The 121896-nt window shown below is 41.9% G+C and overlaps 4 protein-coding genes across 5 annotated transcripts; 3 read left to right on the forward strand and 1 right to left on the reverse strand.

Annotated features, from left to right (window-relative positions):
• The first annotated feature begins 2620 nt into the window (after window positions 1-2620).
• Window positions 2621-29721, forward strand: ttyh2l (tweety homolog 2, like). 2 transcript variants are annotated; one of them, XM_018704733.2, is made up of 14 exons: window positions 2621-3044; window positions 6799-6971; window positions 11243-11354; window positions 15931-16151; window positions 18881-18976; window positions 20549-20621; window positions 23141-23210; window positions 23326-23381; window positions 24897-24989; window positions 25092-25184; window positions 26485-26627; window positions 26757-26834; window positions 27024-27102; window positions 28551-29721. In XM_018704733.2, the coding sequence occupies exons 1-14, from the start codon at window positions 2898-2900 to the stop codon at window positions 28629-28631; spliced, it is 1515 nt and encodes a 504-aa protein (XP_018560249.1). In that variant the 5' UTR covers window positions 2621-2897; the 3' UTR covers window positions 28632-29721. The 2 variants fall into 2 exon arrangements, with proteins under 2 accessions (XP_018560249.1, XP_018560248.1); XM_018704732.2 differs by having other exon boundaries at window positions 2622-3044; window positions 26757-26942.
• A 1190-nt stretch (window positions 29722-30911) lies between these two features.
• LOC108902669 (charged multivesicular body protein 6) lies at window positions 30912-35473 on the forward strand. Its single transcript, XM_018704616.2, has 8 exons — window positions 30912-31134; window positions 31605-31714; window positions 32365-32452; window positions 32932-33018; window positions 33422-33487; window positions 33862-33942; window positions 34876-34951; window positions 35054-35473. Exons 1-8 carry the CDS (start codon window positions 31069-31071, stop codon window positions 35101-35103), a joined length of 624 nt encoding a protein of 207 aa, XP_018560132.1. The 5' UTR covers window positions 30912-31068; the 3' UTR covers window positions 35104-35473.
• Window positions 35474-37456: 1983 nt separating this feature from the next.
• LOC108902671 (brain-specific angiogenesis inhibitor 1-associated protein 2-like) lies at window positions 37457-88857 on the forward strand. The gene is given in 15 exon segments (XM_018704618.2): window positions 37457-37707; window positions 50661-50736; window positions 53906-53992; window positions 66263-66324; window positions 67442-67471; window positions 67473-67514; window positions 70240-70377; window positions 77731-77883; window positions 79775-80017; window positions 80833-81064; window positions 81593-81794; window positions 81924-81992; window positions 82097-82250; window positions 82509-82546; window positions 87374-88857. Coding segments are annotated over 15 exon segments (1668 nt in total). The 5' UTR covers window positions 37457-37635; the 3' UTR covers window positions 87444-88857.
• A 122-nt stretch (window positions 88858-88979) lies between these two features.
• Window positions 88980-120421, reverse strand: LOC108902670 (serine/threonine-protein kinase LMTK1-like). Its single transcript, XM_018704617.1, is given in 19 exon segments — window positions 88980-90642; window positions 90846-91049; window positions 91142-91322; window positions 91421-91756; window positions 91758-91940; window positions 91942-94038; window positions 94040-94814; window positions 95583-95732; window positions 96069-96178; window positions 96180-96191; window positions 96303-96387; window positions 97042-97175; window positions 97305-97392; window positions 97541-97659; window positions 98101-98180; window positions 101661-101802; window positions 107257-107390; window positions 119771-119885; window positions 120184-120421. Coding segments are annotated over 18 exon segments (4941 nt in total). The 5' UTR covers window positions 119853-119885; window positions 120184-120421; the 3' UTR covers window positions 88980-90613.
• Between the last annotated feature and the right edge of the window lie 1475 nt (window positions 120422-121896).

Below are 121896 nucleotides of genomic sequence, written 5' to 3' on the forward strand. Positions count from 1 at the left end.
CAACTAGCCTTTGCTTTTATCCAAAGTACTTTAAACTCCCACAACTGCACACATCTACAATAAATCCTCCACAGGAACCAAACCCCAGCAATGTTGGTACAATATTTTAGACAGCAATTATACTCACATACTTAAGTTTAATTAAATTTAGAACTGCAAACAAGTTCTAAAGAAACTGTACTTTAGTGCTTGTTGTGGCTTAACTACAAGCTGTTTATCCTTAAGGTACAAGTTCACACTGGCATCAGTGGGATTTGCGGGTGTGGCATTTTATGTCTGCATCAAGACAACAAGAATAAAAAATCAAAAGCAAGGCGGGGAGGTTTGATACATGTAGTCTGAATCAGAGAGATGCAGAAAGAGGTGCTTTTATTCATGTCATTTTCTTTTTCTACATTGGCCCCTCAGTTCAGACACAGAGTGATTGGCACTGCAATCACTGGAGAATTTCCCAGCAAAAAATCCAACTGTTTGTAAATGCAGAGCACAGTCTAGAATTCATATTCATACAGTGCATTTCAAGTGTCACCTACTCAGAGTATTCAGACTCAGAGCACACTCTCTCTCTAGGCACTCTGGCCGTGGAGGTGCATCAAAGCATCCAAATAATTACAGCAGTAGCCATATGATATCAAGATGGTTTAGCTTGCAAGCAAACCGCTCTGCACTCTGGGTAGATAAAACAACTCTTCCTCGGGGCAAAATGCATATGACATATTTTCATCTTCCCTTTTATCTGCCAATAGCCCCTTTTCTGCCAATTTATTGTATTCAGTTTTTTTACTTGGTGGATTTCCCAAGGCTCATTGTTTATGTTGCATTGAGTGACGGTATTGCTTAGTGCTCTTTCTGTCCGGAACTTTATGTCGAATGTGCTTTCTTTGCCATGAGTCTCCATATGATTGGAAATCTCACTGTGGTTAAACAAAAGATAGGAACCATTTACATATATAGGCAGTTCATACAAGCAGTTCTGCAGGAATCCAACTTTAATTTAACTATTAGCTCCAGACAGACCCAGTAAGCTTAGTTACAGACTTACAGTCTGAGTCAGAGCTGGCTGCAATGTCATTACACAGAAGGTGATACAGCTGTAAGCTCTCTCAGTTATAGTAGACTACAGTACAAGAAAAAAAGAAGGATAAACCACAAACAACAATTAATTTCATAATTACCTATGTTTCTACGCATTCCCAGTCAATAGAAATGAATGTGTTTAACTCACAAAAAGACATTTCACAGAAACTTGGCAATATTATTGAAATGTGATTGATTGCAACTGTAAATCTCTTGAAGTTACAGAAAATGCATTAAAAATTCATTTAGATTTGTTTGAAGATTTGTTGTCTTTTCTACATCTGGAAAACATTTTGGCTTTAAAACGTATCCAAAACACTACATTGCTGTGTAATTCAAACATTTTTGGCCATTTCAAACATGTAATTGTTAACTTGACTTGGACAAATATTGTATTTGCATCTGGTTTCCATTTTTTCTCTGTCAGCTGCCATCCACACTGCCAGGGTTTAGAGTGCAGCAGGAAGGTTTTACACTGTTTAAAGACGCTCCGAGACACGATACCAGCACATTAGCAATGGTGTCAACTTTCCCGGCAGGCTCTTTCCTGCCACTTTGCTCAACATACAAGCTGACTGTAACCCCATTCATGCTGCTAATTGCATTTTCATGATTACATTTTCCCAGTCTAAAAACCTTACTATCCTGTTCTATTTATGGTCCAAATGCTCCAAATCCCAAGTCTTTTTCCATGTACAACATCCTACCCAGTACCACTCTTTGCTATACAGCTCTACTGCATTTTCAGTCTCTACATTTACGATGAATATACACATACAAACCATGAACTCTTCTTGGTTTTAGTAGCTCTCCTGTGTCCATACCTTTGTGAAAACAGGGGCTTGTACATTCAACTACCATCCGCCTGCAGCTGAAACTGACCTCAAAATGTATTTCTCCACCATTCAACAAAATAAATTCCAGGACATTTATTATAGTTAGTGTGGAGATTCTGATACAGACGTAAACTTTCACCACCGAGAAAAAAAGAAAAAAAAAATCCTCATACTGTAAATAAGAGCAGAAGCCAACATTCTGCGCCTTTGGCTGCAGCATCTCATTACCATGCTCATTACTGCTCACCTCAGTGCGCCGTATTGTCCACAAGAGGTCAGACATTAACAGCAGAAGTCATAAATAGTGTTCTGAATACCCCTGCATCGTTACCAGCAGCTAGAAGTCGAGGCCAGATACGGATTGGGTGCAGAGCGTTTTCAATTAATGTGACTCAGTTTTACTGTGAAGTCGGGATTTTGAGTTTCCTTGAAAAAAAAAAAAGCATGCATATGTGGGGAAGTTGTGGGGAAGTGAGTAAAGGTCACTGACATTTATAAGGAAAAATTTGTCATCAGGAAATCTTCTTCTCTGAGTTTGATCTTTTAAAAAATTCAGTTTGCAAATTTAGTGGGATTTTTTTTCCCCAGTAGAAAGGGTCGACATATTATTGTTTACTTTCTATAAGTTAACTGGACATGGCCCCCTTGAATGAAAAATGGTTGTCACGCCTTCTCTGTTAGGAGGAAGGTTCATAACGTCACTCGATCCCGTGTCTCCGGTACAAACGCTCGGCCCTTACTCAAGCTGTATATTTTGTTAGTAGTTGCGCAACTCAACAGTTTACACACAACTACTATGGGAACCGGAGTCGAAAGTAGACATGTTCTGAAGATGTCATGGCAAATGAAGAACTTCCTTTTTAGTCATCCGTGGTAATTGTAACCACAGTTGAAGTCGCGTCTGTTTTTATTCTTTCTTCTCTTTCCGCAAAACCTGGGAATATTTGAGTTTCAAGGTCTTAAAGGGAAGCGAGTGTGCTGGCCATGGATATTCGAGCAGGAATGGCCACTGCAAGGCTCGATTACGTCGCACCGTGGTGGACGTATTGGCTTCACAATTTCCCACACTTCAGTTTCTTTTTCCAGTCGGTCGACAACACTTTCAAGCCGGAGGAGGCGAGCTACCAGCAGGTTGGTAAATGTACTTGTGCGTAAAAGCGCACGTAGTTTCCAAACAGTCTCAACAGACAAATCGGTACTGTTGCGAACCACTGATTTTTAGAAAATGAAAACAACAAGTAAACAACTAATTTAAATGTACTGTTAAACCAAAAGTAGTTTCAGGCAAACTGCTGTTTTGAGTGGCAAAAGCAAAAATCTTATTTTGACTGTTTGTGAGAAGCATCTGTTCAAAAGTAGCAAGTGTTGATCCCTATGTCAGGAAGTAAGAACCCATACTGTACTGCACTTCTCACATGATGACACATGACCTGTATTAACTAAGTTGGCTATGAAATATGCCAGGTGGTAAACAACTATGTACATGTAGCCTATGTCTGTATGTATGTACGTTTGAACACACTGCTTGGAGAGTTACAATAAATCCATTTTTTGTCCTCGATACTCTTAAACTCTCAGCTTCATCATGTATCTTCCCCCAACAATATTTTATTGCACTCATGCAGTCTCCTCTATCCACAGCTAAGTTTATTTATTTATTTATTTATTTTTGTTCATCCCTACACTATAAACAACTTATTCCTTGTAGGCGATGATTGGTTTTGTTTTTTATTTTTTGGTTCCACTATTTTCCTGTAAATTAAATTTGATTGTAAGAGAAATGACTAAAAGGTAGTAACAACTGTCCCAGTGTATAAAACAAATCATGTATTATAATTTCCCCAGAGTACATTTACACAGCCATTTGAGGCCATATAAATGTCTCAAACTGTCATGTTTAGTAATGGGGACTGACTGTGGGCAGCAGGACCAGAGTCATTATGGATAAAATAGGCTGTGTGATGGGAATAGTTTTCCATCTGCAGTCCATCACTGCATTATTACCTTTATTTTATGTCTGTATGTTATGGAGTTTATTTTCTTTTCTTTTTGTCTGTTTGACTCTTCCTTTATTCTTGAACTTGGTGTGATATATGTTTAGGATTCATCCTCAGATAGTACATTACAATACAAAAAAGTCACATGATATTAAAGCTGCATGGTTTTGACAGGCATACATTTAATTAAAAATCAGCAATAGCATTCATATGAGTCAAAATATAAACACTGCATCATTTGTTTCATTCCAACAAAATAAAAGCTTTGTACTAATTTGTTGTGTAGCAGAAAGCACTGTTTCCAAATCAAATTTTTAAAAGAATGTGGACATATTAATTCACTGTATGTTGATAACATTGGGTACTGATCTAATTTTGAACTTGGAAAGATTTCATATATCCATTATTTTAACAACAGTCTGCCAAAAATATGAACTGAGTTTTGTGTTTGTCTGTGTGTGTAAGTGCATATCCAAGTGGCACTGCATGGTCTTCTTGCCCCAGGTCATTTATGAATACAGAAACCATTACCAATGAACCTCGCTGCTCTGACTTGCCTCCTTCACTGTGCCTCTCTCGCTCCCTGTCTCTCCGTGTAGTGAGGTTCATCTGGGTCATTGAATCCCAGCAGTGTCCCATTGGCTCAGCTGAGCACCAGTCAGTGAGGGGTGAAGAGTGCTATGTTGGTATCACAGAGACTTCTGGTAGTCTGTGGGGCTGACACAGCCTGAAAAATAATTCATGTTCTTAATTTGACACGCTCATCTGTTGTCTTTTGAGAAAAGTAGAAAGTGCAAAGCGGCTTCAGACACATTTCCTAAGGCATGTTGTTTACTGTTTAATTAAATTAAACAGGCAGCCTACTTTATAAAAACTTTCTTTTGGGAACATAAAAGATCAATGACCTTCCGGTCAATGACCATAGATATTGTAGTTGTTTTCTGTTTCTCTTTTGTCTTCCCTCTCATGCATCCTTTCCCTCGTTATGGCATTGCAGTCAGTGGAAATTGAAGTGCCTGTATGTCTAATTACAAAACAATGGAGTGGAAAATTAGAGGAAAGAGTGAATCTTGGAGCATTGTGCTTATGAAGGGCCTGAACTGAGTTATAGTGACAGGAAATCTAACCAGGGTTGAAACCACTATAGAATCCACACACAGTGTCTCTTGGCTCCTCAACAGTGTCCTTTAAAAACCAATGATTAGCAAATCATTGGATTAAGGTTTTGGCCTGGGTGTCAGTTAAGGTAGGGCAGCTCAGCTGGCACACCATTTCTCTATTGACCTATTTGGTTTAAGGTGCAATTAATGTCACATCACTGTATATAATGTCTTTTTTTCTGTGCAGTTACATTGAAACAGTTCATTTGGGCCACAATTGATCTTAGCAATGAAAGTAATGTGCACTGACATGCCAGTTAAACAGTGTTTATCACTGTATGCTTCTCCATTCATCCTGGGCATTGTTTGAAGTCAGTGTCTGATGATGTACTAATTGCTAACCTGCCTGATGAGTGACACTGAGAGCAAAAATACTGCTCAGCACAACATGACTTGAAACAGAGTTTGAACAATGAAGGACTTTGTTAGAATATGCAAAAGAACACAATTTATATTCAGTCACAGTGTCAATGTCATCCAAATGGAATAATTAGTCACAGACGTCGTAGTCAAGGAATAGCTCTGCTTAGTCAGCCAGACACGGACTCTTTGAACTTGTGAGTATTAAAACTTAAGCCCAAATTATTTGCAAGTAAAATCAAGGTCATGCTTTTTTGCAGAATTGTCTTTAAATGTTATGAGTTTGAACCCACAAAATATTCTTAATGACAAATACTACAATGATGCTCCAATCTGGATATTTTGGATCAGACACTGATACCATGCTCAAAAGTATCAGCCAGTGCCAGTGTTTGCACAGCAGTATAAACACAACAGTATAAATAGTTGGGGATTTGCTTTATGATGTTGTTGTAAAGACAAACAGATCAATCAATGCATCTGCTGCCTTTACACAGCTAATGCAGTGCAGCAAGCAGGTTTGCTCAATGAAATAGTCACATGACATTTCAGTAAGAAAACAAACAGGATTCTGAAATGGTTATTGTGATGCAAGAAAATCCCCCCCAGTTTAAGCTGATACAAATAAACAATTTGGAATTTTCTCTGCCTGGGAACATACTGGGTAATCTGTATCTTTTTATTTAATATGTAGTTGTGACTGTAACAGCTCTGCAGAAAGTAAAACAATCAAAGGTCTATGGGGTTTTATCATGGAATAATGTTTAATGCACAGAGCGTCCATATACAGACTGTTTCAATACAATATTTCCTCTGTGTTCTCTACATCACTATTCTTCTGTTCCTCTTGGTCCTTCAGGCTTTAAATATTTTGTACACTCAGAAATCACAAGACTGAATGAAAGCCACTGTGTCACATGATACTCCCCTCCCACGGCCTTGGATCATTTCTGTTTTCCTCTCAACCACAGTCTTGCACTTGGCAGGATAAAAAATCAAGACTCTTTGTGAGCTCTCATTGCCCCAAGACCACCAACTTCTATGTTTCTATTCCCTTTTACTGTAGGCAGCAGTCAGCAGTGATAATATTCCTCACTGGATGAGGTAGCTACACACTAACCTCAAAAATATCTCCACACGAGTGTTGTTTGATACTAGTGGGTTGTTTTCACTCAGGCTGTTGGACTTTTTGGTGCAGGGGTCAGGCTGCCTGACACCTGGAGACCATACTTAATAGCTGCAAGCCACTTTAAAGATATTGGTCGATATGATCTGCCAAAAAGTTCTTGGAGGAGTTATTTTTAAGTACTTTAACTGATGGTATTTCTGTCTTTTTGCATCTTTTCTCCCTCTGCTCTCCTGCCCCAGTCTCTGATAGTTCTGGCATGCGTTGGTGCAGTGGGTCTTGGCCTGAGCCTACTGATTCTGGCAGTATACCTGGTCTGCCTCTGCTGCTGCCGCAAGGAAATAGATGAAGACACCAAAAGACCCGATACCTGCTGCATCACCTGGGCTGCCGTCATCACGGGTCTCATAATATGGTGAGTCTGAGTGGTAAAATAGTGCCTTTGTGTTTCTTGTTATACCACAGATATGCTGTGGTAGATATGCCACAGATATGCTGTGGTATTGGTATTGGTGGTATTGGTAATAGTCTATAAAGCCCTTAATGATTTGGCTCTTCAGCACATCTCAGATTTGCTCACAGATTTTAACCTGATCAGGCCTCTCAGGTGATCAGGCAGAGGTCTCCTAGCTGTACCCAGAATTAGATCCTCATCAGGTGAGGTTTCCTTCAGCTACTGTGATTAAACTGTCTGCTGACTTGAGGTCCATCACAGCTTTCCTGTGGTCTCAGGCTTATGTTTAATCACTCTGTGTGTGTACTCAAATGGTAGCACTTGTTGATGTTTTGGGGTTTTTATTGCTGTGTGGTGGGTTTAATGTACATTGGTTGTATGCTTCACTGTTTCTGCATTTTTATCATGCTTATATTCTTATATTTGTATTGCCTGTGTTACCTAAATTCTTATCTTTATGCATTTTAATGTAAAACACATTGAGTTTACTTAAAATAATAAAAATAAAATTGCCATTTCCACTTGAACAAAGCATGGGGCTGCCAAAGGAAATTATGCTCAAGTTCAAACATGAGTCAAATGACTTGGCTAATACAGTGGTTTATTATATAAGAAAATTAATACAGTGTGAGATTTGTTAGTGGCCTCATATCAGGGTTACAAGTTGACAGTGCTGAAGGATGAAAGAAAGTGCTAATGTACACCTCCACTACCTACTTGTGGGCTAACCAAGGTACAGTTCTTTCTTTCTAAAGAATACAAATAAGGCTAATGTAGCTGCCATGTTTCTGATAGGCCACATCATCAGCAATCCCTGATCAGCTGATTGGCTAGGTGATGAAACAGCTAAATCCCTCAGCTGACTGTTCAGCTGACTGCGCCCGCCAAAACTTTGATTGCTGATTGCTCAACTTCCGCTTAAATGCTTTACCAGGCCAGGATGCTACAGCTCTGGATATTGCTCTTTGCTTTGCTCTACTGCCAACTGTTAAATTACACTCACTGTACCAAAACCTCACAATTAGTAGCAGTATTAGCATGTTTACTGTTGCAGCAGGTTGAGTATCTGAGTTGTACTGCAAGTTTATGCAAGGATAAATAAGCAGGGAGCTCTTATAAAACTTCCAGAGCCATTGTGCTTTTGCATATGATTTAAAACACTTTAATACAATGACAAAAAATATCCTGACGGGAATGAAGGAAAACAAACAAGCCTCCTAAAAGACTAGCTTGAATTTCTGCACAGATCCACTTAAACTTGTGACATTTATCTAAGTGTTGGGCTTTAACTTTGTTTGCTTTCTGTCTCCTTACCAAACCACTGCAGCAGCACACAAGGTCTGTTGTAATGCTAAGTGACTGGACATGATGCTGTTTAGCAAAGGAGCTCTGTTATCTAGTCTCTGCTGAAAGCACTCATCTCTCTCTCTCTCTCTCTCAGAGAGAGAGGCTTGTTCCAGTGGACATTAATATATTCAACTCAACAAATAAACCACCACACACGGCATCCAATTAAATAATCTTGTCAGGTTGAAGAGACAGACTTTACATTACATTTTCAACCACACTTGTTGTGGTTCCTATTCCCTCGGCATAAAATCATACTTGCCAAGAACAGCCTTTTTGTCTTTGACTTGAAATTGTGAAGTTATTTCTTTTATCATGTTTTGAATGTTTAACCCCATGTACCCATTGACTGGTGTTGTTATTGATGGAAGACTGAACTGTTGCAGGATCAGCTTTTCTGTAAGTTTTTTAAGCTGTGCTGGAACAAAGAGGGCTTGTAGAAAAACAGAGAGAGAGAGAGAAACACAAGAGATGCATACATAACAAAAATGCGTTTATATAATATGGCACTCAACCTTTATTCTGTTGGGTCATGGGATTTTTATTAGCTAAAATGAGTTGAGATGTTCTTTTATCATATTTTATGAGTCATTTAAGAAGATCTAATTGTTTTCCATGATTGCCCCATTCACATTTTAGAACCATTTTTAAAGTGAGCATTAGATCCAAGAAGAATTACATCTCAGTTTCACTGGAGAATTTAAGAGTCACTGCGACTCCGTGGATGATTATTCCTGACCCCAGGGGAGTGAATAGGGTAAATTCAGGTTAAAGATAGAAAATAAATCAAATTTTCTAAAAATCCTTCCTCCCTATGTCAGTCTCTGTTAACCCTGATGCAGTTTATTATAGCAGCAATACCCTGGTCTCCACAGAATCAAGGCACTTAAATCTGTCATTACTTGTTCACCCAGCGTAGCTATTTGTTCTGCTCAGCTCACAACACAATTTGAATACTAAAATACAATTGTCCAGTCGTCTCTCAGTCTGTGAAGTGATCTATCCTTGGAGGAACAAAGACACTAAATATCCCCGGAATGCACATACAGTATGTGTGAGTCCCATTGTTCACTGTGTGGGTTCATTTTAACACCTCTAGCTGCTGCAGCCCACCTTTTCCACAGCCACACAAAAAACACTAATGCGTCCCTTGAGGCCACACTGCCCCATGATGTTCTGTGTCATTACCAGGTCGTTACTGTATCATTAGTGGGTCTTTATTGTTGCTGACGTGTCACTAGGTTGGTCATGGGGGTTAATGAAGAGCTCATTGTCCAGGCCGCCGCAGATCAACTGGAACACAAATGTTTTGAAAACCAGAAAGGAAGGTTTTTCAGTTTCCTTTAACCATCTGAATTAAGTAATTTTATAACCACATCCACTCAATTTGTGTTGTAAGAATAACTGTAATTGTATACTCTTCCTTTTTTTTTTTTACCTTTTTTTCTGAGATCAGATTGTACTGAATATGCCCCTGGTGCCCCTAATCATAACCAGAGGGAGTTAGTTTAATGGAAGAGATGTAGACAGTGGTTTTCATTATGCTTACAAGGTTACTGCGACAGGAAGCTAGCTGGCAGACACAAAAAGAAGCATACACTTATATGTTCACAGTGACACATCACACACTCCCTGACAGGATGTATTAAAATAAAATAAGACATTACACCCTCATTTTGAACTTTACCCTACTTCCTGTGAGCTTTTAGTCTCACTGTGGAGAAAGTTAATGTTAACCTGGCCATGTGTCTACCTGCAGCACAGATGGTGTTAAAAGTCTCCAACATACAGTATGAGTCAAACTAGAATGTAGTAGAAATTCCTTTTCTTTCTGGTGTTTGTCAGTGTATGTGGTGTTCCAGAAACAACATCCCTGCTCTGATCTCCTGCTACCCAAAGTGTGATTAATGAGCTCCCTCCCCATGTGATAGAAACTACCCCTAAATGAGGTTGAAAGTGTTACAAACCTCCGAACTTTGTGTAGAATGATCGTACTGCAATCAAGTTTGATGAAACTGTATCATTGCTCATGTCACTGTGGACTGTTAGCAGCAGGGGAACGCTGACTCTGGGGTGGGGTGGGGTGGGGTGGGGGAATGGGGTGCTAGGACACTAATCCTCCCTATTACAGAGGCTCAGGCACAGTCACAAAAGGCTGCAGGGAGGTGGGGAATAGGGATCCTGCATATTCCACTTCGGATACTTTTTTCAGACACCGAGCAGCATTCTGATGTGGCTTTAACCAAAAGCTGAAAACAGGGGTTTGATATGTTTAACTCCAAATCTCAAAATGGAAGAAACAAGAGCAAGACAGATGGATGTAATAATGAGTGAAGGGAGATATTTTATATATGAAGAAATATGAAAATTTCATCTTTGACATATCAGCATCCCAGCCCATATGGCAGCTATATGAGGAAGAGATGAGTGAAGCAAGGAGAACAGTGGAAATACATATATACTAAGAATGCAAAATTTTGACCAGACTTCATTAAGGCATCTTATAAATACAAATCTAGGATGAAAATTGCCCATTACCCAAATTGCCCATGACCTTTAGTTAGCTAGTAGATATTCTTGTATTTATTCATGGATTTTTTTTGAAAAATTCCCAGTTGCCAGTTGCATATTTTAGTCTATGAAGGTACAGTAACAAAGGTTCAAGAGTAGGAGTATACGACTGGTAATGACACATACTGTATTTTCCCTAAAGCCTCAATGTTTCCACTTTGCAAAAATATGAATAACATTTCCTTGTGTTAATTGCCCTCTAATAACCCCCACAATTCATAATTCAGAAGTAGCACAATAAAACAAACAGGGAATTAATTATGTTTATTTATTCATTAATTTTTATCTGAATCTCTCCTTTTTTCCCCCCACAGTTCTGCCGTAGGAGTGGGTTTCTATGGAAACAGTGAGACCAATGATGGGGTGTACCAGCTGACCTACTCGCTCTACAATGCCAATCATACATTGGGTGGCATCAATAATCTGGTGAGAGAAGCATGCCAAGCTCTGCTCTACAACCTACCACTTGTATCCTCATAAACATTAAATGTGGTCACCTGAAATGATTTTTACTTTGTATCTGCTGCAGTTTAACAATTTTAGAGTTGAATCTCTGCGAGTTGACCGGACAGTAAACGTGTCAGAGATGTAAGAAATATGAGCACTCATTTTGCTGTGAAATAACTGCTTGTGCTTCTTATATTTTTTCAATTACCAACGTCTTTTATTAGCTGCGATGGCACAAAGCATTATCTTTTCATGGCTTACTGTCTCACTCTACTTGGAAATACTGATTTACAGCTGGTAGACACCGGGGCTCCTCCTTTATTAATGGGGTGTGCATCTGTGTCAGAGTAGCACCTCACTACAGGGGGGTCTGTATCCGCTTTTTGTCAGAGTGAAGGAATTGAGGTGACTGTTGCCTCAGGATTTGTAAATAGGGATTTTTCCCCCTATACAACTCCTGACCTGCATTCAGGGAAGTTATTTGGGAGGCTTAGTGGGGGAGGAGGGATAGGGAAGGGGAAGGCAAGCGAGGGAGTCAGAACAAGGCCCTGCAAGAAGCAATAATCACAATGAGGAAGAAGAGGATTAACTCCCATCTGCAGTACATTAATGGATGTTAAGCCTCTCCTCTTTCTGTTTCTCTCAGTCTTACTATCTGTACTGTATGTGTGTGTGTGCGTGTTTGCATGTGAGTGTGTGTGCATGGCCATATCAGTATCACACATCCACTTAAAGGCCTTATATGCAGGGATATTATATTCATGTATGGACACAAATGGATTTGTGTGCACACTGACCTTCACTATATATGGAGAGATAATAGATTTTGATTTAAAGCATTTATAGCTTATGCACTGATTTCTATCATACAACAATTTGGCTCATGATGGATAAAGGGATACTTAAGAAATATACACTCAGTTGCCAGGCACTCCAAGCAATAAATTCTTCTTTTGTGATGGTTATAATGTTTGTGAGAGGTTTTTTCCATTTCATTTCAGTTTTGATTCATATTGATTGTCACTTTGGAAGCCCTCATTGATATAAATGCAGTGGACTAAATATCAGAAACCTCTTTCAATATAATAAAATATAATAAAATAAAATATAAAAATAAAATATGGCAAGTTGAATCAAAGTCCCTGTACAAGGGTTTCAGTAAAAAGTAAACATTATAACCTCAGGGCCATAGGATTTATTCCAGGGCTGTTGTATTAGATTGCATTAGTCTCAGCTTGGTGTAACAAGTAACCTGGCAAAGGGGTGTAGTTTGCAGAACCACATTTTCTTTGTGCTGTGGGAAGTAAATGATTTCACATCCCTGCTAGTGACTTTCTCTGCGGTATCTTGGTATTGATTTGATACTGTAGCATGATGTAGTGTGCCATGGCTGCATGAGAAACATAGATGCTCCCCTGGGGAACTAAAGGCTTTCTCACTTGCAAAATCATAGCCTGATGTAATGCACTCCACTTTCAGAGCTGATGAGTCGGCCAGCTGTGCATCCCATAAAGCTAAAGCTGCGTTAGTCTGTGTTTAGTCTTGAGACTGAAAATAGTCTCCCCACTGTTCTTTAATGGTTTACCAAATTCTTTTTTGCCTTTTCATGTGTGTTTCTATTTAGTTTTTCCAAAAGTAATTGCTTCAGTGTTTTCCTTTACTTTAAAGCATTAAAGATATTTCTTTTGCTGCATTTCACACACTGGGGTTTATATCAGATTTGTCCAATAAAGTAAATAGGAACAACAGCAACAGGAGGCTTCTGTGAGGATAGTGAGCTGTTTGGTGTCTACTGATGGCTTGTTAAGGCTCTTCTCATGATGAAATATGCACTCTCACACTCTGCAAGGGATCATCATGTGCCATAGAGGGGAAGATTTGATGAGGAGGACCATCCTCCCCCAGCTATTGAAGGGAGCGTCTGATTGTTTGCAGGCATTCTTATTTCCAGTGTTCGTTTCACATTATTGAAACCTCTTCAGCGCTGCCAGGAAATAACAGATGAGAAAACATGGCAATTGCACTGCATCTATTCCAATTTACGGCCATGGTTACACTTTTATATATTGCTCTTCCTCTTTGAAAGTGAGAGCTGTCTTGTGATTCTTGCAACAAAATGATTGCCACTTTCTACACCATATATCATTTCCCCTGAAGGTCTCCCTTCAGTGTCTTTTTTCTTAATGTATTGCTCTGCTTGACGTAAAAGCACTGTGATCATATATATTGTTTCACTGTCACAGTTGATACAGTAAATCTCAGATATATAAAATCAATGGCGGGGTCATGAAGAACAGTTCAGTTGCATGTGGTATTTGGAGTACTGCTGCTGTGAACCTCAAATCAGTCAGTCTCATTTAACAGGCGTGTCCAATATGGAGAAGCTTTCTTGTGACCTGCTTTCAGTAAAAGTGAGCTTTAATCCATTTTAAAGGAAGACGGGACGGTTCAGATTAGGGAAATGCGCGTCACCCAGAGCAGCTAGCTGATGGATCCCATTTCTCACACTCAGGCAGACTGGCTTGAAGATAAGACTCAGGGTGTTGTGGCAGGAACTGTGAGAGATGATGAACATAAAGGTGGGGAGTGTGAGAGCAGTTTACTGGCAATCACACACACTCCCCCTTGGGAGTGTTGGAGTGGAGGATGGGCCCTGGATCTTTGCCTCATCTCCACATGGATACTCTTTCTTAGAAACCATCAGAAACAGCATCCACTCAGTAGAATTTAATCAAGAGGGTTTGAAATGTTAGAGTGTCAAGGAGACTGAGATATGTTTTTATCTCTGTGGTGAGTCTTCACAGTGTGCCAGTGGATAGTCTTGCGCAGGATACTTGAATGTGTTGAGAGTCATGGGTGTAATGGAGAAAAGATGATAGATAAAGAAAGTGGGACTGCTGCACACTGCTGCGGATTAGAACGCAGCAAACAACATCTGTTCAGAATTAGTGGAGCCTCCTACTCACTACTTCTACTTGCTCTAGCGTAGTCATTGTGGTGTGGGTGGGTATGTGTCATCTGTTAAATTATTGTGAGTTTAAGAGGTCATTTACAGTCTTTACTGTGCCTAGAACCACATTCCACTGGAGGAAAAAATTTAAATGTAGCATCTGTTGATCTAGAATCTCCAACCCTAAGAGAAATAGTTCAGCATTTTGAGTAATACATTTATTTGCTTTCTGGTGGGCAGTAAGATGAAAAGATCAATACTACTTCCCATTCAATATAAAGCTACATATTAGATAGCATCTGGGTAGCTTAGCTTAGCACAAAGACTGGAAAGTGGGGGAAACAGCTAGCTTAGCTCAGTCCAATGGTAAAAAAAAAATCAGGCTACTAGCACCTCTAAAACTCACCAATTAGCATGTTATATGTTGTTTATTGAATCTGTACAAAAAAATGTAAAAAGAACAGTTTTCTGTTTAACATGGATGTTTTGTACAGTTGCCAGGCAATGAGTAGTGACTCTGGGAAGTTACTGCTTAGAGCCAAGAAATAGTCAGGCACAAAACCCCCCAGTAAAATGGCAAGTTGTCATCTCTACATGTTGAGGGTTTTTTGTACAGATTAAGCAAATGAGACATAGCGTGTTAATCAGTGAACTTTGGAGGTCCTGGTAGGTGGATTTTGTTACAGTTGGACAGAGCCAGACTAGCTGTTTCCCCCTGTTTCCTATCTTTGTGCTAAGCTTAACTTAACAGCTGCTGGCTGTAGTTTTCTGTTTAACAGACCAGTGGGAATGGTATTGATCTTCTCATTTAACTCTCTGCCAGAAAGTAAACAAGTGCATTTCCCAAAAATGTTAAACTGTTCCTTTAAAAAAGACCACTCTGATTGTCTGTCTTACATATTCTGCAAATAGTCATGTCTTCACAAATACCACTGACATAAACCCACCCTGTCAAACATCTGAAAGACCCCTGTCACTTTTAGAGTGACAGCTCTAAGCCCTCTCAGTTTTGATGGCAGGGTTACCCTTGTTTACATTCGCTGAGCAGATTGTCTATTCTTTTGAAATATCTATACAAGTAGGTCAAGCTACTGTGGCTGCGATTCATGATGAAATGTAGCTATGAGAGACTATTTCCCCCTGTCAGCATCAGGCTAAAATTGACTTGTTTCTAGCTCCATTGATGCTGTGAAAGTGCAGGCATTTACTGCATCACATTGAAAAAGTAAAATGTATTTACTCTACACCACTATGCCTCCTCCCACTCTGTTCTCACTATCAAAGACCCCTGTGATAACAGGTCTCCCCGGTATTGTTATCGGTATTCCACTCTAACATTGTTTATCTGTATAAAACACACGGTTGAGGAGAAAAGTTAATCTTTTCTCGAGGGAGTGCTCCTTTGGTTCTTTCACCTCTCTCTATATTTTCAATCTTCTCTTTATGAATATCTATTTTTTTTATGAATTTATTTATGTTCCTGCTTCCTTCTGACCCTGATTTCATTCTGACTCCTCCTCACCTTTCCCATCCCTCATTCTGTTATCCACCGTTTCCTATTTTCTTTCATCTATTTCATTGGTTTGCCATTATTTTATTTCTTAGGTTGCAGGATCTATGGGCAATGTGGAAACTGGACTCAAACAGCACCTGGAACGGCTTGATGAGATCTTTTCTACAAGGACTGACTACCTCCAGGCGCTACGCTTCATGCAGCTGATGGTCAACAATGTCATCCGCGAGCTAACTGCTCTTCCAGACATCAACAAAGCCAATGTAGACTTGGCAGCCATTGCTGACCAAACAGCTTTCATTGAGTATTACAGGTAGGTGGAGCCTTAGTGACTCCCCTGGGGTGTTTACCATTATGTTATTTCATCTTTGTCTAGCTGAAGTAAACATGCTGCTCAGAAAATGATCCAGACCAGACACAGAGCAGGTTGGAATTTTATTGAGATCCCTTCCGGAACACAGACAGGAAAAGCTATTTTTCCTGATTGCTAAATAAAGGAAAGCTGAAATTGAGCTTATTGCCCACTGTGCAGTTTGAGCTTTAATGCTTATTGCTTTCACAGAATGTTACACATGGCAGAGTGGCTGTTAGGACCATAAATGATCTTACCCGCAGACCATTGCTTACATTGATTGCAGTTATTATTTTTGACATGGGTCTCTCTTTGACAAGTATGTTTTTGTTTTTTTGTGAGAAAGTATAAAAAGGCCAGAAGTGAAATTCAATAAACAGAGAAAAAAATTATAAACCCAATCAACAACAATGTAGTCCCAATGAATAAAATATCCAGCATTAATTCAAGAAGGGGATGCTAATTTGTGAGGCACCAAAGGCTGCTGCTCCAAATCTTGAGTGTAATTTGAGAGCTTCTGTTGCTTGTTTTATTTTTTGAGCACATAAAATTAAAAACTTCATAGTTTTGTTGTGCCGTAAAGTGTCAAATTTGCAACCTGGTCATGACTGTACTGTGAGAGAATCATTTTGAGTGAACTGGAAAGAGAAACTAACAGAAGACAGATTTAGGGTGCTGCCTTCAGCAAAAGGATTTGCTTGGTATACATTATAGGCACCACGTTAATCAGGGACCGATGCCTATCTGGGTGCATGTGTGAGCAAGTCCTCTGGGAATCTGGAGTTGATGTTATCCCATCAGATTCCCATAACTCCTGTCTGTCCCAGTATACAGATTTACATAAGCAAATTGCAAGGTGTAAAACTCCATTCTGAATATGTTAAGCACTCAAGTAAAGACAGTTTTATTTATATAGCCCACAATCACAAATCTGTCCAGCATATGGGATCCACTTTCCTTAGACATTTCCAGTGATATTTATCCCTCAGCTTGTTTCAGTGAAGTTCAACTGACAGAATGTGTGTTGAATCATATTTCTGTATCTCACGCTACACTACTTTTTCTGTCAAATATAAAACTAGTTTTCTCCAAATACATACAGTACAGAGACCTTTCATTACAAATATGTCAGTACAGACTATCAAATTTTTTCCATCAAAAATTACACAAATATGCATTTGTCTTACTTATGTAACTGTGTGCAGCAAGATGATTAATAAAACAGTTTATTTCTTTGTTTACTTGCTATGATGCTCATCTCCCTGTGTCTATGAAAAGATGTGTTAGTCACCTAGCCCCTGGTTATATACAAGATAGGCAGTCTTAGATAACCTCCACCACAGCTCCATATCTAGTCTATTCACTATGCTTACTGAGGATTTTGGTGTTCCATTGCTTGTGTAGAGACCAGCCTATATAATGGTCACATATTTTAATTAAAACTAGAGAAGTGGGTGCATGGACTATTTTATTTTCCAACTTAAATGATAAAATAAACCAATTACTTTATTAAATAAATACTTTATTTCTGTAATTTGTTTATTTGATCAATCAAATTTCAACAAGATTTTGAAATTTCTGTCTCCATGTTTTCTTTTATTACATCTTATTGTATCAGTGATATCAAGTATCTCTAATTCCCGGCACGACAGGGCACATACCACTATTGTATCACTGGTAGTGTTATCTCACTGATCTATTCCTATAATACATTTCATACAGACATATTCCAATGTGGCTCCATAGGGAGTGCTCTCTAGCCCAACACCACTTCTTTTGGACTTCACTTGCTGCTTTGTGCATTCTGACACCATTCTCCTGGGCCTTGATTGGATTTCATGCCGCCGTTGGGCTATGAACAGCCTGTGGCATGGCTTTATTGATGAACAGCAAATGTTACGGCCAACCCAGTGTTATTCGAACAATGGAAAAAATGACACCACTCTGTTTTCCAATATATATATTTATATAGCCTCTCTCCCTTATTCTGTTTCTGAATCTCATCCCTGTCCCTGTGCTCAGAGTAACATTTCTGCAGCTCTGTTTATGCAGATAAAATGAAGTGTAGGCTCTTGAAATGTTTCTCTCTTCTGTGAGTAAAGGAATGGCCAGTCTGCATTTTATTTTCAAAGTCTATTAAGGTACCTCTTTTCAGCATGAGTGAATTATATTCACTAGTGACCTTGGTGTACATATTTACTACAATATTGCAGATACAACACAGCAAGTCCATGTCAATAGACAGTATCTTCAGAATCTGCCTGGTTATGTGACATCTTGAAGGTCAACGTTTTTAGTCATTGCTGTTAAATTTACAGTGCTACTTGTGGAGTTAAGAATGAGTCACACTCACATTCTCATACTCTCACACTCACACACACTCTTCAAGACCAGGCTGAGTGTAAGCCATTCCTGTGAAGGACATTTTCAGAGCTTGAAAAATTAATGTCTATGGATTTGTGGTGTTGAATTATTAAACCAACAGGCTGGAAATTACCTGAAACAGATGGGCTCTAACTAGGAGACAAGAATGCTGAAATACAGCACACACAGATCTCACACATTCAGTCCTGAACATATGTCAGGCCAGCACTTCCTGAGGCTTGTGCTCGCACATAAAGTATGTTGTCTGCAAGCGAAAGCGATCAATCAGGATAGTTATGCTGATGCATTATTTTCCTGTCTCATAGATGGCTGACGTATCTTCTGTTGCTGATCCTGGATCTGGTCATCTGCCTGGCCTTGTGCTTGGGGATGGCCAGGCAGTCTCGATGGCTGCTCATCACGTATGTATCCTGAGTGTGTGTATGGAGCTCTGTTCCTTTCATCTTGCGTCTGAGGCCAATTGTCCATCTCTGTTCTCACCAGCCTCTGCTCGGATCACAGACCTGCAGACAGACAGGCCAGTCAGCCTCTCTGGCACCGAATAGGTCACTCCATTAACAGCGCCAATGATGGCATTACATCTTCAAATACCACTGACTATGGCACTGCCTTTTTTCCTCTCCTCAGTGACTTGCCCTGTGTTTTGCCCACATGCAATTAAAGATAACCTTGTAGGATGAGGCTTAGATTTACTCTCAATAAAACCAACTGATCAGTTTTCTAAACTGATAGAGGCTCAGTCTAGATCAGAAACCACTTTAGTGTCTTCTCTAAACAAGAAAAAGGAAGTTTAGGCTTCAAAGCTTTCAAAAAAACAGAAAAAATAGGAGGAAGAACGTTTGATTTAGTAAATTGCAACCAGTAATTTAAACCAACACTGATGTCTGACAAGCTAAATCCACAGTCCAGACTTCCCATTTGCCCAATTTAGTGCAGCTTACTGTGTCAGTGCTAGCAGATGATGCTCAGGATCTCTCTTCCCATCCTCCTTTGATGGGTCTCACTAATGCCTATTGATTGCACGAGCAGGATGAGCCTGCTCCCTCAACTAATTATTAAGTGCTCTCAGGCTACTTTATTGGTGCTTTCAAGAAGGTCCGAGGAGTGAGTTGAGACGCAAAGCCCTCTGTAGCCTTTTTAGATCCATCAGGGGGCCACTCTTTCTCTTTTTTTTCTAGTTTTATCTCCCCATTGCTCAGAGCACTTTCTCTAGCTCCTGCCAGTGGTCACTAAGAAATTGTGGCTAACAGTGGGGAGAAATTTTTTGTGTGTTTTTTTTTTGTGTGTTTTTTCATAAACCACCTCCACAATGTCACGACCCTGTTGAACTCCTCACTCTTTTTCCAGATGAAAAGGGGACAGAGAAAACAAGAGGTCTGCAAACCAAAGCACTTGGCAGTTTTTGATTGACAGTGACTCTCCGTAGGGATTGACAGCTGATACATCCATGACTGACAGAAAGTGCAGCCAATTAAAATGTTAGTGGTGGAATCCAATAGAGCAGCAGTGACAACAGGCAAAGATGGAAGAGTCCCCAGACTTCCAGTAGTATTATCTTTAGCTGTGGCCTTGAGAGACCTCTGTTGAACAATTCTTTTGCTTCAGTCAAACTCATTTCAGAATAGGATAGATCTTTTTTTCGTAATTCAAGAACTAACAAGTGAATTCAGCAAGGAGTCATGAGTTAATTTATCCTCATATCACTCCATAATAAATTGAATTTCAGCTCCATCGTCTAATCTACGATGCACCAGTACAAAGTGTGAGCTGGGCCTCTGTCTTCGGGCCCGAAGCAGAACAATTCCCAAGCAAAAGCTGAAAAGAATGAATCAAATTAACTGGGTGAAAAAGGGCTGAGGATCACCAGTACAAAGACAAAAATGATTCATCTCCTTCTCCCCATGTGTCTTTGTCTTTGTCTGTATCTCCCTGTCAACCCCCCCATCTCTCTCCCATTTGCTATTTTCCTCCAGGATCATGGTTTTTGTAGTGCTGTCTCTGATCCTGAGCTGGGCCTCACTGGGAGCAGGCACTGCTACAGCTGTGGTGAGAAAACAATGTCTTTTTTTTGGTTTCAATACTTCTTTAAAATCTTTTCACACTTATTTATTTTTTTATCTATTTATTGTTGATCTGACTGGCAGATGCGCAGAGCTGGGCCTTGTATCACGAAGCCAGATTAGTGAGTTATCCAGCTATCTTTGGCCTTAAGTCAGGCTATACTGTATCACAGTTTTATCTCAAAACATATTAAATCCTTTATCCATGGTTTTGACAATGTCGCTTCTGACTAACAGTGCCTTCTTTTTCACATGAATACACTTGTAGCTGGAGAGGTAAAAACCCAGACTTAACAGAGCCAGTTTATAAACCAGCTTTGTGATACAGGTTATCCAGGATGACTGATGATAGGCTCAGTGAAGCCAGATAACCCGGAGAGAACCAGACTAAAATGAACTCACTTTGTGATACAGGCCCTGGATTCCATAGACATGTTGTTGGACAGTGGTGGTTCTTTCATTCTCACCTCATGTTTCAGGGGTACTGCTGTCAATAAACATGTGTTCTTGGACATCTCTCTAGGTTAAAAAGTGTTTGTTTAGCTTGCAGCAGGCACTTCTCTATGGTCAGTCATGCAGTAAAGCTGATTACAAGTCCCCAGCCTTTTAGGTTAATCAACCCCTAGCCCCAGCATTGTGAACAAAGCTGTTTCCAGCATTAATTACCAGCTCTGCTTTCTTCAGAATCTCTTCTTACATTGTGCTTGGATTTATCTCTAGTTCAGTCCTCCTCCTTTCTGATAGATTGTTCCCTTCCCTTGTCCCTGTCTGTACACCATGTGTTCAGCACATCTGGACTTAGCGTGTTTAATGGAGCTCGAATTAGGGACACCGTCTGGGTGTGCAAAGAGTAACCCCTCGCTTCTAGCCTTCCTTCATCCTGTCTCCTCTCCTCGATCTTCTTGCCTCCTGTAGAGCGACCCGGCATCTGTGGATTATCCCACAGGATTTGGCATCTGGACAGCAGTTTTAGTTGAGGCAAGGGGAAGACAGAATGAAGACAGAATGACTGGGGGAGACAGCTGTTATTAACCCTGAAATTAACTGCATGGGTGTAAAATGCAGGCATCTGTTGTCGTTCTTGATAAGCTCCTCTGTGTTTGTAAAGCCAGATTACCAATATCTTGGACAGTGCCTGTGGTTTAGCTCAGCTGATTATAGTAGAACATGACCCTGCATTAAGACCCCTGACCTCTCTGGCCATCTTATCCAGAACATTTGAGTAAAGCCTCTCTCTGGCATCTATCTCTCTGACTGTTACATCACAAGTGAGCTGAGGTAAACTTTCTCAATAACTGTACCTGCCTGGTTATTAATAAATAGGCTAGTCCTCCGCACAGAAGTGGATTATCAAAGAGCACATTCTTCAGTAATAGAATTTGAATGTGGGACAGTATATGCAAAACAAGCAAGTAAACTTGTTGCACCTGTACATCATTACTCAAAAATTGCACGGTGCAAAAACATGGTGCATCTTGAAAGGGAGGCAGATGATGGTGGTGTCCTAGAAAATGCTCATAAATTTATACATATTTGATGAGACGCAGCATAAACAAAATGTCCTCCCTAGTATAATGAGATAGAGATGAAGGGTAACAGCAGCGCTGACATGTTGCTGTACAGTTTTTGATGAAAACAAATGTGATCGCAGTCGAGTTTAGATAATCTGAAAGTAAATTGGGAGAAGTGTAAATCTTACTATAGAAAGAAGATCACTGGTTTGCTAGAAGCAGGTTAGCTCACTGTAAAGTCCTTTGAGCCGAAGCTTTACAATGACACAACTCTGTATTAGGAATGAATGGCATGAGGCTTTGATGTGTGATTCAGCAACACAACAGACTTCTTGATCCCTTTGAACTTTATAAATTTGAACTGTAGCCTGTTATTTTCATCAAATGTGAATTATACATGCACTTGACAAACTTCCCTCTTGTTATTTGCCTTGGTTTTTTCTAAATAGCCATCTTATGTTGTGGGGAAAACTTAAGTGCACAGAGGCTGTGAAATCTTGACCCTTAATTGTTTATGCATGCATATTAGCAGCTCTCCATGGATGAATTAAAGGGCATGAAAATATTTAGTTAGATTTCATCCATGGTCAGCAAAGTACGACATGCTCTACATGGTCAATAAAGCCTGAGGTTTGGTGCTACATACCACCCATTTTTTTCTGCATGCTTGTTTAATGCCTGTGTGTGTGTCTATACTGTATATGTGTGGAGATGTGTGTGTTATGTGTGTACTACACGTGTCTGTGTGGGCATTTGCGTGAATACTTTTACTTCAGATTCTCAATCTATCCCGAGTTGAAGGGTGATAAAATGTTGTAAAATAAACAGTTTCAGTTGCTGAGCGATTGTCAATAACTGCCCAGTGTAAAAATCAGTTTTACTCAGTTGCTGCACAAGAAATTGGATCTGGTTCATGGCTTGAATAAATACTGCACTCCTTTTGGTCTTGCATACCTTGCAAGATTACAGTGTGCTTGTTGTTGTTTTCCTACAGGGCACCAGTGACTTCTGTGTGTCTCCAGACAAGTTTATTGTTAACCAAACCAAGGATTTCCTCAGTGCAGGTAATTTATGCCAACAAACAGAATTGTACAAACACCAGCTCTGTTACAGAATGTTAAGACACACTGCTAATCTCATTCAAACTCTCCCTTTCTCCTTATTTCTCTCACCCTCCAGATGTTGCACATTATTATTTGTTCTGCAGTCCGAATCTACCAAACCCCTTCCAACAGGTATTGACTAAATGTCGGAAGTCTCAGCTGTCTGCTCACACATGTAGTTATTTACTGAGACCAACACTCTGGAAAATGTATTGCTATTTTAAAATTAGTTTTGCCTTGTTAGATGCCAGGCAGCCTGATCATTATCAGGCCCTAATAGGCTGTTATGATTTAATTACTTAAAGTTGTAAACTTTGATCAAAGAATATTCCTTTTTTTATATATGGCTTTCCAAAAATTAGCCATATCTTTTTACCCTGTGCATAATCTCTGCCTCGGGACACTGTGACTGGCAATGTTTATTCAATTTACTCTATATCATGCATAAATGCAGCAACTGTACATAGACAACTTGGTTGATTTATTTCTGAGTTTAAAGACATTTTCCCAAAATTTCTTCCATACATGACTTGTCAACGAAACAACCAAAGAGGTAGTGGTGCTTGAAATATAAGTGCAGAAAAAATAGCCACAAAAATAACTATAGAAATGACAGAGCTGTCACACAAAAAAACTGCACAGTGTGAGAACCACAAACCTGGGATTTAATTTAAAATAGCTACTCAAAAACAATTTAATTTCAAGGCCAGCTGACTTAGACATATATGTAACCTCGTATAATGAGCACAGAAACTCATTTGTTTGTCATTGTGCTTCTTAATTAAAATTATTTTACATTTAGATGTTAATTGAAAAAGTACTGTTGAAGCTGTAATGGCTCTAAATTAGAAGAAATGCAGGAGGTGTTAAGCTAACGGTTAAGGTCTTCTTACTGTACATGACTACGTGCACCAGATGATAATGTGGGGGTGGTGAGTGGTAAACAAATACATGAACACGACAATGAAATCAGCTTCCATTGCCACCTAATCCAACACTGAACGCAGTGTACAGTTCTGAAGAACAGAGTGAACTTGAAGCCCATTTATGGATGAGGAGGCTTTCTTTCTTGAGGAATGCTTCACTTTTCCACCACACACAGTTGAATGGCATCATTTCAAGGAGAGTTTAAGCTAGCGTGACCCCAGTGTTCCTCATGTATTATATTATTTGTATAATGGGAGGTTTTTACATGAGCACTACTGTATCCGTGTGGCACGTATTGAGCAAATTCAAGGATGCTAAATCCATGACCAATAATTATTAAAAACCCACATGCTTAGTTATCATCACAGTATCCATTTAGGGATTAAAATGATGCTTGTTAAGTAGGTAAAGATAATCTCTTCTCTGATGGCCTAGTTGATATAAATATTTCTCTTTTGTTTGTGCTTGAGATTGGGTGGCAGGAATGGGAGGAGGGATAGTGACTGGTGGGCGAGACGGTTGGTGGCAAAGGATAATCTGGGCATATCTGTCTGGAAAGAAATGTGTCCTTCGTTAAGCGCATTATAAAGCCTTAGTTAACACCAAATTACTTGTTGACATGCTGTTCCCAAACAATGCTCTCCTTAATATGATCCTCTCATTGTTTGTGGCGGATGTCTGTGCGTGTGATGTTGGTGGTGGGTGATTATGTTTCTGCAGTCTTTGACAATCTGCCAGCGCTCTCTGACCACCATGCAAATCCAGATCCAGGGCTTGCTGCAGTTCTCGGTGCCCATCTTCCCCACCGCTGAGGTAAGTGGCCCGGCTGACAGACTACTATTGCACCAGGCTGTGGAAAGGCATGTGTCATGTGGCATGTATCATTCTTTCCCCCTTTTATACCTTGTTATACAGAGAGACCTTTTGGGGATCCAGCGGCTGTTGAACTCCACTGAGTTCAGTCTACACCAGCTAACAGCCTTGCTCGACTGCCGTGGGCTACATAAGGTAAGGTCAGATTCCAACCAGGACGCTTTTTAATAGGGCTGCTTTGTAGAATAGCTCGAAGCCACTTAGAGGACCAACTTGACTGCTTTTCAGCGTTATCACTATGCACTTCATACACTCATACACTGACATGTTTATATACATCATTGCAATTGTCAGCACACTCTGTTTCTGCTCAACAGGCTCTATTCACCACCCCCAGTTTCTCTGACTTTAAAGTCAAACTTTACTTTTGCAGGTTTCAGGTTGTCAGAGTTTTATCTGGTAAAGGAAATAAGACATCTCAGAGGTGGAATGAGTCTTTTGTTGCTGCTGTGATTTCAACATCAGATGTAGACTTTTAGATCAATAGAGCTTTCCTCTGACAATTGTAATAGTCTATACTGCATGCAGGTGTGAGAAAAGGTTAGGTGGAGGGTGGGGGTGGGGGTGGTTTATTCAAAATATCAGCTGGGTGTTGGTTCAGTTAGGGGTAAGGTTACCATGCATGCCGGTAATATATGCTCTTTACATTAAAAAATGAGTGTAAATGAAATCAATACACCCAGAGTAAGTCTTAGCTCCCATACAACTGTACAAATGTCACAGTCAAGACTGCTCTCAGAGCTTGTTAGTCATTACTAAAATGTAACAGGCAAAACAAACAAAGAATGCATTGCAGCATGCATGTCATCAGATTAACATAAGGCTCTCAGCATGGAAAGACAACATTATGTTATGGTTTAAATCTGTGCAAAAGTCTGAGTTTACATTGTTCATGGGCCTGATGCAGACTTACTGTGCTCATTTTAAACAAATCAATAATTTGTGATGTTCCAAAAACTAAAAATTGAATTCTGACTGATTATGGAGTCAAAAGCGTCCCTGGAACACCTGGTCTGTGTCAGTTTGATCACTCATGTTCTGTCTGATCTTTCAAGAGAAAATTACTGGCAGCTGTTCAGCATAAGTGCAATTGGTTTGTGTCTTCATTGGGGTAAGATTAAGGTTAGAAAAAAATGTTACATCAGGTTTAGCCGTGTTTCCAGACAGGCTTAAGGTTTGGTAAGCTTCCAGGGAATTTATGAGAGTCGATTAAATATTTCCAAAATGTGGTTTTCCTGTGTCATGTTTGTCTTTAAACCACCTTGTTTTTTAAACTTCAGTTTAAGGATTTAAACTGTGGGCTTAGAAGAATAGGTATACACACAATACATTGATGTTTCATTTGAAAGTAGAGCTGTTATATGTGAACGGTATTATTTTCACCAGACACTGGCAGTAATTGACTGCAAAATATATGTTGTGTCTATCTGTCTAGGACTACCTGGATGCCCTAATGGGTGTATGCTATGATGGGGTGGAAGGGCTCCTCTACCTCTCTTTGTTTTCTCTGCTGGCTGCCTGCGCACTCTCTGCCATGCTGTGTGCAATTTTCAGAGTCTGGACACTAATGGGCAGCAGGTCAGTACAGAGCGACCCCCTTATCCCATTACATACTGCCCACAATGCACTCCTGCAAAGTGTTAACGCGTGCGTTCTCTCTGTTTCTGTTCATCTGCGTTGTGTGTGGGGTGTGGCGCCTTCGTCCAGGGACAAAGAGTACGATGACATAGACGAGGAGGACCCGTTCAACCCTCAAGCGCGGAGGATGTCCTACAACCCCAGAAGGTCCAACATCCACAGTTTCTGTAGCTATACCAGCAGCGTTGGCAGCCAGGCCAGCCTTCATCCACCTCCACAATCTGCTTCTAATGCCATGCAACCCCCTGAATACATGTAAGATACAGAAATTATGACATGTGTGTTTGTATATGTGTGTTTCATCTCTTACCACCCTTCTTTCCCCCTCTGTCACAGGAATCAATCCATGCTGTTTGGAGGGAGCCCTCGATACGAGAACGTGCCACTGATAGGGAGAGGATCCCCACCTCCCTCGGTGCGTTGGCCCTACGAGGCTCTAGTGTCCCTAGTGTGATGTCGGTGATGGCACTACTGACCTCAGCATTGCAACACTAACAAAGCATGCACGGCACCTCCATGAACATTACAGTGCATTTCCAATGTACACACCTCACACTCTCACCATTTAGTGAGGTGTGTTATGTTGCTTTGCAAGTGATAGAAGACTGCTCTCTGCTGGCCATCGTCTGAAGTGCATTCATTTTGAGCCCAGTGCCATCTCAGTATGCAGACAGATACTCTTTCTACTAAGCTCTAAGCATTACAAAACAGTGGTTAAGGCTAATGCATACATTTATGTATGTTTAAAATAACCATGGTTTAGAGTTAAATAAAGACAGCACTGCTGCCTGCTCATCCTCACATCAGGTATCTGTTTTGTTCTTTTTTTTCTTTCCTTTTTTTGTCATAGAGCTCATAGTCTATAAGCATGTGGTGTGTGTCTCCAGAGCTGAAGCTAAATAATAGATAACACCCATAAATCCACTGTTAAAGTTTCTTTTAGGTAAAGTTTCTCTTCTATCAAGTTTTCTGTTTCCATGGCTGACTCAGTGCTTCAACTGCAGTCACAGCATACTAGCAAGACTTGAAACACCTTTTGAGAGGGAGAATGTGGACCATTGTTTAAAATTTTACATTGCATCTGTGAGACACATTTCTAACAGGCACTGGCATGTTAATGTTTTTTGTTTTGTTTTGTTTTTTTGTGTAACAAATGTTTCAAACTCTGGAAAAGATATTTGCAGTAAATTAACAATACTGCAGTGTAGGAATCTATAGAGAGAATTCTGTGTGGTTTGTTTTGTTTGTATTTTATGTGAATCAGCTCTGCAGTTAGTTTTACTTATGTTTTTGTGTAAGCAGTTTCTCAATAAGGTATCTAACTGCAGTGTTTTATAACTAACCCTTTTTTATTTTCATTCTTTGACTCAGACCTTTAAAAACCGTAAGTTTTCTGTGCCTAACATCTTCCTGATTTGTTTGATTTAATTTCCATTTCACTCCTTGAAACACACCTCAGGCTTATCTTTCTAATGATGCTTGCTAAGCAGAATGTTTGACCTATAACCTCAAACCCCCCTCCTTAAAGCTCCATGCAGTGTATCAGCTGTGTGACCTTTGACCTTTGGCACTGTTTTATCCACAGACTGTTGCGTGTGAGTGAACTTATTCTGTGTGAACCCCCTCAACTCACGCCCTCTGCCTGCTCTTCATCTGCTCTTCATCTGCTCTTAAACTCCCAGTGATATTAAAATACCATTCCCTGATTCCACAACCTCCTCATCAAAGAGCAGCTCACAATCAAAACAACTCCTTCCCAAACTTAGATTAGATCACATCGTTTTAATGTTTCACCCGATGATATCTTATGATGCTGTTGAATGCAAATGTGCTAAATTGTGTTTTTCATTATTTCCCTTGCAGTATTCGCCCAGTATGAGGACCACCTATCTGTCTATGACTGATGCCCAGATCAGACACTTTGGGACTGACTTCCAGGTGTAGCCTGCCACTGAATCCCTTTTCAGAGAAGCACTGTATAAGACTCTGGGTTCTTACAAAGAAGGCTGTCTTCATGGCATAATCCTGTTTACGGGAGCTGCAGCCCGCCGTCCCAATCCGAGACATGAAAGCAGGCCATATGAGGCAGTTACCTCACTAACACACCAGTGCAGTGCTCTGAAAGCCCTGCATGCAGTTTTGAACAGAGAGGGCCTGCACAGGCTCATCTCTAGACTGTTATTGTTGTCATGATGTGTGGAAATACTGTTGCTCAAATGTAAGCATTCCTATGAGACAAATTAAGGAGCCTGGATAAAAAAAAAAAAAAGTTTTTTGCTCTTCCTATACTCTGGTGGCCTGCATGAATATGATTAACATTACAGATCAACAGTATTTTAATTTGAAGTGAGATGGTGGAGTATGACTAATACACAGACTGTCCATCATGACATTTAATTCTGAAAAATCCCTACTGTTTGGCAGTAACTGGATTCCTTCATATTTCAAGACATTACCTAAACCATACCAAATATTTTAGTTTCGCTGTGAAGGGCCAAAGATGCTACTCAGTTGATATTTTTGATTCATTTTGTTGTTGTTTTTCTGTTTCTACATGTGTAACTGCAACTTTTGATGGCTCTTGCTGTAATACTGGATTGCAATGTATGACCTGCCTATCAAGGATAAGTCAAATAGGCATAGATGAGGGGTTTATTGTTTTGCTACATTTGGAGACTGTGCTGCAGCTGCATGTTGGAAAATTTCCTCTGGACTAAATATGCACAGCATAATGGGATTTGATTCACATCCAGGCATTTATAACAGTGCTGTGAGACAATGGCAGCAAAAAAGACAATTAAAACAAAACTGTCAGTATGTGCTGTGTTATAATCATACTCCATTTTGAAAAACTAAATAACACACAAAACCCAGTGCCACTAGTTACAGTCAGTTGGAAAAACATGAATCAACCCTTAATATCTTGTGAGAAACTGTTCCTTACATTGTTGGAGAACTCTGCTGTATGTTGTTTTCTATGCTGGATTATGTATCAAACTAAAATAATGTTTGACCATAAAGTGCTGTATGCAGATTTGTGTGTTATTGTGCAATTCCTGCCTATTATAGCAACTTAGTTATCATTTACAACTGATTGTCTACTCTTTTAATCTCACCCTGATGGCCTACAATGACCTGTAGTAATTGGATTAGAGTAATTGGGATTTTCAGTGTCTCAGACCTGATGTCACATGCAGCAATAATCCTCCTCCAATGCACATAAAATGTGTCTTTGCTACATAGAATGCCTTAAAATAACTTTTAGGGGAGATGCTAGCGATGACAGCTCTCACAGGAAACAGGGTGTTCTGTGTCTTAAATAGTTCACATAGTGTAATTTAATACCAGGCTGAAAAGCTGTATTTCAGTGTTAGAAGTGTGCTCTATTGTACCTGTGATGATCAACAGTGATGCCACAGTGCCTTGGAGCACAGCTGTACATCACTACAGCAAGGTGGGAAGTTAAAACAATGGTGGTCAGCAAAAACAAGATTTTCTGTGGGTGCTGAGTTAGTCTTTAAAGCAGCTATAATCAATATTTTAAGTGAGTGAGTTTCAGCTCATTATTTAGCTGTCAGGCTATAACTTAACTGATCTAAAGAAAAAGACAGAATATTGGACTTGTATTTATCAGGTGGCCAAATTAATGATAATGTTGCTTTATATGTTAAAAGGTGATGTTATCTGAATGAACCTCTGCTGCCCCCAAGAGGACATCTCTCTCTCTCTCACTCATCTATCTATCTATCTATCTATCTATCTATCTATCTATCTATCTATCTATCTATCTAGTCTGTCTGTCTGTCTGTCTGTCTGTCTATCTATCTATCTATTGAAGATTGTGGCCTGAATCAAAACAAAATTATGGTAAACTTCACAAACGCGAACTAATAATATGTTCATCTGTGATAATTTGGGTTGATCATTTGACCATCCCACAGTCTATTAATTTATTCGTCTTCCGGTTCAGCTCAGGTGGTTTTAATTTTTAGTAAGTGTCGTTTAAGTGTCGTGGTCGCTGTCCAAGGTGCTGATCTTGGAATCCCTGGGGAGTTGGTAACTGTCAACATGCACTGCATGTGTGCTGATGATATCAAACTATAGCTGACAGATTATCAAGATATGATATATCTGCAACATCCGGATACTGGCAGTGGGAGAAATTTGAGAATCTCCAGTTTGAGCGAAGTCATGTAATACAACGGACTGAAGGTCCTGCCTCGCTTGCCGTAGGAAATACGGGAAAAAAAACTGTGGACATGGTGGCCGTCAGTTAGCCTACTAGCCATTTTAGGCTGTTTATTATCATGGCAAAATGTTCAGTTAAAAGTGATATATCATATGCTGATGAAGGAGGGTGTGGAGGGGATGTGGCTAAATAATGGGAAACGTTTTTGGGAGAAAGAGCCGACCTTCTCGTGTGACGGAACAAGACAAAGCCATTTTGGTGAGCTGATAGCGGCGGTAGCAACAGATTAGTCTCGTTACATGAATGCGAGGCAAATGCTAGCTGAGGAACGTTAGCCGATGTGTTTATCATCAGATTTTGATGAAATTCATAATTAGACCGGGTTGCTTTGTTTGGACGCGCTGAAAATATTCGTCTATGCGGGTGTGTGTGACAGCTGTTGTGGGAAAATAGAAAGCCCCGTACAAATATTACTTTTGTTGTCGACACATAATCAGTTATGAGCAGATTAAACCCTAATAAATACTGGAGAGTGTCTGCATTATATTTGTCAACTGTTATCACAGTAGTGAACATCATAGTTAAAGTTGTAAATGGACAAGGGTGTCACTCAGAGTACTATATAGTATTTAGCAAATTTGTCAGTGTTTATTTTTTGTGTGTTCCTTTAGATGGCTCATAGAGACTATATTGTCATATATTTTATAATTCCCTGACGTTTTCCCCAGCAATTGAAGCAGCAGAGAGATAAGCTGAAGCAGTACCAAAAGAGAATCACCTTACAACTGGAGAAAGAGCGACTTCTTGCAAAGCAGTTACTAAAAGATGGCAAGAAAGAGTGAGTATCAAAAAGCTACTGTGGTTTAGTCAGTGTACCCCTGTCTAGATCTGAAACAGAGATATAGTTGATCACCTTTAAAAAACGTTTCTGCTAGAAAATACTGTACGTTTATACTCAGTTATCAGTTCATTAGGAACACTTAACTAAAACTAATGCAGCCTAATACAACAGTCAGGTGATAAACCATCCCCTCATGAAGGTTATAATGTTCAGTTTTTGTTGAAACTGTGTCAAAGAGGTGTTGGTTGAACTGATCGTTTTGGAGGTTGCTGTATGTGGAGTTGTTGAACTGTTTTGCATTGGTGTTACTAAGTATTACTATTATTTTGTCCACATGCAGTGCAGTTCAACGGCTCCACAAACTGCTGCCTCCAAAATGATCATACAATTGTATTAGACTGCATTAGTCTTATTTAGGTATACCTAATAAACTGACAGCTGTTGTGTCGTAGATGTAACAGTGTTTGACTTTAAAAAAAGATATTGACACTTTTTAAATCTCCTGGGGTGCAGACTCCTCCACAGACTCAGAGGCATGATCTGTAATTGTTTTATTCTGTATGCAATACTACACACTGTATGAATACCATAGAAAAAAAACATACTCTTTGCTGTTATATGTTTTGCCTTTTTATTTGTTCTTGCAGAAAAGCACTGCTGCTTCTTAAGAAAAAACGATACCAAGATCAGCTGCTAGACAAGACTGAAAATCAAATTTCAAACCTAGAGCGCATGGTAAGATTTGAGAGATTACTCTGTCTGGTTGCCTCATGATAAAAGAATCACCACCAAGGTGTACTGCAGTATTATAATTCAGCAAAGGTTGTGTTTGATTGGCAGAATATTCTGTTAAATTTACTTACTAAATTTGTTTTAAAAAGCACAGGGAAGGATTCAATGTGACTCCAAATTTTTCTAAGGCCTCTGACTCATTCCACATCAGTGATTTGTGATCTCATCCTGTTTTGTGCTATAATCTCCCTTTATGCTGGTTGGTTGCTATAATGCAATCAAGCAGATTTTCTGCAAAATCCAACCTAAATCTGAGCTCTAAATAAAAAAATGTATTTTTTGCTGTCTTGAAAAATCAATAGAGCAAGGACTTCCTAATTGTAAAATCATATTTTTAACACAATGAATCACTTTGTTTTTTTGTTTGTCCTGCAAGTCTGTATTTTTGCAATTTAATTTTTTCATATAATGTTTGTCAACAGGTTCAAGATATTGAGTTCATGCAAATTGAGATGAAAGTCATCGAGGGGCTTAAGGTTGGGAATGACTGTCTGAAGAGTATGCACGAGGTAGATATTTTTTTCCCTCCTGCCTTCTTTGCTGAGAAATATGCTTTTCACTTTGTTGTAACAACAATACCCCCTTAAGCTTTAGATATGTGCCTGTATACTTGAACAATGTCAGAGTTTCCACTGATGAGCGTACTTTCTTTAATGTGATCCTTGGGTGAGGATTGAGCAGCACAGAAAGCTTGCGGTTTGTGTTAGCATAGCTGGTGCACATTGTTTGAAGATTAAAGGATTAAGAAGCAAAGCCTTGATTACAGCGGTGTGACTGCTGCACATCCTTGGATACAGTGTACAGATTTTGCTCAGGAAATTTCACAAGCCAGCCAGAATATGTAGGAAAACACTTTTCATCCAAATCACTTTTCTTACGCGATGTGGGCTGTCTCTTCCTTGTTTGTGACAGATCATGTCAATAGAAGATGTGGAGAGAATCCTGGATGAGACCCAGGAATCAATTGAATATCAAAGGGTAAATGTCTGCTTGATGTTAGTCAAATATACCTGCACAGAGCTGTTTCTGCTTTTACAATAATCTGCATATAAGATTAATATCAACTTAAAGCAACACAATGTAACTTTTGCTGAGCAAGAGCAGCCTCTGCACAGTATCTAGCAGTCAAAAACTGAGGACTTTTTAAAAAGAAATTTGAGTGTTGTTATTATTTACTTAAAAATGTATTCTTTCTTCATTTGAAGATGCTGACCACTTAAACCAGAACTTTCCTAGAGATATAAAAACTCATGTTTGTCCACAGTTACGTGTCCATATGCATACAAAGTCAGATAAAAGCAGAGCTGTCATTTTGAAGTCAGCTAACGTGTTTTTTTTTTTGGCTCCTGCAGCAAATAGATGAAATGCTGGCTGGAGCCCTGACGCAGGAGGACGAGGACGCCATTTTAGCAGAGCTGGAGGAAATCACTCAGGTGGGTGATAAGTTGCATCAGTGTTTGCTGAGCGTGCATGCTCTTTTCCTTTAACACCCCACTTGTATAGTTACACAAGCACATTGATGCCTGGTGTAACCACAGGCCACTTAGCGCTTCCACTGAAGCATTGCTGTGGTTAAAGCTGTGATTGAGAGTTGAGTCAAGTGGGGATTTTTTTAAAAACAAAACTGCATGCTGGTATTCTGACCTCAGATTTGTATAATATCTGTGTCTTGAGGAGGTGGAATATTTTTTAGCAGAGTTGGAAGAATTTAAAGTAAGCCACAGTATCATTTTAATGTAATAACAGGCTGTAACTGAAACAGCTGTGAATATCATTTTGGTTGATTCGTAATAATTAAAATCTCTGCAGATTTTTCTTCTTTTGTAGTCTAATTATTATTCCAAATGACACACACTCTCAAACCTGTCAGACTACACAAATCACTACATTTCACTCTTGAACACAGACACTGATTCTGGGTTTGATCCAGTTGTACAAATAACACACACAAGTTGTCTGGCAATAGAAGTAATTTATTTATTTAGTTGTATTTGTAGTCGAACAAAATATCAGAACAAAATCTCAATCAGGGCAACGTGAAAATAAACGCTAGGGGCAACATTATTCTCCAAACAGTTGATCTATAAATGTTTTGGATGTGCCATCAATTAAGTCTTGGTTCAGTAGTTTACTTGGACTTACCACTACAATAGACAATTCTGAAATTTCTCCATGTATTAGACTTTCTTTTGGACACTGGACTTGTACAGCAACAACAACATATGTGTTATTTATAGATATAAATAAAATGGACTTGACTTGACAGGTATTGTCTCATAGAAAAATATTCTCCAAAATTAAAATGTTTTGAAAACCAAAAACTGAATATTTTGTGCCTCATTAATATTTACTGTCTTTGTCCCCAGGGAGAAGATGTAGCACTTCCAGAGGTCCCCACTGAGCCAATACCAGAAGTCCCAGAGGCAGCTAAAGCTGAACCAGGTACAGTTGATCTTTTTCTTACCACAAAGCGTTCCTTACACAATTGATATATTTATAATTGACACCAGACTGATTATATTTTTGTCTTTACTTTGTTTTCAGAGAAGAGAGAAGCAAAGAACAAGCCAGACAGAGAGATGCTGGCTGCCTGACAGACTTGTTGTTATCCAGTGTTGAGCTCCAAATAAATGAAGAGTAGGCTGTCTTTGTTCTACGGGGCATTTTGTTAATTTCAGTATTTCATCTTTTAATTCTTAATAGCTGAAGGTGGTACCCGCAGACATCCGTGCACCTTTATACATTTGACAGGATCAGCAGCACTGTGTCTGTGCTTTGGTTCACTACTCCCCTGAAGGATCTACATAAAGGAAGTGTAATGTTTGGTTCCTCCATGTCTGACTTGGATTAGGAAAGCAGTGTCACATTCTAGCTGTGCTGGTGAAGGCATAACTGAATGACAGGACTGATGTTTTACACATTAAATTCAGTTGTTTTACATATTAAATTGAGCTGTGGCAACAATATGCTGTCTTTGGCTTTTTTCTCACTTTTGTCTTTGGCTTTTTTCCACACACTCACCGTTGATGTAGAGGGGGGGCAGGTCAGTTCTGTTCCTCCTGAAGTCTATGATGATCTCCTTTGTTTTTGTGGTGTTCAGTACCAGGTTGTTGTCTGTACACCAGGTTGTTAGTTTCTGGACCTCTCTGTAGGCTGTCTCGTCTCCCTTTGAGATCAGTCCTACCACTGTGGTGTCATCAGCATATTTCACGATGATATTGTTGTTCCTGTGGGCCGGACTACAGTCATAGGTGTAGAGACAGTACAGGAGGGGGCTCAGCACGCAGCCCTGTGGTGAACCAGTGCTCAGTGTGCAGGTGGAGGAAAGGTGGGGGCCAAGTCTCACAGCCTGGTTTCTGTTGGTCAGAAAGTCCTTGATCAAGGTACATGTGAGAGGGGGGAAGCCCGAGGTGACCAGTTTGGTGGTCAGGATATCCAGGATGATTGTGTTGAATGCCAAGCTGTAATCCACAAAGAGCATCCTGGCATAACTCTGCTGTTGCTCCAGATGGCTCAGCACAGCATACAGAGCAATGGTGATGGTGTCCTCTGTGCATCTGTTTGCCCAGTATGCGAACTGGTGGGGGTCAAGTGTGGATGGGAGACAGTCTTTGAGGTGCTGGGGAACCAGTCTAGTTTAGTTTGTGTAACCTGCATTCTCCAGAAGGTGGCACTCCTCACTACTTTTTCGACTCAACACTGTACAAAACAGGTGTCTTCATTCACATCCCATCAGTGAAGTGTGTGTGTGGTTATTGACAAAGTAGAAAGCTCATGTTGCCGATATGTGGGAGATGTTTAGACAAGAAAGGCAATATAGTATTTACAGTCCTACACTAAGTGGGCACTTAGACTCTAATTAGCATGTACAATGAGGCTAACATAAATTATCCCCTGTGAGAAAAACATCACCTATGGTGTTACTGAAAACAGTCAGAGTATGACTGGCTTACAGCCTTACGTAATGCAGTTATATGCGTAAGATATTCTTTTGTAAATTGAAAGAAGGGAAACTTCATGGTGACAACTGCACTTAGCATCATTTATAGGTTGCTACGTGTGTGTAGTTTTAATGGACAGGAAACAGCTAGAATGCACCATACTGGTCCTCTGAAAAACACAGGTGGAGATGGTACACTGGAGAGGGGAGGGGTGCATTCTGTAACTGTCTGTTATGTCTTTTTTGACTGGATTTAGAGCTGCCACCCAAATCCAAATGACACATGAGAGAAAAAACAACAACAAAACAAACAGGTTTCATTTTCTCTTTGAAGTGTGTCTTTCCTCTGTAGACAAAATGGCAGGGTGACTCCACCTATACATTGTGTCATTTGTGTAAACCTAATCCCACAGACTTATTGTTTTAGGTGGATGCAGATTATAGAGTAGTCTTGTGTCTTTTCTAAGATCAAGTGTCAATATAATTAGGCAAATATATAACAACATTTTTTCCCCAGGGAAAGCACTCTATTTAAATAGGCTATTAACTGTTGTTTGTAGAGAAACACATTTACCTCTGTATGTAATGAGAGTCATGGAGCTCAATAATATGCACTTTGACAAGATGGTGCTACACCCTTATGCTGTAGGAAATATTATATATAGAATTTGAGTACACAGGTGGCAAACAAACATCCTGAGATATGGGGGCCATATCAACATGGTAGTGATTTTATCACGATATTAATTGATATTAATTGTTAAATAATCCATTTGTTAAATATTAGCCTATATTCTCATCCTCTTTAAATTTTAGTGTTATTTAGCAATTAATTAAACCTCTGTTCTTTTTTTCTCCTGTTCAACCAGCCTGGAGCACTGCCTGATTTATAAAGTAAAACATATCATATGTTTTTTTTTTTTTTTATTGTTTCTTTGTGAGCACTTTTACCGCGCGTTTGAGATCGCGGAGCCCTGGAGGAGTCAGTGAAGGCAGCAGCGGGCTGTCAGCTGTGGAGAAGGAAGGTGTGTTTAGTTGGAGGAGTGGGGCTTCGGGAGCGCAGCATCGTCTCACTCTCTCACGGGCGCATCGCCTCGCCTGTGGTTTGAACGACCTCGTGCAGCGTTTTTAACCCATTTCCACCCCCCTTTTACGCGGATACACGTCTCAAGGAAAAAAACCGTTTATGGTCCTGGCTGAAGATTTCACGATGTCTCGCACCGACGAGGTTCACCGCTTGACGGAAAATGTCTATAAGGTAAGGTTCAACTAATGAATAAAGTTTTGAGACGTGTGTGACAATACGGATTCAGGTGTCCGACACACCGTGGGACTCCACCATGAGTCAGACTCTATCATTTATTGACCAAGCCGCATTCAGTCCTCGTACTTTTTGTCTTCGATAATCTCTTTCGGGAGAGGCGCAGCTCTCAGTTGGTAGATTTTTTGATCAGTTCCCAACTGACCAAAATACCCCGTCTTCCACATCCATATTCTTTTTTTTTTTTTTTTTGCGACAGCACGGTTGATAATTAAGGCAACACCTTTCAGCCAACCCCCCCTCCGCCGTGTTCACAAAATCAAAGTCACTTACTCATTCACTCAGTCTATCAGCCTATATTGTATTCCTTTAATCCGCCTACTGCACTGATAGTGGTGTAGGCCTTTCCTGAGATACCAGTGGGTTTTCTGTAGCCTGGTTTTCTTACTGAAAAAAGCACATATTGCATTCCAGAAGTCAGTGTTTGACGGGTAGAGAAGGTTGGGCTTATCTGTTGCAACAAGTAAACATTTGCCCCATAGGGATTTCAACGTTCAAACCTGTTCTACACAAAAAAACCTGCATGAACTTTGCGTGCATGAAAGGCAGATTCTCAGTAAAAAGAAAATAAATGATTGCTATCAGGGCTGCATCTTAATTAGGTTATTTTTATGTGCAAGGATTGCTCTTTTGATTATTTTTACTCACTGATTATTTGATCCTTTTGTCTATAAAATGGCAGAAAATAGGGGGAAAAAAATCAGTTCTCAAAATGATGTTCTCATTTTGCTCATTCTGTCCAAACAACAGCCAGAACTGAAATTTATTGTATTTGCAATAATGTAGAATGAGGAGAAGCAGCAAATGTGGAGCAAATGTTGTCATTGTTGGTTGATGAGTGACTGAAATATTTGATTGATTGTCAGGATGATTGATGTTGGGCTTTATGTGGATCAACTAATACATTAATGGACTGCTTACTTACTGGCTTTGATTCACTGTCTTTGCAATGTTTCAGAGTTGCAGGCACCTACTGATGGAATGCTAACAAACCCTCATCTTATAAGGGCTCCACACCTGTGACTGTATTGTGATAATCTCCAGTTTCTGTTACGATTAGAGCTCCAGCCTCTCAAGGAGGTGTCTTTTCAATACATTATTTACACATAATGATCATTAAATGTTATTTTACTTTTAACTGCCCCTGTGCCCTACAAGCCGGCCCATAGTTCCTCTTAACAGAGGGCTAAGAACGGGCAGAGGGGAGCTGCTCATTCTACTACAGGGAATAGACATCTATCAGGAAGGAGGTCAGATGAGCAGAGACTGACTGACTGCTGCTTCTTTTAGAGCCAACAGGGGAAGCAAATGTTTCAGGTGGCTATTTATGTGCCAAATTGGTCACACAGCCTACAGTGTATCCCTCTCATTGTGAACTGGATGTTATGCTCTGTCAGGGTTTGTCCAAGTGTTTACACCTACTAATGTGGGTTAATCAACATAGACACATTGTAGGTGTCTGGATCCTGAACCCTGTGTGTGTCGGGGGGGGAGGGTTCTCTCCACAGATGGTCTTGCTCATTCACGTGCAAGCGGCAGCGGTGGTGGTGGGGGGGCTTGGTCTCTGTGGGGAGAGCGTCAGAGCCCTGACAGCCAGGAACACTGATGGGCAGCGGAGTGGAGAGACAGAGTCCCTCTTCCACACCAGGGGATCTGACCCAGTGGCAAAAGCTGGGAGGTCAGAAAGAGAGTGTTATCTATAGTCACTGCTTATTTGGCACTCCTCATGCTTTCCTCACCAACCGCGCAGTGTAAAAGCATGTTTCTTGGTGTACTTTAATATTTTAAGAGAATCAATTGGGCTCCTAGCATAGTACAGGGATGAAAAGCATCAGTCTTTCGCAGCGTGCTGTATGCTTTTAGGTGTTTATACCCTTGAAACCAATTTTTTTCCCCTTCTTTTAAATGATGGCATTTTAGTATAGGGATTAACGGTAATCAGCATGTTTGGTCACTGAAATTCACTGATATTAGTTTGGATTCTAAATGACACATTGTCTGAGGCTGAAGTGCAGACTGTCACCTTTAATTTCATGGGATTGTCAGCCACAATGAGTGGAACTGTCAGGCTCCTTGGCTTGTTGCATAACTATTAAAATGAGATCAAAACTATATTACTAACTGGAAGTAACTGAAAAGATGCAAAAAATATCAAAAAAACAGAAAGTTTACTCAATCATTACGGACACAGACAGCGTTCTTCCCCAGAGTTGTTTTGTTTACACTGTTGTACCTTTTGGTTTTTTGTAGCTTTTTACCTTTTTTAATGCATTTGCTAAAATTTTGCACCTCCAAGTGTTGGAAACACTCCAACGGCCAGCTCTGGGGGCGGAAATAATTACTTTAACCTTCGCAACCCTGACTGCCCACTATAACTCTGCCCATTCCTCTACTCAATACACATTTGAATGCCTCCACAGACGGTAATTGTGTTTGTCTGCTTTATATGTGAGTAGATATCTCCTGAAGAAGAGGAGATCTAAAAAACATACGGCAGCTGCAAAGTCATTGCAGCCAGCAGCTGGGCAGATACTGAGTAATCGCAGGGGGAGAAAAGGGGGGCAACTCCACCGCTGTGACTCATGTTAGCCCAGTTGAGTGTGTGTGTTTAACAGGGCTGGGACTGTAGGCACAGCGAGGGCGAGACTCAGAGATTCAGAATCTCACTTCGAGTGCTGCTGTTCCTTTTGGTGAAGGCCAAAGGCACTCCTTGGGGTTTTCTGCGATGACTTTATCTCAATCAACAGGGGAGTCAACCCCTGTAAAACTCAGCAATCCCCGGCATGATCCTCCGTGACTCACATCAGTTCTCATCCCTCGCAGAGGCAGGCAGCTCCAGACGCGGCGATTGGCATCTAGTCATTCCCGCACTGACGGGGTGAGACAGATACTTAAGACTGACACTCAGGGCTTGCGTGTTTGTATATGTGTGTGCCTGTGCGTGCACAAACAGTCATCTCCACCAGCTGGCCTTGTCGCTGGGCGTCTGAGAGAGGTACTGCCCCGAGTCAAGCCTCTTAGCATGCCATCGGGTTAAGTCTGAGCATCGACCTGGCCTGGGGTGGGGGACAAGTTGAAGTGAACAAACAGATTAATGAGACTAGATACTGAAGAAGAAAAGAGGCTGTTTGTTGAGCCAATCATTCATGAAACCTTTGAATGCAACGGTAAATATTTAATAAATAATAATTACAATAAATATTAAAGGTTGCGGAAGGTTGCATTGAAGGCAGGCAGTTGAACACACCCTGCACGACATGAATTTTACTTGTATTTATTCACAGTCTGTGTCACAGGAAGTGTGGTGTGCTCTGTGCCCGATATACACGGTGCAGGTTTTGAACACACCCTCGCAGGTAAGGGAATAGAAGGGTGTGTCTCATCTCTACCAGGCCTCAGGACAACACTCATTTTCCCATGCAGCACCACTCCCTAATTGTCAACACAACTTGGAAAACAGTGGTTGCCATTTTCTCAAATGGCTGTTATGAAGAGAAGCAGGAAAAGAAAAGTTGTTTGACGTTAACGGGATCAAATGTGACACACTATACTGTCTGGTTATAAGATCTTCATTGTGTCATGAGTCTGATCCTGCTGCTAGTACGCTGATTTAAAAAAAAAAAAAAAAAAACTAATCTGAAATGCAGTTTTTCCTGCCTAAAAGACATCTTGTTATATAATAGGTTTTCTCTCTCAGTTGCAATATTGTCGTGACATTCGCTACACTCAAATGAATGATATTGTGATGATGATAAGAGAACGACGGTTTCACCACAATCTCATGTGGGAGATCTGAACAGGTGGTCTCTTAGCAACAACGTGCCATTATTCTTATGTGTTTCTGTCATATCATTGTGCTAAAAGACTTGCAGTTGGTGAAGGGCTGGAGAAAGGCGAGTGAGAGGGAGGAAAAGCGACGGAGAGAGGGAGGTCACGTAGTCTTTTTGCAAGTATTCATGTGTTTTGCTTCAGAAAGGGACAAAAGGGAGATGCTGAACCTGTCGTAACGGATGAAAAATGCTCCATAAAAGCCCCATAAGTGGTCCAGTGTAAACCAGCCCTGTCTGCTGTGTATACTGTACTGTGTTTTTTTCCTGTGGTCTTGCACTGAGAAGTCATCTTGAATCACTGGAATGAAGACGCCATCCATCACTTTATTTACCTTTTTTTCCAGTAGTACATCACATTAGGCGCCACTTGTCTTATAATATGCGATTTAAAGGAGTTTAAAATGACTTCAGCTCCTGAACATCTGCCTCCAGAATATATTGTTTCAACAAGTTTATGCCTGCTGTTGCCCAGGGCCTTGAAAAGATTGCATTATGCACTGCGGGAGATATCATAACATTCATTGCCTGTGGAACAGCAGATTTGTTCCCTGTGCCTTTGACTGTGATGCAGAGAGAGAGAGAGAGAGAGGACTATTGCTCCACACACCCACCTTCTCTGCACGTCCGGGGGCGGATGGTTTAGAGACATTCGCTCTTTTCTTTTACTCATCACTGCTTTTTCAAGGACAGAGACTGGAGATGCTGAGTGCTAAATCCAAGGCTACACCGTGTTGACTGCAAGCAAAGCTTGTCGCCGACAGAAAAGGTTGATTCGAAGTCACCTTGACAGTGTGGCCATCGTCCAAAATATTACTTATCTGTCACAAAAACCACGCACATAAGGATCTTCCTTTGGCTTTATAGAAAGCATTAAAATGCTTTATTGTGGGGGTGGAAGAGAGAGGGAGATGAAGAGAAGGAAAAATAGATGGAGACATTCCACATCCTTGTTGAAACAGTCCCTAATTACTGTGGAGGGTGAAGCTGTAATTACACAGGCTGACAGAGACACAGAAGCAGAGACAGAAAATTTTAGTTAGTGCTGTGGCAGTGGACAATGGCCTTACATTTATGGGTCATGAGCTACAGTTAACATGCCTGTGGCTGGTGTTACTGTATGTCTCTGTGGCAGATGCTGTTACTTTCAGTAGCCTTGGCCACACTACACCACTAGGCAAGTTCAGCATGCAACCACAGTGTTCCTCTGAGCCCCAGACTAGTCAAGCTATTGTAAAGAAAGTAGGGAATTCTGAATGCATGCCCACATGGTTTGAATGTTCCTTTTTGGTGAGGCCATTTTGACGGAGTGAAACTTTGCCACTGGGATTCACAGTGACTAATACAACAGACACACTCACTGTTGAATGGCACTCTCTGTACTTTCAGTATATAGATTTTTTTTTCTAAGTGCAAATTCAAAATGCATTTACATCTCTTATTTAAATGATGTGCCTTTTGGCCCCTGTACAAAGTCTCTGTTAATTGACAATATAGCAGGATGTACTGTACGTTTTTGCATTAGCATGAAATAAAAGACAGATGGGGAAAAATAGTACCACCTCCATGTCGCATTCAAATTGACTGAGCACTTAGTTAAAAAGACTGGCACTGTGTGACGCTTAAAAATAGCAGATATAAATGCATTTTGAGTTTACATCTGTTAAGCGCTAGAAACATGATTTTCTGTCTGTTTTGGAATGCAGTGGAATCTGAGTGTTGCAAGGAGGAGGTCAGCAGTAGGACCCTCGCACAATTCATCCATAATTCATCAACACTCTTTTCTGGAAGCTTTAAAGCTGTCACACAAAATGTGAATTCACTGATATCCCTTCCATGTAAACAGTGGAGTAACTGAAGCAGAAATGAAGCTTTTCATTGCACAATGTGTTGCGCAATCTGCTCATCTTCTGTTTATTACTCTCCTGCTTTTGAGCCGGGGTCTTTCGCAATTGATTAGAGTTAGAACAATATTTTGAGGGATTTTATTCCCTCAAACCAAAACTAAATGGGTCTTTTGCTGGTCAAAGAACTAAAGCTAGCAAATAAGTCTGGGTCTTGGTTGCTGTGGTAACTAGCGCCTGTGCTGGGTTAGTTGAGTGGCTGATGCCGGGCTGAGGAGGGGGTTCACACGCTGGCTGTGCAGATGACAGCAAAGCAAACAAACACAGTAAATAGCTGATCTCCTGGCGAGCAGATTATTTGTTGTGCACTGGCAGCAGGAGACACTGCAGTTAGAAGGTGGGAGCAGGACAAAGAACCTGAGAGGCGACTTGGTTTTTCGTTGTCCTCCACCTGAGCACCCTTGTAGATAACTACAGAACTCAAGAGAGTCATCAAGCCTCAAGTCCAGTCAAATTGTCATTGAATTCGACTAAATTGTGCCTTTTGGCTGTTGCCGTTTCAATGGCACAAAGCAAGGCCTCTGATCATGTATCTGTTAGTGTTGGCAAAGCTTCATGAAAGGACAAACCACGTAAGGAATACCTTTCCTTCAACGTGACAAAGCACTTAACTTCCGCCATGATGTGGCATGTAGCAGTATTGTTGCGTTGCTGATTTTGTGGAAGTTTACAGCTGGCATTCACCCTCTTTACTGTCCAGTTAGTGAAAGATTATCCCAAATGATCAGACTGTGTTTCTCTCGCAATCCCAATTTAGTGGTATTCGCAGACCAATCCTCTTCTACCCAATAGCTTACGCACCACACAGTCCAGGTAGCCAGGTGAAGATCGCGTTTGCATAGCAGACAAGGGTAAGATCATGGGGCGTGTACTGTAAGTGAACAAATGTTAATAAGAGGTGATTCATGGAGTTTTACGTCAATGAAGGTGCATCTTTCCTTGGTTAACTTAGGTCTTGTCTTATCAAGTCTTCTTAGTCATGTTGGACTCACAACCATGACTGGATACGCAGAATTACAATGAGAATATATGATATGAAACTGCCTTTCTATTGTGGTATGTCCATACAAAAAAATAGATTTACAAAAAGAGCAGAGCGATATAATTACTTGATGCAAAATTCATTACTGTGTTATTTAAGATTCTGCTGGCTCATGAGTTTTAACATGACTTCTGTGGCCCCAACCTCATAATTGGATTCATGCTACTAATATGCTTGCTTTAGCTGGACAAAGAGATCACCCGGCTTTCAGAGAGAAATACTTCTCGTCATGTCGAGTTGTCTATTTCAGGTACAATAGATACCCTGATCCTGATATAACACTGAGGTGATTTTTATTGGGAATTGCACATTGTGCTTTCAAATACACTACTAAATTAGAACTGTTGGCATGATATACACAGCGTCGTTATCCGTAACATAAGAGCAAGTGCTGAAACTGTCAGTATATGCTGCATCCACTAACAAAGCACTGCCTGGCACATTTTGAAGTTATAAGAGGAAAGTCTTTGGTCTGTTTAGTATAGATGCCTGTCTGTGGCTGACGTGACTGATGTACAATAGTATGTTCTGTTCACTCCCATAACAAAAGAACATGAGAACTGTGCAGCCTTCTCAGCTCACGTTGTTGAAGTTTGCTCTGTTCAACACAACTTGGAAAGGACACAAATATTCACATGGTATTCTTGGATTTGATATTCGTCTTGGCTTCCACTGAAAGCACATGCTGTGCTTACTGCAGTATTAGTAAGGCTTTAGGTATGCAAGAAGGACAAACTTCTTCATGGCATCCTCTCAAAGCATATACCTGGACTTTGGTCTGAAATAAGCATGTACCTGTCTGTGTGTTTTTCTGTATGTGTACTTTAGAAAGTTCTCTAGGCTGTCTTCTAGATGTATTTCAGTAAGTAATTGGCTGTGTTCCCTTCACTTGCACAATGATTCTTTAGAGTCCTAGTACTCCACATCTCTATCTCTTGATAACTCACAAACTATATTGCAAGAAAATGATCTGTGGTCTGTAAATCTGAGATTGTCTGATCTGACAAAAAGTTTGCTACTGTCCCTTTTGAGATAATGGGCAAAGTCAAAACACTGACTTGTGCCTATTTTTGAGCACAATCTTTAAATTAATTTGGCATTCTTCTGGTGAAATGTAATAAGATTTGGTATGCAACCTCTCACAAGTGGCTCTTGTCTTTCCAATATAGCGTATAAGCCTGTCATTGTCAGCGACGGCAGCAAGGGGGAAAGTTACGACATACAAGCAATTTGTGATGAGCTGTGCCAAATTGACTCACATGGGAGAAGGGACCAGGCCAACAGAAATAAACAACTGTAAATTTTGACCCAGACCGGCCTTTTGAAAAATAAACCCACACATTCTTTTTACTACAAAACTCTAAACTTCTGTTTACCAATCAAATTGATTACTATATAAGTCCATGCACTGTTCAGACTTCTTTAGACAATTTGATTTCCTCTAATTTGTTGTTCAGACCTCACTATCCACCCTGTTATTTGCACTGTTGTGCAGGAGAGATTCGTGTGTTCATGCATTGCTAATACTGTGTGTGCACTGGTTCGTGTGGTTGTGAAGGAGATGTGCAAAGATAAATAAATTGCATTTAAGTTGTTTTTCTGGAATCGACCGACCTGCACAGTATGGTGGATGCAGAGCAATTGCAATAATATCCATACCCATAGCTGCCCTGAGGCAAAACTAAGTGGCATTGATTTTATCTTTATTTATTTAATTTTAGCTAATGTCTTCTGCACACATTTGCATAATTGCAAAGTTAATTTTAAAACGTGTAACTGGACAAAAAAAAATAGAAAAGTGTTTACTTAGCTCGGCTTGCTGTGTTTCTTTTCAGTAAACACTCCGCAAGTATTGCCCCTAGTGTTATCCTTAAGGATCGCATACTAATAACTAAACATGATATGGTACAATTAGCAGTTTTCTCTTAGTATGTTCAGGCCAATTTCAGTGAAGTCACTTAGGCAACAATGGGATTTCCCCAGGAAAAGTTCAGCCAAGGTGGTGAGACACCCAGGTCCTGACGTGTCCTGTCTCGGCCCAGCCCTCTTCGTCGATCAGCGCAGTCAACCAGACATGGGATTACACTTCAACCTGACTATTTTCTCTTGTCACAGTAATTAGTTCAGAGTAAAAGGTCTCGGCTGTCCTCCAGCTGATGGAGACCCATCATAAACTCACAGCACTCCTCATTAGGAAAGAAAAGACCCAACGTGCAGTTGTCATGAGTCCATCCACACATTATCCACTTTCTATACATTCCTCCCTGATTACATCATTATGCCTGGCTGCCTCTGCTGCCTGCCACCACATGACATGTCCGTACTGTCCACACAAATACAGTAATTGGCGGCCTTAGTACTCATCTGATCCCAGGCATTTTTGGGCCTTGTGGCAGTTTTGCCATGTAGAGGAGAGAACACGGAGAAAGGAGTGAAAGGCAGACGAGAGGGAAACAGATGATGGCATTCTGGCTTCTGATTGCGTGCGATTTCCCCCCCCGGTTCTAATCAGCTGGTGTTACTTTGAAATTACCCCCTTTGCATGTCATTACTGTGTTTGTGTGTGTAGGTGTAGGAGTGTGTGTATGTGACAGGAGAGAACAGAATGATCAGAGATGGACGAGCATCTATTTCTCATACACTGACCTTGTTTCAATTGCTACTTCTGCCCTGTGGAGAAATTCATTTGGTGAGAAATTTGTGGAGAAATCATTTTAATCCTCACAAAAGGGTGTCAGACAGATTTGATTCATTTCGTAGGAGACATCTCTCTGCCCTCTTATAATTGTCTGCTTTAATTTTTGCCCCGAGTGCTCCACAATGAATTAATTCAGCCTTCATGTACATGGTTGCAATATGGACAGCCGCTCCATCTCTTGAAAGGGCAAAAAAAAAAAAAAGATTACACTTCAGCCATGACTTATTTCTCATTTTATTATTTCTTTAATTGAAAGATGATACAGGGAGTGTGTGAATGGAAGGCAATATATGGCACATGATTACATACCTTTTGTTCGTAATTCTTAGAATATTACGTCCTCGCAATTTTCCACTCAATCACTTGCTCGATCTCTCTCTCTCTCTCTCTCTCTCTCTCTCTCTCTCTCTCTCTCTGTCACACAACTTCACGTGCCTCCTGGCCCCATTTCCCAATTAGCTGCCACAATTAGGATAACAATGTAGTACAAGAGAACTGGGATGACAAATTTAGCAACAATGGGAAGAGACGAAGAAAGAAACTACCTCACATTTTTTTTCTCCCTCTCCACTTCCCCTTAGCTGCATGTCATTTAAAATGCACTGTAATTTATGTCTCTTATATAATAGTTATACCAGTGGCTAATCGCCTAATTCTTTATGTAAAGTTGTTCCATAACTGTGTTTATTCAGTGCCAGTAGGTCAGCGCGTGTGTCTGCGTGTGTGTGTGTGTGTGTGTGTGTGTGTGTGTTGTAAGAAAGGCAGCCGGGCCTGTGTCAGCTACCTTTGGCCTCCTCAGTGGGAGAGTGTGCCGTAATGATGCTGCACTGGGCTTTGCTTTTGTTATGTAATCCTCCCACCGGTTTGAAACACACACCACTCTTTATTAGAGGCCTTGTAAAAATGTAGGTGTGTGCATGAGTACACACACATGTGCGCATGCATGAATACGTGCGTGTTTTTGATGCACGCATTTGTGCGACCTCATCCTCATCAATGAGCTGCTCTTTACAGCAGAATCAGGCAGAGCGAAGAAACATTTAGGAATAAACATTTCCTTAGCAAGGTCCTGAGGGATGTGTTAGTCTTTTATCTTCCCAGAGGCAGAGAGAGCAGGGATACCTTTTTATACGAGCACTGTGTGCTTGAAGATGGGATTCTCCCCCCCAATTATGCTTCCATCCTTCTAATATATTAGTCTAACAGAGCCAGATGGTAAATAAATGGAGCCGGTTTAAACAAGAGTCGCTGTTATATTCGTTTTTAATGCTCACTCTGCCATTGCTTTGCGGTAGCTTTGAAATAAGTTTATGTAAAACAATACACTGACACTATGCCCCATGTAAGAAATTGATGAGCTGTGTATGCCCCCCCCCAGGAATAACTGTTGACTGTGTCTTCAAAAGAAGTTTCTCTCCAGAATCTTATTGCATTGCTGAGAGCAGCTGAGCTGGCGCACAGCGGACTTGCTGCAAGTCCATTTTGCTCGAGGACAAGACCCAGTTAACAGAGGAGTTGGAACTTTAATAGGGAGGATGGTGACCTCTGGTTTCAGCCAGCCAATAGCCAGGGGAACCTGAATAACACCTGACCTGTCTTTTCGCTTACCGTCATTACTTTCTTCCATTTTCACAACCACCGAGGCAATGTTAAAACTTTTTATACACAGTTTGCACAGGTTGGTATGCTTCCAAAATGCAGCAAAGTGTAGAAACTTGATTAATTGATTCAGTCAATGGAAATAAAATGAATTGGCAGGTTCCAGCTTCTCGAAGACATATGATATGATACATACAGGAAAATATACGCTCATTCTTGTGTTATTATCAGCACAAGTGAACCTAGCTTAATTATATGAGAGGTCCAGTTGCATCTTTCACTGCTGTAATTAGGGATGACTGACTGCCGCTTTTTTTTTCGTTGTCCTTATTTTTGTATTTCAGTCCAGTTATTGCTGCACCGGCTTTAGATGCAAGGGCAGTCGCCGAGAGGCGTAGTAAAATAGTTACTGTTGGTAATGAAAGTATCAGCAGTTTATGTCTGACTCATTGGTATTTCTACTGTAGGTGGGTTGTGCTGCACTCAAGCCACTTGAACTACAACTCCTGACGGGATACACGCCACAGCAAAAGCACACGCGCGCACACACACACACACACAGTCCTATCCAAATCTTGGCTCTCATTAAAAAACAAAAGACAGACAGCGGCAAGATGAAGGCAAAAGCAAAAATAAAAAAAAGAAAGAAAGAAGAAAAAATGCTGAGGTCTTACTGAAGAAATGAGGCATATGATTTTCAAGATGAGCTGCTGGGGTTGTTTCAGGTTGACACTGGTGGCACCTTGCCATATTATTCTGCTACAGTGTGGAATTCAGGCTAGAAGCAGATTATTAAGTGTTTCTCCTGCAGTATTGATGGCTTGTGTAAGGGACTGCTGCTGCAGCAGTGTTGTGGTTGTCTCTCTCTCTCTCTGTCCCCCTGGCTCTTCCTGACTAGTTGACTAGGGACCGGCTTAATTGGAGGAAGCCCTGGAGGAGCACAGGAGGAGGAAAGAAGGGAAGAGGTAGACGAGAAGTAGAGGAAACGATGGTGGTGGAAAATGTCAGACATCACGCATTCTCTGCATTTAGACTGACTCAGCCCGCAGTGTAGTATGATACTGTTATCTCTACAGTAATGTAGCATAGTGCTGCTGCCATGACAAAAAATATGCACGGTTTGTTTTTATAATGAGAATAAGATCATTGTCTTGTTATTAGGTACTTTAATGATATAAGGATAAGGATATTTTTACCATTGTTGTGGCATGGCAACATATTATGGTAAGAAATCTCAAGAATTGTGGCAGCTCAGCCCTTATTGTTTTCATACAGTAACCAATGTAATAGAAGTAATTTCATGTAATAGAAGTAATTTTTTCGTCTAGATGCTGATGAATTATGGCCAGAAACATCTTATATTATCTGTAGAATCTGCTCTTCTCTCCAGCAGCCATAATGAGCCTTTGTGTCCATCACCTAATGCTCTTGGGTAACTATATGCTTCCCTGTCAATGCAAATTTCCCAGTCACTTTGTTTTTCAGTACATGCCATCGTCAACCCCAGCCTCTCCTGCCCTCCTCCCACCTGGACTATTTCTCACCATAAGAGGGGCAGGATGTGGGTGGAGAAACCCCCCATACCCGCCTTCATTAACATTCAAGACAATTGCAGAGAGTGCTCAGAGATTCTGTCGATGGCTGTTTACTCCTTTATGAGACAGATTTTGTGCAGCTGAGGGAGGTTTGTGTACGTCAGAAAGAAAGAGAGGCAGAAAGAGAATGAATAGAGCAAGGTGTAAGTCTTCTCTCCCCTTGACCCCCGCTCCGCTGATAAGTGAATCCTCCACCTCCCATCCATGTCTTATTTTCTCTTTCAGACCATCATGGAGCAGTTCAACCCCTGCTTACGGAACTTTGTTGCCATGGGGAAGAACTATGAGAAGGCCCTCGCCAGTAAGTACTTTTTTTTCTCATTTATTTTCTCTGTGCTCCCTGTTTCACTGCAGGTTCAGGCACACGGCCAAGCCAGCACTCTCTCCATTTCTCTTTCTTTCTTTGTCCTTGTACATATCTATCTACCTATCTTCCCTTTTGTCTTACTAAAAAAGGACAGTATTTATCCTCCTGCCAAATGAGTAGACCTTATCATGTGGTGCACAGCCTCTGGCACGGCTTCTGCACTGTAGTGGATTTGCATTCAGGATAACACAAAAAAAGCCTCTAATCTGATGCAGAAGTGAGGATAGCTCACTGTCAGTAGGTAAATTCACAAAGGGAAATGTGTGGATATATGGTTGTTGCATCCTAAACACTTTCAGTGATGCACTGTGCTTTTGGTAACAGTGTATGCAAAACTTTCCCCCAAAACGCCCCTCAACCTTAACACAAGGCCGCACCCCCCAGTCCAACTAATCCAGCAGTGAGTGGGGCTTCTCCCTCACCCTCCCCAGTCCTGTGCTTCTTTCCCCTGACACACACAATAACTAATCCTGGCCTTGGTGTGTAGGTAGGAGACAGACTGGTAGGGACTCACTGAGCCATTAAAGACCCACTTTGCAGGATTGGCTCGACCCAAAGGGCTAAGAGGCTCTGATTTGTGGGGGCAGGGGATGGGAGGGCACGCTTCCACCCATATGGTGCAATCACTGAAATTATTCCACACCAGAAATGCCAGAATGGCTTCATGGGTAGGCTTGCTAGATCTGGAAATGGGCGCGTTCCAACACAGCATTCAGTCAGCTGAATGTTGCAGCACTTGAAAAGTGTATAAGCAACAGATGCGTATGACTGAATGGCCCTGACTGCCTACTAAAACATGGCCTGGAGCTTGTTATACAAGTCTCCTGACAGTGCGAGGAGGACAATGCAGGTAGAGGAAATGATGGTTGTCCTGATTAAGAGATGAGTGGTTTTTCCTTCTCTTCTCGACTGAAGGATGAGTGATGGATCAGTAGCTCTCAGATGAGCCCCTCCCCTACTGACTGTCTGTCTGCCTTGCAATCAGAGATCTGGTAATCCCCTCCGTCTGTTGCTGTGAGCCCCTCACCACTCATTTCATTAGATAGAAGTAAAGTATCTGTATAGATCCAGCTTATCTACTCAGCCACCCTCCAACTGTACACACACACACACACACTCTCACACACTACACCAGCAGCATCAGCAAGAAGAAAGTGTCCGTTGCTTGGAGATCTCTTTGAAAATCTGCAGCAGCTCCCACCATCCTACTCGCACAACTCCCTACCACACATGTACAGACACACACACATTCACACACACTTTCCACATCAAGCAGGGCAGGAGGTCTGCCCAGCATAATGAAGAGAAATCAGCCGTGATGCTCAGGGGGCTCTGCTCTCAGTTCTCAGGTGTTCCCCCAGCAAGCACGGAAGGAGGAAACACAAGCCGTCTTCTGCCGTTGACTCAGCTGTAATTGGGATTAGCATTCGCATATGTCCCTCAGCCTCGGAGCGAAGCAGCTAGGCTTCCAGCCTGGGAGACCCCCCACCCCCCCTATCGCAGGGCTGCATCTGTCTGCTAGAATTAGCCTGCCCCTGCCAGGCTATTGTTGTAAATGTATCTCTCACCTGGCAGCTGTCTGCAGGCACAGGGCCCATCTGTCACCTGGACCGCCGTTGAATTCACCTCCAAAAAACAGTGGCCATTATTCACTGGAGATGGGCTGATAGGCAGCCTGTATGGCAGTAGGGCACAAATCACTGGAAGCTGACTCTACCCCGTTCGACCTTTGTTGGCCAGCACAGGAGCAGTTGGAATAATAGGGGCCTTATTGATCTGGGCAACCAGGAGTACTCTTGATCAGTGAAAGAGAAGAAGAGATATGGCTGCTGATTAGGATTAACCTCACTGATTGTTTTTGTGTACGCTAAAGATCTAGAGTAGAAGTCAAGCATTCTGTGTGTACATTAGTAGGTGTGTGTGTGTCTGTCCACAAATCTGCCATTTAACACCATACATTTTAAGGGCCATTACACCAATATACCTTGTATTGATGCCAGAGGGAAAGTTCTTTTACTTGCCTTCTTTAATGAAAACTCAGTGCAGTGTCGGCCACATAACAGCACACCTGAAACCAAACCATCCAGTGTTGCCAGTAGGTCGAAGCCCTGTACAGGCATATGCACCATGATCCATCAGCTAATCAACAGTCTCCCAGAGTCCCTGTGTCTTCCTGCTGTCCAGGGTTCAGACGTATTGACAAAAAAGATTAAACAGAACAGGAGAGGGAAAAGGCCAGTGGTGGTTAACAGCATGACACTGCTATTCCCTTGGTGGGACAACAATGTTTTCTCAGAGCTGTTGGCCCATTTGAGCATAGATAAAAGAAAAAAAAAGCCCAGGAATGAAGAATGTCCCCATGCTTTTTTTTGGACTCAAACTGGCCCACCTGATTTACCACACACTACCTCCCACTTACTCCGTTCCAGAAACATCTTCTAAAATTGGACAAGTTTTGATAGACTCACTGCAATGTGTGGTACATATTATATGTCACTAGTAGACAAGCTGCTGAAACATGTACCAAGCAAAGTAAATGTTTCCAGTTTTTCTGTTTTGAGCAACATTAATTCATGCTTCACTGGATTTGATGTGTAGGCAACATATTGTTACTGCAAAAAAAATCCTCCAAATATTAGACTTAATGGCTCTCATTCACCTCGGGGTTATAATAAACCAACTTTTCTTCTCATTATATCGCTAAGCCAGAAACAAAACATAACAGAGAAGAGTTTTCTATGATTGTGTGGGGTACCCAGCAAGCACAGATTATCTGTCAAAAAATAATTTCCTCTTTGCAATCAAGCCAACAAGATGATGCCGAGTAATTACGTTGCAACATCAGTGTTACCTTATTTCCTGATGGCAAGAAGCTGTGATTCACTACTTGAAAAGCATCTGTGGAAAAGCAGAGGTAGAAGGAAAGAGTATGAGGAAGGAGAGGAGTGCGAAATATATTTCACTGTCACCGGCCCATAAAGCTGCCTTCTGGGTTCACACAAATCTTAACTGCATAATGGTTCAAATTTGAAAAGACACACTGTTGCTGTAACCTTTAACTCAATAACCATGCTGCTCTCTTTGCTGTTGTCTTTGCTCATAGATGTGACATTTGCTGCCAAAGGCTACTTTGATGCTCTGGTCAGAATGGGTGAGCTGGCCAGTGAGAGTCAAGGATCCAAAGATTTGGGTAAGTGACTGACATATACTTGATAACCTCCATTTTTTTTCTCTCTCTCTTTTTCTGTCTTGATGTTGGCCTCGTCGCACTGACCTTTAGCAGCAGCAGCAGCAGTTCTTTTATGCAGTTACATACACGAACACGTCAGCTAACATCAACTTTCTGTGTAAAAATGTGTCAGGGGAAGCCAAGTAGCATTCAGAGTGAGTGTGTGGGTTGATACAGGAGGTGTTTTTTAATTAGAATTTTTACTGAATCATTGTAGTCCTATAGCAGTTTGTTGTTCCGTTGTGACCTGGAGGAAATCATTTTCTTTTTTTTTTCAATTTATGGGCCTCTTTTTGTCAGAGAAATGTCGTCAGAGAAAGGAAATATGTAACTGATGAGTGCAGTACTGTTAGCACCGTGAGGTGGGAGCTGAACATCATTTATTTACAACAGTATAGACGATGGCAACGTGTTGTCATGCGAGCTGAAGATTACATTTTAGAAAAGCCTTTTTATTTGACTAGTAGGAATTTGCCAATTTGATGCTTTTCCAGTATAATAAGCTTTGATTCTGTGTGGAAAATTGTATCAGTATAGCAGATGTCAGACATGTTGCAGCTCATGTGATGTGTGTATGTCGTGTCAATTAGGTGTGTCAGTCTGCTTGTGTGTGCGCTCCGGTTACAAATATAAAGGTCAATTGGAGAAACAACACCTGGTCCTCTCATAGTGAGTAGTTTCCTAGGTGATCGGTGTCTGTGAGTGTGTTCATATTTGCTGTGACCAGCCCATGGGAAATCAGCCTCCTGTTTGAAGAGATTCCCTTTGCACTGATTGTGCTTTCGACTGCTTGATCTGCGTAGAAGTAGCTGTTGATTTGACGGGGCCTTTGTTGCAGTGGTGCTGAGGATCCAGTTTGGTTTTCCTCCAGCCCAGCCAACAGGGACTGACATGAAAGTGCTCTCAGGATGTTTTATTCAGCAAGCGGCCCTCTCTCTCTCTCTCTCTCTCTCTCTCTCTCTCTCTCTCTCTCTCTCTCTCTCTCTCCTCCCTCTCCTCCCTCCCTCTTTCTCTCTATCTCTCTCTATTTCGCAGCCTCTGTGAGGTTTTCCACTGATTCCAAAGTTTACAGCAGTACCTCCGTGTTTAACTGGAGCCCTGCTTACAGTAGCAATCTCTTCCAAGGCAGACATCCTCAGCTGAACTTGTCATGAAACAAGAGCAATATGTACGCGATCTAACTGACAGCTTATCTATCTCTTCTTGCACCACACAACACTTAACAGCAAGGAATTCTGTATCATTTCAAAGAATACTTATTGTCAGGCACTGTTAAATGTGTGTTCACATTTTTTTGTGTGCTGGTAGGTGAGTAGACGTCTCGCTATTGACCAGGGAAGAAAAATTACAAGTTTTGGAAACTGCACACACGTGTGTGTGTGTGTGTGTATGTATATATATATATATATATAATATAGTGTGTGTGGGTGGGTGGAAGTATATCAATGTACTACCCTCTTTTGTCACAAGTGTGTATGAGGGACCTGAAAACTGATTCCATTTTCAAAAGCCCTGCCTGGAGGAAGAATCTGCAAGGGACTGGATATTTGAAATGACTCATCCTTCTGGTCAAACGACTCATCTTCTCTGTCTTTATATCTGTCTGTTCTTGTCTGTGCTCATCAAGCTACAGCAGAGACTGAATTGTTCTGTGCTGTTGTAAGTTGTAAAAGAAAGGTTGCTAGCCCCTGTTGTTCATTGTCAGTCTCTAGTACAATGTACCAGCTACACCCAACACAACCCTGCATGCCACTGTGATTCCCAGGGGAAGGATTGATGCTGTTTTTTTTTTTTCCAGCTCCCTGTTTTTTTTTTTTTTGTTTGTTTTTTTAAAAACTTTTTTTGAGTCCACACCCTGAGTTGTCCAGTGCGTTGACCTTCTGTCTGACCGTGTACAGGGGTGAGTCCCAAACCTCAGAGCTTCCTGTTTTACCGGTGGGAGAGCACAGAAATATCCACAGATCAGAAGAAAAGAGAGTACTGGAGGTTAGCTGAACAAAGCACAACCTGATATTGTTTAAAGATATAGCTTTTAAAAATTAATCTTGCCCTAATCTTTTAAGAGATGTTGCCATGCACAGAATTTGAATTGGTTTATCATTTCACTACAGTAGCCTTATGTCTCAATAGCAAATTTCACTTGCTTTTAATATTTGTATTTAGGGAGATTTTTAAAATTAAATACCCACTATGGTGATATTAAGGCTTGAAGAATGGTATATTTTGGATCCCTCAGGTCTCACAGGCCTTCAGACTCAGTAGTGAAGATTGTTCCTTGTTTGTTTGTTAGATTTTAACTCCAACCAGGCTCTGTTATGTTGTCTAGATTTGAAATGCCTGACCCCAGTAGCTGATAGAGATGGACATCTGAGTATAAATGGAGAAATGTCTGTCTGTCTGTATTACAATTTTCTTACAACCGCTCATCTGATTGACATCAAACTTAGCGGGTGTGTTGCTGAGGACCCAGTGAACTGCATTGTTGACTGTGAAGTATTCCGGATGAGCGGTTCTCGAGAAAGCTTCAGGCATCACCTTTCTACATGTTACTTGACATAAAGAAAAAGGTGTAAATACACTACCAGGGCAGTGCAGCACCCAGACAATTTACAGCACACACATGCCACGGTTTTAAGAGAGGTGGTATTTTATACATGGTATATATGGTATCGTATAATGTTGTATTTTTACTGAGCCTGCACATTAACAAATACATCTTATTTTCCTGTTGGGAGGGCTCCTTATTTTCGGTACATTTTTGTAATATATAAGTCTGTATGCCGAGACTTGACCAACACAGGCCAAGCAATCAGCCCCTACTGACAGGCACATTTTAAACTGGCACTGCACTAGCAAGTGTAAACTCAAGCTTGAAAGCATTGTGTTAGGCACCCAAGTGACCTCATAGACACTACATCAATGATTTTCAGCTCGAATCAGTTACATGATTGACCAGTAGGCATCATGTCATACTGACAAATACCAGCTTGTTTCTATCAGCATGTATGCATGCACACACATGAATGTGCATGTATGAGTTTGAGCTCTTGTTGCACCTCTTTAAAGCCTGTTAATTCCATGGAGGCTCAGTAAGAGATGGGCTGCAAATGGTCCCACCTACACACCTAAGAGTCAGCAGCTGCTCTCCATTTCTTTCTTCCTCTCTCCTCCCTTTTTTCCTCCTGTCTTTCACACACACACACACACACACACACACACACACACACATAAACATTATGCTTAAAACAGGGAATGAAATTGCCTTGTGAAGTAATGCCCTCTGTTGCTGTTTTATAATCAATACATCAACATGCACTACACTCTGGCTTGAGTCTTAATTCATTCTTTGGGAATGCAGTATGTTCCCACAGGAATCCACCCTTGTGTGTTTGTACTATTATGTGCATGCATGTGTTCATGCCTATTATCCTTACATGGTTGTGTGCGTTTTCTGTGCATAAATCTCCCGTCGGTTCTGTGTGTTTATACAGTATGAGTGCTCTTTTAATCCACTTGTGTATATCTCTACCTAAAGAGACAGAGTCTCTCTCGTGCTCTCTCTCTCTCTCTCTCTCACACCAGCCCCACTACTCCCACACACTCCCTCCCACATATCCTCCTCTGGTTGGGCTAATCATCGCCTGTCACTTCTCCACCCACACACACATGCATACACACGCACGCACACACATGCTAACACACACACACACACACCTGCTCTCCCTCCCTCATTTCCCTCTTTTTCCCTTCTCTTCCTCTGTTTTTGCCATCCTCCTCTTCTTATATCCCTCCTCATGTAGAAGGAGTGAGCATTTATTACCTCAGTGACATTTGTGGCTTCCCAACCCTTCTAGGGAAATATAGAGCTTGTGGTGCTGGAGATATTTATGACAACCTAACCAACCAGCTCTGCTCCATTGTGTTTATATTCCTCTGAACTAAGATGTTTGTTATTTACCACCATGCCTGTAGCCAAGGAAGCTATTCACCGGTTTTAACTCCCCCTAAAATTCTTTCCTAGAACTCCTTTATCTTTGTTCTGAGTGACAGAAGCCCAACCAATCAGCCAACTTTGTTGTTTACAAAAAAGATTTTGATTGGCTCAAAAGTCAAGTGAATCAGCTATCTTCCATTCATGTTTTACAGCATGAATGCCAAAAGCAGGGAGATGTGAAACATACTGTTGCCCAGACAAATCTAGTTTGAACATGCATAATTTATCTGAATTAATTTAAAGGCAATCCCCCTATGCTAAGCTACTGTAGATACACCACATTGTAGAATTATTGTCTATGATGCCTCCACTGCCTTATGTGCCTTATATTTTTCAAATAATCTGGTGTCATGAATATCCATCCAGTGTTCTCCACTAGCTTTCTCTATTCTGCATTTGCTAAGAGAAGAACCTAGCCTACTTAACTGATAGTAGGGTATGCAATGGGTCAGATGGCCAGTGCATTTTAGGAACACCACCCGCTGGACTACAAGGTACTTTCTGAAAAAAAGTCACCGCCCTACAACATTGCTGTCAGAGCACACAGACATAAAAAGATGTTTTTGATATAATATGGACAAACACAAGACAAACAGACCTGAAGTTACTCTGAAAGACCCAATTTTATGTATGTATTATCTTTGTCCTACTTGCATATAATATACTGGCACAACAGAATAATGTAGCTGTTATAGCCTACATACTGAAGGTAGATAGGTTTCTGGCCACAGGCCTGTTTTACAACTCGCTGCTGTGGTCAGCCTGTTCTTTTAGTGTCCTCAGGTGAAGTAGAGTTGAGAACTGGCTGGGTGTGTTCCACAGTTCTGTCCTACATGGCTAGTGTTTCACTATTGGAAGAGTGAAAGTACTGAGTATTAGCCTAATTTTAAAGCATGTGTAAGGCACAGCCATAATGTATTATACTGTATGTTAAATTCCAGATAGCTTTCTTTCATCCTGTCCTCTTATTAACAGTAAAATAAACTCCTCTCCACCATTTGGCTGAATAGTCTATTTTTTAAGAACATGAATGTGAAGTGCTTACAGTTCAGCCTCCCCAGCCAGAGGAAATCAAATATCTTTCTCCCCTCTTGTCGACTTCTGTAACCCTGCTAATTGCCACATTTTAATAACACACATGTATGATTCAGCACAAAGACGTGTCTTTTGGGAAATTACATGCGCTAGGAAAAAAAGAGGCCATATTAAACTTTACTCAACTAATGGATTGCTTAGGTTGCTGCTGGGGAGAGGGCCAAAAAAAAAAAAAAAAAAAATTTCATAGCCCTCCCAGTTTAAGGTTCACACAGGGAAAATGAGGCTGCAAACCAATGTAGTTAATGGATCTAGGACATAAATGTTCAGTTTCTGTGGGTAAGTGGATGCCGTCTGAAAGGCTAAATGACACGTCTGTTGTTAAGAGCAGAGGTTAGCGGTGGCGGATGAAGTGTTACCTCTGATGTGCTGCATTTGAATGAGCACCCACGAGCACACATACTATATACATGCAGCTCTCTCTCTGTTTCCCCTCTCTGTCTCTCTCTGTCTTCAGTCTGGCCTACCTCTCTCCTCCTCCAGCACCTGTCCCTGTTTAAATGAGAGCAGAGGAGCTCTTTTCTTAGCTCTGTGCCACCATCCCAGGGGTCCCTGCCTTCTCCTGCTCTATTTCTGAGACACGCACTGCATGATGGGAAGCCAGTGGCCCCCACACTCTCTCCCATCTACACACGCTCACATTGCCCTTCATTTGGTCGTGGCTGTGACATGTGCTGAAGGTGAGCTTAAATACAGCTGGGGACGGACATGAACAGAGCTGCACAGACACCTCCCTTTCTCTTTCTCTCTGTGTTTATTGCAGATAAGCGTGCACACACAGTCCAGTCCAGTGCACACTTGTCAGAATAATTGATGTATTTACATTCTGCACTGGTTAGGGTTGGCATGCAACAACACAAAGCACGACAGTTGGTCCCATGTGAAAGTGTGGTCAAACCAGTACATCCACGTTTTGGGTGATTTGGTATCGTGCTATATGCAAATGTGAATTTTGTAAATGTGTGTGTTTTTTACATCACTACGCAAGAGCCCCTGGAGTATTCAGAAGTCATCTCTGTTGTGGAAAAGAGTGAGATTTGATAATATAAATGTCAATATTTTATAATATTAGGTATTAAATGGGCTGTGTTTTGCATACACCCAGTCCTGGGATGTGTGTGTGTGTGGACCTGAAGTCAACCTAAAACTCAGAAACAGTAGCAGCAGCAATATGTTTCCCCCAATCCTGCACTTTCAGCATCCATTTACCTAATTTAAAATGAGTTAAAATCAAAATTCTAGAGTCACTGACTTCCGTGCTGGTCTCAGAGTGCATACATGCATACAGTATCAGGGCCATACAATATTAATAACATTTTCTCTGAATGTTACAGTTGTGGCAAAACTTCTTAATCAGTATAGAATTCAGTTACACCTAAAACTGTTTTAGGAGTTAAAATACTTTTAAATGTAGTAGACAAGATAAAGATTTTCAAATTTTGTGTCTGACCTGGTTTGCAGAGTAAGGTGGTATACTGCTCAATTTTAGAATACCATATAGACCTAAAAAACTGTATGAAACATTAGCGAGTCAGCCATCCTTCCCTCGGACTTGAATGCACTCTGTCTGTGTTTAGAGACCCTTACTGACCCTGCTTTCTAAGGGCTAACTTGCCGGATCAAATAACACACCCACAGTCAAAGAGCTCTGTTTGGTTTTTCACTCAGCCCCTCCTTGAATGTCCATACCTCAACAGGTAGCTGCATGACTCTGCTGTTTTTTCGTATTGCCTGTACTCAAGTGCAGACAGCTCTGTTACACATCTTTGGCGAAAACAGCACTATCGTTAAAGCTTAAAATGTTTTGTGAGTTCACAACCGTCTCTTTTCTGTTATACTGAGCTATCACTTGTTATTACTGTATTCTTCAGGGATTTTCCGTATCACTCCACTTTCTGCCTCCCTATGTGTTGCTCTTTCTGTCTGCCTAATTTACCCTAGAACAAAATTTGTTTCTCTTTCATGTTAAGCTTTCCTCACTTTGAACTCCGTACTTTGATTCTTAGAGGACTTTGTCGGAAAGAGCGGGGAGACAAAAACACTCTAGATCTTTTAAAAGGATTCCACACCCACCCACAAATATATACACATGCACGCAACATAATCTGTATGTCACAGTCAGAGTGTTCCTGCTCTGAATCTCATTTTTTATTTTTTTCCCGTCTCGCCCATTATTTGACTCTCTTTCTCCCTCCACGTTTCTTCTGAGTTTGTCAAATCAATCAAAGTGCATATAATTCATCACTTATGCTTTCAGTGGCAAGAAAATGCAGATAAGTTATCAAAAGGGGCTTTTGTGTTGCTGTAGTCAAAGTTTCTCTCTGGAGATTTACTTTTTTTAATGAGAATTTAAGTCATGACCCACAACCGCTTTTGCAGGTTCTGTTATTAACCTCCTACAACAAAGTCTTGTTTCAACCGGGGGAAACAGTGTGAACTATATACGATGCGTTTATTTCATATATCGCTCATGTAAAGCTTTAGAAGCTGTTTTAGCTGTTATTTTCATGGCACATTTAATCCCTAACCTTGCTAAACCAGACTACATTTCATGACTTCAGCAATATGACAAATGAACCAGCCCATTGAGATGTGTTCTGGACCAATCAGCAACTCTGTAGATTGTAACATGCAGCAAGTTAAGACATACTGTATCAGCTATTCAGGGCAGAATTATCAGCTTATGCACAATAAGAGAACAGGAATTCATGGGCGGGTGATCAAATGTTTGGTTTTTTGTTTGCTTTAGCTCAGTAGACAGCCACAATTATCTTACTTTTTTATCATTATTATCAGACTAGAATATGATACATGAGTTATCTGTTTTATGCTAAATTTACAGGTTTGTACTGAGTGTTTAATGTAACTATTGTAATGTGTCCATTGTAATCATTGTGTTAGCTTTCAAAAACTACAGCTCCCATGAGGCTTCTACAGCCATTCTGTGGCTAAGATTCCTATCATATGTTGTTGTTGAACTCAAAACAAGCTATTATTAAAGTAATCTTTTGGGATGATGGGATGATGTTCAAATGTTACAGCCGCTACAGAAAATAGTGTTATGTTCTGTTTCTGCTTTTTGCTGCAATGCAATGTATTGTGTGGTCGAGGCTGGTAGAACAGCAGCTTAACAAGAGGCCAGGATTTTTGCTCAGTGATACCAGATGGTTTGGATTTGCTACAATGCTGTATAGTATTATCCAGTAGACGATGCACGACAGCCTACCTGAGACCCCCTTAGAATCAATGTCAAGATTACTTGCAACAGCTCTTTGGCCCACTTCTCTTTGGCAGTTGTACATTCTTCCTGTTAAAGCCTTCATTATGGCCTAAATGCGTGACACCATTGCTGGACAAACTTATATTAGGCTAGTAGGTTGAACAGATGTGATGGCTGAGTGTCCAATTTTAGCAACACGCCTTATACTGCACAGTGCACATCAGTAGTTTTTGGTCCTGTGAGAAGCTGCTTGAATGAGCGAATGGGAAAAGAGTTCAAACTGAGTTTATCATCCAGTTTACAAAACCACTTAATGAGCGTGTGTGTGTTTTTGAGAGCAAGAGATGGATGAATTATAAGCATAAACTGCCCTCACTTCCAGATTAACTGTGTTTAGATGTTGTGGTTTCCCAGGGAGTGTACTCACACACACACACACACACACACACACACACACACACACACAAACACAAACGCACACATGTACTACACACTCACACGGCCACCCAGACTCTCAGCTATTATCTTCGTCTCGCACATTATCCCGCTGCCCCATCATACTTGCCCACTTGTTTCCCTTGTGACTCTGCATGCCAGGTAGGCTGGTATTAACATCACTGTACTTTTTAGTCTCTCACACACACACGCATGCACAGACTCTCCAGGTGGGACTCACTTCACTTTCCTCCCCCAGGGAAGTGCAGATGCTGATGTAATGGTAGCTGATAGTAAGGGTGGAGATCTTTTGAGCACTGTTTTGTAACACAACACTTTGCAGCTGCTGCCCCTCATCTTGCAACTTCTCCCATGGCAACGACCCTAGCATTATCCTGCTTCCATGACAACCCGTAGTGAATCCGGCTTGACCTTCACCAGTGATTCAGTGTCTCTCCATCCACCTCCAATCTCTCCCTCCCTCCATCTCTGTCTCTCTTGTTCTCTCTGCTCAACATTACAAACTTCCACTTTTTTTCTGCTCCATAGCCCACATTCTGTTATTCTGCCTTTTTTTTCTCCTTCTTTTTCTCTACCTGTGTGGGTGTATCATCGCTGCTGTTACACAAGCAGTCAATACATCTACACAAGCTGATGTCATACTTCAGGGGACAGTCTGTTCATATGCACCCGAGTCCTGTGGCCATGCTTCCTCCTCTGACTCAGTGGTTTAAGCTAGCAGGCGTGTGGCTGCTTGTTGCTGTGCTGCAGGTGCAGATCAACCTGAGCTCACCTCCCAACAAAGGAACTATTGTTTTTTTCTCTCAGCCAGGGACACAGGCGTGGTTTGAAGTGAGCTTGGAAATATTGATGCAATAATGACAAGTCTTTGAGGGTTTATTTACCCCCATTGTGTGCACATGCGTGGTTGTGCGTATTTGCGAGTGTGCGTTTTTCCGTGCGCATTCCTGAGCTTGTCACTGTGGCTATTGACCTGTCTGTCATGTCGCCCTTAGCTGGTATGCGGATATCCTCATCAGGCTGGGAGCTCCTAACATCAAGTCTCACAGGTTGTGTCATGCCTGCCAAATATTTCTTGCACGAAACAATAACACTGCACAATGCATTAACATTTTTCCACATTATGCCTCTTTATTGATTCTTGATTGAATTCTCTGTGGTTAACTGCCCCTGAAGGTTGCAGTCCAATTTTCTGTTACTGTTGTTGTGTGATATGATATCGAAGTTGCCATGGTAACTATTTGCATCTCCAAAGTGTGATTTTTTTTTTTTTCTTTTCCCTCCATGCTTTGGCATTGTACATTGTGCAGTAATGAAACTGCAGATGACAAGATGAGATCTGTCGCAGATTCATTCATTCTTTACCTCACTGGCTTCTGGCAAACACCCTGTCCTACTGCCAGTTTACTTGACGTGTATGTGTGTGTGCATGTGTTTGCGGTACAGTGATGGCTGCTCATTTGTTAATTGATCCAGCTAGTTGAAGCCGCCAACAGAATGCCAGGGTTTCTAAGCCGTGATCAGGGATGAGTATCTGTAAGCTGCTTAGCAAGCCTGCTGGGAACTGACAGGGATGCTCTGGCCTGCTTCTCTGCTCCTGTGAGGCACAAGATCAGCAGGCAGGTTACACCACAGGAAAGGCCTGGTTGTCATGGGGTATGCAGGAGTCACAGGAGCAGCGTTTGCACTGAATTTAGCATGTAATGAAAAAATAATCTTCTTAACACTATGTTTGATTTTGATGCACACTCTCAACACACGTTTCTGATGATGAACAGGTCAACAAGATTGAATATCATTTTGTTGGTTTGCAAAAAATCATTCTTCCTAATTTATATTAGTGTTTATAGTTAAAGCCCTGCGTAAAAAATCAGTGATAATGATTGGCTCTTCGACTTCATGATAGTGCTGTACTTAAGCCCACCTTTCATCAGGATTCATCAGCAGTATTCAAAACATTTAGAACATTTATTAAATGAACACAGTAGATCTACATATGTGGTGACCCATTAGTAAAGGCTGGTATATAAAGACATACCGAATGGCGATGTAAAACACATTTGTAATGATATGAAGTATGTCTTTGTATGAGAAATTATAATTGTTGTACATCAATAAACATTTAAAATATCCTCCTCACAACTACATTGCCCCTTTCACCTCCTCCGTCACAGTCACTGCAGTGTTGTCAGTCTGCAGCAATTTGCATTTTACGTGCTGTGTCTGTTGAGATGGAGACCACTCCAAAGGCCTGTGGTGAAGTCTAAAAGTTTTGTCTCTGGAACTACTGTACAGCAGAAGTTCTACTTTTGCTTACTAAGCATTTCGAGATAGGTTGACGTGTACTCTTACAGGTCAGCTTTCAACAAAGGACGTAGCAGGGAGGGGAGGGGTGTGTGTGTGTGTGTGTGTGTGTGTGTGAAATGAGATGGGGAAAAAAAATCTGTCTGTAGAAAAAAACGTCTGCAGTGTGACAGTTTGGATAATATCTTGTCTTTTAATCATAACTGTTGCCAGATTTCAAACATGCTATTAAACTGATACACCTGTCACAACATGCGCACCACTGGTCACTTGAACATACTCAGTAAGATCAATATAATGTGAATGTATGTGTGAATGATCAATAATCTGAATGTAAATGGTACCATCACCAAGTAAATAATTCACAGGAGAAGTCAGACAGAGCTAAATCTAAGGGGCTTTGGACCTTTTAGTCAGGGAAACGTGTGTGTGTGTGTGTGTGTCTCATTTCTCTGTACATGTAGCTCTCATGCTGTCTTTCCACCAGGTCTCTGTACGTATATTTGTCCTTCGCTCAATGTCGCTCTTTGTGTTCCTTTTCTTGACAATGCACTGCATATTCAGAAGAGGCAGCCTGTAGGTATATAAAATGAAACACTACCTCACTAGCTGCATGACCTTCCTGATCTCTCTTCCCCTTTGGTTATTTATTTTTTATGTGGAGACTTTAAACTTTCTTTGAGGTCTTTTTTGTTATAGAAATCACATTGCCTGAAGTTAAGATTAATCAAAGAAAGAAAGGCAATATGTTTGATCTCCACCAGAAATCATTACTTACACGCTTGAATAAAAACCAGATTTTGATTTTAAGCATTTTGTCTTTTTTCACTTCATTTTCCCCACTTACTGTTACTACTTCTTGTTGTTGTCTTGTCTCATTTTCTCTCTTGTCTCATACCAAAACAAACTTTCATCATGTTCTTCATTGTCCCAGTTACAAGTCACTCGTCCTGTATGTTTGTGTGTCTTGTGTTTCTGCATGAGCGTTGCACGCTGGGGTCTCTCCTTTTTTCTCTCTTTTGCTTTTCTCCTTTCTCTTCTTTTTCTCTCCAGTTTTCATTCCTTTTCTCCTCTCTGTTTTTTTCGTCTGTTGTGGAAATGCTTGTGCTGTTCAGTGTTGTTGATGTGTTTTCTCCCTTTCTCCCTCTTTCTCTCTGTGCAGGGGATGTGCTGTTCCAGATGGCTGAGGTCCACAGACAGATCCAAGTGCAGCTAGAGGAGATGGTTGGTATTCTAAACTCAGAGGGTTTTTTAATTTAGTGGTTCAGCACCGCAGCACTCCTGGCATATGCAGAAGGGTCTTACAATGCAACATTTTAACAGTAATTTAGACACGATTGCAAGCTATTACAACAATAACACATTTTAGTTTGGCGGTGTGGCCCTACCCCATGATGCACTTGAACAAATCTGCCCAGCTGTGACACAGATTTGTCCCTGAGCTCTCGAGCCCCTGCGGGCAGTACACGGAAAACACGACAATTAAATGAGCATGGGCTCATACTGAATGAACAGACACGCTGAGTTCATATCAACCCAAACTGCTAACTGAAGAGTAGCCTGGGGAAGTTTTTGAGTGAGTTAATTGAACAATATGGCATTCTGGGTAGTGTGCTTATTTGACAAATTATCTATAGTCAATATTCATTTTATTGCTGTGCATCTAATACAGAAGAAGGCCTGGGTGTAGGTGTTGATCCTGGAGGTGCCCTTGGAGCACAAATCAACTGCCCCTAAATCACCAGTTCTTTACTTGATATTGATCTTAAGTCTTGATTCTATACTGAGTGCTTATATTACATACACGGTCATTCCTGTCCTCTATTCTCCATACTTTTAGCAAAAAATTTCCCTTTATGTTTGCTGTTTACTATGTTCATATTCTGCATATATATTGCTGTTACATGTCAAAGCAATGTCAATTAAGATTTCTAAGTTTTTTGGTGAATTATTTAAGAGAGTTAATCTTATTTGTAAAAGTATATATAGCAACGAATGTTTGTACAGCATATACTATATTTAAAATGTTCTAATTTTGGGATTCAATTCCTCAGGAAGGTCAGTTTACAACATAGTGACTAAATACTGTGTCAGATAGCACTGAATCAGTAACAGTGATTTGCAAGCTGAGAGAGAGGCTTCACAGGCAACAACTGTTGGTAAAACATTTATTCAGTGACTGCCTTATGAGGATAACACGTTATTTAAATAGCTTATTGATTTGCTGTGAACAGCTTAACGCAGAAAAGTTTTACTCGGTTTCTGTACGCAGCATTCGTCAATGATCGACATTGAGTATCAATAGAGCGTTATTGAGCTGTTTATCGTGCTTTCTCCCCAGTTGAAATCCTTCCACAACGAGCTGCTCTCCTGAGCTGGAGAAGAAGGTGGAGCTGGATGCTCGTTATCTGACTGTGAGTATCTGATTGGCTGGCTTTCCCAAAGCCCGAGGGCAGCCTCAATTCAATAAGTGCTCTCCGTGTTTTCACTCATATTGGTGCTTTATATTTTCTTCTATCAAGTCTGTTAAGATGGAGGTGAAACTCTAGTGTGTTAACATCTGGATCAAAGTCAGTCTCTGAGACAATTAGAAGATGTATTTGCGGGAGAAAGGAAAAAAAAATGATGCTTTGAAATAACATTTCACGTCTACTCACCCGTCAAGGGTAGACTGATTATAATAAACCCCTCCTGGAGAACGTGTGTGTGTATGTGTATGTGTGTAAGCACTGTGGAGCTGGTCCTCATGCGATATCTTTAGAATGAGTGGGTTGCAGCCTGAGTGTAGAGCAGCACTGCTGTGCGTTGTTTTGGGGGATGGGATAATATTGCCATTATTGTATTGTATTGTTGGAAGGGCCACGTTACGAGCTGCTTCGGCTCACAGCTACTCACTCACTCACGCACAGTTTATATAATTGTGCTGTTAAAATTCAATAGAAACATTGGTTGTTTGGAAGTCTTTTAGGCTTCTGGTATCTTGACACAACAGAGAGACTTATCGATAAAATCACAAGCTGTCATGTTGAGTTCAAATTAAAAGTGTTGTGATGCACCTATACAACTGCCAAATTTGTGTTTGCTGTCTAAACTGATATGTAAAAGATATGAAAATGTTTTGTGCTTCCTACATTAGTTTAGATGCAACAGCCTTTTCAGTTTTTCATTTCTTGGCATATCCCTGAGGTTTTAACATCCTTTACTTTCAATGAATTTCCCACAGATCAGCCGCAGTGATAATAGCAATCATTTTGCTTCAGACTTTGTGAATTAATCATCTGAAATTTTGACTCCGTTCAAACAGACTCAAAGGAAAGCTAGCTTTTTTTTCTAGACTGGTGTGTGTGTGTGTGTGTGTGTGTGTGTGCTGTTCCCAGCAGTGCATCTCTCTCTGTTCTCCCTCTGTCTCCGTCTCTCTTGTTTCATGTAATGGCACACCTGGGATTTTACAACACTCTCCAGTCATTACGCAGAGGTCAGAATTTGGGCATGAACCTAGAATAAAAAAAGAGCATATAGATAGACCAAGGAGTAGCATTTCTTTCAGCCTTTGGGGACATTGGTCAGATTCTCCAAGTGTATGAAAGTTCATCTAACTGTCCACTTTTCATTCTAATCAGATTTAAACACACTAATTATCTGTCTGTGGTAGTAGCCAGTGATCGAGAATTGTGGGTACAGGTGCTGGCAACAACTCCACAGGCTTTCACTTTGTTAATTAGGAGGAACATTCCAGTTCAATGAGGCGGATGCTCAAGATTTTATGTTGTTTACCCAATATGGCTGAGGAAAACTAAGAGAAAACTTTTCACAATAACCAGCTGTGTCTTCTCTAATCATTGCTGAGATCTGTGTGCTGGGGATTTTCCATAGGGGAGACTTCGTTTTCTGGAAGTCAAATTGTAAATGTGAATTGCAAGAGCACTGCATATTGGTTCAACTGCTTTATCTCAAAGACCAGGAGGGAGTGAAAGGATGAGTCATTCATTGTTATTGGGTGACAAAGATAACACCTGTGCACGTGCAAAGGCATGTTACGTTCCATTTTGTGTGGAAACATAACAGATATTCAAAACAATACTTCAGTGAGGCTACTGACACGGAAAATTAATCAATAGTTATTTAAAGGTTTCCAGTCCAGCTCAGACCTACAGAGCTAACACCACCCATCTCTGTTATGAAATCCAAACACAGAATGTGTCATAGTTTCAGTCTTTTCCGGTGACAACAGCGTCTTCTTTTCTCCTCCTTTTTCAGCCAAATGATGCCTCGAGGATACCTACCTACATCCTCGGTGTCTTACACTATGCAAATGTGGGTGTTGAACCCTCATGCATGAGCTCTCCTCCGCCAATTTTGCCTCGTACAGAAACCACATGAGCTTTGTCACACCAGACACAGTTACTATAGCAACAGAGCTGGTACAGCCCGGAAACAAAGTTGTTTTTCTCAATAAATAAATAATTAAATAAGCAAATTAAATGAATTAATTAAATAAACTCTGGCTGTAAAAAGGACTAGGCCAGTCATTTTGCTCCGTCCTACCAATCATGCATTCGTTTCTTACTTTGCAGGCAGTTGCAGTTTGCAAGCAATTTCTTTTCTTAGAAAATCAACTTGAAATCCACTCATGATGCGCAATCAATTACAATGAATGTTTTAAGAGACACAATCATGAGCTGTGTTGTGAAATCAAACCTGGAAGATAAATGATACGCAAATATGGAGCTTGGAAGGTATCATGTGAATTAGCTTGTTTCTTTAATTAAAAAGATTGCTTTCAGATGTCAGAGCCCTCTTCATCATGCCAAGATTTTTTTATTTTATTTTATTTTATTTTTTTAAACAGTACCTCCTTGCATCTGCTGTGCCACACAGCAGTAATATAACTTCAACAAGAATTTCTAAGGGATATCTAAAGAATGTTTCATGCCTCTGCAAGATGTTTTTCTCCACTGTAGTGAAATGAGTTGAATCCAGTGGCTTTTAGTAAGGTAGAAGTTGGTGTAAAAACTTTCAGAAGAAAGGTTGGCAGCACTGTTATGTATTTGCCCATCTGTGTCCCACCCACTTTTCACCGTGACTTTTTAATTTGTGTTCCTAATTTTGTGTTTTTGCTCTGCCTGTTGCCCCACGTAGGCTGCCCTTAAGAAATACCAGATGGAACACAAGAGCAAAGGGGAGAGTCTGGAGAAGTGCCAGGCTGAACTGAAGAAGCTGCGCAGGAAGAGCCAGGGCAGTAAGAACCCCTCCAAGTACGGAGAGAAGGAGATGCAGGTGAGCCTCTTGCACAAATCCTAATGTTGTATGCAGATACAGAATTATACAAACAAACAGAATGGAACTGTCTCATGTAACCATCAAAGAGGACTGGTCAATTCAGCATTAAATTTCAGTGCGTGAAGGGTTGGTGTAAAACAATGAAAAGGGACAAAAAGAAAGTTAAAATAGAATCCTTGTCAAGCCAGTTCAAAGCACTGCTGTGCTTAGTTATAGAGAGCTTGCATGCATGTGGGTGACTGTTGGAGTAGAGATTTATGAGTCTCAGTGCAAAATAATGACTTTATTCTTCATAAAGTAAAGAGAATACACAAAACAGCAAGGATGGGGGTGGAGGCGGTGGCGACGAGGTGCCCTGAGTGGGAAGGCAAATAGTGGAGGTTTGATTATGAGTCTTGTGCCCTTGCCAGTCTTTTTTGTACATTTACGCACATACAGCAGGAGCGGAGACACACACATGAAAAAGATAATAAGTCAGCAATGCTAATTGATGCACTGGAAGAGCACGCTTTTACTTCAGTGCGTCCGATGTGTTTGAGCACATGGCTTTGATCAGGGATTTAACAGACTGAGTAAAAGCACAGCTTGTATATACAGCACAAAATAGCTGACTCAATTACTCGAAGTAGACTTGAAATGATGGAAAATACTGACCTTTCAAAATAAAACACAACTCACAGCATAATGCTAGTTTTCACATTTTTAAAGGTATTTAGTCGTTAAAGCAGCAGTAGTTCAAATTATTTAATTTGGTTGTCATACATTTTCTTTTACTGTACATTAGAGGAAATATGTACTTTGATGTTATTTTTATTATATAGTGTTGTACTGTGAGGTTTTATTTTGAAATTTCTCTGCTTACTTTCAAATTTCCGTGTTGTTATTCAGAAATCTCTGTCTGCCCCATATGAACAGTCACTTGACATATGTTATGCTGCTGGAATTTGCTGTACAGATGGATTGATTCGTTTGGTATACAAGTCTGTTTCAAACAGAAACCCTGGAAATGTCTTATTTTGGTAGAGGTGGTTAGGTGATAGGAAACACAGAGGGCTTGTGTAACTGCTGTAACAAATGGATGAAATGTGCGAATGCTTTAATCAAGAGCAGTATTTTTTGCACCAATTCAGTCTTCTGGAGTCAGACGGCCACCATTTCAAATCTGTCAAACAGTCAGACCGAAACCAGTCACCTGATTCACACAGTGAACACAGCAGTGTTTGCTTTGGGAGTCATCATTCATGTGATTATTTCCATGGGAAAGCAACCTCCGACAGAGCAGCTCAGGTGAAATTAATATTGATGAGTTGGAATGAAACCTCAGTGTTAGACGTAACTCAATTAGTTATCCTTCACATTTAGTTTTCCATCATTGGTCCGCCTGCTCGACAGGAGAAAAGGATTAACGGTGCACTCTCATACACAGACGTCTGCAAAGACACTTCATATCTGTATTAACCTGCTCTTACAGGCCTTCGCTGTTGGTGTTATTCACAAGTTATTTATTTGTTTAGTCCTGTGAACCAGCGTGTTCTGTCAAACTGAGAGAAATGACACAACAGAAAATGGTGACAGTGTGACTTCACAAGGGCTGCACTGGAAGCTGGAAGTCTGACTGCCTGGAGGGATGGAGGCAAAAGTCTCAAGCTAACAGGTCAAGGCTTGCACAGTAATCACTGTGCTGCTGTTGGACTCGCTGTGAAGTGTGGCCGGCCTTGGCAGAAACAGATCGATAGCTGGACCAGATACGTGGTTCCACCAACACTTGTGGATGGAATGTTTTTGCAGAGTTCATTGGGTAAAAACTTTGCTCTTTGCTGCCCAGATTCTGAAAGACAACACCTCCTCTGTGCAGAGTTACACACACATCTGCCCTTTCCTGTCTTGGATGGTCTGGCATTGTTGGATTGGTCTGACTGCTGTGTCATATTGACTTTGTTCCAGTGTGTCAGGGTTGCCAATGAGAAGATGCTGTATCAAGTGTCATCTTAAGGTGTCAAAGTTGGTAGTGTGTGTGACAGTCCTGTTTTGTATGGAGCAGGATTTTAAATGGGAGGGGTGTTTGAGTTCACTAAGCCAGTAAATCTCAGTCAAGAATGGCAAGTTGTTACTTGTACCTCTCTCTCTAAGACTGCCTTATGTGCTGAATAATTACAGCTTCTGTTGGGTTTCCACTATGAGATGAAGCACAGTTTGCTAAACAGAAACAGGTATATGAATGAAATCCTTTACTGCGAATCAACAATTTAATTTGACTAAATCTAAAAATCCAGTTAAATCTATATTAGAGGCTACATTGTTCATTACACCCGAAAATAACAAAATGTTGGACATAATTAGTGGCAATGGTCTTATGAGAAGTGGTGTTAATTTGAAATTTGTCTTAAGGGGGTGTGAAAGACTAAAGGGGCATTAAACTGTTTATCTCCTTGGAGAGGACTATGCCCCGTGTTAAAATTTTGTCCTGATGGTTGTGCAAGAGGAAAAAAAGAAAGAAAGATCATTTCTTGCATTTTTTAGCCATCTGCCTTATAGATTTTGTTATTTCATGTGTTAAATTTGAAAATTTGACTCAATGGTGATACCAGATGAAAGTTTCTCCCCCTTCTGGCAGTGAGAGTAATTACACAAACACTGTTGTCATGCGCTAACAGATAAATAGCCTATTCCAAATATTTTACAAATACCAACCTGTCCAAGAGCAGTAAGGCAACATCAGTGTGTGCCCTCAGTCCCTTCTCTTCTTTCCGACGAGAGAATCCAAGAAACTTTTCTTGGCTGCCTCACAGGTTTTGCCACCACAGGCTCTGCCATAGTCCTAGCTGCTGTAGCCTACTCTGTCGCTACGGTTGCTCCCCTCCTCATCTCTGGCAAACCAGTCATTGCTGTTTGTATCATTACAGGTGCACTACTGTGGGAATGTTGCCACAGCTACCTGACTGAAAATTCTGGTATACTGCAAAACAAAGAGACATTTACCTGCTGCTGATAAGATTAAACAACACTGTGTTTGGCAAAGCTTGCTAACAGATGTTCGTTTATATGGAAAAGTTCCACACTTCAGCTTTAAAATGATATTTTGACCCGACACATGAACCAAATAAGAAGTCAGGAGTTCATGAAAGAAAGACGTTACCAGAAGTTTACTTTGTGTTATGCACTATTTTCCTTGATGGTAGATGTGGTGACAAATAGACTTGGGTGAAACCATTAGCAATCAGTCCTCAGCCAAAAACCAATTAATTTTGATTTATTGGACTTACAGAGAGGTACTGAACAATCTTACTGAGGCCGTATGACTGATCAGCTGTGCCCATCTGTGCAGAGGAAAGATCTCAGCAGGCTCTGGACTCATAACGTACAGTCGGTTAGCAGGGAAAAGGAAAATCAATCTCCCTTTCTCATTTTCAGCCTGCTCACTTTCACTGATGGTATCACGGCTGTGGGCGTGTTAGAGAAAAGTCAACTCGTTTGTGCTGAGTCCTCTGGAGAGAACGACACACAGAGAGGGACATAGCCTCGCGCTCCCTCAAAGAACTGCGCTTCACAATGACAACCATCCACCCACTGTAGAAAGAGATAGTGACCAGCTACAGATATAAAGTCTACAAGTGTTCTGTTAAATTTGGGTGGATAGACACCATTTCTTTCAGACAGTAGAAAGATGTTAGGAAAGTGCTAGTGAAGTTGCTAAGGCGAGTTCGACATTTCCTCCTCCTCCTCCTCCTCCTCCTCCAGCACATCTGTGTTATTTTAGCAGATGAGAGGCACTAAGTTTTCTTTTTTATCTCCTCTCTTTTCATTAAAAAGTAAAGTATGTCTGAGCACAGTCTGGCAGCGGACACAGATGGCGGCCGCATTTCATTGATCGCCATCTCTCTCTCTCTCTCTCTCTCTCTCTCTATCTCTCATACTTATTGCTGTTGTCTCTCCCTCTTCTCTGCCTGTCTCTTTGTCTGTGCCATCTCATCAATGGGTAAAGGGCCTTGCCAAAATGCTAATCAGCTCATTATGTAGTTCAGTGGGGTGGACCAAGGTATCCTAGAAAGGGATTTCATCTAGATAAACTCCTTTTTCACTCCATAGGCTGTTAATAAGGGCCCAGACAGAGAAGGACAGGGAGAGAGAGAGAGAGAGAGACAGAGTTCAGGATTCAGAATTAATGTCACCAGGTATTTGATAACTTCAGCTCGGTGTCACGGAAAAGTGATTCAAACGTGGAATTGTGGATGGATATATTCATACAGATGCAGGGAAAAAAGGTTGTTGATGTGCAATTGCAGTAGATAAGCACCAGCAAACACACACACACACACACACACACACACACACACAAACACACACACACATAAGGCAGATCCGTGCAGGTACTGTAGGTGTTGGTGCTTTCTGTTGTGCCCTAAAGCGTTACAATACAATTCTTTTGAATCCAAAGAGTGCTGATGATGAAGGAACAGAAGAGCACACCTAAGCAGCTCTCAACTGTATGAGAAAATGCTTTTGAATCCCCACAGGAATGAATAAGAGTATAAACAGTTTTGTTGTTGTGAATTCTACTGTATACTTCGCCACTTTCTGAGAGTTTGTTACGAATCCCTCCCTGCTCTGTGCCTGTAATTACTGGAAGACTGTGCTGGTGTACAGTACAGTACAGTAATAGAATGCATAATGACACACAGTCGATGTTCTGATTGTACCGAATATGTCAGTGTAAAGAGGGACACACAGAGAGGCAGTAATGCTGATCAGTTAGAGTCAGAACGTAAGAACTGCGCTGACGTGCGGCAGGTTTCATTTATATTCATAACCTTTCGCAAAAACAAGTCATTCTAGCTATGATGTAACCTGAGGTCGCTCAGATATAATAGTGGCTGGTGTCTGCCCGGGCTTTTCCCACTGCTCTCATTGTCTTGGGTTACTTTGGTGACCTTTTGAATGGTTGGAGAATTGGGCCATGTGGTGGATTTGACAAGAGAGAGAGGGCGACACTGGTTGAGCCGCTCCTATTAGCTCTGCTTTAGAAGTGCAGGAGAGGCCGGCAGACTGTGAGTCAGAGGCTGCAACAAAAAGAAAAAAAACAACAAAAGGGTCACTCCACCACAGAGAGAGAGCGAGAGAGGGGGAGAGAAGGGGCAGCCAAGTTGGTTGTGCTTTTTTAACTGGTTATTTTGTTGCTTTCTTGATGTAACCAAAAATCCATTCACAAATGTTATTAGCTGTGTGTGTCTGTGTGTGTGTGTGTGTGTGTCTGTCTGTCTGTTAGACATTTCTTCACTACGGCATATTCCTCTCCTCCTCTCTCCCTCCTCTCTTTATTCTCTCTCTGCAGTATGTAGAGCATGACTCATACCAAAACAAAATCACTATCTTTAACTTTTTCATAGGAAAGGAAAAGACAAGGAGGGGAAAAAAAAAAGATTTCAACTTGGCAGCTCCTGTATGTTTCTACAGTAGCATGACTTTGCTCCTCCCTTCACAACCTACCTTGTTGAGACGATGCTCAGGCCTTTGACTGAGCGCTGTGCCTGTTAAAGAACTAAAAGCAACTAAGTGAACCAGTTTCAAAGCACTTAATTTGAGTTTTAGGTGCATGGAAAGAACAGAATAAGGTCAGGCCACGTTCATCATTCTCATTCTCCTGCTTGATTTGACAACTTGGCTCCGTGGATTTGTGTTTAATGGCATAGGTGGATTTCTTCCAGCGCTAATACAAAAGACCATTTCTCAAAGTGTTTGTGTTGGGTATCATTTAGCCACTTAAAATATTCCTCTACACTTGGAATTCCAATGAGGTAATCTCATGGCTGTTGGCAGTGGGGAAGTAGTGTGCTCTGGTGGTTACTAAATGAAATACATCTGCACCGTGTGGTGGCATTGCAGGAACTAAACACCAACGCACCAAACTTCATTAGCCTTTGTGAAATATAACGTTAAACCGCTTAAATTGTTCTCTGATTCTTTGAGAACACTGAACTTGAGGGAAAATCGATCACACTGCAGCACCAGCGACAACATGGATTATATCAGTTTCCTCGTGTTTGCCACTGACAACTCTCTTCCACCAAATGAGCCCTGGCTCTTCAACTGATTCCATTCAGGATTCTTGGATTGCAAACCTGGCCATGCCAGTTTTGAGCGGAACCATTGTGTCTGAGGATGCGTCATCACGGGAGGCCCAGTCTTGATTCCCAAATTTTGTTGGGAACCAGTGTCCTGTCCCATGTTGGTGGAAAAGGAGCGTGAAAGCGAAACAACAGAATAGAATCAGGCAGGTTTTCAAGTCGTATACAAAAAGAATCTTGTGTGGGTTATCTGATTCGAGTTATATACAAGAAGCTTCCTTCGTAACTTCAAACAAACATGCTAATACCCAGAAGAAAAGTTCAGTCTAGATCAAATCAATGCAAGTAAATATAACACTCTCTTCTAGGTCAGTATTTATCAGCAGATGTTACAGTCTTAAAGCCATGAAACCAGACTCAGTTGACCTACTTTGAGACTACAGAATCTAAAACTTTCAGATACCAACATGCAAACGCTGCTGTTTGTAAATATGTGTGTGCACAGGCTTGCACGTAAATGCCATTTCCTCTTCAAAATAAGACTCCCTGTAGCTTCTCTCCACTGTCACTGACCAGTGTGTGTGAGTGCGTGTGTTTTCAATGAACTCAGTGAGACATTTCCCACTGACATTTCCCAATTTTAGAGAGCTCATGCTAAGACAAACTGACAGCTCTGGATCTCTTCCTCTCTCTCCCCGTCTCGCTCTCTCTCTCGCTCCTCTCTCTCTCTCTCTCTCTCTCTCTCTCTCTCTCTCTCTCTCTCTCTCTCTGTCTCTGTCTCTGTCGCTCACTCTTACACGCGCATTAACACACCTGTTATTTGTTATTGTCCGACATGTAAAATAGATTAGTGAGTCTTTGTGAGCAGTTCCTCCTCCACACCGCGGGATCTTCAGTCATAATTGCCTCACCTCTGTAGCACTTGGCAGGGAGAATCTGGCCAGAGGAAGTTACTGAGTAAGGCTCTCTCTATGCACAACTGTTACCGCCAAGGTGCACTTAACCTCTAATTGCTCCAGTGGAGCGCTGCTGTGATTGACAGTACAAGACTGTGCTGTGCTGAGCAGCTCCAAGGTGTGAATGTGTGTAATTGTGTGAATGTGAAGCAGGGTGTTATTAAAGAAAAAAAAAAAAACAACAAGTACTTAGATGTTAGCCAGCTGCACGGACCTTTTCCTTGTCAGACCCTTCTGTCCACTGGCCTTACCTTTATCTTTTATATCTAGCAAATGTGCCCCAATTAGTAAACTGTACCTACCTCTACGTGTCTTTGTCTGTTCCCCTTTAGTTTGTGGAGACCATCAGCAGTAAGCAGACTGAGCTGGACACCTTCATCGCTGAGGGATACAAGACAGCCTTGTCCGAGGAGCGTCGCAGGTACTGCTTCCTGGTGGACCGCCAGTGTGCCGTGGCCAAGAACAGCAGTGCCTACCATGGCAAGGTAAGCTCAAGTGTCATTCGTCCATCAAGAGGATACAGTGCTGGCAACACAAGCTAGCAACCGCACAGCACTCATGATATTTTGATTCAAGTGATGCAAAACTGATTGATGCACAGAAATGAATGACATCATGTTTGTAAAAATCAGTGAGAAAGAAAAGGACATTGATTTAATTTTCATTCCTTTGAAATATACAAACCTGGCAGAACATTGCATGTGCATGTGGGGCTTGTGAATGAGAAAATATGTTTTCAGGGCCTTTAATAAAGAGTGAGTGAATGAGTTTATGGCCAGAATTAGAGTTACCTTGAATAAATTGTTTAGCCAAAAATTATTTGTTTGCAGTAGCACCTCAATAAGCAGTGGAGCTCAGCCTGTTTTCAGTGCTTTCAGTTTGACTAATCAGAAACACATTTCTGCCCATTACATCCATGAAGGTGTATGTGCAGAGCTTGTTAGGTCAATTTCTGAAACTTGACTTACTCCCTTTGTGCTATTGTGTTGATTCTACCCAACCACTCCCCATCTGTCATCTCTTATTTTATTTTACTCACCTGCTGTAGACCATTGTTCAGTAAAAAGAGCATATGAGGAGATATATAATTCAAAGTCGCATTAGCTTTGACCACTCATAGGGGCCTCTTCATTTTAAAAATTCATTAAGACTGTAGACAATGCCCAGCTGACAGGCATATCTGAAGCTGCAATCCATCACTGCACCTTCGAGCACTCTCCACCTTTCTTTTTTTTTTTTTATGTCGAGAGCTGCTGCGCTCATTCGGTTCATAAAAGACTTTAACAGGAAAAGGCATCAAAATGCTAGATCTAGAGCAAGATGGATTGAAATCAAAGCTTAGTGCGATGAACAGGACAAGAGTTGCAAATTGTTTCTCATCCATATTGTTTACCGCAACAGTCACAAGAGAATTTTATAATACCTCCTCGTTATTTCCCGTTGCTGCTGACATTTGAAGCGAAGAGCCTTTGAATCCAAACAGACTTCCCCTTATATCATCCCATCAAAGGTAATGGAGTGTTATTAAGCAGGATTTAGTCAGGTTTATTTTTTTATGTCAGGGTGCGTGCTACAAATGTATGCCTGTCCATTACCCACGGATATAAAATTCTTGGGTAATGGAGTACATCGGTCTCCTGGGATTACTGGTGGGTGTGAACTGCCAGCCTGAAGATGTGGCTGGAGGAGGACAGTGTGTGTGTGTGTGTGTGTGTGTGTGTATGTGAGAGAGAGAGAGAGCGAGTGTGTATGTGTATGGACTGTGCTGCCACTTCTTTTTTTTTTTTCCAACATGGAGTCTAGTCATTAATCAGGATGGGGGTGTGCGTGGGAAGAGTTCACCTTCAGCAAACTGAAGAACCCTCTCCCAGTGGGTCTGTAGTGTGTGTTTGTCTGAGAGTGTGTGCCTGAAAGAGAGAGAAAGATCCAGTGAGAGCTACACAAAACACAAAAACTGTCTGTGTTTTGTGTGTGCATGCATGTATACTCTGCATTCATTGCATTCATATATAGTGTGTGCATTTCTATTCATTTAAGTCTGTTTCTACAGTAAAGCCATGTCCACAGGCTGTGAGATGCTGCAGTGGGCAGCTTGGTTGTGTGTTAGTCTGTCCCACTGGCTCACCCACGCATTACATTATCATAGTTGTGCAAAGGGCAGTGGTCAAGGATACACAGCGAGGAAAAATCTTTTAGTACTGAGTGTTTTTAGAGAATAGGGAGGAAATTGAAGGTTTAGCAAAGAAATTGCTTAACTGGGCTATTTTTTCTCTGGTCACATCTCAGCCACATCAACATCTCTGTTCTCTTAGCACTGTATACTCTGTTTTTATTCATTTTTTTCTAATTTCTTTAATCTTTACTTCCTCCTTTCAGGGTAAAGACCTTCTGACCCAGAAGATCCCAGTGTGGCAACAGGCTTGTTCAGACCCAAACAAGCTGCCAGAGAGGGCCATGCTTCTAGCCCAGCAGATGGGCTCTGCTGCCCTCGGGGGCACAAGCCCCCTGCATACCTCCAAATCCAACCTGGTTATCTCAGACCCCATACCTGGAGCTCAGCCTCTTCCTGTGCCCCCAGAGCTGGCCGTCTTCATGGGCAGTGGCCTCGGACACCCAGCGGTGAGTTTAGGAAGTGGAGGCTAAAAACATGCCACTGATTTTTTTTTTTTTTTTTTTTTTTATGGTTCTTTTTCAGTTTTTTGAATTGCTGTAATTGCTATGTGGTGATTAAGTAACAGTGTTTTAATGGTTTTAAAAAAATATTTTCTATTAAATATCGTTTTTTTGTTTGTTTGTTTGTTTTTTAATTTTGTCAATTGTCAATGCTGCTGTTTTTATGGATAACCAAATGATTATTAGCCAACCTATTGGAGGCTAAACCTGAAGCCAGAACAAATTCTTGAATTTTAATTTGATGATGTACTGTAGTGACAGCTTTGAGTTTAACATCACATAGTTAAAAATGATGTCATTTTATACTGAATTTCCTCCCCTTCTCCTAAAGAGAACTCGACTGGGATTACTTCATGTATTTTTCTTTCAGTAGTAGCACTGTGAAGGCGCTAACAGTTCTGTCTTAATGTCAGCTCATCCCCATTCAGTCCTCTGTACAGAAGCAAATCAGAGAGACATCCCTCTAGACTCGGTTTAAAGATGCCACTCAAGTTAATGAACTGTTTAGAGTCTACATTTCATGCTGGGCAGCAGCTGACAGACTAGACTTAAATGAACTCTCACCAGAATGAAAGTCAACTCAGAAGTTCTGATTTATCTTTTTCTTGAGGTGAACTAACATGAACGCAGCCGTTAATCATATCATAACATTGCTTCATCTTAATCTAAATAATTCAAGACGGCTGATGTAGAATTCCACAGGGTAAGCCAGTTTTTACAAATTTTATCAATGAATCCACATGTCTGCATGTTGATTACAGAGGCTGATGGGCCCTGATGGTATGTCCATGGTCAATGGGACAACAGGAGTCCACGGAGAGGAATATTGGACGGACGGGGGGACTATGTCCGTGTCTCAAGTCAGGCCTTCGTCCCCTCAGACCCAGGCGCAGGGCCAGTCCCAGGCTCAGCCTCAGAGACAGGTCAGCGATGTCTACTCCAACACCCTCCCTGTGCGCAGGCCTGCCCCCGCCAAGAATAAGAACCCCGTGGGTAAGATATCCGAACACTCCCGGAATTTAATGAGCAACAGTGGCACTGCAGCAAGAAAATCACAAGCAGAACAAGCATCAAAATGATTCCTCTCATTTTACTTCCAAATATATTGAGTGGTATTTTAACATCATATAAATAGTCACGTTAATTGACTTCACCTACCAGCCTCTATGCTAAATTACCATTTGGGCTATGGGGTTGTGAAGGTTGAGAACTGCTGCTCTTCAGTGTCCCCAAAGGGCGGGGCAGGGACATCTATCAACATCCTCTTAGGAACAAGATTTGTGATAAATATTGGCAGGATATAGTGTACCAATCATCTCAACTACAGTCTCATGTGTTGGTGGTGATGAGTTTAAGATATTGCTAAATTTAGAACATCTGCCTGGCTGCTGACTGAGCTTAAAGGACATAAATATTACCTTTAGTTAATACAGCAGACTCCAGTTACTCTGAGCTTTTGTGGTGGTGTGGTACTCTGATCTCTTAATAATATCAGTCATCATGTCTTTGACCACCCCTCAGGTGAGACACGGACCCTTCCCAGGTCCAGTTCCATGGCAGCAGGCCTGGAAAAGAATGGCCGCTCCCGCGTCCAGGCCATCTTCTCCCACGCTGCGGGTGACAACAGCACCCTGCTCAGCTTTTCCGAGGGAGATGTCATTACCCTGTTAGTGCCTGAAGCCCGCGATGGCTGGCACTATGGGGAGAATGAGAAGAACAAGATGTAAGTAATGTATTCATTTATTCTGTTTTGCCTGAATCCATACAGTGAGATTGGATTAATATTTGTCCCACATTCAGGTATAGCGAAAAGTAAGAGTAAAAGTTTGACACGCTCTTTGCTTTTTCTCAGGCGTGGCTGGTTCCCATTCTCCTACACACGTGTGCTGCCTGACAGCGACGGCGAGAAGCTCAGAGTGAAGTATGCTGCATTTTTTTTTTTTTTTTTTTTAGAAACAGCTCGTCAACTTAACAAGCCCAAATGGAGACCCAGGTCTGAGGCCTTTGTTTTCTTACCGTTCCCAGTTTGCACCATGGGAAAAGTAGCAGCACAGGGAACTTGTTGGAGAGCGATGCATCACTGCCCACACCTGACTATGGCCTGACCGCCCGGCTGCTGGCACAGAGCCTAGCACAGACCCGCCCACGACCCTACAGCATGGCAGGCTTTGGCACACAGGTGGGTACAATTTAACATGTGTAGTACATGTGAACAATACAGTTTTTACACTTGTTACACTCACTCAGTTAATTTGTAGCCCCCATCTGGTTTAGTCTTATGTTGCATAATTGGATATGAGTAATCCTGCAGTAACCGAAAAGGAGATTTTTTGCTCAGTTTCTGCTGCCACCTAGTGTTTGTATCTAAGTACAGCAAGCACTTCAGTCCCAGGCATTGAAGTACACAAAGTAAAGCCTGTTACTTTCATCTTTTCAGCCTGCAATTGAGGATTACGACGGCCGCTTTGCCACAAGGTAAGTGCCATTTCTGCCCTGCCTTCTAAGAAATGACTGATACTGTATGACTGCTGCTGCCATTTCAAGTGTTTTAACCTGGATAGTTTAGTGGAAGTACTGAACTTTCTCATGAAATAGACGCTGAGAGCCAGTCACCTCAGATAAATGGCATTTTACCTGAGCTACTGCGTGCACAAGCTGGAACACTCAAGGGACAGCAAGGCAACTGCTTGACATACGCAGTGACCCAGTTTAATGCTAAATGCTCAGTCTAAGCAGGTTTTCAGTTGCGTACTGTAGACTGCTAAAAGTCAGTATGGATACTAAAAAAAGTGCTGGATTTTTTTCTTTAGCTTGCTGTTGATGATGGTGCTGTTGAACTGGTGGAGCCATTCACAGATGTAAAATAGTAGGCAGTGATGAGATGATGAAAAGAAACCAGAAAAATGTACTAAATCTTTAACAGAATGGCTCGGTTTTGTTAAGTATTTTGATCATATTGCATCATTTTGTGATGGAGATGGTGAAGTACATTGGTTTCTTAACTGCAAAGAGTATTCTATGACAATTAGTATTTAGTATATACTGTATACAGTATTTAGTATGTAGTATGGAATTTTGATGCTTTGATCCAATATACAATGATACCACACAGTGTCTGAAACAAAGTACACTCACCCATATTTACATTGTAGGAGGAGTAAGGCTGCAACTATTGATTAAATTATATTTATCATTGTTAGCTATAGATTTTTCTTTTAATTAGTCATTGAGTCTGGAACAGTTTCCTATAGCTGTCTTCAATGACTAGTTTTGTCTAACCAACAGTCCAAAACCCAGAGACATACTCTTTACAGAGAAAAGCAGAAAATCCTGACATCATGAAATCTAGAACAAGAAGATGTTTCACTTTTTTTTACTTCATAGACTACTTGAACAGTTAATCCATTTTCAGCTCATACATATAATTTTGCAATAGTGTTAAAATCCTCACCTCATCAGAAGAATACAGTGTTTCCTTTGAAGATTTTTTTTTTTTTAACTGTGTCTTCTTTGTCCTTTCTACTCTGCTCTTGCTCACTTTACTTTTTTCAAAAGCTCTTTAAAGTAATGAATTTAGTCTAGTGGGGTCAGTGTCTCAGTTAATAGCTGGAGTGCTTTTGGCCCAGTGTATTTTAACTGCATTCCTATTAAGTCCTTGGTGACTCACTAGGGCCATGTGAGGTCAGGGTTAGGAATTTTGCTGTGCCTGTTTCTGTCCAATCAGGGAGCACATTCTCTTGTACATGTATAGATGTGTGTGTGTGTGTGTGTGTGTGTGTGTCTGTGTCTGTGTGTGTGTGTGAGAGAGAGAGAGAGGGCCTTGAGTGTCTGTGCACTCGTGTTGGTGTTTGGTGGAGTACATGTTGTGACAGTGGACATCATGCTGACCTCATCTCAGTCATCACTGCTTGTCAGCCTGGGGCTTTGGGCACCAGTGTCAAGCTGTTTTGCATACTCTTGTCCGCTCTGAATGTGTGTTTTTTCTGTATCAGTATTTTTGAGACAACACTGTCGTGCAGGGTGTATTCACCCCAACAGACTAATCTTAACACTACATCCCTCCAACTAAGGAGATGACTTGATGATTTTCTCATCAACAGTAACTTGTAGGATTTGTCTACTTTTCAGTGACTGGCAGAGGCAAACGTTTAGTAAAAATGTTTAATATGGGCAACAATATTCAACCAGCAAATTTCTTGAAAAGTGGGTGAAAAGTGTTGATGAGGGAATTGGAAGTCCAATCTTCCTGATCACGGCGGGTGTGTTTGGAGTTGTAGATGTAGGTGGGGCGAAGTAGATTTCCCAACCCCCACCTACATTTCTCCTAAACTCCACTCTGCCTCCTTGTGCCTGTCTTGTCTTTCTCCATTTCTCTCTGAGTGTGTCCGACCTGGCAAGCTTCCTTCTCTCTTTGTTCCACAGTGACAGTCCTGATGGCAAATTGATTTCGACTGTGTGAGAACAGACATACAGACAGACACAGACAGCTCCGGATAGCACAGGGGCCTCTTCCTCCCCATCTTTTCCCTCCTCTTAGCCTCCCTCCTGTCCACTTATCTCCACCTCTCCTCCTTCTGCCTCCACACACACCCCTTCTCCAAGTGGAAGAGGCCAGTTTCATCCCTCCTTTCTGTCCTCTCTTCCTCCCCGGGTCCCTCCTTTTCCTCCTTCCGTCCGTCCGTCCCTGGGTGCTGCTGCTGGCGGTGTCGGTGTGGACAGTAGCGGTTGGTGGGTGGAGGATTGCGTTGAGCGAGAGAGCCAGAGCGGGGCCTACCTGCTCGGCATGCAGCGATATGGACTCTGAATACTCTATCTCTAATCACAGTCCACCATCACGGACTGATCTCTCAAGAGACTGCCTTTGCTACTGCTTGTCTTTCATGCATGTACATGGTTGTGTCATTTTGTCAAAACTAAAGGACATGTTCATGTACTGTACAAGTGCCAAAAGACTTCAGTGTCGTTGTACTAAAGCCACCGGCTGAATGGCCTTTCTAAGCACACGTGGGCCCAGTATTATCGAGTTCCCACCCAACACACACACGCTCAAAAAAAAAAGCTTTGTTCAAAGTAAGACTGTGCAGCAGATTACTATGTTTCTGTTCTGAGAGATCCCGTAGGTCGCGCTGTGCTTCCTTGTGTCAGTGCTAGACTTGATTTTTCCGTCCAGAGGGTGTGTGTCATTTTTGCCTTACTTTGCTTCTCTTTTTTTTTTCCTATTAAACACATACTTTATGTGCAGTGAAGCAAATTTTCCAATTGAGCTTCAAGAGTATACAGTATATATATCTATATACATATATATATCTATAAATTGTTTCCGTCAGTCCACCAAATTACACTGTATTATGATCATCGCAAATATGTTTTCATATAAAATTTCGATTCAACTTTAAACCCCCAGCCCCACAGAAACCTTTTTTTTTCCTTCTTCTTCTACTTCTTCTATTTCTTTTTTCATTTATTTTTGGTCTGCCATTCTTGGCTGAACGCACTGCCAGAATTGTCAGTTAAAATAAAATGCCTCTCTCCGGTAACCTTCAGTTTGGTCTTTTTTTCCTGAAGATGCAACGAGTTCGGAGGAGGTGGTCTTTCTTTTTATTTATTTATTTATTCATTTTTTGAGTATCCTCAGTAACAGCTGTGAATTAATTTTAGGTTAAATGACAACCACGGCTTTTGCAGCTCTCAGTGTTATTTATGATTGTATTCCCTGAGTGGCTATGTAGTTTTTGGTCTTTTCTTTTAAAAACTTATTGTCCTTGTAAAAAAAAAAAAAAAACAACAACATAATAAAAAAAAAGATTTGCAGAAACAATGAGAAACTACTGATTAGTTGAAGTGTTTTATCTTATGCATGCTGTGGAGGGAAAACCAGAAAATGTGATACTAAAAATTGACCTTGAATGTATGGTGACTTTTTACAAAGGTATTCTAAATAAAACATATCTCTATATATTAATAAACAGTCTGGTCTGACGAGAAGTCTGTTCTGTCAGTGACGATGACGTTTTCCGGTTTTGTTGAATATTTTCCTTGTCTCCAAATTTTCAAAGCTCTGAACTGATTCTTTCCTCCCTTCGATGTGTAAATTAATTCCTTTTTTCCCCCCAAAACTGACACCTTTGTGTGAATCATTCCAAGCCAAAGCTGTGCCCTAAGCATGCAGTTTCACCCTTATTCCCCTCCCCCTTGTAAGACCCATAGCATCTGTGCTGCTCTCTGTGTCACTGTTAAAAAAAAAAAAAAAAAAAAAGATTTTGTGTGTGTGTGTGTGTGTGTGTGTGTGTGTGTGTGTGTGTGTGTGGTAGTGGTGTTGTGTCGAGTATTGTGAGTATCTGAACACTGCCTGCCTGCTTACCTTCTTTTTTGGTTGTATTGTAGATATTCTTTTGGCTTGTGTTCGGGTTGTAGAAATAACAGTGCACTGATTTTAGCAGAGAGTGCCTCAGAACACCTGCCTGTTGATTGCATTGCATCTATAGTAAAATTAAGATGAGCAGAAGACACATTCCCTCACATAGTTTAGGGTTTGAACAGGAGCATTCAGTACTGTAAACGGCATGTTGAGCATGAAGTATGTACTTCTGTTTTCCATCCCTCATTCCAGTTACAGTTATTATTATCAACCTACAGTATGTTCATCTTGCACCAGACTAACCAGCAGTGTCGTTACAAAATGTGACCCATGCATGATCTGAGAGATGAGCCATTCAAACCCAAAGGTTCTCTTTACCTTCCAGTTTGGGTCCAGAATTGTCCCGGTTCTGAGGGAACAGGACCTCCGTAAGTCACCAGCCTCCATTGCCTTTCAAGCCAAACTCAATCACTTCTCTCCTTGTCTCTATTACTGCTTGGTTTGCTCCGCTGTTCATTGGCTGTCTGGCTGCAGTAGGATGATGGGAATCACTGGTCTTTTCTGTCCCTCAGCCTCCATGGATGTGACAGCGTTTGTCAGCGTCAGTCAATCCAGAAGGCCTTGGGTTGTAAAAGAATTACTGATGATTTTTCTATTCTGTGTGTAACACAATATTATACAGAGAAGACACTAACCCTGCATGCATGCCTGTTACGAGCAGTTTTTTCTTTCTTTTTTTTAACGTTTATTTTACTAGCATTCTCTCACCACATGCTTGCTAAATCTCCAATAGATACCGCAACTGTTTGCTCAAGAGACAAAACTTTAGGAAGGCAGATTTCTTTGGGTGTGGTTACATAGCTGACCATGTATCTCTCTAAATTTTGTACTTGTGTTCAACCTAACTGTAACTGTTCCTTGCCCCACCCCTCCTCTCCCCACAGTGACCGTTCCCTGGAGGTCTACCTCCGGCCCACCTTCACTGATGACCGATCTGCACCCATCTTCTACTAGCGGCCTGCTGTCCCCTTTTGTCCACTCATGGGCCCCTATTTTCACAAGGGGGGGGAGAAAGAACATGGCCGACACCGGCATGTTTTAAGTTGTGTGATTGAGGGTCAAAGACCACATTACAGTACTAAGAATCTAGTTTCTTTGCCGTGGTAATTCACCCAGAGAATGTTCATCCAATTCTCGTGATGTTTTGCGAACGCTTCCACAAACGTTGAATGTCTCAGCCTTGGACATTCAAGTGCAAGTGTGACAGTAGATTTTATTAGTTATTTAGATCAGCACCAGTTGTGGATAAGGTATGGCTAATAGGTTTTACTAGTAAAGCTGGCACATTATTATTTATCTGCACTCTATAATGGGATTTCTGTTTTCTTCAACACTGTACACTGTAAATTTCATTTGAGGATTATTTACATTAATGAGCAGTGAAGGCACACTCTGCATTTGTTGTTTCAAGTGAGGCTCAAGTTTGAATATAAGATGGTCGGTAACAGTTTTCAGTGCATCACTGTGATATACACTGAGGACAAAGTGTAGACTGGACACTGCCACAGAAAGCTAGAACTGGAAAGTTGCTGAGTGAACTGTAATTCTGCTTTTGTTAAGTGATATAATACTATATATTTACTAGTTGTGATACAGTATACCCAGATTTTCAATGTGGGAACTGTGCCTTCTACTTTTTTTTTTCCTTTTAAATATAGGCTTCACACAGCATTGACTCAATCATTCTGTAAACTGGGATTATATCCCCTTTTTGTTTGCTTGTAATGTCACTCTTTTGGCTCAGCAAGCTCCAGTACAGTGCAATTGCAATTCAGCTGAAATAATACAAGAATATTTAGAATTGCTATTCCTTTTTTTTTTCCTTTTATTCTTTTCACTTTGAATTTCAGTAATATCTAAGCTGCCAGGAGATGAAAAACAGTGCATACATAATGGGTCATTTTTTTAAAAAATATATAGCTTTGAGGGAGTGGTAGCTTATCAGATAAGGTACAGTATTATCATAGCTTTTGATCATTCATTCTCAGTATTATACACTCATCTGGGAGAAGCGCTTAGAGCAGAGGCATTTAAGTGTGTATGTATGTGGGGATAGTGGTGAAATTATATGCGATGGAAGAGCAGGAATGTGTATGGATGGGTCAGTGAGCTACAAATGCCTCTTAGACAGCTACAATTCAACTGTCACATCATGAAAAGTGGATGAGTCCTTTACACTGAGTGAAATGATCACGCTTTTATTACATAGCTCATTCGGGCAGCAAGTTTCCAGTGCTTTTTTTACTTTTATATAGCTTTCGTTTTGTCCATTTCTCACCTTTGTCCCTGTTTGTATTATATCTGTACTGTACAGAAAGTGCATATAAATTATCCTGTCCAAAATAAATCTAAATGGGCACAAACGTCATACTTTTATGTGTTGTGTTGTGTCATATTTTCATGTTTTATTTATGTTTTTATGTATTTTTGTTTTTACAGAAAACTGCACTTCTTTGACATCAATACAGGTAAATATATCACAGACACAAGAAGGGAAAAAAGTATTTGGATTTATTTGTTTGGGATAGTACAATAGCCATGAGTGAGGGAGAAATGGAAACAGCAATGATGTTACTACCGGTGCATAGAACAACCCACCTCACCTTCTCCAAAAAGGTGTCTGCCACTTTATAGCCAATGGGCTTTGTAATATCTCTTTGGCAAATTTGAGAGACTATATCACCCTGGATTGCATCTTTTCAAATGCTTGTACAAAAATACTAGCAATGTCTTCTCTTCTTGCGGAACTTAAAAGGCAAGGCGAGAGGAAACAGAATTGGCACTTTGAGCTACAGAAGGGTAGAGAGGGGGAGGGAGCTGTCGATACAGCAGTAGTAATTCAAGTCAAGCTACCTGCTACATGTTGATATAACATTCATACAATATGTGAGATATGTATTTTTTTTGTACACCTCAGACCCAGGCATTCAGCACAAATGTAATAGAATACATTATGTATGAGACTATGGACAGTACGTACATGTAGAAAAAAAGATAACTGACATTCAACATTTATGACTGGCATGATGACATGACACCGCTGAATTGAGGAAACACCCCCTCCATCCCCTTTGGTGTCGTTCTATTGCTGATGAAATGTCATTTAAACAAAGCTAACGTGCCACAAAATAAAGTGAACCTGTAGCTGGCACTGTGGACACAAACAGGGAGTCTCACATATTTAGATATTTCATTCCAGGGTAGGGAGATGCTGAGCAACAGAGCCATCACTTCTACAAAATAAAGACCGAGTTTGGCTTAAACAAAGTGCTTCAGACAGATATGGTAACTGCAGACATATACCGTATGAGTGAGTGGTGGTGATAATCAGGGAGTGACAACGCTGTGATTTTCTGCATTATGTTTCCGGTAACTTAACACATCATCCACCGAATCCCACCATCAGTATGATTTGAATACGACTTGGATTAAGGGACAAATTAAGTTTCAGCACCTCCATCTTCAACCATCACCACCACCACCAATACAATGTTTAAAAATGTCAGATTTTATGTTTACAAATCCACGGCAGCAGCATCTTACGCAACAATCATCAAGCATTGTTTTCTGGCTCCAACTATGAGAGTTGTAACAGTCTTCAAAAATTCCAGATCAATCAATGGTAAGCAGATGGACCAAGGCAGCCAATGAGAGGAGCAGCTATAAAGCCTGTCATGTCATTATTTTTCTCCTTTTATTTTTATTTAGTTTTCCTTTAAATTCACGAATTAAATGACATGTAAGGTGACCAACGGAAATTTGATGCTGCGTTGAGCACAAGTTACTGCCATATACTGTATGTTGAAACTAATATACTGATGTTTTCCGGCAAACAATGTGGTCAAGATTTTTATTTTTATTTTTTTTGTATCCATTTTTTCCCGGTTGCCATACCAGCAGCTATCTCTCCTCCAACACAAAATTAAAATAAAGAACAAAGTGTGCAAATCATTGAGGGTGTTTCACTACAATATGAGGCACTGTCTCATAAAGGGTCACCATGGTCAGATGCCCCAGACGTCGATAAAAATAAAACTCTGTAAAACATCTAGATAGAATAATGCTGCTTTTCTGTGTTGAGAAGGACCAGGACTCATCCTCCTCCAGTCAGGGCCATGGGACATTCAGTCTTTTGGACTGTCTTCACTGTTCCCTGTTGGACAGAAGTATTGTTGATTTATAATAGAGGCTAATCAAACAGCGTAAAGTGATACTCCAAACTCTATTGGTTGGTATTATTTGCACTGAATTTTAGACAAACTTTTAAGAATTTCTTCCACGTTCTGGTGTTTCCAATGCAAATAAATTAACATTACACAACAGTCAAAGTTGTGTATGAAAGACACTTGTACAGACCTGTTGCTGAGCCCACGTGGGGGTCGGAGACGTGTGTGATTGAGAATCTTGAGACCATAAACCGATTAAGTGCCACAGCTGCAGGTTTGGGAGCCTCAGGATTGTTGGAGGTGATTGTGGGTGAGGACTCAGGCTCAGGGATGGCGTCGGTTGAAGACGGGCGGGGCTCAAATGTAAGGTCATCCTCCCATTCGTAACCCCCACCTAAAAGAGCACAGTCACAGTGTTGGTGAACAATCTGGGATAAATCAACTAGGATTACTCTGTGCAGCCTTTTATGTCCCTGACAAACTCACCCTCTTCTGAGTTGTTCCCAGCAGTTTCTTTAGAAACACAGAATGTTTCACAGGCTTGAGCTTCAAGTTCAGGGTCAGGTTGCGGCTGGTAGTCGGAGGTTTTTTCTTCTGAGGATTCCTGCCCACTGCACTCTGTTCCTGTGGAAAAGGTGTAGTCAGCCAGCTCTCCTGTGGGACTCTCCTGAAATTCAAAAACAAAAAAATATTCCTCACATACACTGAAACGGTCAAATCATTAATAGACAATACACAAAACATCATTTTGACTTAATGTCATACCTGGTCAAAAAGGAACACTGTGACATCATCAAAAAAAGACACAGCTTTTTTCTTCCTCTCCAACTCGTCACAGAAGGACTGGGTGAGCAGGGTGGGCATCTTCAGGAGGCTGCGCAGGTGTCTGGCCCTGCTGCAGTCGCTTACCACCACCGGCACAGTGGTGAAATCCTCCTCGCTCTCCTCGCTGTCTTCATCTTGGATGTTGTAGGTCCTCAGCTCTTCATCAGACTCGCTGTCATCGGAGTCGTCTTCATCTTCTGCCTCCTCCAGCGGCGCCCTTACATCTTCTCCACACAGCTCCAACAATGAGGAGGAGGTGGACAGGTCGGCGGGGCCGATTGGATTCTTCACACAAACTGTCCTGTGAGTCGCATTCCTCTGCATCTATGTCCTCGAAATCTTCTTCATTTATCCTCACACCCTCCCTTCTATCCTCTGTGTCCTCCTTGGCATGATTGAATTCGGGCAGCTCCTCCTCCTCTGTGGATCCATCGGCATTTTCGTTTTCCTTGGTGGCCTCAACTACCGCAGTCAGTTATAGTGGATTCAGAATTCAAAGATTGGACAGAGGAGCAGTCTTCTGCTCTCCTGTTCCCCTCCTCCTGGTTAGCTGAGGCTTCCTGAACAGTAGAGGAGGGTTCAGAGGCGATGGAGGAACTGAGCTCTGAGGTGGGCTCCTCTCCCGAGTGCTCAGTCTCAAGTCCAAGGTCATCATCTGCAGGGGCCGACTCTTTGGTCAGGCAGCCACCCATCTGTGGAGGAAACGGTGACAGCATGGACAGCCCAGGAGTGGGGAGGGGATGAGGTGAACTAGGGTCAGCCTGTGAAAGATTCACCACAACACAGCTTTTGATGTGTCTCAGATTTGTTAAATGTTCCTCGTTACAGAATTGCCTTTTGATAGGATCATCATCTCTAATAGAGCTCAGTTTCTCAGCATGGAAGTCATGGTTAGTTGGACCTGCAAAGAACTTACTGCCTTCCTCTTGAGGGCTCCTCTCATTTTCAGCATCATAGTCTGAGAAATAGGCTGAGTCCCTGTATGGGCTCTTATCAGTCAGGCCCTTTAACTGTACCTCTGAGGTGGTAGTGCAGACACCCTGGCCTAAACCCACCTGCAGAATAAGCTCAGGTTCTCCACCCAGCCTAGGGCTCATCTCACCACCCCGGGGGTCTCCAAGCTCTTTGAAAATAAATTCTGGAGATTCATTGTTCTCTGTGTCATAACCACTGTCCAGGGATTTGGGCAAGATGGGGGTATTGAAGGGATCGGGGCTGAAGGCCTGGTCACAGGGGCTTGCCATCAATGAGGACAGGTTAAGGGTGTCGACAGAGTCAGGGGTTCCTTCTGGATTCTTCAGTGGGCTTAGCTCTTCCTCCTCTACCTCAGCATAATCTAGATTGAAGTCAGCAAAGATACCTGATGTAATGTCTGTAATGTCATCGTCATCATCCTCACTGTAGTCGCCAAGCTCAGCCAGGCCAATGCTGGATTCTCTCACCACCATTTTACTATCCAGTACTCTGTTACTCTCTGATGTCTCTGGATAGTTTAGCCTCTTGTCTCCCAGACCAACAGGTATTCCTGTTGAAACGCCTTCCCAGATGTTACCTCTATGCTTATCTGACAAAGCTCTTGTTTGACCAGTCTGAGGATCCTTGAAAGAGGATGGGGACTTTATATAGCTTGTCTCAGGTATCATCTTAGGCTCAGAGTACAGTCTGTCTCCATGAACCGACAACTGCTTCTCATATTTTCCCTCCACTTTTCCAGCTTCTGTACCTCTGGAATTAATACTTGAGCCGGTACAAGAATCAAGATTTCTTAGATTTTCTGCAGTTACGTTCCTTTCCACTTGAGTGGCAGCTTCCTCTCTTTCTTTGTGACATAAGTGAACGTATGAACTCAATTCAGTGGGCTCGCTAGCAGCGTTACAACTATTATCTCCTCCCTCTGCCTCCAAAGTGCCAGGAGATGTGGAGCTGTTGAAGGTTCTGGTGGTGGCCTTGGTTAAAGACCATAATTCTGTTGTGTTTGAATGAGCTGTGTATTGAAGGTCCAGGTAGCTGTCATGCCCGCTTCCTGTCTGTCTGCTGTCAAAGCTCAGGCTGTTATTGTTCGCTGAATGGTTTGAGGTCCAGTTAGTGGCGTCCCCCTCCGAGAAAAGGTCGTCCTCAATGTCTTCACCTCTCCGCTGGCCTACCAGCAGGCCGTCGTCTGTTCCTACATCAATGCTAATGTGGTTAACAATGGGCAGTGTCTTTCTGAGGGGACCCATCACATTATGGCAGCTTTCATTAACCGTGCTCGCTTCAAGGTACGGGTCGCAGAAGCCCAAGCTGGGGCTGCTCACTGCTTGCGACAAACTACGCGTGTTCTCTAACCGCCCCACTGGATGGACATGGTTCGATCGGGACTCCGGCGATGTATCCAGTACAGACAGACAGGACTGGCGGCATGTCTTGTACGCTGAAGACTGTTCACAGTAGATCGTGCCATCCTGATTGGATGAGAAGCAGTTGTGGGAGTGGCCTAACTTTACGGGGCTGGTGCTGGATGCCCGTCTCAGCAGTGGCTCCATGGTTAGTTGAACAGTGGGGCTTGAATCAGAGTCGATAGGCAGTAGATTTGGTGTTGTCGGCAGTTGACCAGTAAGCGCTGGGCTGCGCAGTCCGACTCTCAGAGGACAACCTGCTGTTACTGGCCTCCAGTCCTGGGCTGTAGTCCACAACACTGTCATCCAGGTTAATGTTACACTCTACTGGTTCCTCTATGCGAATGTAGTACTCGCTGCTGACTGAGGGGCTGTGGGCACTCAACACTGGGACCACACCTGGGTGTTCGGGTTCATAATAGGATGGGGAAATGCCTGAGGTCAGGCTGTCAGTCTTGCAGCCCCCTGAGGTGCTTCCTTTGCTCGAATAGTAAATATCCTGGTAATGTGGGTTCCCCTGGCCCAGAGGCCCACTGGTAGAGGAGGCGCAGTACGGCTGCTCAGCTCGGGCCTGTTCCCACTTGTACTCAAAGTTGAGACCGTGGCTGGTCTCTGTGACGGTCAGCAGGTCGTCACCTGTGTCAGAGTGGAAGCTGTCAGAGAAGTGTTCCAGGAGAGGGAAGGAGGATGACGCAGAGGAGGCCAGCTCCACTGTCTGAGTTTGGTCTGTACCAGAGGCGTCAGCTGGTGCAGGTGTAGGGGTCAGGACAAGGGCTGTGGATGTGGCTGTGTGGGAGGTACTGCCAAGCAGGTTGGGTCTCAAGGCGTTCCAGCGTTGTTCAAAGTCCTCCTCCGCCTCACTGGAGCCTTTGGCACACAGGTATGTGACCAGAAGGTGTACCTCCTCACTACTGGGTCTCAGCTCTGGCTGCAGCCAGCAGAACTGCATCACCTCATACCTGGACAGAAAGAAGAGAGAGAAAAGAAAAAGAAAAACAATTTTAGAAGAGAAACAAAGATATTATCAGACCCCTTAAGTTTGCATATAAATACATGAATGGCACTTATTTATATCTTAATATCTGTTTTCTTTAAAAAAAAAAAGTTAAAGAATTGATTCTAGAAGAATAATAGGGCAATATAGAACCATAAAACTATTAGTCAGCACTTTCTAGCAACACCTAGCACTTGTTTATGGCACTAGCCAATAACATAAAGAGTATATGAAGGAAGTGCAGTGCAGTTGCTGACATAGATGTTTACATTCCTCCTTGTGTGTGTGTGTGTGTGGGTGTGGGTGTGAGCGCATTGTGTGGCTCTTCAGTGTTGGTACCAAAGGCGTTTTATTTAGCGAGGAACAATTTTGAGAAATAAATAAATAAAAACAGTATTTGGCTGGCTTCCCCAGTAAAGATGAACGAGGTGATTCAACTCTGGTCGATGCCAAGGGGATCATAAAAAATAGGGAGGGTATTGATCATCTGCTCTCACTAGCAAAGAGAAATATTGCTACAGTGGACTGGTGCACAACTGTAAGCAGAAATCGATTTTAAAAACAGGACACAGTGACTAGTTATAAATTAACTGGACAGTAAGACTTGAAGGCCAAGTGATATCCAAAATGTATCTTATGTGGCACCAAGATATATAACATTCAGAGTGTCAGTCTGTGCATGTGTATGTACAGTATGTCTCCCCGGGTGCGTGGGCAGGCAGCTATGTCTCACCAGCGCTCAGCCATGGGGAATTGGAGATGGGGTTTGGGTAGTTTGAGCTGCTGTTCCTTCACAGCGTATGTCAGCACCTGTCTGTCAGAGTAGTGTCTGTATGGCTGGTTTCCCAGCTCAAACAGCTCCCACACAGCCACCCCCAGTGACCTGCAACAGGCAGAGAAATCGTTAAGTGTGTTCGCCACTCATGTCTCATATATGGCCATGTTCCAGACAAGCTGTTCATTTCATAACCTTCTTTATGTTATGTCACCTCACGCTCTACATATAAGCAGACCAGATCACAGGAAAACTGAATCATTTCAAGTTGTTGTATACGTTGTTAGGAGTTTAACATGCATAAAACCCTCACATATAAATACAGAAAAATAATATCTATATTAAACCACTTCTATTATTTGATAAAGGTAATGCCAGTAGGGTCATGTTATCTTAATAAACCTGCAGTAACATTTCCTGTTTGTTACTCTTGGAATATCTCACCATATGTTGCTGCTTTTAGTCTGGTCAACAACCAGCAGGTTTCCATGGACCTCGTCTATGAGCTCAGGTGCAATCCAGCGCAGGGGCACCCAAATCTGGTCTTGTGTAACAGTAATAATCATCCTGCAGAACAAAAAATGTATAAAAATCAAAAACATTTGAGTAGTTGAGAAGGTGATAAGCTAAAATGTATCCCATAAAAAAAGCAGTGACAATATCAAAAGTCAGTCTGACCTTGTATCGGCTCTGAGAAAGGCCATAGTCTCCGATCTTAACTGACATTTCTGAAGTTAGCAGGCAGTTTCGCAAGGCCAAGTCACTGTCAGAGGAAAGAAACCCAAAGATTAACTTTTCTAAAACATTGTGCATAAACATACCCTTATTTCATACTGTATGCTTTATAATGTTTTGGCTGAAAGTATTATGAGCACTGTATTTTTCATTGTTACACCCTTCTTAGTCAGTATGTTATGTACTGGAAGGTGACTTTTAGCTATAACCACAATACTGTATATAAAACATACAGTATTGTGGGTATGTTGCCATTTACAATATATTACTGCATTATGACCAACCTAATGTGGCCAGTATTAATTAAAGTGTAGCATGAAAAGTAAATATACAGTGTCACGTACTATGTCTTCTCACCTGACCATGCAAAGACAGACTAAACTAAGTCACTTTGCTTCATCTCACCTCCTCCACAAACAGGGAGCTTTTTAGCCTGGCAGCCACTGACTGGTTGCTATGGCAGCCACCACATGGCTGAGAGACAGCGAGAGGGGCTCACCCCCCGCAACAAAATCACTGATGCTGGAGTTTGTGACAACTACTCAGGCAGCACCAGGATGTTGTTGCAGGGAGGGACCAGCAGGGGGCAGACAGACCATTCAAGTGGATTCTTCCTTTTCAAGGGCATTAATATTCAGGGTTGATGAAGTCAAATACAGCTAGACTGAGTCACATACTGTACCTGTGTATAAAGTTGTATTTGTGGAGGTGCAGGAGCCCTGAGGCAATGTCACACGCCATTCGCTGGAGGATCAGAGGGTCAGGAGTCTCAGAATCTGCTACCCGACAACTGCGGAGGTAACTCTTCAGATCACCCTGAGAGGAGAGAGGAAATGAATATGCGAGCTTATGAATACTGCAAACAACACTGCACCAAGAAAGGAAACAGTGAGGTATGTGTGAAGGACTGAGTAAACAAAATGTAATCATTAAATTGTGTCCCACCAGAGGGCAAAACTCCATGACCAGCAGATAAGGAGTAACCTCTGAGCACTGTGCCAGACACTGCAGGAGGGCAGGGTGCTGGAGGGTTCTGGCAGAGGAAACAGGATTTGAGTGGGTATGACATAAGCTGTACATACAATAAAAAGTCAGATAATTTATGTATCTCATTTGTTTTGTTGCTATGTGGTGCTATTTGTGGGCTGGGGTGTATGATAATGACGTGTCAATGAACTAACCGGTATGGCTGGACCTCCTCCAGGAACTGCATCTGATCCTGGACACTGGCACTGGCCTTCAGCTCCTTCACCACCACCTGAGTAGTGCTGAGGCCTGCATTGACCTCGCCCAGCAGAACCTAAGAGGTATAAACGGTGGGGGAGAGAGCAGTGCCAAAATTTTATACCATTACTCTAGGAATGTGGGCTGGAATTTACAGCAACAACATGCAGAATACACCATAATGGGAGTGGCACATGAGCAAATCTAAGAAGCATTATAGTGGCATGTACTGTACAGTAAATTGTAAGGAATTTCCTGTGACAATGAATTTCAATTCTCCCATGGAACACCCTGACACAAGTGCCAAAGATTAGCCTCGCTGGAATGAGATCATCATCACATTACCCTCGCATTCCACACAGTAGAGTAAAAAGCACATCAGAATACAATTAGTACAGTAAGGATAGATGCAGCTGAGACATTAAAAAAATGGTAGGGGTGGGTGCAAAGCACATCAAATACTGTGTGTGACTGTCTCTATGTCTTAAAAAGAGCAAAACAAAAATTCATGTCTTACCTTGCCAAACCAGCCATGTCCAATCTCCTTTAAATAGAGCAGACTATGGCGGCCAAGGTCTGATGATTTCAGCAGCTGGACTGTTTGGGAACAGCGAGAAAGATGTAAGATTACTTTTATACAGGAAGAAATGAGACTGCTGGAGTTGGAAGGGAGTGATTAAGAGGAAAATACAACAACAGAGATTTCTGAAAAGAAAGAGTTTCAACATATTGAGCAAAGTAAGTAAAGAAAAAATAGAAAGTTGGGAATTGTTTGCAGATGCAGAATAAAAATGGAGCCCTAGAAAACTGAAAAAATAGAGCCCCCTCTCAGCCAAACAATAATTGTACATTTTCCTAAATAAAAAGTCACATGGACCAAAGAGGAGAGATTGCCTCAAGGCGCATAAACTCAAACTCATTATTTCCAACAAGATTAAGAAGCCACCACACACAAATTCACTACACAGGCACAGAACTATTCTGCAAATTATACTAAGTCACGCACAAAATCAAATACCTCCATGAATCCTCATGTTTCAAGAATGGAGATGATGATGGCAAGCGGAAAGAAGAAGATGATGATGATGACGGAGCAGTGGAGCGGCCAGCCACTCTGAGCACCGTTATAGGGACCGAGTCCGAGTCCCAGGCAAGGATGAAGTACTGGTTCAGAGTGTGAGAACCAAGAGCCCGTGGCCCCAGCCCCAACCCCGGGTGCCTTAGCCTCATTGTGTGTATATGTGAGGAAAAGAGTCCACGGTCACAGTGTATGTGTGTGTGAGAGAGAGAAGAAAGAGAGAGAGAGCCTCGGCAGGATTTAACCCTCCGAGCCCTCGCACAGCTGAACAAGCTCGCCACGCTGCCTCTCCCCCGTCTGCACCGCGCTCATCCTCCAACTGGGACACACAAACACACATACTGTCCTCGTCTGGAGTGCTCTCCAGCTGTCAGGCAAACACCGAAATCCTTGGTTCCTATACAGACAGAATTTAAATCTACAGTAAACAGAGCAAGATAGAAACTTATCACAGCCTCAAGCCAGTGGGCCGATCTGCTGACGGGTGGGTCGACGCAAGAGTTCTGAGGAGGATTTCTGCCCTGGGCGCCGAGCCTTTCTGGTCATGTTTCACGCCTGATGTGACCATCACGCATGTTGGTAGTGTGCCGTTTGACGCGCCAGCTCTGTGTGCAGCTTCAAGACACCCAGTTGTGACATAAGGCCCACATAATGCCCCCCTGTCACCCAGGACAGCAGCATTCCTCAGCCAAACAGGACACAAACACTGCTCTGTCAAATGCAGAAAAGACCTCTGTCATACACGCTCGCCACCCCTATCTGAAGCCTCCCCTCCCCGCTCTTAGGTCCTGGTGCATGCCACCACCCTTCCCCTGTCTCTCCTCATCCTGTCACAGACCCCTCACTGTATTCTGCCCATAATGCCAGTCCTCCACTGGTGCGTTCCACGGACGTTTCAGCCCAGCCTTATGCTCACCCACTGCCCGGCCGGCCTAAATCGGGGCCATTGTTTGGCTCGCTCACTCACGCTCGCGCTGCGTCTCCTGGTACCCAGTGCACCAAGCGCGCGCACACACACACACACAAACAGAGAGACACGTAAAACACTCATATGCAGAAACACACAAGGCCCATTCTCCACTGGAACGCTGGGCAGAGGTTGTCACGGTGCTAACAGACCCACGCTTCTCCACCCCAACCCCCCGAGCCTCCACCACCCCTCCCTGATGGGGAGCAAGAGAGAATGAAAATTAAGACATGGTATTATTCCAAATGCGGAATGTGTGAGCGTGAGTGTGCATTCCCGTCCCACTAATGGCATTCCCGGAGAAGGTGGTGCGGTCTAGTGGGACAGCGCGATCGGTGGGCCCATGGAATGATACACACTCACACATACAATCGCTCCACACACTCACTTTGATGCATCCAGCCTCTGTAGTTGCTTTGAAAGTTTTACATGACCTCTTGAATAAAAGATTAGAGCAACAAGTGAAAAACAGGGTTGTCAGATCAATGGCAAATATTGTGCAGTGTGTTCATACGCCTGCATGAGTGATGCTTGGCTCATATAGAATACACCATTCATGCTCAGGGTATCAACTATACAGCTGGTGTTTTTGTTCGACACGCAATTACTATGCTCATTTTCAACATGTGTATGATAGCGTGGGGGTGGATGACTTATGGCATGCATGATGTTGATGTATGGAAGAGCCCATTCAGTCCTTGACCTGCACTTCTATTGATGTAATACTTTTGAAATATGAGCATGTCCCCGCTATTTCCCGTCCCCTCAATCTTTTCACATTTTGACACGCTTATGACAATATGACAGATATTAGATTATTACTTACACAATACCTCCAATACCTAAGTGTGCACAATACATGAATGTAAAGAAGTTAATATAAAAGTAGCACATGTTTTACTGAAAGAAAGGAAGGGTGAGTAATAGACCGTTCTGAGTCTGACTCTGTGAAAGGAGACATTCTCCCTCTTTCGCCATCTCTTCTCTTTTCACCATCTATCTATTCCTCACCCTGCAACACCTGAACCAATCATACAGCGGTAGCTATGGAGGACAGAGGGGAGGCCAGTGATTGGCTGCAAGCCCGAGGCTGCCTCATCCAATCATTACTGGAGCTCACATCCTGGGAGGCTGAGCCCCGACTCACCTCCCCTCTGGCTGAGCACAGTGCAGCGCAGACAGCCAGTGAGTCATGCAGGGGGGAGAGGCACTTTTGAGCACCCTGGATCTGGCTTACACTGAGATACACACAGATACACACACACATACCACGTACATGCACTTACACATTTTAAGAGAACCACCTGAAGAAAAAAAAAAAACAGGCTGTGATGTGTGATGTTGCCAGGAAGGATGACGGATGTAGAATACAAATGAAACACACAAATGTTATATGGGTGTGTGCTGAAATTCTGCTGTTGGATTATGTAAGAATCAAGTAAAATAGGAGCCTGTGTCGCACTGGATTGCATTTAAGAAAACACACATAGCTCCAGACATAATGCACAGCAAGGTTAGGTCAGATTTCTTCCTCTCCAGTGGGTTGTAGTTTTCAGATATAATAAGGAATGCAGCACTGCAGTAGGTCTATTTCTAAATGCATTACACAATGGACAGATGTCTGTCCCTTGCTGAGAGGGAAAGAGAGTGGGTAAGAATGAAGGAACATATAATACGAGACAACAAATGTCTGTTTCAACTGGGCTTGGCAAAATTTACTCAGTTTTATCTCATCCAAGTCAATAGAGCTGGTAAACTGTTCATAATCCACTTGCGGCATGCTCCAGAGAAGTAACAACTTGTTTTAATAGTGTAAATGTGGCAGAAATTCAATCTTCCTAAAGAGCTGAGAATTAATACCAGCTACTGGGATATGCACAATACACAAACAAGAGAGGAGGAGAGAAAAAAAGAAGAGAAGAAATAATAAAATAGAGAAAATTGAAGAAAAGAGAAAAAAATAAGCTCAAAAACAGTGGAAGTCCAAGCAGATATAACTTTAATGTGTTGGTGTTGTTGTGTAGTGTCTTACTGGATCTGCCAGGCTGCTTGGAGACAGGCAGGGAGACCTCAGTGAGGGGAAGGATGTAGACCTCGGGGCCATTCTGAGAGGAAGGCGAGGCCAGGGCGGAGAGATCTGCCTGGTACTCCTCTCCCTCTGTGTTTTCAAACTCCTGGTGCAAAAGACACATGCTGGGATTAGTCATCCGCTTGCAGCCATCCCACCACCGAGAGACAGCGGGGAGACAATGGTTCAACTGTGCGGGCACTCAGATGCACTGAGGCACGCCCACCTAGTTATATACATAAGTCATGTACATTGTGGGACGTATTGTGTGGGTCAGCGCGAACACGCTGTGGGGGAACACACTAATGCACAGTGCTATTTAAACTGTATGCACAAAGCTTTTCTTTCTCTAGTTGTGTCTTTTCTTTGTTCCTCATATACACTTACATACAGAAACCAAGGCTCTTATTGTGAAAAAGTCCTAAAAACACTGTTTACTTCAAATACTGTAGGTAAAAGACATAACACGACATAAAGTCACATATATAGTTACAATGTCTGTTTGTAAAATGTAAATAATGGCATTTATTTCAACCCATGAGGATTATTTTTCTTGGAGGATGTACTACTTTTGAAAATGACCACCACTTGCCAAAAATATCTGAGGAAACACCAGTGTCCTGATTACGCTGATCCACATGATTTAGACTGCGCTGTTATACATGGTCTAGTTGCACTAGTATATGGTGAGCCCAGATTTTTCCCCTCTCGAGGTTTTTATGTTGGAGTGAGAGAAAAAAAGATTTATTGCACAATAAAGTTGCAAATATATACAAAATACTGTGATCAATAATAATGAGTGGGGCTTTGTAACCAGAGCTGTTTTCCCTTACGCCACCATGTAACTGCAAAATTCCAAACAGCAGTTCCATCCTCTACAGTGCACTATAAAAAGAGATACCCAGAAGGAACCATTACAATATAAAGGTTAAGTGTCCACACTACTCAAGAGAGAGGGAGCTATCATCAGCTACAGAAAAAAACTGAGGTCCCTCAAATTTACCTGGGGCTCACCACCAACCGCTCCAAGATGGATGAGGAAGTGAGAGTGAGTGGAAAACAGTGACCCTCTCTATACTGATCCTCTGTGCTCCATATCACACATCCTTTGCTCTATCTGTCCATTTTATCCGTGCTACCCTTCTTCCTGCCCCTGTCCATTTTTGCTGTCCGGCCTACCGCAGTGTCCTTGCTCTCTAATTGTCGTACTGTGTCCCTACAGCGCTGTGTCTCTCTCTCTAAAGCCCAATACATATATAGAGAGTCACAGAGGTCATATGGCCTTGACCAACTGAATTGTGACATACCTCATTGTAGGATGGAGACAGGTTTACTCTTTGCACATACGAGAGCAAAATCTTGCTTTGTAACTGTATGTAGCTATTTTAACACAGAGACATGGATCAACCCTCTGGCTATAAATTATAAGAAAAAACAGCAGAGTAGTGGAAGATACATGGCCAAAGGAAACAGTATATGAACAGTAAACTAGACAAATTGCATAATCCGCAGCACGAGGCAGATCACAAGGTAGACTGGCAGAGTATTGTCAGGGTGAGGCAAGAGCAAACAAGTTCATGAACTCATATGAGACTTTAGGAATCCCACAATTGCATTATTGTTATGCTTATATTTTCTTATGCTCCTTTAATTCTATGTGCAGGAGCAGCACAACTTTTGCTTGGCAGCTGCACTGGTCCATGTGTAACTTTAAATCCTTGAAGATTAACCTAATATAGTCACTGCGACTAGACTTGAATTCCATAAATTCATATTGCTGAGGATTCTCAATAAAATCTCCTCTTTTCCTGGAAGAAATGCCTGTGGGAACCCTGGATTTTTAGCATGTGTGTGCTTGTCCGTGTGTCTGTGCCTCTAACCACCAAAACAACACACCCAAATGGCTGCATGTGACAGATTTTACTTTGCTGCCAGTGCACACAATTATAATGCTGCTCAGCACTGTAAAGATGGTCACATGCCCTCATATACTCAATAAAGGAAAGGTGGTTTTAGTGGATGCTGGAAAACAGAAGATCAAACAATTCTGCACAGGGAGATGTAATACTCTTAAAAAAGAACTAGCTCTGAGTAATTAACAGTTTTAATATTCTATATACAACTTAATGTCACACCTCTGCAACAATATTAATAGCAGCACATAATAAATAACTATGGTATAATTTTCACTTGCAACAAAATAACAAAGGTATGTACTCTTTCTGTATTGTTTCACTTTACTGTTGTATGTGTTCCTGGTACACTGTTTGTGCCTTTCTTCTCCTGTCTTCTCTGTAGCTCTGCCCAGGTGCTACCTGATCAGTTGTCAATGAGGTACACCTGGCTGTCAGTGGAAGTGCTAAAAAGCTCCTGTGGCAGCATTAGAAGAGAAACGTTTCTAGCATGGGCACTGCTGGTCTTGGTGCCTCTCACCCTTGGGTTTTATTTCATATTGGTGCTGCTGACTTTTGTAGTCATTGATTTAGTCTGTTTGTTGTTTTGTATGTCTTTATGTAAATTAATTGTTTTAACAATGTTGTTTATAGTTAATTTGGGTCAGTGGTGGAGCCGACCCAAGGGTGGGGCGTACCACTTCATTACACAACATGAATGAGTGACTGAAAATAGATAACAGTACTGCTCTGAAATGCTGTTATTTTAGGTTATAGCAGAGCATATGAAAAATGTCTTAAATCCCTTTTCCATTAGATATATCAGGTCCTTAAGTCAAAGCACCTTGATGCTGTCCTGAGCGTGTCCTACCACATGAAGCATTTCCAGCAATAATTCAAGGCAATCTCGTTAGCAGGTTCTACGACTGGGGCTATGTTTGGGAAACCAGGCTGGCAATAGTGCTCTGTTCTCGAGCACTGAGCCATCCACCCATCTATCCGTTCCCTGGCTAATGAACTGTTATCCATAACAAGCCTATCTCCCACTTGCAGCAACCACAGAGGTAAAGAAAGAAGAAAAAAGTCGTGAGAAAATAGGAGGAAATGAGAAAGGAGGAAAAGCAAGAGAGTGGGTTGCAAGCTGGATTAATATGAGAAATTTGAATGACTCTATGTGTGTGTGTGTGTATTTACATGTGTGTCCAATGTGTATACATAGGAATGTGTGTATGTGTGTTTCTCATTCAGGAGAACCATCTGCCACTCTCCTCAGAGCAAAGTGTGAAAGCAAGCACCTGGCTGTGAGTCAGCGTTGCATAGCTCCCTGGAGAGCCTTCAGTTTAGAAAGCACTTAATATCCAGCCTCACACTACACGCTCCACTAAGAGCACCACGATGGAGAGGAATAATGAAGCTTTTTGGACGGCGCAGCGGTGCGTTTTTCGCAGTCCCACACGAATGCACACCTTACAAGTGAGCTGTTGAGTGATGGAGCTGGTGCCAAAAAGAGGGATAAAAAGTGGGAACCATTTAACCATTCTGCGATGTTTGCTGCCAAAATAAGAGAGCAAGATGAAGATTTGATAACTTTTAAGCCTGGAGATTATAATACATTAGACATTATACCAGCTTGTATTGCCTGGAATTGATGGTCAAAAGAACAAGCATATGTTTTATTCACTAAAGACAGTCTTTAAAGTCACATTTTTTTAAAAATATTTTACATTCCAATAGCAAGAGAACTGAAAAATAAGATCCTCTAGCAGAGAATATTCCTTGTTAGTAACCACAGTTATAATGTGCATTCTTATTATTGTAATCCCATTATTGCCTTCTTCCCAAATGGCCACCACATTCACTGTTTTGTTACATTAATATTAAGAAGAGAAGAGGGCAGTAAGCTAATTAACAACTATAAAGGAAACTCTTGTCTGCTGCTCTTGCCCATAGATTTTTAGTTGCCTGGTAAAAGGTTACCAGTGTGGGCTATGGTTGATGGTTTTAGTAGCAGGACCCTTCTGCCACTAGTCTTTTCCAAATAAAATGCAGGCCAATGGAAAGCAGACACAGACGTAAACCCCCACCGTTACCCTGCAGGTTGTTAAAATACACTGTCACATAATGAGGCAGAGGCGGTCTGGCCTGGACAGACAAGACGTGGGCACACACACACACACACACACACACACACACACACACACACACACGGAAGAAAAATCCAGAAGTTGTTAATGATGCCGCTCAATGCTGTGCTCATTAGTCACACTGTTATCCCTGCAGCATCTACCTACCACAGGCTGTTCCCACTGTTCAGCATGAACACTGAAGCACAGACCTGACTTTTACCACACACAGAAACAAGATGCTCTGCTCTCATTCTCTGTCCTGAACTCTCCTCTGCCGTTTGCATCTCGCTAATCAAAAACAAAATGCCCAAACATGGTTTTCATTCTCCCCAGTCAAATTGCCAAATGATCTGCATAAGTGTTCTTAATAGAAGACAATGCTGTTGACTTGCATCTGTAATTTATCCATTTGCTAAAATAAGTTAGTAACATTGAAATGCATGGCCAAATGAGAATATGTTTCGATGCGGATGTCATAAATACAAGACGCATATTAAGAGGAAACTTGTAAAAACAAGGAGCAGCCAGTGCAGCAGCTCTAGAGTTTCCCCTCCCTCTCCATATGCCCCCTGCCTGTGTCAGTCTCGGTTAGCCCTCATCAGCCGCTCACTTCAGCACTGATGTTTGACACAGCATGGCTGAGTCACGCTGGCAGCTGAGGGCAACACAGAGACAATGTGTGCCAGCCTGGGATGGGTAGGGGTATTTGGTAGCATTGCTTGCTGAGGCGATAGCTCTCAGCAAAAGACAGTATATACACTGATCAGCAACAACATTAAAATCAGTGACAGGTGAAGCGAATAACGCTGATAATCTCATTACAAAACAGTGTTCTACTGGGAAACCTTGAACACACCAGCCCCCGCAGATTCATGGAAGGCCCTGCCCCTTAACCCACAGGACCCAAAGGATCTACTGCCAATGCGAACACACTAAGTGTACATTGGAGAATCAGGCAGATCGATAGTGAAGTATCTATACTTAAACAGCCCTGGCATCTCCTAATAATCTGAGAATCAGCTCTAACATAAATGAAGTGTTTTTTCCTCTAACAAGTTGCTGCACAATTAATTTAATTAATAGTTAATCAACAGAAAATGAATTGGTAACTATTAGACGTTTTAAGCAAAACTTCTGACATTTTATACATGAAGCAATCGGTCTGTTAATATAGAAAATAATCTGTAGATCAGTTAGAATGGAAATGATTGTTGTAACCTACATTCTATTATGAAATTAAAGTTAATCTCACACCAAAAAGTAAACATATTTCAGTGCACCAAATATAGGACAGCAACTCTCCCTTAGGCTACAAGTTTTTTCTTTTTTTTTTAAAACTGGCACTAAAACTTGGCACACTTTATTTTAGAAAGACTTCTATTCTAGGAAGAAAAAGTAAAAAAAAAAAATCTAATCAAACAACTGCAGCATACTAAGAGGAGGTTAAATGGCAATTTTCTTAATTCATATGAGAGGACTCTCCGACATCCTACAGTCTGTGCTGCCCTCACCACTTCCAGCAGGGGGCGGCAGTGAGCTCACCTTGAAACCGATATCTCCCTTCTTGCAGCAGAGGCAGGCCAGCATGAGGAAGACGAAGGTGAAGAGGCCGGAGAAAGAGACGGCCACCACAGCCAGGGATGAGGGCCATGACAGCTCGCTCAGCGGAGCCCCATCTGTGATAATGGAAGATAACGCCAGTGTTAACAGGGTGGAACTGTACGGAGATCAGATGGCAAACACCGGGGCCATACAGGAAATTAAAAACAAAGTAGAGATAAACGTGATTTGCATGCACTCATTGATTTGTGACCATTTTATTGGCAGCTTAGTGAAAGAACCATATGACTCATTACCAGTATTCTCTTCTGTCTTCTCTGAATGTCTATAGACTCTGAATAGAAAGCAGGCCCCTGTAGCTTAATTACAATAGTTACTATGCACTCTGAGTCACAAAGGCTAAAAGTTCAAAACCACCCACAGACACAATTACTGCCTCTGGATAATAATTTGATAAAGCAATGGCAGAGTATGCATAGTTTCCCTTTTAACAGCCGTGATGAATGAAAACGTTGTGGATCTATAATCTGTTTTTCATTTTCTGCAACTCCTTGCAAATTCGTCCTCAAAGCAAAGTCTGTGATTCCAAAAAACAACCCAAAAAATTATTTAATTGAAGCAACTACTTTCCAGAACAATGTGTACAATGCTGTTAAAGCTCCAGCACACAATGAGGCACAGTTATGTCTGAGTGCAAAGCATTTCGAAAAAGGTCAAATTCAACCGCAACGCTTCAGAGAAATGTTTAGTGTGGGTCTGTGACCAGTAAACACAATGCGCACAAATGCATACTGCTGATTGTTTGCAATTACTTCTCCTTTGTGCAATCTATTCACATTGTCTTCCTGTGAGCATATGTGCCGCACACATGTGCTTAGTCTTTTTTAGCCTGTACAAGCTGAGGACAGCCCAGAGCGCCAGATGTCAGAGTTTGGACATATAATCTGATTTCCAGTTTTAAACCTCCTACCAGCACAGATGAAAGAGAAGAGGGAAGGAAACAAAGAGAAACAGAGAGAAAGAAACCAGGAAAAAGGAAGAGAGAAAGAGGTTGAAAGAACTATGGGAGAAGTTGGGACAGACACACACGAACATGCACAGACACAAAATGCTAGTAATAATCATCAAGGCTTATTGCATTCATCTCTGACCAAGCATTTGTACACCTGTAGCATTCACACAGCAAAAGCTTGAGGGACTCAGCCACAATCGATTTGGATTTCGTATTGGATACTCAGCGGTTATTTAACTATACCACCTTACCACTGCGAGCATTAGCAGTCTGCTGGGCGTAATGAGGAGTCTATTGGGAGTATTTAAACCTCCATCTCACAAGACACCTCTATACATATTTGAACCTCAGTCATATTTATTACTCTAAAATTAGTTACTGGAGCATTATGAATTTGCCTACATCTATTATCCTGTTGTCCCCTCCTCCCAACTTTTTAATTAGTCTCTATGTGCTACTTTTAACAGTACACTACTATCATTTTCCTTCATGAGGAAGCACCATTCATCCATGGAGCGGTTCTACAGAACATTTGAATTAAAGGGGCATTTCAGCAATTTAGTATTGTCAAGCAGCAGAGGCCTTTATTTCATAACTTTTTGTAAAAACATCCTGAATCATCATGCACCTTTATAGCAAGCCTGGTAATTGCTTAAGTCTTACTCGGTTTGAGAGTCATTTTACTTAACCATACAAAACCACTAAACCTATATCTGCACTTAGCCACAGCAATCTGGAGGAACTCCCCCATCTGTCATCACATGCCACTATACCAACATATCTACTCATCCTCTGTCTATATGCACTGTAAATCTCTCATAGCCTTTTAAAGAAAAGGACTGTCATATGTCCTCAGTTCAGGATTCCCCTCATCTCCATCACTATCCTTGTGAGGGCACAAGCATGGGATTCCATTGCTGACTGGGGCTACTAAGAGTTGAGGTCTGTGATGCCTGTGTGTGCGGGTACTTTTCCAGCTCACTGACTGAGACCCAGTGGTCCTGACCCATTTGGCTGTGGGGGAACACACTGTTCCAGACCTGACAGCTCCCGCAGCCCAAACAGCACTGCTCCAACCAAAGCTTGACCCTAAGGTCACGGCCACAAAGCCGCCACAAAGCCTATGCCCACACTTGAACACACATAGGCTGACGACGCAGTCAGACAGACACAATGCACTACGGTTCCTACTTGAAGCCTGGTTTAAGAACTACAGCATGCCTGTGTGTGTGTGTGTGTGTGTGTGTGGGCACTGACGAACCAACACATCACCATGGTAACAACCATCCCAGCCAGCACATACTAGTTGATTGGCTTTTACAGTGCGGTAAACCTCATGCCCCCTCTTTCTTTCCTCACTTTTGAAAGAAACACTTTTTGCTGATGTCTCGTCCACTGGGACTCCCTCCCATCTATTTGCCCATATTATGCAGTGACAGCTTGTGGTTATGTGTCTGTGTGTCTGTGTGTGAGAGCGTCTGTGAAGTGGAAAAGAAGGAGATTACCCAGCTCAACCACGCTACGCCCTTTCTGGATTCACCACATACCACAACACAGAGCCTGAGTTGGTAGTGACAGGACACATGTGTTATTAGCCCTATTTAATGGAAGCTGGATTTTTTTTTTAATTTGCTGCATATCAAATTACCTTGAGGAATTATATACAGAACCTATGGGTATATAGATGGGTGAATATGAGGAAGGAGAGGTAGAAGAAAGGACGCACACTGTGCAGATGGTGCCAGAAACAGTGATGAGACACGCTGAATCAGAGGGCATGGTGACTCAGTGCTCACCGAAGGACACAACATAAAACACACATACACACGCTGCAATTTCTGAAGGAGGCTATTAAGTGGACTGTCATGATGTCAAGACCTGGGACTGATCAATGGCTCCGGTTTCTGTTTGTGATTACCAAATACTGTCTCTCCTGCAGTGTCACAACAATGCAACGTGCATGTTAAAGCGGGAAAGCAATAATAATATGCAACTTTTCACCTTGAAGTAGGAAACCTACAATCTTGTCCACTTCTTCCTGCTCGACACATTCCCACTGCAGAAGCTCATTTATCTTGATAGGCTGTCTACCTTGAGAAGTTATCTAGCCTGAGGCTGAGCTAACTTGTCAAACTCAGGCCTCTACAGACACATGAAGCAGATGGTGGACAAAAGCCGGGAACAGTGGACCAACATTTTACTCCCTCGAAGATAATGGAGGAATCAAGTTAATTGCCAATCTGCAATACTAAATTTGTTTTGCAAGTCTGAATAAAGCCAGTGACTGTGTTTCCTTTTAAGCAGTAATAGGGGGCAATTTGTCCTTCTATATTTGAATTTAAAGCTGTGTTCGCATTCATAACATCCACATCTACACTGGACTACACTGATCAGGGTGTGCTGATGAGCCTCACTGACGATCAGCGCATCTAACCAGGCTTTCAGATCAAAACAGCCCTGCACTAAAACAAGGCAAGGAGCTGTGTTGGTTTGTTGATTCCAGTGGCGGTGAGATCATGAAACTACTACTACTCTCCAGGAAGTCCATTTTGAGTAAAAGATCTCTGTGATGAAGGTTTAGCAGATGCCAAAACACTACATTTCTTTTCAACACTCACCTCATTTGGGAAGTAATTGCCACATCTCTCTGTAATTCCAACCTCAAGCCACTGCTGCTTTGAACAGAGGGGTTGTAGGTACCTAATCAGCACCTTACAAGATGAATGAACAAAAAACGTTTGGGTTTCTCTGCTCATGCTTTCACCGCCATGACTCTACCCAAGATAAGCAGTTTGAAAATGAGTTAATAAATGAAAGATTGCACAGTCCTCGTCTACCATTAACTTCACAGTTCTTTCGTTTCTCAGCGTTTCATGCAATTGTTAGTTTACCTGTGTTTTCCCTACCACGTGCTGCTCACTTAACATCATCTTGCCTACTCATGAACAAATGGCATACATGCCAAAACAGAGTCAATGAAAAGTCAATGTCACACACTTTATTTAGGCATGTGTGTGCAGAATCTCAGATGGACACAGGTGAAATTTATATTACGGCCTATATTTTCATATACTTTCAACTACAGCTGACGGATCAACCTTTATTAAGTCTTCATTCACCACCGGAAAGTCTAGTATGGTCATCCAGAGGAAAATCAGCAGCGCTATTTTCATAAGTGCGACATTTGAAGAATCCATCTCCCACTCTCTCTCTCTGTGGAAGTGTGTGAGAGAGAGAGGCGACCCTGGGTCCTCCATAAATATTTGAGAAGCACACATTACTTCACCAGCTGCGTGGTGAAATGAAAATAAAGCACTTAAAGCTAGGCTCATACCCGCTTTATTAAAAAGACTGGAGGAAGATGAGCCATGTCCTGACAGACGGGGGAAGGGGAGGGCGATGGAGTTGCCCTGCCACCTCCACAACTCAAGCCTGACAGGCAGTAGGACTCAGCGGGCTGAAGAGAAGGAGGAAGAGAGGGGAAAAAAATGTGTTGGTGTAAGAAGAAAGAATGACTGAGGGCACCACTGCTTTTTCTTTGTATTTCCTACGACTTATCAATAAAAGTCTTGCTTCATTAAATGTGACTTTGTACTTCTGCTCTGGATCAGTTTCAATCAACTAACCTGTGACTCCCTCAGTCAGGATTAATGACGTCTGGCTTGTGTCAGATGACGGCCACACGATTTAGCACCAAGGCTGAAAAGAGGGGGACGGACATTTCAACTTATCAGTGACAGAGAAGAATTTGCTGAGTGCTTCACAGTCACACCGCAATAGCTGATAATGCAAGTTTTTGGGCGTTTTTTGGCCTTAAAATACAACACTGCTGTAGCTACATCAACAGCAGTCAATTGCTCACCATACTGATGCAAGTATAAGGTCCACAAATCGAAACAGAAACAAACCAAATGAACAAAAAGTAAGCCTGTTAGCCTGTCTTATGCTGTCTGAATCTGCTTAATGAAATACCAGACGCACTGACAGAAAGTAATAACCAGTGAGAGAGAAATACAGACATGTAGAGAGATGAAAGCCCGAGGAGGAACCAAGAAAGCTAAGGAATGCTTAGTTCAATGGTGTGTGTGTATGTGTGTGTGTGTGTGTGTGTGTGTGTGTGCTCATGCGTGCATGTACGAGATGAGAATGTGGTGTGTTAAGCACAGCCAGCGAGCTTTTCATGGTAGATCATAAATAAAGCATGCACTACTGAGGTAGAGCTTTCTGTTGCTGTGCAGCTGTAACAGTGGGAAGCTAAAGAGACTGAATGTTAGGTCTACTGTCTGCCTATGTGTAGCTACCTGGTATACACGACGGCACTCATCTTGCATTCAGCTAATCTGCTCCAAATGGACACAAGTAGGAGAGGGACATAAGACAGGGTGAGGAGAGAAAGTAGGGATTTTATTCAAGGCAGTGCAAAGCATATTACAACCCCTCCCACACTCGTATCAAGGCCAGGGCCGAGCCATGTGTTCATTATTCACACGCGAACACAAGAGCGTGCACCCACACAGAAAGCCCAGTCAAGGTGCTGCACTGGGCTGCATAGAATAACTTTGGAGTTTCCGTGGTAACTGAGAACAGCGGGCTGTTGTTTCTGCTCCTGATAGCAGCAAGCCCCTTGACAAAGTCAACGAGGAGGAGCTCCAACACGCCACAGATAGAGAGAACAGAATTAAACATCTCTCCCCCACCTCTGAGACGCTGCGTCTTCCCCTCTGCGTCTCCCCCTCTGTCTCTTTCACTTCACTCCCTCCCTTTCTTGCTGGTATGGTTGCCATGCATGCACAAATGCACACACACTAGTTCTTGTTTTTGACCGAAGGGACCGAGTAATGACAGTGCTGCAGGGTGGGCGCTGTGCCAAACTACACACCACTGCAATCAAATCGTCTTGAGAAAGTGTGAGGTGGAGACAAAAACAGAGGCTGAGATACAGTTTCAACAGCAGTGAGTATTCAACAGATGGGATACAAATAGGAACATACATTATGCAACTTGTGTGTTGAGTAAAAGTCTGAAAATTGATGTGTGGTCAGCGGCCACACACTGGGCTGTTGTTAGAAAGACTAAGCTAGCCTGCAAAAATAGGCTGTTCCAAACCTTTCTATACATCTAACATCACAATGTAACATTTCTCTGTCACTTTAACATTCAGCCCATTTGAAACACTCAAATATAAGACACTAATGACCAAGCCTCATGTCATACACTGCAAAAAGACTATGTGAGACTTTAATCTGTGGAGGTTAGCATCACTGTATGCAACAGGAGGCTTAGCTGCTGCCATTATTTAGGCCATTAACTAACCTTCCACCACCACTTGCTGCTCCTAATGGTTGAACATGAACGTCTGTGGAAAAGTGTGAGGAGGAAAAGAAAGAGAGGCACAGAAAGAGAGAGAGAGAGAGAGAGAGAGAGAGAGAGAGAGAGAGAGAGAGAGAGAGAGGGTGCAGGGGAGCAGAAAGAGTCCCAAATCTCTCTGAGCATGCGTTTACATTCAGGACAGTGCTGCAGGGGCAAACAAGCTCCTCCATCTGCCCTGCTTGGGCTGCACCAAGTGGTTTCCAACAACAACACATGCACTCTCTCTCACACACATCCAATAATGGAGAGGGAGGAATGGTGGGGGAGTGCTTAGGGTACAGCAGACGGGACAGATAGAGACAGGAGAGAAGTATGACCTTTAGGTTTAGATTTACAGGTCAGTTAGGAAGTGGTGGTGGCAGGAGCAGAGCAGTGGGTTCCTGGCAAATAATTCACATGCATTATCAGTTGCAAAGCTTCACTTATATTTGACTGGAGCTTGTGGGGTGAGAGGTGAAGCCTTCAACAATGAAAGCATTCAATTTAGAGTGGCTAAATAAGAAGTCTAGTTTCAGGTAATCGACAGAGAGCTGCCTGCCTGTATATAAGCCAAGCTAAATATTGATTCCCCACTGCTTTTGTGCATGTGCAAATAAAATGCATAAGGACAATCCTCATGGATTAATCCTCAAGTGGCAAGGTCATATTTGGTGTCAAGATGTAATCTGAGCATCTGTTGTTTTTTTTTTTTTTATTTGCTCTATATCTATCAGCGTCAAGAGATGCAGAACAGCTAGAGTTAGTCTTATTTCGACAGCCACTGGGAAAGCTAGTGGGCTGCATTCAAGGAGATGTCAGCTGTGCTCTGACACAGCCTGGCTTCCCAAGAGAGAAAACATCCAACAGCAACCCTCTGTAACAGGCTGCATGAAGAGGGGGAGAGATCATGAGTTAGGACAGTTGGGGGTTGGGGGTGGTGGGTGCTCTGGTAGATATAAGGAAAAGGAAAAGCTAAAGCAAGAGTTGTGAGGTTGAAAAAAAATGGAAGAGGAGTGAAGGGATTAAAATCAAGAGAGAGAGTAACGAGCGTGAGACTGTGATAAGGGAAGGCTGAACACAGAGAGGTGCAGAGGAGGAAGCAAACACACACACACACACACATGTGCACAGATATGTCAGTCTCAGGAGGGGCTGACAGCAGAGGGAACAGCATGACATGATTAATGGCAGGGTACGGTATCCTCTGCCGATTTGCATCCTCTCTGCCGTTCTCTAGTCGTGCTCTCTGTGAATGACTGCAGATGGCAGAGGGATGCAAAGGCCTGGAGAGAGCCATGATAACTGTCATTAACTGGGAGTGCGAGCCCAGGAGGACCACCATGGATCAGCATTACAGGCCTGTCATGTCCATCCCCATGACAGCCAGGGCAAGGGCACACTGCTGGAAAGAAATGATCTAAATATCAACTTTAGCCTGTGATGGACAGATCTTTCCAGTTCATTTAACAGATTAATGAGCTACACTACCAGGAGAGTGCATTATAAGGTGCTACAGTACCATTTAACATCAATAATTCATTCATTTGAGACATTATTATAATTAATGTAAGATCATCACAAGAGTAGAGAAGAGACTGGTAGCCTCTACTGGCCTCTGTTCTGCATTTTGCAATCTGGCCTGCTGGGTCAGATTTTGAGCTAAATCTGCTGAATTAGGAGATTTTTGTGCAGCACAAAAAGGATCAGAGCTACCGTTCTGCACAAGTGGAACAAAAGCTGTTCGTCATTTATCACATTGGCAAACAGACGGTTGAATGAATGAATGGAATGAAAACACATTTACCCTCTTGAGTCAAGTAGGGGAGGAAACTCGATTGAGTATTCAGGGATCCTCTTTGCCGCAGGAAGCTACACGGTTTATAGGAAATGTAAATTTTGACAAGGACTGGCACTAATAATCTTGTGACTTCTTGTTTACAGTGACAAACCAATCCTTACAATTAATTAAACAACCTCAAACACTGATTATGCACTCAGTACTACAAGGTTTATGGAAGTTTTCACTTAAATGGAGACTAAGTTTGAACCACAAAGTTGCAAATTAAAGGGTCATTCCATCATCATATCAATACAGTCAAAGAGGCAAGGCATACTTTACAAAGCAACTACACTATATTGTTTACATAACCTTATTACAAAAATAAAAAAATCTATTCAACTTTATTGGATAAGTTAATGAAAGAGCTGGCTGCTGAAAATGGCAGAACATTATTTCTTTATCTCTGGCATCATAAGGGTTTAAACAGAGCTGACACACAGAGCTGACAAGAGCTTTGCACGCACACTCCAGGAAGCAGAGTTTGGGCCCTTGTGTATTCAGGTCTCTGGCTGATAAACACAAATAAGCTGCATGTGCAAACCATATGCAGACATACAAATATGCACTTGAGATGACATTTTAGCTGGAGTCTTGTGGTGCAGACAAAGGCTGTGTGTGTGTGTGTGTGTGTGTGTGTGTGTGTGTGTGTGTGTGTGTGAGGAGAAAACGAAATGCAAACATGTCTGAGCAAAACAAGTTAGTGTGAGTTATGAAGGCTCTCATTCACTCATTATTCCTGCCATATCTCTTCTATTTTCTTGATGTATGTAAGCACATACACTCACACATGCACATGCAATGACTATACACACAAACACACACACACACACATTTTGCACCTAATTGTCTTCTTAGAGCTCACTTGCATATTCTTTTCCGTCTTATCTTTCTATCATTATCATAAAACATCCATAAAATCACTTCACCTCAACCTTGCTTTCTATCCAGCATATATCTCCACTAACCTTTCACCACCATTTGAGGTGTTGCTTAATGGCTCTCAGGGTGCTCTAGCATTTACCGTAAATTCAACCAGAAATGAAAAAGAGCTTGGTGATGAATTAAATACTGCATGAGTCCGTCCCTAAAACAAACAAAAACATGCAAATGCACACACACACCACACACACACCCAAGACTTCCACGAGTGTGACACCAGTAAGCCCACATCCCCCACATCATCACACAGAGAGCACGTAGAGGAGACATAGATGGTTCCCCTTGACTGCTTAAATCCACTTCATTCTTTTTCTAGTTCCCCCAGAGGCAGACTTATGTAACTAAAGTGCTTGGTGTTACACATGGAGAGATGAATAATCAAATAGTCAGTGGTGGCTGGCTTGTACTGACCCAGTCAGTGGGAGGAGCTCTGAGAGCAAGTCAAGATACCATTTTTAACATCTTTCCACCCCAGCATCACTACCACTTTGGTTACAGCCTGCAGTAGCTGTGTCCATGTGCCTGTGAGGACACGTGTATGTGGAATGTGCATTATGCGTCATGTTGTCTGAGTGACAGAAAATGCATGTGTGTTTTGCGTCTATATGGAGATACCGTCTGTAACATGCACGCTGGCTGCCACTGCCACCTCCAGGCATCAGCGGAGACTGCTGAAAGACAAGTCTCCCACAGTGCTGCATTGTCAGCCTGTTGGTGTATCAGTGCTGTCATCCAGGTCAGTCTGTCTTCTGTTGCCCTGACAGTGGCACGATGCATATTAATTCTGAACATAGGATGCGGCCAGGTTTTCAAACAGCCACCCTTCACACGTTGACATCTGCTCTCTCTCTCCTGATGGGAGAGCTCTCCGTGGTGCTGAAGCAGTAGTAAGCCAGGTGCTAGCTGCAGTTGTCATTGGTGCAGAATGCCACACACACACACACACACACACACACACACACACACACACACACACACACACACACGCATGTGTCCCCCTGGCCGATATAGTCAGGTCCAGGATCCTGCTACGGTGTGTTCGTCCCCACTGACGGCTTATATAATCCCACACAATGTGACGACTGACCTGGCCCCACAGTTGTTTTCTCCTGTCTGGGGGTGTGTGTATGTGTGACTTTTTGTGCAAGTACGTGCAGAGGTAGAGCACACTATGTTCTTACATAGCCCAGGGCGTAGGGAGGAAGTGCAGCTATGGAGGATGGCTTGAGGGGTGCTTCAGTTCAAACGGTGTCTGAATTTTAGACTTGATCTCAAAATCAATGGTCTGTTTGCTAAATCCAAAATGGTGGAGTGGTGTAGCATCAGGTGCGTTTATCCATCTGACCACAGCCTGAGTCGTTATCATAAGACAATGTTTTTTTCAGATCATATTCATCAGTTCTTTTTGGTTGTGAATGTAAATGTATTTTATTAATCTACTCCTTCATCTCAAAGACAGCATATTCAGCAGCTACAGCTGATTGAATGCTGTTCCTCCCTGAGCATTTCCCTCCCCTTAAAGGGACTCTAGCATTTCTCTGTCCTTAGCACTGGTCATGAGAATGATTGGTTCCCCCCTCACACGCCCCTCTCCATCACCTAGGCAACATTGATTCTCAGTCCAATTACTGGGAGGGGAACAGGATTGCTAGTGAGGTGGTGCTCTTATGAGAAATTTAGATCATTATGACAGGGGAGTGACGATCCAGACCTCATCACCTGTTCCGGCTGCATACAAGCTACACGTACACACCCACTCATGCCCCCCCCCAAAAAAAACTAACCAATCCCGATGCATGTGCTGATTCCATCCTGACCTGTCATCACGGTGGCTGTTCGTTCAGCTGAGGAAAGAAAATATGACCGTTTGACTGCACATTCCTTTTAGGGGGTGTGAGGGTGGGGGTGATTTTCCAAACCTCTGATCTCCCCCAGGAAGAAAATACCAAGACAATCAAATTAGGAGATGCCCCAGAAGAGCCACGGTTAGCAGACGTTTCACCCATGATTCAGCTGGGAACCATTTATCTTGCTTCAAATTAATAGATTACACTCCTCTGGCGGGTTTGTATCATATTTCACTGCACAGAAGCAGAGATGCCCAGCTCAGCACCTACTGCACTGTCTACAATGACAACTGCTCTCAGAACTATTCTCCAAATATCTAAACTGATCTCTGTTTCTCTTTATAGTACATCTTAAAGGAGAGCAGAATAGTATCTTTAGCAGCACTATATATGAACAAATCTTCCAAATGGTTCTATGCGATGGGAAAAGCAGCTGTTTTAAGTATATAAATGTACTCCTCACTTACTTGCTGTGGTGCTCTACCATAATAAAGGTTCAGGTTGAGGTTCATGGTCATAGTGCTTATTTCTCACCATATTGTACAATGTTGTTGCAGTACACAAGGACAGAACACCTCCTGTAAATAACCTATTTGACTTTAAATGGAAGCCACTCTCAGTGTCACATTCTGACTGAGGAGCAGCAGAGATTGGATACACAGAATGAGAAGTGAAGAGGGTCACAGGAAGATAGAGGAGGGTGGGATAATTATATAAAGAAGGATCAGCGATGACTGAGAGTGTGCAGTTTGGGGAGGAGAGACAGAGCCTGAAACTTGAGAGCCACTGGGCTCACCGTCATTTGTATGCTAAGCACACTGCGCCCAGTTCAGGGACTCTCTCAGTCCTGTTTACACTTGCACTGTTATTTATTCTGCTCTAATTCAAGACCTCACACAGGGCTCTCTGCACAGCCATGACTTCCTCCCCAGTGGTCCCGTAGCACTGCAGCAGCACCTGGGTTCTCCTTTGCCAAAGATCACCCCGACGCCCAGAGGATGATAAAACACTGCATCCAAACAGGGCGCAAAGTACCGCAACCTCAGACAGCAGAGCACCTCTGTCGACAGGTCACCTCTGTAATGTTGCAGCCAGTCACCAGGCACACATCCTGATCACAGCAAACACATACAGACAGTACACACATGCACACACTCAACTGCAGTGATGTACATGTAGGTCTATGCAGATTCACTGCAGGCACAAGTTTTAACCCTCTTGTCACCAACCTATAAGGAACAGACTGAATGTAAAACACCCATTCCTGAGCTAATCTTTTGATGCTTAAGCTCAGTAGGGTGATGATGATGTTATGGCGATGATGCTGATGACTAAGAAATTTACATATACGATGTTACAGCACCAAGACACAGTGTATGGCCTTGCATCAAACACCAGAGACAGAAGAGAGCACTCAGCCTGATGATGAAAAAACACAAAAATCACAAGCAGGTCTGCAGCAAATGGATAAACGCCCTCGTTGGAGTCATTCATCAGCTTCTCCCTTACCTGTATCAAAGTGAGAGCTGAAGGCAAAACTGGGGTTGAAAAACGCCGAAGACATGACAATCACATGTAGGGCAAAGACCATCCTCTTCGTAGCGTGGCAGAAGACAGCAAAAGCCTAAACACAAAAAAATGTCAACAATAAATTCCCGACTCAGATGTGTTAAAGATTCAAGTAACCTGTGGTAGAGGCTCTAATGCGCAGCATTTTATTCCATCACACCTCACTGAGATCCCCCCCGAAAATCCCGCTCCACCTTCAGCTCCAGCAGATTTGGAGACAGATGTTGACAGGCATTTCCATTTTTACCACATCTGTAGGTTTACTATAATTGACAACAATATCCCGGCTCGCGCCTTCTGCTATTCTGGACAGGTTTTAGTGCACCTACTGGGTCACCCGGTGAAACGCTTACCCGTTATTTACACCGATTTTGTACACTCTCAAATCTTGACCGCTCCAGACATTTGGTAATATCCCATTTGCGTTCCTTTCAGAATAAGGCCGTGTTTGCTCCTTGCCCCGTACTACATGTAACATGCCGATTACAGGCTGAGTGGCTGATTTCGTCTTAAAAAGATGGGTCGGTCAGCGATGCGCATTTGCGTTTCAGATTTGATACTGTAAGACTGCGCGACATTTTGCACCAGTGTCAAGCGAGATTGAGTGCAAAGGTACTTCCGTTTAAAGCTTTCAAAGTAAAACTCAATTATCTAAAAGAAGGTGATTTTTTTTCTTTTATTTTGAAGACAATGTAATATTCCGGGTTTCTCTGGCACACTTGGCCATTTTAGAGGAATTTAGTTGAAACTCAAAATTTATTTTAACTTACCTTGGGACCACAGGCATCACTTCCTTTTCTGACTACCCACCAGGTACGTCCAAGAGGAGGCGAAGGATACAGAGGACCAGCTTTCAAACAGCCGGACAGCAGGCCGGGTGAAAGGGCAAACACATTGTTGTCTGCAATGACTCTGGGGCACTTGGTAGTGGAGAGACTGGAGCTTTGGGCCACGAAGAGTCTGCTGTATCCATTGTGGTCTACGTAAGGCGCGGGTCGTAGACTGCATTCCGCTATGTTGCCCTATCATGCTTATAAAATAGGCTGTAACGGACAAACCGAGCGCCTTTCGCCTTTTCACGTCAACGCTGCAGCTTGTTTTGAGAAGTCGAACAGGAAGAAATGAGGCAGTACTTGTCAGCAATCACCTATAGTTTTACAGACTAACAACTAAATACAATACATAGATATGGCTATAAAATGTAACCTCTTCACTTGACAGACTAGTCCATACGGTAGTTGAGGCATTTTGTCACCTGACGGCCACCGTAAAGTCTCTGACGTGGTTTTTGCCGCTAGAATTCGTTAAATCCTACACACTGGACTTTTGAATATCGCCGACAGCGGGAGTCACAACCAGAACTGAGTGAGTAGGTTACTGCAGGGACATGTGGGTCGACAGCTAAGCAGGAAAGTAGCTAATGGTCGGGTACTGGCAGAAGCGGGAAAACTAAACAGACCCAAACTAAACAGGGCGACAAGTGGACAGGTGAAGAATGGCAGGGTAAGTCGTGAGCTGGTAGGAGGAAGGCAGCACAGGCGTCACCATGAGTAAAGGCCCTGACGTACGTAACGTCTCTGCTGAGGATTTGAAAATTGATAGGGTAAAGAAAGTAACAGACTTCAGCACCATGAAAAATGCTAGGTTAACCTCACTGTAGGTAAGAAAGAATAAGTTAATACAGTCCATATTGACACCCTCCTCATTTGACTGTGTGTATATTGAGGCATATGAACTGAAATGCTAGATATACCTTTGTCATTTTCTACGCATGTCATCTGTTTGCTCAAATTTGCAATCAACAGTGATTTACCATATGCACATATTTTTAAAATAATATACAGTTTGGATGTTTAAATGTGCATGTTTACTGCTGCAAGTGTTGATTTTGCTGCAACCTAACTGAATCATATTGCCCCTGTGGGTTGAGTTGTATTCATTAAGTATTTATTTTGCTGGGCTGTCAGTTCTGATGATTTGAGCAAACTGACTCCAGCTACACAGAGGTGCCCATATATGATGGACAGCAACAATCTTTATTCAAAGGCAGTGAAAATGAGTGTTGC

This window comes from Lates calcarifer, linkage group LG11, assembly GCF_001640805.2.
Source record: "Lates calcarifer isolate ASB-BC8 linkage group LG11, TLL_Latcal_v3, whole genome shotgun sequence".
NCBI classification, from domain to species: Eukaryota; Metazoa; Chordata; class Actinopteri; family Centropomidae; genus Lates; species Lates calcarifer.

Coding starts and splice junctions, on each gene's coding strand:
- ttyh2l (XM_018704732.2), top strand. CDS start 2,898: ATGGATATTCGAGCAGGAATGGCCACTGCAAGGCTCGATTACGTCGCA. Junction 23,211..23,325: donor CAAGGATTTCCTCAGTGCAG/GTAATTTATGCC, acceptor CTCACCCTCCAG/ATGTTGCACATTATTATTTG. Junction 26,943..27,023: donor ATGCAACCCCCTGAATACAT/GTAAGATACAGA, acceptor CCTCTGTCACAG/GAATCAATCCATGCTGTTTG.
- LOC108902669 (XM_018704616.2), top strand. CDS start 31,069: ATGGGAAACGTTTTTGGGAGAAAGAGCCGACCTTCTCGTGTGACGGAA. Junction 33,019..33,421: donor GTCTGAAGAGTATGCACGAG/GTAGATATTTTT, acceptor TGTTTGTGACAG/ATCATGTCAATAGAAGATGT. Junction 33,488..33,861: donor AATCAATTGAATATCAAAGG/GTAAATGTCTGC, acceptor TGGCTCCTGCAG/CAAATAGATGAAATGCTGGC.